Source organism: Anopheles merus, chromosome X, assembly GCF_017562075.2.
Source record: "Anopheles merus strain MAF chromosome X, AmerM5.1, whole genome shotgun sequence".
NCBI classification, from domain to species: Eukaryota; Metazoa; Arthropoda; class Insecta; order Diptera; family Culicidae; genus Anopheles; species Anopheles merus.
In genome coordinates, this window is record NC_054081.1 from 14865129 (window position 1) to 15004630 (window position 139502).

The 139502-nt window shown below is 44.5% G+C and overlaps 13 protein-coding genes across 20 annotated transcripts; 8 read left to right on the forward strand and 5 right to left on the reverse strand.

Moving 5' to 3' along the window:
* Positions 1-3947: 3947 nt before the first annotated feature.
* Positions 3948-5964, reverse strand: LOC121595283 (larval cuticle protein 1). Its single transcript, XM_041919150.1, has 3 exons — positions 5749-5964; positions 5200-5456; positions 3948-5111 (listed from the first exon to the last, which is right to left on the reverse strand). The coding sequence occupies exons 1-3, from the start codon at positions 5758-5760 to the stop codon at positions 4697-4699; spliced, it is 684 nt and encodes a 227-aa protein (XP_041775084.1). The 5' UTR covers positions 5761-5964; the 3' UTR covers positions 3948-4696.
* A 22569-nt stretch (positions 5965-28533) lies between these two features.
* LOC121596081 lies at positions 28534-41924 on the forward strand. Of its 2 annotated transcripts, XR_006005244.1 has the most exons (4): positions 28534-29198; positions 40097-40510; positions 40592-41178; positions 41269-41924. XR_006005244.1 is itself a non-coding variant. In XM_041920700.1 (3 exons), the coding sequence occupies exons 1-3, from the start codon at positions 29078-29080 to the stop codon at positions 41098-41100; spliced, it is 1044 nt and encodes a 347-aa protein (XP_041776634.1). In that variant the 5' UTR covers positions 28534-29077; the 3' UTR covers positions 41101-41923. The 2 variants fall into 2 exon arrangements, 1 of the variants encoding a protein (XP_041776634.1); XM_041920700.1 differs by having other exon boundaries at positions 40592-41923.
* A 270-nt stretch (positions 41925-42194) lies between these two features.
* Positions 42195-44236, forward strand: LOC121596084. Its single transcript, XM_041920722.1, has 4 exons — positions 42195-42697; positions 42931-43166; positions 43252-43416; positions 43515-44236. The coding sequence occupies exons 1-4, from the start codon at positions 42418-42420 to the stop codon at positions 43551-43553; spliced, it is 720 nt and encodes a 239-aa protein (XP_041776656.1). The 5' UTR covers positions 42195-42417; the 3' UTR covers positions 43554-44236.
* A 2153-nt stretch (positions 44237-46389) lies between these two features.
* LOC121594332 (CD81 protein-like) lies at positions 46390-53334 on the forward strand. Its single transcript, XM_041917479.1, has 5 exons — positions 46390-46797; positions 46888-47082; positions 47193-47366; positions 47525-47743; positions 51949-53334. The coding sequence occupies exons 1-5, from the start codon at positions 46732-46734 to the stop codon at positions 52099-52101; spliced, it is 807 nt and encodes a 268-aa protein (XP_041773413.1). The 5' UTR covers positions 46390-46731; the 3' UTR covers positions 52102-53334.
* A 4358-nt stretch (positions 53335-57692) lies between these two features.
* Positions 57693-61611, reverse strand: LOC121593690 (protein 60A-like). Of its 2 annotated transcripts, none has more exons than XM_041916276.1 (8): positions 60870-61611; positions 60566-60747; positions 59696-59882; positions 59462-59616; positions 59272-59366; positions 58973-59155; positions 58759-58893; positions 57693-58661 (listed from the first exon to the last, which is right to left on the reverse strand). In XM_041916276.1, exons 1-8 carry the CDS (start codon positions 61139-61141, stop codon positions 58536-58538), a joined length of 1335 nt encoding a protein of 444 aa, XP_041772210.1. In that variant the 5' UTR covers positions 61142-61611; the 3' UTR covers positions 57693-58535. The 2 variants fall into 2 exon arrangements, with proteins under 2 accessions (XP_041772210.1, XP_041772220.1); XM_041916286.1 differs by having other exon boundaries at positions 58973-59152; positions 60870-61610.
* A 3709-nt stretch (positions 61612-65320) lies between these two features.
* Positions 65321-69178, reverse strand: LOC121595168. The gene is made up of 2 exons (XM_041918864.1): positions 68428-69178; positions 65321-68212 (listed from the first exon to the last, which is right to left on the reverse strand). Exons 1-2 carry the CDS (start codon positions 68509-68511, stop codon positions 66380-66382), a joined length of 1917 nt encoding a protein of 638 aa, XP_041774798.1. The 5' UTR covers positions 68512-69178; the 3' UTR covers positions 65321-66379.
* Positions 69179-72874: 3696 nt separating this feature from the next.
* LOC121594145 (cap-specific mRNA (nucleoside-2'-O-)-methyltransferase 1) lies at positions 72875-78029 on the forward strand. The gene is made up of 2 exons (XM_041917160.1): positions 72875-73780; positions 75246-78029. The coding sequence occupies exons 1-2, from the start codon at positions 73432-73434 to the stop codon at positions 77462-77464; spliced, it is 2568 nt and encodes an 855-aa protein (XP_041773094.1). The 5' UTR covers positions 72875-73431; the 3' UTR covers positions 77465-78029.
* Positions 78030-79268: 1239 nt separating this feature from the next.
* LOC121593142 (calpain-D) lies at positions 79269-89305 on the forward strand. 3 transcript variants are annotated; one of them, XM_041915244.1, is made up of 12 exons: positions 79269-79776; positions 80033-80766; positions 82201-82405; positions 82492-82604; positions 82702-82860; positions 82926-84485; positions 85251-85359; positions 85446-85601; positions 85690-85801; positions 85883-86149; positions 88354-88500; positions 88596-89305. In XM_041915244.1, exons 1-12 carry the CDS (start codon positions 79565-79567, stop codon positions 88767-88769), a joined length of 3948 nt encoding a protein of 1315 aa, XP_041771178.1. In that variant the 5' UTR covers positions 79269-79564; the 3' UTR covers positions 88770-89305. The 3 variants fall into 3 exon arrangements, with proteins under 3 accessions (XP_041771178.1, XP_041771197.1, XP_041771186.1); XM_041915263.1 differs by having other exon boundaries at positions 82929-84485; XM_041915252.1 differs by having other exon boundaries at positions 80036-80766.
* A 1428-nt stretch (positions 89306-90733) lies between these two features.
* On the reverse strand, positions 90734-95256 carry LOC121592046 (caspase-like). Its single transcript, XM_041913288.1, has 3 exons — positions 94765-95256; positions 94372-94625; positions 90734-92299 (listed from the first exon to the last, which is right to left on the reverse strand). Exons 1-3 carry the CDS (start codon positions 94896-94898, stop codon positions 91746-91748), a joined length of 942 nt encoding a protein of 313 aa, XP_041769222.1. The 5' UTR covers positions 94899-95256; the 3' UTR covers positions 90734-91745.
* A 2050-nt stretch (positions 95257-97306) lies between these two features.
* On the forward strand, positions 97307-98676 carry LOC121592043 (dnaJ homolog subfamily C member 25 homolog). The gene has a single exon (XM_041913273.1). It carries the CDS (start codon positions 97379-97381, stop codon positions 98405-98407), a length of 1029 nt encoding a protein of 342 aa, XP_041769207.1. The 5' UTR covers positions 97307-97378; the 3' UTR covers positions 98408-98676.
* A 5924-nt stretch (positions 98677-104600) lies between these two features.
* Positions 104601-109097, forward strand: LOC121594583 (derlin-2). Its single transcript, XM_041917998.1, has 7 exons — positions 104601-104923; positions 105138-105238; positions 105337-105482; positions 105712-105799; positions 105911-106033; positions 108681-108844; positions 108928-109097. The coding sequence occupies exons 2-7, from the start codon at positions 105146-105148 to the stop codon at positions 109019-109021; spliced, it is 708 nt and encodes a 235-aa protein (XP_041773932.1). The 5' UTR covers positions 104601-104923; positions 105138-105145; the 3' UTR covers positions 109022-109097.
* A 206-nt stretch (positions 109098-109303) lies between these two features.
* Positions 109304-114333, reverse strand: LOC121594589 (cerebral peptide 1). Its single transcript, XM_041918008.1, has 3 exons — positions 114206-114333; positions 109987-110486; positions 109304-109892 (listed from the first exon to the last, which is right to left on the reverse strand). Exons 2-3 carry the CDS (start codon positions 110339-110341, stop codon positions 109768-109770), a joined length of 480 nt encoding a protein of 159 aa, XP_041773942.1. The 5' UTR covers positions 110342-110486; positions 114206-114333; the 3' UTR covers positions 109304-109767.
* Positions 114334-127103: 12770 nt separating this feature from the next.
* LOC121594269 (UNC93-like protein) lies at positions 127104-137191 on the forward strand. Of its 4 annotated transcripts, none has more exons than XM_041917372.1 (9): positions 127104-127380; positions 134400-134460; positions 134533-134655; positions 134733-135138; positions 135230-135476; positions 135551-135852; positions 135944-136075; positions 136237-136433; positions 136509-137191. In XM_041917372.1, exons 2-9 carry the CDS (start codon positions 134431-134433, stop codon positions 136632-136634), a joined length of 1563 nt encoding a protein of 520 aa, XP_041773306.1. In that variant the 5' UTR covers positions 127104-127380; positions 134400-134430; the 3' UTR covers positions 136635-137191. The 4 variants fall into 4 exon arrangements, with proteins under 4 accessions (XP_041773306.1, XP_041773296.1, XP_041773286.1 ...); XM_041917362.1 differs by having other exon boundaries at positions 127105-127380; positions 134395-134460; XM_041917352.1 differs by having other exon boundaries at positions 127105-127380; positions 134530-134655.
* The last annotated feature ends 2311 nt before the right edge of the window (positions 137192-139502 follow it).

Sequence of the window (139502 nt, forward strand, 5' to 3'; positions counted from 1 at the left end):
TGTGAAGCAACCGCTCTTGTGCGGCAGTACGATCCATTCCTCTATCGAACATGTGGCGGTTAACGGAATTAGCACCAACGCAAGTCCTCATACGCATTCTAAGCCCTTCCAGGAAAACGAGTCTAATGAGCTAGTATCAAACATAATCTAGATGTCCGTTGTGCTTAATTAAAAACCTGAAAATCTTGCAGAATTCAATCGTTAGGATCGTTATAAACCATCGGAATTGCGGCATCGATAACTATTTTTCAAAGCATTCCATTTTTGGACATGAATTTGATGGTTCAAAATGATATCCCCACATAAAAAAATAATATTTTAATTAACACTTTGAGTGCCAGACCATTTTTGTTTATGTTTGACTGGATGCCAAGCTCGTTTTGTTTACATTTTTGATGACTATCATATATGATAGCCATGACCCCCAGGGAAGGGTTACTGAGTATAAACAAACTAAAATATGATAAAAATAAAGATTTTTTATACAATTTTGGTTGATTTCCTATTGCATTTTCATTGTTTTGCTTTGTTTTGATCATTTAATCGCAAAAACAACAGTATTACGTTATGTATAGATTTTTTTTTCCAACAGGATGCTTCATTGAAAAGCGATCAAGTTTATAACGTACGTAAACGTTGACAGTTAGATAATATTTTAACTAATATCAGCTGTACATGAGAAGGTTTGAAAACTCACATTATAACTAAATTATACGTGGCTAAGCTATAATGATTATTTTGAATTTATGTTCTCGATTTGAGACCATTTATGGGTAGCAAATAATTATTCTATTAAAAAGTAACAAACAAAAATTTGGCAAAATCGCATACATTACAAATATATTTACCATTCTGTTAAACTTTTTGCAAATTTTCGTAATAAAACGCCTTATCTGTTACAACATATTAAGATTTAATTATTCCTGACTATCATATATGATAGCCATGGCACCCTAGGAAGCATAACTAATATATGATAGCCATGGTATTCAAAGTGTTCATAATAAACAATAAATTAGGGATTCCTTTTTTGCCATTCTAGAATTGACAGGAATAAATTGTAACTATATACAGATAGTAGGAAGTCACCAGCTGCTTGCTATACAATTATTTCAGTTTTGGTATTAAAAGAGTTGTTGACATTAATGTGTAAAAATAAAAACATATAAAGTAAAATGTTCAAATTTCAAAAAATTGAAAGATTAGCTGCTTAAAGCATAAATCAAAACAAATATAAATTATTGTTTTATCAAGCAAAGCAAGAAATTTATTTATTATTCATTAAGTTTATTATCAATATTATCAATAGCAATACGGCAAAGCCTGAAAAAAAAAGTTTATTATAACGTCCGTGCCGCAAAGCAAGCAATACTAATGTAATTTTTATGAAGTTTTGGTAACTCTGTGTGTCTAGTCTGAATTTGGCCTGGTTTAAACAAAATTCATAAAAAACAAACTATTTAAATTAATATCAATAAAATATCTATTTTTTTCCTATACTCCTAAGATCAGCAATAGTATATTAACCTTAAATTGAATTAAAAAAAATCCCTTCAAATTCATCGTCAATAAGTATCAATCATTTAAAACAGCATAATTTTAAGCTGTCAAACAAATGTTGCTTGGTATTTTAAGTAGTTTTCTACGTTCTGATCAATCAGCAAGTTTGTACGTAATCGCAAGACGCTTGAAAACTAGGTTCGAAAATATCAAATAACGATATTGAACCATCATAAACAATTTTTCCTCCTACACACACCGTCATTAAACCGTCATCTCCACGTGCCTTACCATCGTATCGCCGCACGTACTGCGATTGCTCAAACAAAAATTCCACCTCGCGCACCCAACCGACTGACCGAACGATTAAATGTACGCGTTCTGTTCCGTGCTGCACCTTTCAAATCGGTTCACCATTTAGCTCGTCACCGAAACCGCCGCCTTTCGGTCAATTAATACTGGCGCGGAAAAGCGAGAGTAAAACACGGGCCGGGGCCACCCGCTCCACTTACCGAGCGGCGTCAGTGTTTCAGCCCGATTGCCGATCGAATGCACCCTAAGTACATGCGGTGGGCTGAGGCAGGTGGGTGGGCTGAAAGGCTAGTATCCGCATTGCAAAGAGCGCGCCGTTGTTCACCGTTGCAGAAAAACGGCACGAGCCGCACAAGCACAAAATATAGCGCCCGATCAAGGCTGCTAGTGAGATACTCTTGCTGTGTGAGAGGTTATGCGAAACGCCCTGATCTGTTTTGCTGTATCTAATTATTAATTATTATCAACGTAATTATATGCTACATTTGGACCGCAGCAGCAGGATACATACCACACGACATTGTTTGTTTGTATGTAGTTTTTTTGTTGTTGCTGTTGTTGTTATTATTGTTGTTGTTGTAGTGTCTTTAAAGCTACAGTCCCCACTGTATTCAGCTTACGAACTGAGGCACAGTCCATCCAATGCGGCAATAATTTCCGCTCAAGACCGAAACCAAATCAAACGGCCGAGTGGAAGCATTGGGGAGGCTGGTGGAGACCTGGCCACAAAGAGAACAGAACAAATCGATACGTGCAATTCGCGCAAGCCCCATGGAAGTAACGAAATACACGGTGGTGCTTGTAAAATAATAAATAAAACAGGTTTCCTCGCTTGCGGGCGCACACAAGTCACCTGGGTAATGTTTGCCGTGGCCGCCACCAGCACCAAGCCGCGAACGTCAAAAGGCGGTTAGTAAGATCGTGTACGTGGAGTGGAGAGGGTGAGAGGGAGAGGAGAGGGAGCATTGCTACAGGGCTCGTTTAATTCGCCACGATTCGAACACCTTCGAAACCGTCCCGGTCAAGACAAGTTTTGGCAGCCGGTATGCCAGTTTTGCTGGTTTTGCTTCCGCCTCTCACCATTTTTTTGTTGTTGTTTTGCGCTTTGCCGATGGAGGGAATTGGTGGGTTAAAGCTAGTACCGTGACGCTGCCTTTTAAAGTACGCGATCGAGCGTTTTATTGCGCCGGCGAAGGCCTTGATCTCGTACCGCGCGCCAATTCCGCATCGCCGTTCGCGGCCCACATCATTTAGAATGCCATCGACTTGGGCCACTCCTTTGACGGTCGCCAATTCTAGCCACAAAGAGAATTGCCCGGAATGAAACTGAAAGTGTAGCCCCCGTCTCGCTCTGTGTCGCCTCACGGTTAGGGTCTGTCGTAGTGCCCCCGGAAAGCCATTAGCAGTAGCCTGCCTATGTTTGCAGGGATGATTGACCAGCCTGCGGAGTGAAGATGCAAATCAGATACCTTGGGGCTGTATACAGGCCTGATGGTGCTTAACGTTGGCTTCATTATCTGAGCGCGTTTAAAGTCTGAATAATGAGAGCAAACTCGTTCTTAACAAGGAAACGCCAATCCAGGTCATTGGTGTACTGCTACTCCACTCCATAAAGCATCTCGAATGGTTTTGGAACACTACCACTGCTCGATGATATATTGCTTCTATCCATTGCTCTTCTTCCTTTTTCCGTACTGCTCCATTTTTTCTGCTGCTCTCCTCACAAGCTTTGGTTATGAAAGAAATAAAATGTGAAACGATGACGGGAGTCGATACCAGGTTCGGCTGTTCAGCAAGTGGCGCGCCTGTCGATGCAACCACCAAGCTGCACCAGTATCGTGACGATTAACAATCAATAAAATCTTCATCAGGCTTTGGTTTGTTTTTTTTTTTTTTTTTTTTTTTTGGGATAGTGTGAATTCTTTTCTATTTCGTGAAAATTACAGTTTTGTTCAGTTTTATGACTTTTTTTCTCCATTTTCTTCTTCTTCTTCTGCTTCTGTCTATCTACCTAGCTCCCTGCCATCCTGTAACTGCAGCCCTCGCACAAAACCCGCCCTCGTTCTGCAACGCGTATAGGTATTGCGTGGCTCTCGTCTTTCTCCTCCTGCTAGTTTAGCGCGTAGTCTTTGTTACCCGGTTTGCAATCCACGGTTAGGCGGGTCCGTGCAACCGTGCAGCATCTGCTGCTGCTGCTGCTGCCACAAATCCTTCCGCCTGCGGGGCAAACAGCCAACGCTAACTTGACACACGCTGTACCAAAACGGCAAAAGCTAAACCGGGTTCTCGTTCGCTTTCCCCGCCACCGCGGCAAGGCCGTGAAGGAGCGAAGAAAGGCGAGAAGAATCCAGGAAAGGACATTGGGAGTTGAAAAGAGATGGGATGGAAGGAGAGGGGGGGAGAGTTGGGCAAGGGTGGTAGTAAGGACATTCTACGATTTACAAACGCTTACATATCACAACAGGCAAAGTAACGCTTACTTCGGCTAACGGCTAACATAACACTCTCTCCTACACATACACACACACGCGCGCGCACTCACACATACTCACTTAGTGGACGGAAAGAGTAGAAGAGTGAAAAGGGTAGTGGAGAGAATTTCGGGACAGGCGCAAACCTTCCCCTGGAGGACTTTGGGGTAAAACTAGGCCATCGGAAATCCTGGTGGCAGATATTGTGCTTCTTCTGGAGATAGTTTGGAAGGGCGGAGTGGTTGGTTGGGAAGAAAAGTTAAAGAGGGGCAGCGGAGCTGGAAGTTGAGGAACTTCTCACTCTCCAGTTGCAGCTCCCCCTCCCCCCTCTCTCACTCTTTCACAGTAGGTGTGTGTGTGTGCGAGTGAGTGCGTGTGGCGTTCGGGGTCTCGGGGCGTTGAGGATCAGCGCCCTAAACCTTGTTGAAGGTGTAGCTGTAGCCGTCCGGAGTTCGGTTCAGCTGCAGCTTGCCTGGCGGCTGGAAGCGGTGCGGTGCGGGCGTAGTAGTCCAGGCCGGGGCCGCCTGGGGCTGCGGGGCGTAGTTGTGCTGGTTGTACTGGGGCACGGGCGCGACCGGAGCCACCGGGGCAGCATGGTAGTTGTGGACCGGGGCCGGGGCAGGGGCAGGGGCCGGGGCCGAGTACTGGTTCTGGCTGAAGTTGGGGTCGTTCCAGCGCGGATCGTACTGGCCGTCGTCGTCGTAGCTGCGGCCACCGTTGTACTGCGGCTGCGGCTGATACTGCGGCTGCGGCTGGTACTGGGGCTGCGGGGCCGGCTGTGGCGGTGCTGGCGGCGCTACCGGCAGATGGTCACCGGACGCCTGGAAGCTGTGTTGCAAAGGTGTGGCGAAACGGTACAGGTAAAGCAGCGTGCCCGGAAAGTTCCATTCCAACCCACCACCACCACCACACTTACCCATTCTTGCCCGCCACGTAGGAGATGGTGCGTCGCTGGCCGGTCGGGTCGACGTAGCTGTACGAGCCGCGGCGGTTACCTTGCTCGTCCGTCTCCTCCTTGAAGTCCGTACCGTCCTCCTGCGTGTAGGCGGCACCGAACTTGCCGTCCCCGGACTGGTACCGCTGCTCGCTCAGGATGGCGGCCGTCTTCGGGTCGCGGTGGTAGCCACCGTTGTACTGGGCCGTCGCGGCGACCAGCAGCGTTGATAGGAGCACCTGCAACCGGGGGAACGGGGGACAACGACAAGAGAGTTACAATTTGCTGCTCGTGTGGCCTACGGCCCGGGCCCTTGGCACCACAGCTACGGAGTGGCACACGGAGCCGCGGAAGAATCCATCCAGCCACAGGCACAGGCACGGCCGTCACCCACCACCACTTGACGCGGCGGGCCGCAATTCGGTTACTTGATTGATTGAAGCGACTGTTTTGACTGACTGTGGTGAAAACGGATGATCGTGCCGGGAGCCTGTGGCTGCGATGGACGCACTCCACTTGAACGAAACTCACAAATCTGAACATTTTCGGGTTGTTGTTGGGTTCACTGAAAAGCACAGCTTTTGTGGTAAACTGCTTCGGACGGAGCCTTTACACACTCACAAAACACGCACTTCGGTTTCTCGAGGGAAAGATTGTGGGAATTTTAGGGCGGGCAGGATAACACGGCCAGATCCTTTCCAGCACGGAGTGGGCGGAAGCGATCAGAGCCGATTGGATGCGAAGAAAGAACTGACTCTGCCGGGCCGGGCCCGGTAGCTTTTATACGGATGCCCCCCCACCCACTCGGGTGAGCCGGAGCGCCGCGAGTTGCGTGCAAAAAAAAAGAAAAAGAAAGAAACCTTGGGAAACGTCATCGAAAAGTGCGCCTTGTGGTGCCGAAGTGTGAGCGTTGAGCGAAAGAACAGAGGAGGGAGCATAGTAAAAAGAGAGAGAAAGAGCGAGAGAGAGAGAGGCATTGGAAGGAGGAGAGTGGCGTGGAAGTGGCAAACCGCCCCACGACAATGGGAGCCCCCAAGTGTGGACCTGAAGTTGGGCCGCACGGCTCGGGCACCACATCGTTGCGCATGAATACCGGTCGCATGCAGGCACGGAGGGGCAAGATGGAACAGGCGGGTGTCTTTTTCGAAGGGTAGATCTGGGCCCCTGCTTCCCTTTTTTGTTTGCGCCCCCCTCTCCCCTCCCTTTCCTCATCCGGATTGCCAAGGTACAGCAGAAGGCACAAGGAATCATCAGCTCCAGTTGGCACGGAAAGCGAACACAAATTATGAGCACGGTGGGTGAAAAAAGCGCAACATCACACAGACACACACACAAACGCGGAGACTTTTTGCATCTACTCCTACTACCTGATTGCGAGACCTGGGGGCGACCCGAGGCTAGGCAACCAGACGACGCCTTGTACGAATCCGCGTCGCAAGGCAGTCCTCGAACAGGCGCGCGGGCGAGTGTGCGCGCGCGCGTGAGGCTTCCGCTTATCGGAGGCGTCGATCGCCGGCGCGGCTGTTTGGCAGAATTTTGACCGCCCCGGACGCTTGGCTTGATCGGTGGCACACCTAGAGCCGGCGCCGCACGGCCTCCGGCAGCAGGCGATCGGCAAGTTCTGCAATCATCTCGTACGGGGCCATCAATCAATTTGCCGTGCAGCGACCATCGCTCCTATCAAAGCCCATTTTTCTCGACCGTCCGTGCAGAACCGTCTACGGTATGCTGTTGCGGAAGTTTCTCGCCTCTGGATGGTACAGTGCGCTGACACTGGTACGTACAAAGGTGATCAATTCTTGTGGTAAACATAATTGAAATCGTTTTTCTTTTTTTAGTTTCGTCGTGTTATACTGAAGTCTTAACAGCGTCTATATAACAAAATAGTGGTTTAATTATTAAACTATGTCTAAACCTTCTTCCGTAGCGTATTCCACTGAATCCCAGCCATATAACCTGACAGCAAAACAAATATTTGATATATTTAATATGTTCAGTTTAGTAACACTGCGAATGCTCTACGCGGTAGGCTTTACGCACTTGAACATCAGTTTTGGAAAGTGAAATATCTGTATTTCCAACAAGCCATGAGAGCATCAGCCGAGTAAGGGCGAGATTATTGAAGCATATCGATGGGCATACCGACCCTGCACCCCAAAGACTCCCCCCGTGAAGATCGTCACAGCAGGTTATTTTGGTTTGCCGTACTCCCGCTCACAAGCGCAATGAGCTGCCAGCGTCAAGGTCAGGCCGCAGCCCAAGCCTTAACCGCTCAGTGTTGTCCCGAGCACGGGCTGGATGCTGTCGGTAGAATAATGCAACATCAAACTCAGCACACGCACAAAACCGCATACGCAAGCCACCGATTGCAACACTAAATGTCAGCGCAGTGCACAAACCGGAACGAGCACCCGCTCCCCCTTACCCAAAAAAGGACTGCCGCTTCACCTTGTCTTCCGATCGCGTCACCGTGCAGAGCAGCCTGGCGAGAAATTCAAACCCCGCAAAGCGGACAAACGAGAGTGGCGCGCGGTTTCGCTCGCCGAAGGCCACACCGACAGGGTGTCTTCGCGAAAGATTCGGATCGATTTCCGGAATCCGTCGCTCTCCGCATGCATGTACTCGTTGCGTGCCAGCGTCATGACGCCCTGAACCCTGGCGGCGGGTCGAGATGGTGCAAGCGTAAGCTGAGCTCGTTCTTCACCGTATCGTCCGACGTAAGGGCGAGCAAGAACGGCTGCACACCAGAATGGTTTGGTACCGCGCCCCAAAACGGTGCCGGCTCTTGCCCTGCCCAACCATCGACCCGGGTGGAGGAGGAGAAGACGGGTTAGGTGTTGCCCAAGTCTGCAAGTGTTGCACGCACACGACGCGCGAGTGACAGCCGAGAGGCGGATGACATTGAAACATTGGCACTGGGCCGATTGGAACGGCCTATCGCTAGCTGGTTTGGTGGGTTCGCTCTCCACCGTTATCGGGCGTAACGTTCGCTTCCTGCTTCAAGCCGCCCTCTGCGTATGTGTGCGGTCTGAGGGAGTTATTAACGAAATAATGCCATGCTTTATGGTCGTTCTGTAAATGTCAGCTTATCGCGTTGCGACATACAAACTATCTTACAGAGCCTGTTGAGCAGAGCACAGGCACCTACTGGGAACCGGTGGCGATTCAATGGCATTAGAATCGGACATTCCTTGAGGGAGCGTTTTACAAAAATCTTGCCAACTTGCTGGACATGGTTTCAATTTCACTCAGGAACTAGCTTGCAATTGAGCGTAGCGCAAGACCCTACAGCACCGGCATAGAGGGCAATCCCACCTCCCACCTCGCAAGCAGGCATAGTAAGTAATTGCCTCGACCTGAACCTCGACATAAGACGCGGAAGTCTCGGCACAAGATGTCGCCGAAACCATCGATCAACCGAATCATTGACCGTGGAGCGCCCCGAAGCGAATTGGTTCGTGCTACAATCAAACTGTTATGTCACCGATACTGGTGGTTTAGCATTTGCATTAGGCTACCGCGTGACAGGCGCGATTGCATCACTGGCACAAGTGCACGATGACACCGATCGCCATATAACTTCTTGTCGATATCCTGGGCCAGTGTTAGAGCAGGAAGCTTGGGCACCATATGGCACAGAGCACCTAGATCCATTAGATGGCCGATAGGTTCCAATTTCCTGCCCTAGGAACCGGTCACCTTCCCACATCTCGCTCACATCCCATCCGCTTATCATTAGCGTCCCATCTCGGGTCGCAATGAAATGCGCAACCTGCAAATCGGGCCTGAAGGGGCCTATCATCGTGACGCTAGTAGTAGCAGTGGTAGGAGTAAGCCCTTGTACCTCTCGCACATGCTGGCATGCTGTGGTGTGGTTCTTGTCAAATCTGGGACACACACGACAGCTCACCTACAATTGCGAGCGAGACCGTGCAAGACATTTCCGTGTTTTTGTAGCGAGGTCGCGCTGCGCGTCCATTCCGAACCGTGCGCCCCAAATTCTTGGGGCTACCCGTAGGCGAACCCACATTGCACCACCGTACAGGTTGACCGCAAGCACACATGCCAGCAAAGTGCAGATGAGGGAGATAGAGGATAATCGTTCCCAGCGAAGGTGAGAGCCCCCAACTTTCAGCACGGGCAGTATTGCACACGCGCGGGCGGCCTGGGTGGAGTGCCGGTTAAGGCGAGCGATCACGGATAGCGTGCTGGTACAGTACCGCTTCGGCTGCGGTTCTTCGTGTCGCTCTAATGCTCGAACCCAGACCCAGCCGTTCACCGCGTGCATAGAGCGGTCGCCTAAACCGAAACGAGCCTACTCATGCATTACGCCTACCGCCACCGTCCACCGTTGTGTAGTGAAGCGTGGGTGTAGGAGAGAGAGAGAGAGAAAGAGAGACGAAGGTGTCTGTCCTCCACTGGCTTTCCAACTAAGCGCATTCCGCGTTCAAACAGCGCTAACTTGATCATTTCTCCTAAAATAGTTTCTGCCAAGTTAATTCCAGGCAAAATCCACTAACACACACACCGGCCAGCCGACGGTGACTTTCGATTATCCGGGATAGCTGTTTGGTTTAATTGGTTTAATTGCCCTTTTAGCTGCATACATTAGTCAGTGGTGGACGGGCTTACAAAGCGCTACGTGTGACGTAATATCTAACTCTTTGCGTTCTAAGTCAGTTCGGTTAGCCTGCCTGGTCCTTGGGTCGCATGGACGCTGCTGGCGATGGGAAACTAACAAGAAACGCCCGTACAACAAGAAACGCAAACACATGCGCACACACACACACACCGGGGCAACTTGGCGTCATTCCCAAAAGGCTATCCGGCGGCTGGCAACAGTTTGCCCGTTCCCAGATCGGCCAGATCCAGTTTCCGCCCGGTTGACCTTGAATGCGTGTGTCTAGGGGGGGGACTGGGAAACGTTCGCTTTTCCTTTCCCCAAAACCAAATACAGGCGCCAACCGGTGTTCGCGCGCTGCTGTTCCGTTAGCAAAAAGTATTGGAGCGTTCCACACCACCCCAGATACCCCACCGGCGCGAAGACTGGGCATTCGAAGGTAAGGAAGTAGTATCCCTTCGCAACGTGACAGTGCCACGCGCCCATCTGGACGCGTACTGGAACGCGGCCTTCAACTCCACAACGCGCATCGGCGCACGTTGCGCATACAGGACGGCACCAAAACAAGGACAACCACTTCCAGGACGAGCAGACGTTGAAGATGAGGCTGTGATTTGACTTTCTGAAGCCGAACCAGGAAGTCACACACCATTTTGGTGTGTCTTTCCGTGTTTCTTGCCTTTCACGTGTCTCTTCTCGCTCTGGCAGCAGGAAGGATGAGCTTGACAAAAAAAACCTCACACACATACACAAACGGAAGACCCTTCCGTGCGCCATTTGCACCATAAAAGCACAACACACACACACGAAGACACACAAGCATTTGGTATACTCTAGCCGAAGGCTGGCAGCCCAGGTCAAGGAGGGTTCGTCTCCTAACCGGTCCCTTCCTTCATTCATTTTGCCGCTTCTCGCACAAACCGATCCCATTCAATCATTTACTCAGTCAGTCAGTCAGTCACGCAGTCAGGCGCAGTTCATTATCCTTCGTTTCCTATGCCTTGTCGCACAGTAAACCCGGCCAACCCCTGTCCACCATTCGCCGGCCGTGCCGAGATTCCCCCTGTGCTGACGCTGGCTGGATGGTTCAAGAACTCGGGGATTCGCACTCTGTCTCTCTGTCCCTCTGTCTCCCTATCTCGTTTCACTTTGGTCGCATCAATGGCAGCCGTTAATCCGACCGTTGTCAATAACCGGGTACAACCCCGGGCGCGTTCATCCAGTTGCTGGCAGTTCGCACCCCTCGTCCAAACTGATTCCTGTCCTTAGAGGTTCCCATTTTCAAATCAAATAAAAACGGTGACAATCTGGCTGGCCGGGTTCGGCTGCAATGGCAGGGTGCACACTTTACCCTGCGCGCACCGATTACACTCCCGATCGGATCGGAGCTCTTCCGCACCAATCTGATCGCTCCGTTTCGCCGACTAACTTATCGAGCAAATCAACAAACATCCGGAACCATCAAATCCCGACGCCCTGAGGACAACTGACAACACCGAGCAGCAGCAGCAGCAGCAGCTACAACAACGGCAAGGAGTCAGGCAGACACGGGCGCGGTTCGCACAGGGGAGCGCTGAAAGCTAATCCTGCCCGATGGGATTTGCCACGAGAGATCGAAGCACGGTAATTGCCGGCATGATAGGGCCGGGAGAGTGATAGCCGAGCGCGATACCGAAACGGCTTTACTTCCCCCTTTGCCGAGCTCTGCGGTTCGTCGCCATATGCCCGGATCGTGCAAAACGGGAATTATCGGGACCTCGGTTGGTCTTTATTAAGGGCGCCGGCTAATGGAGGTAATGAAGTTCCCGAGGTGACAGGAAGATAAAGGCTTTTACCGGGGCCCGTTCAGTGCAGTTGACTGCCAAACTGGACAGTGGTATGGGATTTTTTTTTTATCGCGGATCACTTTCCACGAACATTTCGCGTAGCTTCGATGCCAAGAACCTGAGTGAGATGATTTTATTAGTGTCGCGTTTTCCTTCCCATCCCGTTCCTGCTAGCGCTAGTGATTCTCCAAATCTCTAAATTGCTGTTCTTTCAGATATCTTCTATATCCGAACCTGCAGAAATAGCTTAGACCACTTTGGGCGATCGGTTTCAGTGCACAGCTGTGTCGTACGGCCTCTGCAAGAGTTTAATTTCCCGATCGAACGGCATGTTCCCGGCTAGATGCAGAAATTCAATACCGGTGTAGCCACTGTACGCCGGAATGATTTTTTTATTATACTTTGTTGGGAAATAAACTCTGCAACTCTGACATCTTTTCGAATATACCGGCTCCAACACATTCAGTGCCCCGTCCGGTGCGGCGAGAAGCGGCGAAAGTCACTCGTAAAGGCACAATTTAGCAACTTAACGTTGCCACCGAACCGGGAAGACAATGGTCCCGCTCCGGTTACACATGGCTGCGTTCGACATGGCCGGGACTTCAACAACGGGAAGGGAAAAAGAAAGAGAATAAATCCCTTCATCATTGCCAGTATGCCTCCGGGGCACTCCGAGTGCGTGATACAAATCAGCGCATCCTCATCCGAGCCAACTAATGCGAACGCGTTTCCGGCCTAGCAAGCACACAGGTAAGTCGTCGCCGGCATCGGGAACGCGTTCTACATCCGTTCCGAGGGTTTGTTTCCCTGTTCGTTGTACAGCTGCCGGCAGAGGAGTTTTAATTTTTCGCCAGCACTTTCGGGCATCGGCAATGATCTGCCTTCTTACTGTTTTACACCGCGACATGGGATGCGCACCGACACGGTTCGGCTGTACGGTTGGGATGCGGTACACATACAGATACGCCATACACTGAGGGAATAGACTGTGCGCACCGCATCATTGCAACTCAACTGAATCGTCCCGTAACTTCAAGTGGTTCTGCTCTGCTCTGTCCCAGGGCTCTGCAGTCTCGTCCGCAGCCGGTTTTGCTTTGCTGCAGGGGCATCAAACGTTCGGGCTTCGGGATTTTTGCGCCGTGATGTGCTTGCAGGATGTTGGTACCTCCAACTGTGTACCGTGTGTACCGCTGCGGGATCCAAGGTCTCTCGACAGGCTCCACTGACTATCAATGGTACGCTAATCCCTGTCAAAGTTTGACGGCACAGTACCCCTCGACAGACTGTACTTGGTGTAGCGTGTAGGTCTTTGCTTTAGGACGCAACCCTGCGCGTCGTGACTTTCTTTACTTTCGCACATCGAAATCGATCGCAAGCTTCAACGACCATGCTTTCACCTTTTTACACTCGATCGAGATTGCGCAAAGCAGCTAAACAACAACAACAGAATGTTCTAAAGGCAAGGTGACGACCAGTTTTGTCAGCTGGACCTAATAGGTGCTTCAGGAGAGTGGCATTGAGTAAGAAAACAAAATGACACGGCTCTCAGGCATTACTGCAGTGCTGCCGCACCACGTCTGCGTTCAATGATACTCACTTTCAGACCCATACACATTGATCCTAAAAAAACAATGTCTAGCACTGCTCCAGATGCGAAAAATGAGAAACAGAAATAGCAAACCCAACAGGAATAGAATGCCCACCGTGTCGGGCACGACCGCAGGAACATTCCTCGATGCAAATCCGCACGAAACGCGATTCCACGCGGTGCTGGCTGCAGTGCAAGCAAACACCAAACACCTGTTGAATGGATTTGAATGGACGCAAACCAGAAGAAACTATGCGTGCTCTACATTTTCCGTTCATTAGTCACAACGTTCGCATTCGATTTGCCCCAAAACTACCAAACCACCCCTTTTTAGCTGGACCGATCAATGGAACAAGCTTAATGAAATAAGCTCCAACCGGCGCTGGCCACTGCTATTGCAATATCGATTTCGTGCGTTCGTCGCGCTTTGCCAACCATCGCGATTGAGGTTCTGTTTTCCTGCCTCAATGGGAGCCCTGCCGTCACTTTCCCTGCTGTCGTTCGCCTTTCGTTCGCTCTTCCTGCACACCGGCCGACGGCTTCTCTATTTGCTTTAAGGAAATGAAGTTATTAATGAGCTATTCGCGCGTGTCTACCCGTTCACCGCGCACATATAACGCCCGGGTTGCTTTACAGTTCGTGGCCTGTTAGCGCTGTCAGGTGGGTGGAGAACCCCCGGCATTGGGCATAAACACACGCACGCATAGTGTTGCATAGTTACGTTTTGGGGAGGGTTTTTTTTTTTTGCAATCCCACTCGACACCTAAGACCGATCAAGTCGTGCAACTTAGTAGAGCTTAAATATTACGAGCGACATGCAGTCGAAAGTTGAATGTAATGGAAGATTTGAAACACCTGCAGACATGCAACACAATCCAGAATTATAGCACAGTAAACAATCAGTTTGAAAATTTCTGAAAACTAATGAAATTAAGATTTCATTACCTTCTTAGTGAGAGACAACAGCAAAACAAATATGCCAACATTAGAGAAACTTACACCCAACAGACAACAACCCGGCACATTTACCTCGGGGTGGTAAATTAGCACAGCAGTCTTTGATTGCCTTGCTTTCCGTCTCGATAATCGATTCGTTACCGAATCAATCGATCAACCGGCGAGAGCTGGCTCAGTGCGCTTGGTCAAGCAATGCTGAATGCGTGCGGGAGGAGCGGGACAACAAATGGTTGTAAATTGATGAAACAGGAAAACATGTTACACGCAGCAACGCGCACCGTACTGCCTGTGACCGAGCGGCGGCTTGGGAACGGGAGCTATTGTTGGCCACCACCGCTCATTACAGCAACTTAGTTAGCCGCTGCGTACAGTGAATTGCAATTATGTTGTTATGGTCCGGCGTTTTAAAAATCTTGTTAAACTATTAATGGTGTGAAATCGTTTGAAAACGTTTTAAGGGGTTAATACAAAATAAATAAACCGAATTAACCGCATGGTTGCCTCGTGTAAACTCTCACGTCAAGACACAATTCAAGAAGAATTCGATGTTTTGATTTAATCAAGAAATGCAGAGGTAACCGGCAATATCTAATTACTGAGCTAAACTGTATAAGTTATTGATCATTGTTTGTAAAATAAAAGATACGATTGTTTTTATTAGTGTAAATATAGTCTTAGTAAAACATTAAATACGTTTTAATGTGTTGTATTGCTTTAAGAAATGTCGATTGATTATGTTAATTGTGTGTTATAATTGTTTTCATATCTACAATTCAAAAAACGAGATAAAATGCTAGATAGAATGCTTGAAGAGATAAAAACTACATATTGTTAGCTAATGTTTTCCTAACTACGTATCGTGAATATATGTTTCTTGTCACTTAATGTAACATTATTCACTACATTTAAAAAAAAATCCTTTTTCGCTTGTTAACGTGAAAAAAGTAAAAATGAACCGTATAAACGTAAATCTTTTATGCAAAGTAAAGTAAAAAAATAGCTGTAGAAGATTATTTTTTAATCTGCCATAGGCCTTTGATACTTCCATAATCTGATTTTTTTGTGCCAACTAACCAGATTTTGTGGGGAAAAATAGTGGCAAAAACTGGCTATGAATTACAACGTTGGTTTAGATAATTTGAATACAGTGTAGTATATGTTATGTTGATGTTGATTTCACTCAGATTTTCAATATTTTTGAGCCGATATTGATTGTGAACAGCATTACGTTAAAAGCATTGAGTTATTTTTTATGCTGCCCAAGCTCTATAAACAAGAGGTGTGTCAAATGAGTAAGAACCGTACAGTTCATTCAGTTCACAAAAAAATAAATGAACTGGTTGACAATAATAAATTCTTTTGATACACCAAACCCAAATAAAATTCATCAAAATAAGTGCTTACATTCATGATAATTTTGAATTTGAAAAAAAAATATTATCTTATAAGAAAAAAAACAGTCGACAGTCGTTTTTCGCGATTTGCGGAAAATCCAAAAGAGATAAATGAAAACAGTGAATGTATGAGTTGTGCAGAACACTATTTTAGATCTTCGTATATTTTTCAATTTTTTTTTAAATGTTTTCACACGCCTTAAGACGAAAAAACAAATTTATGGTCGTACCATAACTATAAAGATACTTCGAAAAACAGGTCTTATGTGCTAACTAACGCATTACAAAATCGTTCAAAAATATAAATAACATATTCTAGAAAGGTTTTGAACAAATATATTTTTGAAAAAATTTTAAAAAGAGTTTTTATAACTTATTTTAAGGTTTATAAGTTTTATAAGAGAAATTATCAACATATACTTTTTTAAATATCTAAAAAAATCACTAAATTTTTTTTCGCCTGTAATAATTGTTTTGAAAATGCAAACCAAAGTATGCAAAAAGATTTTCAAAAAGTATTTTGAAGCTGCCATGAGAACCTTATCAATGATGTAAACAACGGTTAAAAACTGATCCGATCAAACAAAAGCGACACAAAAAGTTCAACAACGAGTTTTTAGCAGAATCTAAATATTTGCTGCTGTTACAGACATAGTTGAGGAATGTAATCCTAGCTCGATATTTTTTTCCTCCCACCACTCACTTCACCATCGATGTTCTTTTAGACCGCTCAAAAGTATGTATGTATTCAGTGACAATCCTGCCAATCTTTATATAAATCTTCATTTATTATGGCGACCAAAATGAGAGCAATAAGTCCACCAGTAATCAATTTAATCACATTGGCCTTGCTAGGTTGCCTCATGCAAAGCTTGAGATCTTTTGAAATATTCTATCAACGTGTTTACGCTGATCTGACATCTGATTTCTGCTGATTTCTAAACATCTTTCAGAAGATTAATATTCTAAGCCGCAACCATACCTAAAGAGGGTCACCAAGTACTTTTATTAAATGCTTAAAAATAAAAAAACGCGAAAACGCGGGTTGTTTCTTTAAATAATTATTCATAAAATATTAGTTGCTAACCAATCTATTCGTTTGGAATTTCCATACATTTTATCACCAATTAACTAAAATTATCCGGAATTAGATACTGATTTTCATCATTTTTTTTTTGTTTTTCTACTATAACTCAATCAGTTTTTGACCGCTCAAATTTTTCTTTTTTTTGTGGGAAAAATCATCGACAAGGTTTTATGACGATATATGATCTTTGTATGAAAAACTGTTATTTTCGATATTGTTAAATTACCTTAGTTGAAAATTACTTTAGCCCATTTCAAACAAAAAACAAGAAAACAAAACGATTTTAAAATGCTTCTTTCTTTGCACACAAATGGTGAAATCTAATATGGCGAAACGTAGCTGTGACATGGATACCACCCGGATGATGCATATTGTTCCTCTGATAGGTTTAAATTCCAGCTGTTTGGCTTAAATCATATAAGGGACTTTTATTAGAATCTCTTGAACGGGAACGTCAATATAAAAAATTGACTAACTAGGACTTATATATGCTTCCCTAGCACAAAAGTTTAGTTACAGATAGTCATCATATCCCAAATCCGATTATGAGCCTCACAACAAGAAGAAGTAATAACTCACCAACAAGTTCGTATACTTTGCTACAGTATGTCGTGCAATGTCAGAGTTTTAACTTTTAATGTAAAGCCAAGCGACTGTAAGCCTCCAAACGATATTTCTTCAATCTTACTTTACTCCCATGCAGCGTGATATTGTTTATACATTCTCAAGTCTCGTCAGCAAAGCAATAAATCATTAATTTGAGCATATTCTGAACATCCCATGCCCTGCGTTAAACATCACCACTTATTGAAACGAACATAGAGCCCCTCATTCCCATTTGCCGTTACAACTTCGTGATTCGAGCGATTTCACTCCCTCCCGCCAAAGCGTGTGAAACGATAGTGTAATGGTAATCAAACGGTGCGAGCCATCGCTCCAACAATTTAACAATTCCCATACAGCACTCAGCAGCCAGAGTCGAGGAAAACCCAAGGGTGAAAACGCAACTGACGGACGTATCGCATACCCGCCATAGGAAAATGTGTTCCCCTCTGGGCTCCTACCGGAAGTTCGAAGCCGCCGAATGATGCTCCCTTTTTTCAAACGAAAACAAAAAACGCATCCACCCTCGTTAAATTGCACCGACAGGTTGCAGGCTCCGGCGGCCCCTGGAATGAAACTCGCGGGCGTTTGCCCTTGCACGTCCGTCGCCGTAACAGCTGACGGTTGGCGTTTGAACAATTTCAGCTCATGCGATCCTGACACGATTCCTACGCTCGTTAGGAGTTTTTCGCTGTGGACATTGTGACCCTATTGAGAGCCATAATCATTCTTATTGAGCATTGTGAGCAGCGCACTCAAAAGAGCAGATCGCACCTAAAAGTCTCACTTCTTCTATGGCCAGTTCTGCACATGCAAGGTCCTCAAGGAAATCTACATAGATGAGACGGTGCAATGGACCAATTAAGGCTATAAATTTATTTGTAATGATTCTCTCATCGCAATGACACACTATCGTTTCCCCACACACACCGTGCAGCGTTGCCCTAACGTCGTTTGACCCTCGCATAACGTGCATTGTACGGGATCGTCATCCGGAGGAGCATCCTTTCGCTGGTGTGGGAAAACACGATAGATAACGCCAGTTGGTGCCGTACTGGTAACAGTGAGGGCAGCAGCAGCAGGTGACGATCGCGTGGGTAAAACCGGAAAAGAGAGAAAAAAATCAACGAGGGAAAATCGTAACACCAACCCGCCAATAGCATCCCGCTAGGCTCGCTCAATATGTTGCGTATGGGTGTTTTGTTGCGTTTAACTCTCTATTCCATGAACCATTCACCATCGATGAATGTTGTTACGATTTGTTCCCATGCCTTTCCAACTTATAACTTAACGAGCTGAACCATTCTATCGATGCTTGTACCTTGCCAATTTGCCGTGGGATATAGATTTTGTCGGAGTGCCCGAGAGTTGACCGATAAAAGAATGCCCATCCATCTGACCAAAAAAAAGCTACATCTCAGCGACGCAACCCACCTGGTAGGCAATTAGCGCAAAGCCTTGCGGCCAATTAGCGTTCCCTTTCAGGGTGGTACGCTTTGTTTGCATTTTTTTTTTTCGGAAACTTTGCAAAAACTTCTGGGCCATTGGTTCTGAAGGTAACGGCTACGTTTGCTTTAAAGTCTTAAAGGCAATTTCGGCACTCATTAGGCAGGCCTGACAAGGCAGTGCCCCCGCGGGGCATAAGCCGGGCTCAGGCCGAGGCGTGTAATGAGAAAAGCCAGAAGGAATCCTTCTGAGCACCCTCTCAGCCGGGATGATCGATCGGGTCGATGCATCGAGCCCTCTGCCGGTGCAGTGATGCGGAAAATGATCCGACCGGCAGCACTGCGTAACTCGGTAAAACCCATGGGTTGGTCGGGTCGGAATACATGGGAGGAATGAGGCGCAACACATATCTGAAAATTCCTGAACCGATTAATTGCACCTCTTGTGCTTATCAAGTGTGCTTCGGGTGGGATTGAGTTCGTTTTGTTCTGGCAAATAAAGAAGATACTCATAAAGCGTAGCACCATCAGGAGGTTTATCCTAGTCTCAATAGTGTTGGTGTGTTGTAAAAGTTTCAATCCAGTTAATAAGACTTTAGCCAGACCGTGAATTGTTTGCGTTAACCAGCAGGTACAAGACTTTCTTCAACAATGGAGTGGTATCTTCAATAGCTTGGAAGCATTAACATTATTCGCTCGTCGATATTTTTAAATATACATACTAAACCTAACCAAGAGATATACGGACATCAGTCTTGCTTATAGGCTTCTTCTTTTATAACAATGGGATGCTATTCATGTGCATCTATCACGGATTTTGATGAACATCATCCAGACAGGAACTTCAAGCGAACGCACTTGACACGGAACCTAAAAGCCTTTTATTTCCCAAGGAATTTCGCACTGTTCAATAAGAAACAGTCCACTGCCAACGTCTTTATAATAGCGACCCTGATTAATAAGGTTAAATGGACGGTGCATCGAGGTTCCAATTCCATCCCTCTAGAAGCCTCTCAACTAAAAAAGCCACTTCACAAAACACAACGGTTCAAGCTGCGTTTCTTCACAGTTTTCCTGGAGGTTACGCGGTAAGGTCATGGACTTGATACATTTGAAGAGCTCCTCGCTTGCCAAGCTCAATACTTCGATTCGCACGGAACTGTGAACTTATGCTGTGATTGAAGATGACAATCTTCAAATCCAGATTAAAAACCGCTTCTACCTGAGCCAGTGAGCAAATTAAATGATGACAAATTCCCATCGATAGGCGCTAAAAGGGGCAAAAACTGATTGCCAGAGGGTCGCCGTAGCGCGGATATTCGAGAATTTCGAGGACTTCGCGAGCTGTTTTTCTAGGTATGTCGGTGACCCTTGTGGTACGGTGTGGTCGCGTGTGTGAGAAAAAACAGACTAGAAACAGCGGGAGTGCATAAATCCCTTGCCTGCCGTGGATGACTTGAAAGTGTTTAATTTTTTTAAAAAGAAAACTACACTTACTACTGAATCGTGTTAATGCCACCCGTGATGCATTACCCGCTTCACCGACCTTAAACATTCCTGCAGGACCTCCCGGGAGTTTGAGGAGTTTGATTGAACTCTGAGCTGTCCTAGTCTCCATGAGGACACCATCATCATCCTGCCGCTTAAAGCTGCGGTACGTCGGTGTTTATTGTTTTCCGTGCTCATCCGCCCTCAGGTTCAGGCCACGATCGGTGCCGAATTGCGCTGCGGGTCTTGCCCGTAAGCCAGGTCGAGATGTCGAGATGAGATCGACCGCCGCCGCGACCTGGTGGGTGTTCCTGATGAGATGCCATAACCCACGATGCTGACGACAACACGGCCAACTTCTATTGTTTGCCAACCGACTGCCACGATGAGATGATGTGTATCCCGCATGGGAAGCAGCAAGTGATTTCCATATCTCCTGGTCCGGTGTTTTGTTTTGGTTTCCACAAAAGGCTGCTGTTTGAAAGCTTGTGCCAACATATTTACAAAACATTCTACTTACATCCTTTCGGATTACTGTTATCATGCATATCTGTCTTGTTGATTGTTCCAGCTTCACCGTATTTTACCAAGGACAAATAAGATTTCTTATCGTGTTTCTCACGCTCATACCATCACGCAGCATACCATCTCAACGTACAGTGGCATATAGATGTCGAAGATGAATAGATAGCCCTGCACACCGGGCATGCAGAAAAAGGTGATTATGGCGGAGACACCCGAACCTGATCCAATCGTCCGATCTGTTTACGCTTTCCTCACTTCCTTCGCGTGGGTATTGCTGAGCGGGCACACACACACACGGCCGGATGTGTGATGTAGCGTGTGAGCATCAAATCATAATCATTCCTTGACACCGACTTGTCCTGTTACACTGAACCCGACACTTACACCCCATCCTCCAGGGCGAAAGTATCGCATTTCTCAGTGCAGCATTCAGTGCAGCGAGATCGAGCGAACATAAAACCGGTGCGGGATTAGCAAAATGCTTTCGAAAGTTGTGTCATGTCATTATAATAGAGTGTGCGCTGTGTTGTGTGTGTGGCATTATGGGAATTGTTGGGAAAATATTGGGGATTTTCTTGAAGCGAATAAAATGCCAATACAGAGCGCAAACGTGAGCAGGTTGTGTGGACGCTATGTGAAACTGTTGACAGCGATAGATAAACGAAAAGAATGGCTGCAAGGTGCCGTTGTTGTCGAGTTGTGACGTAAATAAGAATATGTGGGATTTTTGTGAGAAAATTATTACATCTAGAGGGCAATATAATAATCGGAGCCCACATGTCGCGGGCAAGCCTGCTATATATATTTTTTGAACTGAGTCAGTTTTGGCTTTCCGTCTGACTAGCAGACCCTAGCGTTCTGGTATGCCGTACCATCCAATTTTGCTTTGTTTAATTACAGATTTAATTTGTGTGAACAATTTGTGATAAACAAGTGAAGAAGTAAATTGACTAGTGACACACGCTCCACATGCACCGGGCTCGTATAGCGTACCGTACTGTTAAATTTTGCTTGACAAAAATGAACGGTACGGTACGCTAAATGCACAGCGTTTAAGCACATATGTTTCTGTATGATCATCCGAAATGTATAAAAAATCGAGGAAATCTGCATTTCGATTAAACTACAATATGATATTATATTTACCAGTTTAAAAAAAGCATTGACATGCTTCACATACCTTTTCAGCATCAATTTTCCAATGTACAACAGGGTTTCATGCCGAAGCGTTCGATTGAGACCAATCTAACAATATTGATCTCATCCTTTGCCACACGAGGGCTTACAGGTTGATGTCATTTACACTAACTTCTGCATGACTTTTATCAAGGTCAACCAGTTTCTATTGCTATCTAAATTCTACGCTTATTTTCACCATTCTAAAATGTATCTGGTATTTTTTAAGGAAGCTTTTTATACTTCCTTGAACACCAGATAAATTATAGAATGGTATTCCTTCTCTATTTATAATATTTATTAATAAGGTCATGTTTCAGATATAAATGTTAACCTATTAAGTGTTCTAACGACATTGAAATACTGCAAGAATCGTTAAACTGTTTTTCTGCTTGGTGTTTTAGTAACGAAATGTTAATTAATGTTAGCAAATGTAGTTGCATTAAACTCTCAAATAAAAAATCTCAATTATCTAAAACAACAAAATAAACCAAAATAGAGTTCCACGTTTATTAGGTTTGGGATTTAGCATTGCTTTTAGACAGCAAGAATTTAGCCTACCATAGCTTGACTGTCGTGGTTAAAGCTCTTAAGCTCTTAGGATTTATATTAAGTGTCTCTGCAGATTTAAAGGATTTTCAATATTTATAATTATTATACTGTTCTTTATCACCACGTTCCAGCGCCTTACCTGGTCCACGATCCAAATTCCACGATCTTCTTTTAATTGTTGGTATTTGTTATTTGGTTTGGAAACATTACAACATTGGAGAACTAAAGCTCAGAAAACAGCTCAGAAATACTTCGTCTAGTAGTCTTAGCAGTATAGAGCTTTTAATAAACCACTTTATATAAAATTTGTTTGGTGCCAACGACCCAATTCTCAAAATGATACATGTATATTATTATTTATTAATTAATCTCTAACGGGTCATATGGCCTAATTAGTATGGGTAAAAGTGCAAAACTACACAGCAAAATTAAACCTTTTATTTCACTGCGGTCACGGCACAAGCCGAAGACATTATTTGAAGCACTGGGTTGAAATATTAAAATCAAAATAATATCAAACAGTGTTAAATTTAACCAACATGCGGAACATAGGGTTGGACCAAATAGCGATAAAGTGGGGCTGAATAACCCGTAGAGTCTAGAGCATATGGCGTAGATATCAAAGGCGATGACTCGATAGTGCCATTTAGCATCTTCTTCTTCCTCTTTTGGCTCAACAACCGTTGTCGGTCAAGGCCTGCCTGTGGGGTTGACTTTCAGTGAGTTTTGGATTACCACCCATAGCAGAATAGTCATTCCTACCGCGGCAGGTCCTATGGCGGCATGGTCTAGTTGTAGCTTGAACCCATGACGAGCATGTTTGTTAAGTCGTACGAGTTGACGACTATACCATGAGACCGGCTTAGAGCCATTTAGCGAAAAAGAACCGTAGCTGTGCATTGCTTCTTCTAACCGAAAGAGGCTCAAGACCTAGAAGACGGCACCGCGCAGCATACGGAGGAAGATTATTGCCTTCCTCTTTATTATTATTGCCTATGAGCTTTATTTTATTTACCTTAAGAGATAGTAGTTGGGTTCCAGACTACGCACGAATATTCCGAACACTTAGGGTCGCAACATTCTTTAGTTGTCCGGATAACCAGGCAACTCATCGATTTTTTTAATTTCCTCTGGCTACAACGTCATCGATATGCTAGGGTTATAGCAGGTAAGGGTTATCATCTGATTTTAATCTATGCGTTGGTCAGTGGCGTCAGCATATTTGAGTTAGTTTTACATCTCTGCTTTAAACTTGTCAAATGTAAGCATTACGTTAATTAGGCAAACTGTTCGATTACTTTGATTTTAATATCAATTCAAATAAAATAAATTTTTATTCATATCTTATCAGTTGCGGTACATAAAAATGTATGAATTATTGTGTTTAGTATTAAACTCATTCATTATAATCATTCAAAATATGCAAGTTAATGTTTTAATGGGATCTGTTGTTTTTGTTACGATATTTGTCCAAATACCATATCCAATGGTAAATTTCAAACACATATTATTGATTTTGATCTGTTATTCAGAAATTCAAACTAAACTATTAGCTTCTAGAAAGTGTTACCAGTAAAAAAGAGTGTCTTGAAAATATAATTCTTATTTATTGTTACAGTTTGCTTGCGAATTTGGCAAGAGATGCGTTCCACTGACATCTTCGAAGCTTGAATAACCGCATTAGTCAAATTGTGCGTCTAGTTGGTGCGTTAAAGTATATTTCAGAAATGAAATTAAAATGTTCTAGAAATTAGCAGAAATAATAGAATTATCTTTCGTATTTGTTGTGTCACATCAGCACAATTAATATGCTTCAAGAGCTGTCAAATTTAAGAACCGCGTAAATGCACAACCGCGAGTAGCATCCGCATATCTCATGAACAGGCTATGTTTCACTATTCAAAAAAATACGTTGACTAGTACGTCACTCAAACTTGCAGTTTTATTATTTGGGTATCCCTTCTAGTCATTCCTTTTTGCTAAGGCCTCTTTTACCCTTAAAATAATTTAATCATACTCAGAAACTCATATTATAAGCATACAAATATCACCATACGAACACTAAGGTTAATGCTGAATCACTGGTAAGCTTTGCCGGGACTCACAGCTTTTATAAGTTTCACTGAAATATTTCACGAAACATTTCATTCGAAAGCTTTAAGCGCATTTCACAAAAGCGCGCTTTTGACCAGTGGTTCTTAAATCGTAGCTTTCGAATTCGTGATACCGTCTTGAAGTCTTTCCATTTACTACAGCCGTAAGCGACGAACTCCCTTTGCAGTACGGTGTTTGGTGTAATACAGAAACTTCCTTTTCCTTTTTTTCTTTTTTTACTTTATTTCACAGAAATATTTTCACGAAGTAGTGAAAGCAATTATTGTTCTGAAAAAAATATATGCTAGCTAACAACAACACCACACTTTAAAAACACCCCATTCCGCTTACTGGCGGGATATTTAAGTGCATCAAAACTCGCCAGAAACCATGCTGCATGCATTTTTTTTGTTTCGATCGACACGTAATCTGTTTTATGTAAACAACTGATTGCGCCAAGAATACGCGCTAGTTATGCTTAAAGGGTACAGCTTTCTCAAAACCAAAATTGAATGAAAAAAACGCATGCTTGCCAACTGTTGAGTCACCGAATCATTGGCATAATTTCCGATCCGGGCCATGCAACCACGCTCATAAATTAAGCCATAACCATTCTCGCGATGGGTGGGGAAGGGACTGTGCTGAAGAGGTTTATTGGTTTTCTATTTTACCAATTTTCCCTGCCGCGTTTCACGTTTCGTACATTTTCTTTCCCTTTCTCTTGCGGAGCTGTTCTGGTTTTGGCGATGACAACAACAACAGCAACATTAAAACGCTTCAAAATTCACTCGCCAATTTTCTGTGCCTGATGTCTGGGGCTATGAGTTTTTGTGTGTATGTTTTTGTTTCAATGTCTGCACCCCCACCACCCGCATGCCGACCTCTTGCTCTACTTCAGATGGTGTTACTTTCGTTCGATTTTGCGGCAAGTGTGTGCGTGTGTGTGTGTGTTTGACTTCTCATTTCGCGCCGTGGAGAATGTGTTACCCATACCGTGCGGCAAACAACGGCTCGATGACTAAATGGCAAACCGCGCGCCATTCGGGTTAAGCGCACCATACGGCCGGGTCCCATTTAGCGCCAGCAACCCATGTGCTCTATCGGTGCCATGTCATCCCTACCCGTGCGCGCGCTCGCAAACAATCGATGCAGCGAAGACGTAACCGTAGCCGTCGCGTGTGGCGCCTCCAAAACCTAGCACCATCTTCAATCCGGAGAGGGTGGCTGGGTGCACGGGTGTCGGGGTGCAGTGTAATCGAGAGGAGCTCGGTTGAAAAAGAAACCAACTCCACCGCTCCTAAAAACAAAAAGTCTCACACAAACACAACCACCCAATCACACACAGCAGTGATGGGGGGATTGTGGGGCGCTCTTATGTCACATGGCCACGAAAACCGAGTTGGCGCATGTTTGTTGCTGTTGTTGCTGCTGCCAAAGGTGCAGAGAGGTGCTCTGCAGCGAACAAACTGTTTTAATTTTTCTTTTTGTTTTTTGCATCACGAACAACTCTTCTCCTTCCGCGCAGCAGTTCGCCACGAGTGGCGTACTGTAGTGATGTGCTTTTTGGAGCGCCCCAACGACTCCGATCCCACTCCGCCTATTGTTAGTCCGATTCCAACTCCGGCAAAATCCGAAACACTAGTTCCGCTTGGAGTCGGATTCATGCAGAGTCGCCCGGAGTCGTTCGGAGTCGTTGGGAGTCGTATGGAGTCAAGGCTTAGGTAATTCGGTTCATTTTGATGAACGTGAACGTACTAGTTCTTTAATTAAGATAAACTGAATGTGAATCGCGATTCATTCGATTATTTAAGTTGAAGAAAATATGGTAAATTATTTCATGTTTCTTTCTTTTCATAAACGTCCTGGTATTACGGTTTACGTTCATATTTGTATTGAAAGAGATAAAGGCCTAGCGTACTAGGACGATCTTTATTCCGACGGGTAGGACGTTCTTTTCATGAACGTCCTGGTAGTACAATTTACGTTCATATTTGTATTGGAGGAAATTAACGACCTAACGCTCTAGGACGTTCTTCATTTGGACGGGTAGAACGATCTTTTCGTGAACGTCCTGGTCATACGCTTAACGCTCATATTTCTATGAGGGAAATTAACGACCTGGCGTACTAAGACTTTCTTTTTTTCGGCGGGTAGGACGTTATTTTCCTGAACAATTCAGTACATTTTTATTTATAAAGAATCGATGAATCGATAATTAGATGAACGTAGGTCGTTCGTTCTTTAGGATGAATTGAATGAATCGTACAGTTCTGGTTCTTAGGCCACACCTCTAATGGAGTCATTGAGAGTCGTTTGGAGCCACCTGAAGTCTTCCGGGGTTATTCGGAGTCGTCCGGAGTCGACCGGAGTTGATCGGAGTCGGAGTTATTCGAAGTCGTCAAGTATTAATCGGAGTCGACCGGAATTGGAGTTGATCGGAGTCAACTGGAGCCGTCCGGTGCAATGTGCTTGTGATCAGGAATTTCATTTCATTGTGTTTTTTGTTTTTCACTTTGCGCGTGCACTTCGTATACAGAGGCCTTTGTTTCGAATGCCAACTCCGGATAACTCCAGACAACTCCAAACGACTCCAAACGACTCGAGATGACTCCAAACGACTCCGGATGACTCGAACTCCGAACAACTCCGGCCAACTCCGGCCGACTCCGATCGACTCCGGGTGACTCCGGACGACTCGGGGTGACTCTGGGAGATTCCGCGAGATTCCGCGAGATTCCGAACGACTCCGAATAATGTTGGGCGGACCTGTCTTTCGGAGCCGGTTCCGAAATTATCGGAGTCGGGTTGGAGTGGATTCCGGATTTGTGCCAACTATACCCATCACTAGCGTGCTGGAGCGTGTATTGGAGTAGATGCACTCCAGAGCGCTTGCATGCTCCGGTGCTATACCAATACGACGCTATACGGAGCGTGTTGCACCTTGGCGGAGAATGGCAAGATCACACAAAGACGCCTTCTGCCGGGTATCGTCTGCTTAGCGGCGCAGACTCATACGGTCAACTGTTCCATATTGTGAAGACTTCAATGAGGCGCAAGTGCTGCACTCTTCACTTTTATTAATGAGACTTAAGTGGACGGTTTATTGTTTTCCCTGGTTTCAGCTGCTGCCCATATTGCAGTAATTGCGCTGCTTGGTGCTGGTTGTATGAGAGAAGCCGTTTGGGTCTCTAAGACCAAGACCAACAGCCTAGCTCCTACGAGACGGTGTGCGACGTGCTGCAGTGCAGCGACATGGTCCCACCGTTGCACGGCACGAGCTGGATGATGGATGAGATCCGCCGCGCGGCATGTACGATCTCCTACCGCCTTCTGCGCACGGGCCCTACCCCTAGACCCACTAGTTCTAGCCTCATTCTAATTCCCGCCCGCTTTGAGCTAGTGTATGTCTATATCCCACCAGCTCCAAACACTCCCAGCCGGACATTAAACGCTGCGGTGTGGTTCCTGGGAGCGCCCATAGTGTCACCCCAGCGTGTCTCGCAGCACAACGGCAACAGCAACAACAACAAAAACGAGGTGTGCTATCGTTCAGCCTCCCTCGCCGGACCCCCCCTCCCCCCTCCCAGTACTACCACCTGTGTGCATTCAGCAGGGCAAAAAAAGAGGCCCACACCAATACACCAACACACGAGTGCGCCCAGCCAGCCCAGAAGGGTGCCTACGGATGCCGACACGGCCGAAACTTCGTGCGCGCATGGCTTCCCCTACCAAGGTGCCCCCCCCCCCCCTTACTCCTCCACCCCTCCATCCCCTCCCCTCATCTTGGTCGAAAACAAAGCAGCAGCACTGCGAGCTAGTGTGCGAGAGTGAAGGGGCGAAGCGGACGCCCGCCGACCCAACCGAGCCCGCGGGCCCGAAGAAAGTGAAAAGTGGTTTTTCTCACCGAGCGAGCCGAGGGAAAAGTAAACAGCGCGCGCGCGCTCAGATTGGCGAAGCCCGTCGGCACGGTAACATCGATAGTACGAGCGCACGCGCGAGCGTTCGGCTCACACACAAAAAAAAAACCTCCCCGAACGGCCGAAACGGGTCCCCGGACAGGCCTGGCGGCTCACCAGTGTGTGTCCCCCGCGCACAGTGTTGCGGTGGTGCCGTTTGAGAACGCGTGCAGGGCTGTAGAAAAAAAAAAACTGGAGCAAAGTTTCGGCCGCATTGTCAGCATCGTTTGCGCTCCCGTCTAGTCAGCCTGGTGCCCGATGGTGTGATGGTTCTGAGCTCCAAATCCGCGTCCGTGCCCGTTAGAGTGTTACCTTAGAGTGTGTGTGTGTGTGCGTGTGTGTGTGTGTATGAGGAAGATATCCTTATCGCCCGGGTGTGTATGTGTGAAACGGGCGCAGCAAAAATCGGGGCAAACCACGGCACACCACAAAGACGCCGCGCGAAAGCGTGAACCGCTCGGACAGTGCGCGCAGTGCCAGCAAGTGGCCGGTTATGCAACCGGCTTAACGACCGAGCACGCTACTACAACTGAAAGCGAGAGTGCGAGATGTGTTACTACCGGTTTACCTGGTGCGTTCTGCTGGTCGCTGGCATTGCTTCCCGCGCGACCGGTGACAGCAGGTCGTCCAAATCCACAATCAGCCACCATCAATCAGCGTCTAGCGATGGTAAGTCCGCCCGGGGAAGCATTAAAGGAGGATAGCTCTCGGAGGGTTGGGGGAAAAGGCCCTCGAGCACCCTGCCGAGGACCCTCCCTGGAGACGAGATCCAGATGGACTGGTTCCTTTGCCATTACTTTCTCCACACACAACACACACACTTCGAACGCAATCACCTCGAACGCATTGAAGCCTAAGTGTGGGGAACGGCTGAAGCACAGGGGAGGGGAAGGTTGTTTGTTGGTGGACCATCAAACGAGCGTACGTAAGTTCACCTCCGGGAATGGGAAGCTGCAAAAAAAAAACCCACGTGCAACGCCACACCAAAACCATTCATTACGCTCTATCCGGTCCCTTCCGTGCTTCGGGAAGCTCTGCGCAACAGGGTGGGCAGGGTGGGAAGGTGTCCGCACACCAGGCAGAAGAATAGCAATTTTGGCGTTTTACGCTGAGAAACACTTCGGGGGAGGTTGCGCCGAAAACCGAAACTTCCGACGCGGAACTCTCCACTGTGTTGCGCTGCGCAAACACAAACACACCAACAACAACAAAAAATAACAACAACAGTGGGGAGGGGTGGTGGATTACTGTTTCATAATAGGCATGCCGTTTTTTCCCTCTCTGTTTTCCTCCAACCGGCCTTTTCTCCTACACTCCCGTACGGTCCATGGCCGATGGCACACCTTGCGTGCCCATTCGGCGCTCCCCAGCATCGCGCTCAACTATCACCGCGTCGGCATTTCTATTGCCGCCGTTCCTTGCCCACGGTTGGTCCGGAGCTGTTACTTCGCTCGCTTTCGATCATCACCGTCCATCACCTGTCCGGGAGGGGGTAGCGAGGCTGTATCGTAACCATCTTCGGGGCATCAAGACGTGCGATTTTGGGAAAACGCGCGTCCGAAACACTTGCCGTAATAGGCGAACTGTTGCGTTGGCCACGGCTGGCCAGGAGGCTGGACCGCATTTTCTCTGCGCGCTGGACGCGTCCGACTACCCCGGGGCGTAAACTATTATGTTACGTTAGACGAGGCGTGTAAAGAGCCGCCGCCACAGCCATCCTATGAAGCGTTGGACACCCCTCGTGGACGGGTAATCCAAGCGCCGTCCCCGCTCGATGGGGACAACAACTGGACGCGTCCAGTCACTCGTGACGAGAGGCGTCGTTTTGTTTTCTCTCTTTCTCTCTTTCACTTGCCGGAAATACGGCCGTGCATAAAGCGGAAAAGCTTCCAAACCGGTCAGTTATGGCGACAACGCATCTCCGGGTGTACGGGTGTTGTGGCCCAAATGGAGAGATCTTGCAATAGAGCCATCGCGTGGTATGCACTTGCACATCAGCCTCATTAGCATTGCACAGCACACCAGCATACGCTCAATAAACATATTGAAGTTACTGGCCATCAGCGTCGCCTTACCGAGACGACTCGGTGCCAGAAAGACGGGGTTCAGCTCTGAAGAGCATCGAGTGGCTACATCTAAAAGGAAAACTTCCTCATCCACCTAATATGAGCGTCTTCAGGCAGCACTGTACTTTCGTAATCTTTTTTCTGGGGTCGTCTTCCACACAATCAACTCTGGTAACTCGCTCATCACTATAAAGTGCCCTTTAAGTAAGCAAGAGCTTTATTTAAGTTGCAAACTCTACGATGTTTCCGTTGGCTTTCTCAATCAGGACATTTGAAGAACTCAGGACTTTTGAAAGAGTTAAGAATTCAATTTAAATTCTTTTCTTTTCGTACATTGACCGGAATCAACCCTCAGGAGCCTAAAATGAGGCCCGCTATGGCGTAGTACAGGTTAAAATAAATGGATTATTTGTTAGACCATTTTATTCTACATTATAACTTTTGACTCATTGGCTAAAGATAACGAAAAGCTAAAGGTAAACGGGTCGTGAACTCAATAATCCTATCCTAATCCGAATAATAATCCAAAATAGTCATTAAGTTTTCGCGTATTTATGGTCTCTCAAGTAAATAATTTGTAGATTGGGAATGTCTACAAACGTTGGAAAATTGTGCTTGTTTTTGAAAAGTTATTACACATTTCACCGTTTTCGAGCCCAAATAAACAATATCAAGCTGCTCTCGAACATTGTTGTACTGTAAGTAGACATTTGACGTTCAACTGAAATACTGATGCCTACCTGAACTTTCTTCAATCGTAACTAAAAAAGTAAACTCCCTAAGTTGATCCATTGGCTGTATGGAGTTTAGCCTTTTGTTTGTACTTTCATTTACAAAAATATCTTGAATATATTTACCAATAATTTATCCCAATACCTTAAAAATTAATAATTGACTATTAAATTAGTACAAAATCAATTAAAACGAAGCTCTAGACAAATTAATTTTAACAAAATTAGCATCAAAGAAACGACCCCGGGTAATGTAAACGTAAGTTAATAGTAGGGAAAGAAAATGTTTAGTTACGATTGAACAATGTTCAGAAAGGCAATAGAATTTCAGTTTGCCGTTAAATGATTACTTATAGTACAACAATGTTCGAAAGCACCATAACACTGTTTACTTGGGCTCCAACACGGTGTACCTTATGTATCAGCTTCAAATTTAAGGTCCCAATCCTTTATTGAATTTTACTTTTAGGTTCATGTTTTCAAATTCGCGGTAGCTAGATAGCATTTTGTAAATATAATTTTGGGAATCACATGCTTGAAATAGAACACATCGGTAAAAAGATAGCAGCACATCATATCCTTCAATTGCTAGGAACCATACTAAAAGAATTATTCTCCAAGAGGTATTCTGTGATAATATCAGTTCTAGTCTGTTAATCAGGTCATTACCAGATTTTAAAGACATTTCAAGTTAAGAAAAACTCTCTTCCAGATTGACGGTTACTCTTAAGTAGAACCGAAATAAAGTTTATTGCTGTTTTTTTTTAATAATGGGGATTATTCTATTATTTCACTCCATTCCAGTCGACACAAGAAATTGGACTCGATTGCTCTTTGAAATATGCTTGTTGTAAAGAAGTCTGGAATGAAAAATCAATCGGGCAGCCGACATTGCAGTAGGCGACAAATAGCCAGGCCATCTTTCGGAGATGATTTTAAAATACGCTTACAAAATTCAAATCTAGCCCAAAAAATAAGGAATTTTCTTATTGGTAATCATAGGAAATGTTTGTTTTAGTCTTATTTCATTGAATTATCGATTGGTCCATCAAATTTAGGTTCACTGGCGTTTAAATTATTTTCTTAAATTGATTTTAACATATATCAGTACTCAAATGTTTATGGAAGGAAACTGAAATGTTCTACTTCAAAACCGTGAAAACATCAACTTCGATCCATCTCTCGCTAAGGTTTTGAAGTCGAGAAAAAATAGCTTGAATCGACTCGAAAGACTGGAATCGAAAGAACACGTAGTCGTTATGGATAAAACTCTCTCACTAGACACATTTCCACGAAAACCTCGAAACCGCAATTAGAAGCGGGATTGTGTAGTATCAAAGTGGATCAAAGTTCTTCACAATATTCAACTCGACGTCATGACATCAGAGTAAGCCTGAATATCGACTTCATTACTAAAATTCATCCACTAAGGATTGATGATACAGCGACGCTTTTGACGACAAAATGCGTACCTTTTTTTCTAACTGGGGGTAAGTGTGTGGGAGAGTAGCCGACATTGGTGTATGGTGTACTCTCTGCAAAAAAAACCACATCCCAATAACGAGCGAAAATGGCGAGCTAGACCTTCGTACGGGCAGCTTTGTTGTAGCGCGGTAGCGTTGTCTCATATTGCTCCTATTTTACCACAAACCACACATACACATGCATTCGCCCAGCCTGCCCAGCATCGGTGTGGAGTTGCTGTTCTCACCCACGGTTCATGACAGCGCCCTCCCCTCCATTGCAGCTTCTGTCTTATGTTTTCTGTACTACGAACCCAGCAAACCCAACCAACTTGGAGGCACCTCGCCAGTACCAATAGACTCTCACATACACACACACAGACTGGGGGGTAGCAGCTACAATTGCCCTTACACCGCCCGCCTCCACACTGGCACCTCTCGGCCAACATACCATTTTTTCCGAGGGGACCAATTTTCTCAACCTTACTCCTGCTGCAAATATGTGCTTGTAGATGTGTGTGCGTACAAACAAACGGTCATATGCTGCGCCGTTCGCTCAATTGTGCTGCATGCTGCCAAATTGGGTTGCATCGGTGGTACTGGCGGTCCATTGCACGCGCACACCCCCTTCCCGCCAAATGAACACACAGCACACAGGCCGCGGGCCGGTCTTTGTGCCCGCAAACGAGCCTACAATTATGGCTGGCTAATATTTGTACCATTTACCCTTGGCCCGCTGATGTGTCGCATGTGTGCACATGTCTCTTCCCTGCCTCTCTGCGTGCAGCGTCCGTGGCATAATGCATTCGGTTTCCGTTTCGCGGGAAGTAAATGATCGCGGCACATTTCCGCACACCGTACATCATCTGCATCTCGGCTTCTGCCACGTTCTCGGCCTGCTCGTCTAGATTAATGGCACAGAAACAGTGCGGCACAAGTTGTTAAGGCATCAGGTTCGGAAGCGGCTACCATTCAGTATGCTGGATTTTTGCATCTCGAAAGCGGTGTGTATTTTTTTTTCTTTTCTTACTCTCCCTTAGCTTAGCCAAGGTTGGAGGTCTTTTGCTACAATTATTTATGGCAACGACTTTGACATTAAGCTAAGTTGCTTCGCGTTGAGAAGTTGGAGGCTGAAATGCGGTTAGAAATTAAGCCTCGCTACTTGCACAGTGTACGCGTGTACACTTTGTAGGCAGCTTGTGTGCCGGAAACGGTGAATGTTGAACTCGTGGCACATGCGGTCCAACCGCTCCCAAAAAAAAAATTAAACCCCTCCATGTCCTGAAACAGGTTTCCAAGCCCAGGTTTTCGAGCGACGCTGTTCTAAAACACTCCGCCAGAACCTTAACACGCTCGCGCCGTGTACTTTCGCTTTTCGTCGATCGGGGCCGACACCGCTTTACCGTTTTGCAGCCTTACCCTTTACCCTTACGCAACCGCCGCCTGACAACCGGGCCACAGACGGTGGATAGGCCAGGCCTGAACTCCCCCACGGTGGTGTTGAAGCTGCGTGCGTATGGCGGAAGTCAGCGGCATCGATCGATCACAGCGCAACAGAAACCGTTTGCCGAAGGCACTAACCTTGAGCGGGTGCTGGACGGCTACAGCAACGAAAAGATCTCTTTCTTCTTCCCCTCTCCCCTTCCTCCTCTCCCTTGTTTTGCGCGATCGGAAAGTTTTGCAAGCACTGCGGTCAATCCCCTCCCCCTGCCCCGAGCTCGAAGTAGTCGATCCCAATCGGCATCCAGCGTGTAGTGTTGGGTAAATCTGATTCAAATTCATGAATCTGAATGATTGCTTGAAATATTTCAATGCATCTGAATCTCAGTTGTAAAGATTCACGAATCTTGAAAGATTCATACAGCTTGAGCTTCTTCTTGGGGTAACAACCCAATGGACATTTTCGAGCACGAATAATCGGTAATTCGAGCAAATTCTCTTAAACTGGAGTCCTAAACTTCCTTTAAATTGCACCAGTTTAAGGGAATTTAGAAAAAGGCCTTTACAATCAACTGTGATGCGGCTTTTTCGTTGTTTTCTTCTAGAATCGCTCGGAAATTATGTTTCCTATCGTTATAGTTGGTCATGTTGCCATTTTATACTTAAATAATATCATTTTTTTTATAAAATAACGTCACACAAAATTTGTTTTGGTTTTTCATAAAAAAAATCAAAGCTTCGAATGTAAAATGAGCTCGACGCCATCGTCAATCGATAGAAGAATCTCTAATTTACGAACTCACCAAATATTAGCGCATCCAACACACTTGATCACACACAAATCAATTTCAGGCGTATCGAGCACTAATCGAGCAGATATAGGAAAACAATTTCGAGCAAATGTCACTTGAGAACCTACATGGTCATGCCAGCCTATACAGACATTCAAGACTTTTTGGTACTATGCAAAAGGGTAGTATGTTTTGCTACGGGGAGACTGTCCCATGCGAGATTTCCCATGGCTCCTCTGAACCGGTTCTTCGTATATTAGTTCAACGTTATCTGTGATCGTCATCAACCAGACATGCCGCGCGCCGAGCTACTAAACAATATCAGTGCCGTGCGTCCTTCTACGTCCTTATTTTATTGACATATGACTGAACGCAAACATGTATTTTGTACGCAAACAAATTCAATATTTTGAAAACTATACATGTCTAATGATCCATGAGTCTCTGGAAAATTATGAATCTTCACCGATTCATGAATCTTTATCAGGGGTCTATACAGAATCTTTATAGATTGATGAATCCTTCGAGATTCATGGATCTTCAAAGACTTATGAATCTTCAAAGATTCATGAATCTTCAGCGATTCGATTCGAGATTCGAATTACTCATCGCTGAAGATTTATATTAATGAATCTTAACGAACGATTCATGAAACCCAACACTACCAGTGTGGCACTAGTGAGATTTAGCAATGCACGGTGATCACGGACCCGATAGAACGCTGCCAGATCTTGGTGCTTGGGTGGGATGGCTTGGTGGGTACAAAATTGGGCAAGGCTTCGCTTTATCGATCAGCCACCACAAAGAGCGCCCAGTAAACCCTAATGCAACCCATCAAGCGCTTAGGAGGACTTTCTATCAGCGAAACGGTTCATAACAAACTGTTGCCCAAAAAGGTATTACAACAACAATAACAACAACAACAACAAAAAAGGCTTATTGCGAGAATTATGCTTTCGAGCTCCACACAAAGACCTTTGCCTAACGGCCCATCAGCACCGTCGCAATGGCAGGCTGGCTCGTGCCAATGCTCTTCCGCATCTGCCGCGCTTGAACCCCTCCCAGCCGCCCCTTTGCGCTGCGAGCGTTCTGTGCGCGTTCGTGAGTTCGTGCCCTAATGCGCGCTTGAGCTTATCCGACCATTTTGGTTGCTGTTTATTTTTTATTTTTTTGTCTTATGCTATTTGCTCGACGCGTGCGCAGTTGCGGCTCGATTTGCCATGCCGGCCATTTTTGTTTTCTTCTTTCGATTTACCATTTACTCGCGAATCGATTCTAAGCGAAGCGGTTGCGCAAAAAGCTTTGGCCCGCATCGTCGATGCCTTTCGCCCATGCCGTTGCACAATTCTTAGCTTGAGTTGGTGAGGTTGATTTGTGTGTGTGTGAATGTTAGTTTGTTTCATTTTTTTGTTTTCAACCCAACAACCCTAAAACCTTCTAGCAAATGCTTCACCGAAAGCTTCGCCGCTCGAGCAAAACCAAACCCGCCTGCCCAACGAGCGGCAATATTACGATTTGAAACCGACGCGCATGATTAACGATCATACAAGGGTTTGAGGAAATGTTGGTGTCCAACAATCGCCAGCAGGCGGTGTTCTACCGTGTGCTTCCTTCTTTGCCTTTGGGCGATTAGGAGTGTGTGTGTGCGCGCTCCATTAGGCACCTGTGAGCAGCCGTGAAGCTGAATTACTTAACGCATGCCGCACTAATATCGTCCAAGGGTGCGCTGGCATGACGTATCGAACGCTGCTCCTCCGCTTGTCTCGCTTGTGTCATAAGGGCCCGGCGGTCGAGCGCGTTTGGCCGCGTTAATTGATGCAGCAAAACACATTAGTGTTAGCTCTCGCTCCATTCCAGCGTGTTTTCCACCCAGCGCGATGAGAGGAGATTGTTTCCTCATTTCCACTAGGAAACGATGGTTGGGAGCTGCCGGCTGGTGGTGACGGAATCGGGATCGGACAGGGTCACCGAACGGTAACACCATCCTGGGGCATACATGTTGTCTGTGAGTTAGTCTAGTAGTAGTCTATGCATCAAGGTCATGCCATGCCTTTCGCTTTGGACGCGCCAGGATCGCATGAACGGGAGATCAGATAACAGGGGAGGGCGTAGCATTTGCAGCAAAACTTTTAAAAAAAATCTAAAAACGACACGACTGTATCAAAATGAACTGTTATTCCAAACGTCATCCGTATCCTTCCAAGCAGCACTTGGAATCAACGCCAGAGAGGTTTATCTTAATCATTGACCACTTTAACCACCGCCTACAGGTATCGCAACGGCTTGGGGCGAAACGGGAAGTGATTAGCACGCCACAGTTCCTTTCTATTTGCCTTTCTAAGTTTGCAAGCACGAGCTACGCTCGAAATTGTCACTCCGGGGGGAAATTACATCGCACCATCTAGGCCTCTCTCTCTCTCTCTCTCTCTGAATAGTGACAGACTACATTCTGTTCAGAATTGCCTATCTAATATTAACGTTTATCCAAGGTGATTACCGTATAAGCGCACAAATGCTCCATAAACTTCCCAATTTTTTAGCCTGGATCTAGATCTAGACAGCCAATATAAGCGCCTGTCAAGAGGACAAGCTGTAAAGTGTAGTTCTTCTGTTATCACTGAAAACGATACGAAACTATTAAAACCCAAAAAATCTCATCTTTTTATGGGTTTCTAGCTTGCCACACTTACAAGCAATATAGGAATCGTATCAAATTCCGAACGTTCTTCTTGGATTCGTTGAGTCGATTCATTACAGGGTAGAGCAGGAACTACATGCAAAAATCGTTAGGTTTACTTTTTTTTTAATAATGTTATTACAATAATGTTTTTATGCCATACACATTGGTTTGTCTTTTATGGTTTATTAAGCATATAATATGACTCACTTATTTCTAAAAGAGCTAACTCTAAAAGGGCTAACTTACAGATAACTCTGTAAACACTATTTGTTAAATCCATATCTAGATCCTAAACTAATATCATATTGTTATTCATATTTTCTTGGGACTATTTCTGAATATTGTCCTAATATTGGTCCAATGAAATCGCATGCGTATATGCCACAAAAATTTCACTGTAGAAAAAAAACATAATTATTTGAATGATATCAAGGTACCTCAAATATATGCAGCATGTTGAGCTTAAACAACAAGTGTAATCTGTGTGTGTGTGTGTTTTTTTTTTTGTTTTGTTTTTTTTTTTGTTTTTGTTCACTAACGATTTGACCCAAAAAGCATGTCAGGGCTGTGCTGTAACAATCGTGATATAAAAAGCGTTTCAAAAAGTACCATTTTTTGTGCATTTATTTTTTTTGTATCTTTGATTTTTTTTTATTCCAATGGCTAACACATATTGGAGCTAGCAATCGACAATCATGTCAAAGAAAAAAGAATAAATTGAAGTTAGATCAAAAAGATTTTCCTTATCTCACCTTTAGGTCATAAGTGATGTAATCGTGTTAAGATCGTGTTCAGTGTCAACCCAGCGAGAATAATTGAGCTTTGATGGAGATATAGAGTCTTATTTTCTCTAATTTGCCTGCTTCGTGCTGAATACAAGCATATACGCTTTTCATCTGGTTGTGATTACGATCTTGACGTATGCTACAAACTTTATGTTGCGACCACAATTCGAGAGATAGAGCCTTCATAGCTTTCGATTGGAACTTTCTGGCAACTCATTGCTTGCTGCTTTCTTGGAGGCATCCATTTGCTCCTGTGGCTTCCCGCTCACTTGGTTCTGTAAATTCATTATCGGCTGAGGTTCTGACATTATTTAGACTCAACCATCATGTAGCTTTTTCGGCATTTTTTTCATCTTTATCCAAATTATAACTTTCTTTGATAAATTTATATAATTTAAATTCGTTGTAAGCAATTATCAAGGATTTTTTTTTTTTGCTTCACTACGACGATTTCTCGTTCATTCGCAATTCTTTAGTTGGAACTTTATAGAAAGATTTTTTATTCATGCAGAGAGCCAGTAGCGTTTTTTTTCCCACGTACACTATGATTGGTATCATCTGTTAGCAATTGTTAGTCTCAAAATTCCAGGATATCATAAAAATAAAATAATAGCTTGAGATCAAACATCTACTACAATTATAATGGTTCGCTGATATATAAATATAGGTTGAATTTGACGGTTATAATCTTCAAAAAATATACGAAAATAATGTATTATCGACTACCCTGGCACAACAGTACAAAATGTCCATCATATGATGTTAGCTGTTTATTATTTGGACTGAAAACGCCTCAGTGTTTATTTTTTAATAAGGCGTTTTTCAGGGTTTCATATATGTGTAGGATGCTTTTTTATTATTGATTTTTAAAGAGATGTCGAGCCTTTAGGCTTCATTCGCCTCTAAAATGTGCGTGGGTTTCTTGACTCTTTTTTTTTTTTTTTGGGAAATGAACTTTATATGATGAGAAGTGGACTGTATGACACCCTTTTTGGATAGTCTTATTGGCAATTCCTATTGGATTTGTCCAAAAAGGGTGCGATAAAATCCACTTCCCGTCACTTAAAGTTCATTTCGTGTAAGAGTCATGTAATAGCCAAATAGACGTAAATGTGATAATCAACCAGATTAGGAATTATTGAAGATACAATTTCAGACAGCACCGTTCTCTTTTTCGTTCTTTTATTTCCTTTTTTTTATCTGTGCGATAAATTTTCAGTCTTTGCTCTGAGCTTCATTGTGTCAAAGTTCTGTTCAATTTAGATGTGATATAATGTTTGTTATGTAGGCAGTCTGTGTCATGTTTGACAAATAATCTAAACCCGAAATAAATATGTGCATACTTAGATCGTCCTTCAATTATCACAAATTTAATTGTGCATTTATTGTTTTACAATAGTTTTGATCACAAAGGGTCATTTAACAATATATAGATGTAGTAATTTTGAATTTTGAATCAACATCAGTTATGAAAAGACAACGCACCTGACTTACATAATCTTCGAGGTGGACTTCGGTGAGAGTACTGAACCCACACGCCATAAAAACCCACGGAACCGAGGTTGACGACGCACTTTGCTAATCGTTCCTGTCCGCTCCTTTCGTTTCCAGAGTCATTCACCCCGCTCTCGCTGTACGGTGGCAGCCTCTTTCCTGCCGACGTTTCCGGCGACGAGCAGGCACCGTTCGCGCCGACCCTGCCCGTACCGGAAAAGCAGGTTTTGGAGCTGGGCGGCGGGCGCACGGACGGCGAGCCCGCTGCCGTAACCGGCCGCACCGGCACCCGATCTCAGCCGCAGGCGGATGTGGAGCACCTCAATCCGGCGGCCCAAAAAATCTATCCCACCTTCTTCCGCAACATCCCACCGTTGGGGCACTCGCGGCCCTACTACCAGTCGACGGAGGCGGCGATCGAGCAGCGGTTCAACAAGCTGCGGAGTGGCGGTGTGGCGGCCGCCCCCGTCCCCCTGCCGGAGGTGGTCGCATCGCCCCTGCTCGGTTCGGGCGATTTCGGCATCATCAAGGGTAACAGACACGCGGTGCGCGTCCTGGTTGGTGCCACAACTAACGTTCATCTCTCTCCCGCTCACTTTCTCTCACCATCAGGTGGCACCTTCTACTACGACACGGACGTGCCGGGCAAGGGGTTCGTGGACGAGTACTACGGGCTCGGGTACAGCGGCAACAATGGGCACGGTCGGCCCCAGCTCGCCTACCTGGTGCAGAAGCCCCAGAAGGAGGAACAGTTCTCCAACTTTCGCGACTTTGCGGACATCAACATCTCGAACGATCCGGCGTACTCGCACCATGCCCCCTTGTACATGGGCATGGACGGGCGTGGGAAGCTCGCAATACCACCGCCGCCGCCATCGTCGGTGGCACCTGCCACAGTACCTGAAACCAGCACGGCCGATCCGGCGGTGAAGCGCGAACCGGATAACATACTGGACGAGCTGCGGTCGCTCGATGCGGCATCGGATTCGAAGGGCCGGCTGCGAAGCAAGGCGAAAAAGGAAACGCTGCTCGAGCGGAAAAAGCGACCAAAGTACGGCAAGAGCGTCAAGAGTGCCGCGGAGCCGCCGGAGGGTGAAGATTACATGGTAGCGGCGAGCTAAGCCAGTGGACCCCGAGGGGGAACCTAATCAGACTTGAGCGACAACAACGACAAAAAAACGACTTAATTGTACATTAAGGTTGGGGCTAGCGAATGTGTGACACGCTGTTTGTGCATTGGTAGCCACCGTTTAGTTCGTTAGTAATTTTCTTCCCTCCCCTCTCACTAGCGTTCCAACCTTTCAGCTCGTTCCAATCACCACTCATTCTCATTACACGAACGGCCACATGGAACGGAACTAGATGATTTGCACGTTACCATCAAGCTCATATTCATTATCATCATCATTACTCATCGCTCATCTGGGACGGAGAAAAAACGGCCACATGCTCACCCCGTAGTCGACCAACTCTGTACTCCTGGAAATTCGTCGTACTAGCGTAGATACCAGTAGAATAATTTTCTCAACGTCGCACGCTTCCGTTCGGGTGCAGTACAGGCTTATCGACACCGGCATCAACACCTTCCTATCCCTCTCTCGGGACTCTAAGTAATCCCCCGGGGGTGTGTTTGTATATGTGTGTCACCCTCTACCTACGCGGAGGCTACTACACGGCTAATGACAACCGATTAAATAGGTTCTGACGGGAGGGCGCGTTGGTCGATAACGATTTCTGTACTTGCCACCTATCTGGATGTGATCGCATCGTACGTTGCAGTGGGAAGATCAAAATTGTGTGCTCCTTACATGACATAGTTGAATAAAAACAAAGTTTTACCTTTAAAAAGACCAACACAGCCAGCTGTGCATTGTAAACATGCGTGTTTATTTATGCTCCGCCGAGACTTCCCGAAGTCTTTATCTGGGATGTTACGTCTATATCTCGGATGTTATGTCTACTACGGCCCTTCCTCCCCCTCACATAGGAAAGTGCAAAAATATACAGCTTCAAGAGAGTACACATCCACACACACAAACACACTTACACATACAAGCATACACACAAACAGTGAAAAGGACGAGAGAATTATCTGGGCGCAGCCCAGCAGGGTGTGCTGCTGGCGGTGCTCGTGTGTGTAACGGGCACGCAATGTGCATTCCATTGCGCAGGTCTGACCTCTCAGGCAGGCGACGAGCTGCCTTGTCAGTAGCAGGCAACTGGCAACAATCATCATCACCGCTGGCAGTGAGAAGTGCAGGCAACGCCACCGTGCGTGAAAATTATGTTTACACACCGTGCCCTGTGACAATTAGGCCAGGCCAGACCAGAGAAACGACGCCAATCGGAGCTGTTGCTGGTGCACACACCCCCGTAAGCACACGCTGTAAGCGAACCCGCCAATCAATCTGCGAGAAGAACGCCATCCCGCGTCCGCTATGAACGTCAACAGCGGGGGTAGCAGCAACCATAGCATCGGCAACCATCACACCCTCAACAGTAGCAACCTCCTCAGCAGCAACACCAACAATCAACACCACGCCAACAGCCATGGGCAGCAACAGCAGCAGCAGCAAACGAACCGGATCAGCCGCAGCAGTACCCGAAAGAAGCCTTTCCACTTCATTTCCAACATGTGGAAGATGAAGAAAATCATCAAGTTTGAGGATATTATGTTCCACCGTGAGATGAACTGTCGGGCTAGATCGGAACCATCAGGTGCGTATTTGTGCGCGTGTGAGAGTGTGTATGTGTGAATGTGTGGGTGTCAGTGTGTTTATTGCTATACACTACCCGCGCATTTAGATCTAGAATGGTCCAGACCCAGTTCCTGAGATCCTATCCGTCTTCAATGTTTTGGATTAAATGTCTTCATTTTGGCTATATCACAACTCCTCACTTCCACTACCCTTCCCCCTCCCCCCATCAACCATCTTTCACACCCCATGTAGTGTCTACCTACAACTGCACCAGCAAGGGTTCCCAACGGAAGTCATCGCCCTCGTTCTCGATGCTGAGCCTGTCCCCGGGGAAGTTCCAGAAGTCGGATGAACTGGAGGTGACGCGCCTACGGTTATCACGCAATGATAACCCCTTCGTCCAGAAGGTCCTGGCCAGCCGGGACAACGTGACGGACGTAATCGATGACACCGAGTCCGATGACGCCATTTTGATACTGATGTCCGATGTAAGTGTATACCGCCGCGTGGCGAAGTATTCGCGCGACGTGCTATGCCCCCTTTAAAACGCATCCTTCCTACCCCTGTATGCAGGAATTTAATGGCGAAACGGAAACCGATCCACTAGCATTGCCACAGGTGCACGAGCACATGATACGGTCACCACCGCCGACCTTTTGGCCCCGTTCGCAAAAGACTGTGTTTAACTTTGGCGGCGAGGAGCGAACGCGAACCGGCGGTTCCGAAGGCATGCCGGGGGTAGCTATCGGTTGTAATTTGGAGCTCTATTTTGGTGCTAACCTTCTGGGATGTTTCCGTTTGCTTTGTTTCGATTTGTTTGTTTTTATTTTCTCTAGGGATCGAAACACCAGCGGGCCAACCAGTGCAACTACTGAGGCGGAAGTGCTGTGCTACTACTAAACTGCTACTACCAGTGAAGAAGGAATGTCGTACATGTGAGCACGGGAAAGTGGGAGGAAAGGAGGAGTACCTTACGCGATTCTGCAAACCACAAATGCAATTACAGTACGGCCAAACCGACACACACAATGTTGGACCGTACACAGAGGGTTCTTATTTTAGCCAAAACCAGTTGAGCGCATCCAATTTAAATCAAAAGAAAAAACAGAGGTTCGCATTTATTCCATCTCGGACACGGTAAAATATGAAACGTTTCTTTACCATTACTTGTTACAACGTTTATTAGTCAATATATAAGTGATTTGTTTACGCAAAACCAAAGCATCCCCGTATTTGGAGCACGTGTCAAGAGCGTGGAATTATTTCAACGATTTTGTGTTGTGCCACGTTTGGTTAAAACAATGACAAGCCGACCATTTAACGATCAGTAAGACTGATCTTAAGTTTACCTCTAATCTCTATAAAGTTATAAATTAAATGTAAGGATGGAAAACTGGGTATGATGTAGCACGCGTTGGCGTATTCGTTATTAATCCTCGTATCTACTCGAAAATTTTAGTGAAATGATATTTTTGTACAAAGAACGGTTATCTCGCCCGAGCGTCCGAAATTCGTAGTGTTTGAAATTTCATATACCGAATAAAGTTTCAAAAAAAATATTTCGATCTCACTCATGGGTGTTGATAAATTGCTTTCCCCACTGTGCAGCGTAACCCAGGTTCTCATCGCGCTCGACTACGATTATTGCCAAGGTTTGTAAGATCGGGAGTTTTGAGGAAGATTGGATTTTTTACTTTTATTTGTATAAAAATAACCCTACCCGCAAATTTCCTTTAAATGCCTTCTAATCGCCTTATAATCGCCGGCGAATTGAAGGCGATCAGCAGTGCATTTAGCAGTAATTAAATGCCTTTGAAATATGTCATTGAAAAATTTCGCTTTTAATTTGAAATTTGAAATTGCAACTGTCAAAAGAAAACCTTACAAGCGTCTTCGGCACTGCGCTGTTGTAGTGTTCCCAGATATGTGCGTGAGATTCGATAGCACGATTTACATGTATGTTCTCTTGCGTTAAGCTCTGAGCTATTTCACTTTATTAAATATGGTCTGCATTATTCGATTGTTAAAGACCAACCCGTTGAAAGGTATTAATATATCAAACTTATTTCGATAACTCTAGTAAAAGGAGAAATGAGATACATTTTTCTCCCATCCTGATTATGAAGGGTAAACATAGTCATTATTATGTTTTTTAAAAAGGTATTATTTTCATTTTGCTTCACAAAAGGTTTCCCTACCAGCATTAAACGGCTTTGAAGGCATTCAGAAGGCATTTAAGGCCTTAGTCGCCTTAGAAGGCGAATAAAGATTTCAACCGAAACTTTCACGGCTGTAACGGGTCCTCTTCGAAATCTTTCAACTTTTTGATTCAAGGAGAACAGATAGCTTACCGCCATCTTAGCTTGTTTATATACTGAATTTGCACCTGTACCAATGTAACTGCCAAATAGAGCAGTGACAACGCTTTTGGTTCCGAACCGAGAAAGCGCGTGTTCAAATCCAGATTTTTATGATCTTTTTTCTGCGTTTATTTCTTTTTAAATTATTTTTTTCTTACTATAATTACTTTAAACAAAATTTATGTGAAGCGAAATTAAAATAATACCTTTTAAAAAAACATAATAATTACACTATGTTCACCGTTCATTATCAGGATGGGAGAAATATGTATCTCATTTTTCCTTTTATTTTAGTTATCGAAATGAGTTTGGTATATTATCACCTTTCAATGAGTTGGTCTTTAACAACCGAATAATGTAGACCATCTTTAATAAAGCGAAATAGCTCAGAGCTTAACGCAAGAGATCATAACACGTAAATCGTGCTATCGAATCTCACGCTCACATCTGGGAACACTACAACAGTGCAGTGCTGAAGACGCTTGTAAGGTTTTCTTTTGACAGTTGCAATTTCAAATTTCAAATTAAAAGCGAATTTTTCATTGGCATATTTCAAAGGCATTTAATTACTGCTAAATGCACTGCTGATCGCCTTCAATTCGCCGGCGATTACAAGGCGATTAGAAGGCATTTAACGGAAATTTGCGGGTAGGGTTGTTTATATTCATTATAGCAAGAAAATATTAATATAAAAATAAATAAGCACAGAAAAAAGATCATAAAAATCAGGATTTGAACACACGCTTTCTCGGTTCGGAACCAAAAGCGTTGTCACTGCTCTATTTGGCAGTTACATTAGTAAGGGTGCAAAACCAGTATATATACAAGCGAAGATGGCGGCAAGCTATCTGTTCTTGTCGAATCAAAAAGTTGAAATATTTCGAAAAGAACCCGTTACAGCCTTGAAAGTTTCGGTTGAAATCTTAATTCGCCTTCTAAGGCGACTAAGGCCTTAAATGCCTTCTGAATGCCTTTAAAGCCGTTTAATGCTGGTAGGGTAATTAAGGAATCAGATAAAATAAAAAACATGAAGTGTGTGTTTAGATCAGTCCTGTACGGTTCCGGACCGGCAGGTTCGGAACGATCCACCCATCACTTGCGTTCATATCCAATTGTTTTGCCTGTTGAAAAAAGTTCGATACGACTTATAAGAGTGTTGTTTTGATGGTCTTTTTTGTATTTTTATATAAATTGTAAACCATTTCCTTCTAAACTATGTTCTCGAAAGCATTAACTATTAACTATTTGTAAAAAAAAATTCACCAGCTGCTGCCAAATAATTGTATTAACCTTGGTTATGAATGTACGCACACCTTAACATCTCATTTCCCTACGCACTGTCAACAGATGCGTCGCGCTGTCAGATGAACAAACGAAAAGGAAAACGAACCAGCAGAAAGGGGAAAAAGTAGAAGCAAAACGCAAACTCTCCGAAAAAAACCAACAATCAGCTAACAAATTTGGTGCGCGCTAGGGAAACGACACTGTTCCTCCCAAGTGTGTGCGTGTGTTTGTGCGGGCGTGTGTGGCTTTTTTTATTATTATTTTCGAACCATAATCGAAACATCTGCCCAGCCTATGCAAGCTGGGTGCGCCGTACATACAGCCCATCCGATAGAATAAGCGTTCGAAGCGCCGCGCTCGCGTATCCCACCGAATCTCAATCAACGAATCTCTCCCATCACACGCAGAAATGGCGATCAAGGGCTGCTGCTCCGTGGTCAAGTACCTGGTGGTGCTGGTGAACCTACTGTTCTGGGTGAGTGGCTCGCGCTGGTGACCGGAACGCGTCCCCTCGTTCTCCCATGCTAATCGGCTGTCGCCCGCCCGGGGCTGGGCTATTTTGCAGGTCGTCGGATTTTTAATTGTGTCGCTCGCCATCTGGATGCTGTCCGATCCTACCTTCCTGATATCGATGACCCAGAACGAGACGAACTACACGATCGGGCTGTACATCTTCCTGGTGGTCGGTGGGCTGATGCTGGTCGTCGCCTTTCTTGGCTGCTGCGGTGCATTTAAGGAATCGCAATGGATGCTCACTTCGGTAAGGATGGTGCTGACTGCGTGCGTGACGTGATTTTTTAAATTCATATTTTTTTTATTCAACTTTTCTCCCTACCACTGCATTCGCGTGAAAAACGCGTACACGTACAGTTCTTCTGCTGCCTGTTGATGGTGCTCGTTGCCGAGCTGGCCGCCGGTGCCTGGGCGTTCCAAAACTCGGACAAGCTGGACAACGTGGTCCGTTCGGCGGTGAAGGAAGCGGTCCAGACGCAGTACGGCGTCATTCCCATGCGCACCGCCACGCTTGATGCGATCCAGAAGCATGTAAGCGACTTTATTTTTGGTCACATTTTTGAGTCACCGTTACACTGTCTCTCTCTCTCTCTCTCGCATACACGCACACTAGCAATTGCACACAGCAAGACGCACACATGGTTCTAAAATGATGCATTTTTGTTTGGTTTTTGCTTTCATTGCAACAGTACAAGTGCTGCGGAGCCGAGGGACCGAACGACTGGCAATCAAGCGCGTTCAACAACGCGGAGCGGCCGACACCGAGCATCGAGATCTCCAATCAACCGACCATCTACAAGGTGCCGGAAACGTGCTGCGTGTCCAACATTACGCCCGAGCAGTGCGAAAAAGCGACGCGGATGGAGTTCCTGGCGTCGACCAAGAAGCAGCCGCATCTGTTCGCCGACGTGAGTATAGTAGGGAAGGGGCGGGTGTCTCAAATGCTCACACGAGCCAAATGCACGAGACAAAACAAAGCTCTGACCACATCGGTGGCCCGGTGGAAATTATTAGCCCCGGGAACGGGTTGTGATTTTTTGTTTATTTTGTTTCTTTTTTTATTTTGAATAAATTCTCTCCCTCCCTCCGACGCGCTAAACAGTCGAGTTTAATTCGAGCAAGCGCTGGGAGACCCGGGCGGGTATGTGCATGAGGCGTCCGCTAAACAATATGTAGTATGCGCTAAAAATAGTACCTCCACGGGTTTTCTGGATGAGGCAATCCATACATATCGCCCATGTACGTGTGTACACGCAGGCTTTGGGAAGGGTGGAAGTAGCAAGCAAACTCGGCTTACCGACCGAATCGACTAATAAGCTAAGATCATAAAAAAGCGTCGTTTCCGCTTATTGTATTTATAGCCTTCCACCAGTACCTTACCTTTTTTCACTTCAATCGTCTCTTACTTTCTTTCGTTGTACAGTGGGGACAATATCAATAAGCACGCCTTTTTTTTTAATTTTAATAATTTACTCATTCATCCCAAACAAAACACGATTGCGTCGTAAATTGCTAATTCTAAAACAAAAAACGATTTTTACCGGATAGCTGGTCCAGATCCAAAAGAAGGAATAAAATCATTATACAGTGGAATCGCTCGTAACGAATTTAATTCGTTCTCTTTTTGGGAGACTCTTTTCCAAATGATGTTTATGAAATTTGAAATAACTGGTTTCAGAACCGCAAATGTGCTGGTAAAATGCTGGCTGCCACACGCATATGAAAAAAGAATGTAAATTGTCATAATATCAATGTTTGGGGATGTGTTTGCAGTTCGCTATTGTCTTTGTTCAATAATAATGATCAGCTTTCTTTTAATTTTTTTCCAAAATGGACAAATTCCATTCTATCGTACACGTGGTTTCTGTGTAGAGCTGCAGCGTGCTTGCGGACATAAGAGGAAACAAATTTTAGTCAGGCATTGCTGCAAAACAACCAACGATTTTTGTAACGGAGTTTGTTGTTCACCTGTTAGACTTTTTTTTCAAAATTTTGAAAATTTATTTGTGGCAAATATTCTTTAGCACGAATTAAGATTTCGATAGCTAAATTCATTGTCATCAAATCTACAACACCACTTGTAGTCGGAACTCCTCCAAGTGGCAGCAATTGGCCGATTATACGTTGATCAAATCTTAATGTGGAAACGCAAGAAACACTTGCAAATGTACCTCTAACTTGTGCATTACTGCACGAAACTTCTCCTGGAAATAGTTTAATATTAGGCGATTTGTAGTATTAAAACTCTTCCTGAGCGATAAGCAACATTAAAGAAATGCTCAATGTTAACCTATCGTGACCTTTTTTGGTCGCTTGGCAGCAAAAACGCACCAGGAACATAAATGATATTGCTCGTTATGTGGAATTTTTCTCGGCAATGATAGTCTCACCTAGTTTGTGTTGATTTAAGGCAATTAAAAACTATCGGATGATTTTGAAAAAAAAACTCTTTTTCCAAAGCGTTTGAACAAACTTTTGCCTGACAAAATGCTTCACAAAAATGTTGGAAATATTGGTGATACAGTCTGTTCCCGATTTACACAGTTCTCGACTTACGAGGATTCAGAGAAACGCGGTTTTCTAAATTTGACAGATTAAATGTCAAATCAGTACAATTTGCTTCAAATTTGGAATAAATTGCATTTTTACTAACAAATTGAAACCGCTTAAAAGCCAGAACTATTAGAATTTTCTGCACGAATCATAACAAATAAATGATAAAGTGTATAAAAGTACTCAATTAGATCAAAAACTCCGAGTAATCAATAGTTTTTAAGTCAAAAAAGTGAAATTTGGCTTACGCGGATATTCGAGTTATGCGGATTCGTCGGGAACGCAGAAACCGCGTAACTCGGGAACAGACTGTAATTATTATTATTATTATTTATTTAATCTTCAACGGGCCGTATGGCCTAATTAAGATGTAACAGTTCAATTGAGAAAAAAAAATACATAGCAAACATAGCATAAAAAAACCTTGAATTAGGGACGTTTCAAAATGATAGTCTCACTTTGGTATTTCAATGATAACTAACGGAAAGTAACTCATATTTAAATCTAGTGGTCAGATCATCCTGCCTTACGGTTGATCACTTGATAAAATTCGCATTGGCATACATTCGAAAAGGTTTAGCAAAGACTGAACAGGCAAGGTTTGCCAGGCATTTCTAATCGCTACTTCCAGATGCTGTACGGTCTCATAATATGTCCCATCTTCATATGCTTTTCGAACTATCATGCTCGAGACGTTCTCGATGGTATCATTAGATCAGAAGAAACGGTTGGCCAAGTCATAGTATTGATTTGCATACTTTCGTCAAAGCGTCATTTGTTCGGTAGCAAATTCTATTCTGGCGGTTTTATGATACAGTTTTAGATGGGGAACTTTCTCCATTTTTCCTTTTGCAATATCAGGGGATTTATCGTGTGTTCGCCACACTGTTGTTTTGCTTATATTTAATCCTAAATTAATAAATATTTAATATTTGATTCTCAGACATCCTTTTGTTGAGTTCGAAGCGGATCTGATTATTCTTCGATTATCTCTCACGGATAGTTTTTCTGGACGCCCCGTAGACTTCCTTTGGTCATATTCATTTGGATCATTGAGATAATTGTTAATAGCTTTCGCAGAACTTTGAATAAGTACACTAATTTCGCGGTTTGTTTTGCTAATGCATGGTAAGCATCAATTTGGCCTATTTCGTACTCTGAGAGGTGTTTTTCACGACCCACACCTAAACTGGATGGCAAATTTAATCTGGGACAGTGCCAAATTGAAATGGCTGCCAGATTAAATGTGTATGCTCTTGGTTTAATGCAAGATAATTCTACTATGAAAGGTGTGGCTATCATTTTGAAACGCCTCCATTTCAAGTGTATTTTATGGTTAAGAATATTTCCAACATTTTTGTGAATTTTTTTTTCTGGTAAAAGTTTGTTCAAACGCATTGGAAAATGTGTGATTTTTTTTTTCAATTGCCTTAAATCAACAAAAACTAGGTGAAGCTATCATTATGGAACGCAGTGTACTCGTACTGTCTACAGTAGCCAACTATGTTGTAGGATCGCACCAAACTATTATGAATGATACAATAACTTTCAGACACTTTTTTGTATTATAGTACAGTGAAATCTCCCTAAGGCGTATCTTCAAGGATCCGTCAGCTTAGAGAGATATTCATGTCGAGGAAAACTAATGAAGTGCTGCTATAAAGTATCCAAGAAACCACGAGAAAAACCTGGCATTCTTGGACCAATATTTTTTGTGAAATGTGAAAAATAAAAATGTCTTTCAAAATTCATCTCAGAAAATTTAGGCAGTCAAATTGCATACGCAACTTAGAGAATATTCACCTTAGGGAGATATCTATCTTAAAGAAACATAAAATGTGTGGAATATGACGTGATCGTCAAAATTATCAAAGAAACAATTCATCATGAAGAGACTACACAAATTTGAGATTTTATTGTATCTTGTAAATTAAGGTATCCTTGTGATAATTTTTCCTCTGATTCCATTGTCGTGGTAAGACGAAGTGGGATTTATCATCATTTAACTGAAGGTTCATATTAATTTCATGTCATTGATGTAATTGCCAACAGTAACGAAATTCGTTAAGTTTTTTTTTCAAAAGTACAATAAACTTTATTTTACTATTGCTCTAAAATCTTCTTTTTTGTCAAATACTTTGCAATTGTTACAATAATTTTTTTTGTCAAGGTTTAGACTTAGCAGGAATCACATCTTCCAGCAAGCCTCTTAGTTTTTTTAGACTCTGGAAGAATTTTTAATTTATTGTAGTGTTGCTTTGGCTCTTAAAGGGTATAGAAATTTCCTGTATGAAAAAAACTAATGAGTAAATATGCTCAATTTAACAATACATTTTCAGTCAATAGATTTTTTTCAGCTTGAAAAGGTCGTCCAATAAACTCAACTCAATAGCAAAATATTTTTGAACTCAAGCTCAAAACTGCACATGTGCAAATTTCCCCCACTGTATCGGCTTGCGAATTGCGTGCCTGCACTGTTGAAGTTCAACCCGATGATGCATACTTAATTTTACTTATACGTACCTTTCCTCTCTTTCCTTCCCTTTTTTTTCCTCGGCAGGGTTGCATGGAAAAGCTGGTACAGGCGGTACAGGATAACATCAAGCTGATCTGTTACGTCGGTGCGGCGATCGTCGGCATCGAGTTGCTGACGCTGATACTTTCCCTGCTGCTGTGTTGCGCGATCCGCCGAAACGATAACTACAAGCACTAAAAGGGGAGAAGCAGTGCCAGCAGCAGCAGCAGCAAACCAAGCCAAAATCGGTCATCGATTGACAGTTTGCTTTTTTTATTATGATTCTCTTCCCTCCTCTTTTTTAAATGTCTCCCTCGTCGTATGCATATTTATAGGTGTATATCCTTTGGCGAAGGGTGAATTTAGGTATTTTGTCGATTGGACCGATCTTGCTTTCTTGACAGAATCGATGTCGGAGTGCACTTCGGCAGAGGTTCTGAGCGGTCGCAGCTGGATCCACTCTAGGCGCGATATCGGTTTACCCGTCGCTAGTATCCATACGTACATATATACATACACCTGTTTACTAAATAACGAAACGAAAACGAATCCCTACGATGTAGATCTTATAACAACAAATGGCCATGACAAAGCTTTTAGTTTTTTGTTTTGTTTGTTTTTTAATCGTAAACGATAAATAATACTTAACCACGTTTCTTCTCCGTCTTAATCCGTCTCCTAGTTAACATTAACGAATCGTTTTATTAGGTGTATTTAAAAAAGCTGATAAGTGTTTGACAGCGCACAAAACCCGCCAGCCTGTGCTGCGGACGAACTAACACAATATGGTAGTATTAGTAGTAATCCGCGTCCTCCCCCAAAGCCAAAAACAAAATGCGTCGATATATTTGATGCTTTTTTTAATTTCTTTTCAAAGAAATGAAACACACAAAAATGGCAATTATGCTCTTATTTATATGATTTACAAACACACTTACAAAAGAACAAACAAGAAAAAAATCGAACTCTAGTAGGCACGCTCGATTAGTGCAACTAATGCTAAATATTTTAATACTATACGTTTATCTATATACACATACATTATATATATATACAAACACACATATGAGTATATTTTTCTCGCTGAGTCCGTAGCTAGAGTTACCGTTGTACTTTAACGAACAAAGAAAAGCAAAACGATGCAAAGCAAGTGTAGTACACGAGATATAAGCACTCCCGTTTTTTTTCGGCGGGTTGCGACACATTCTGCCTACACGTAGGTCACAACACTTATATATGTATGTAAACTTGAATGATACAAACATCGTACACACAAGCGCGCGCGCACGCATTCTTCGTACAAATAGAAACAAAAAGCAGCAGAATCCCAGATTGTTCGCTAACGAATTATGGTAAATGTCTATTGAATCGATTGTGTTCTCTAAACTGTAAGGTGAATAAAATTTTATTTTATATTCGTTTAAAAATTCATCCACCGTCTGACCGTTCTGACTACCTGTTTTTGTGTGTTACATGTTACGTGTTTGGTGAAAAATGAGTGATATGCGTGGCTAAAGTTTGAGGTTTGTTCATGAAATTATGTTTTTTATTGTCATTTATTAATGCATTTTTCTCTTTTCATTTTTTTATACAGGACTATTTCTGCAGCATTTCCCTGCTAATTAGGTCAAGCAGGTTGATTTATTTTAAATATATTAGTATAAAATATAGTGGAACCCCTTAACGCGAGTTTTTCGCAAAACGAGCAAACCTAAATGCTCAACAAATACCTCTCTTGCCGATGTGCCGATGTGATATTCAGGGCAAGGTCGGGAAACTTTGAGTATTTCTTTAATTTTGCTTGTCAGACTCAGGCAAATAAGATCTTGGATACTAAGCTTCGTTTAATATTGTCAGGAAAAACAGTGTCGTATAATTATGTGAAGCCCAAGTGGGTGGTTTTTTTTTGACTAGTGTTTCTAGCATGTATTTCTGGATCTACTTGCTCTTGCTGACTATGAATGCGAGAGTTTCCCCTGCCAATTGCTGCCAGTCGTAAGAATCTCCACACATGACAACAAATGTGGTGTGCAAGTGTGTTGTAGGTTAGATGCCAAGAAATGTAACGAAATTCTTAATGATCTTATTTGCGCTGAAGAATGTTTCAAATGTGATGAAAGTTACTTATTTTGAAAACAAACAAAAATGACAAAAACAAACAAAACAAACTAGTTGAAAATGTTTTATAGCGGATTGATCGAAGTTATATTTATAGACTATACAAGGTGCATAAATGGATAAGGGAAATCTAATGCACAAGTAACACAAAATAGTGTCTAACAAAAATATGGATTTTACGTAAGTTGTGTACTGAGTCTATCTCTAAAAACATTCAATATGTTGAAATCAAATAACGAGTTCTGTGACGAGGGACGGATATGAATTGACGCGTACTTAGATTCCTGGATGGAGCGTTAAATTCTATCATAGCGAGTAGAGTGGGAGCGTCAAAATGGTTATTGATTAGTCCTGATATAAAATGACATTTAGCTATCCCACGGCACTTTTGCAACGGCTTAATTCCTAAAAGCAGACACAACTGTAGACAGGGAATGGTAGGTCGGCATCGCCCTGTCGCCATGGTAAGAGTCTTACAGCATATCTAATCACTTTTTTATAGTCTTGATTCGATTTCTCCATTGTTCGCTGCAAGGATCGATAACTATCGCTAACTGCTAACGAATTCTAACACTGATGTATCGGATCGATTAATCCAACCCAATAGTTGGTGCCCTCTGGATGCAATATTCTCTAGATCAGCTGTGTCAAACTCAATTCATAAGAGGGCCGCAAGTACAGATTTTCAGTTATTCGTGGGCCGCAAAGTTGAGAATAAAAAATATACCTCAATACTCAATACTAAAATATTCATATAAAATACTGTTTAAAATCATTATTGTTAAACAAATAGACTTTTTGTACTCCTCGCTTCAAATCTGGAATAGTTTCTTATTATTATATTAAATTCGCTATGTTTTTTTTATTGTGCACTTTTTTATTTAAAAAAAATGTTTAATGTACTTTTAAAGTCACATGCGTAGTTTTCATCCTTATTATTAAAATAGGAAATTTCTCATTAGTTGCGTTCTAACACGGCACTTCTGTTAGAAAATATCACTCAACCACACTTTTTCACTAAGGTAGGGGAAGCCATCAGCCTGTTGCGAATCTTTTTCAAGCCATCCGAGCTATCCACCGCAGGATGAATAACGAAAATATTTGCATGCAATTTTTTGATAGATCAAGAGGAAAATTGTAAAAAAAACCTGTTTAAACATTATTTTTCGCTAATTTCCAAGTTCGAAGGGGTATATGGTGGTATATGGTGGCATTTCTTATTACAAGAACCCATATTTCCCAATCTATTAATTAGCTATGTATCGCACGACTTCGGCATTTCGATTATTTAAATTCTTCATCTAAATACTTTAGGCTTAAGCGTAATCACATCATTTTGGTTTAGATTTTTGGGGAGGTTCAAAAGTACATTAATTCGTCTTGCAAAATGTGGGGTATACAAAATTCCAACTTGGCTACAATCATTTTTATTAAAATTGATGGTGGCATGATTATGACAAAAAAACAGAAGTGGCTCCAATCAAACATCAATGATGTAACATTATAAGGTTGGAGCCGTGCAAATCGGAGAAATTCGGAGCCGAATGAATCCTTTACTTGGCACTCGGGGGTATTGAGATGGTCAAATTCGGTGGGACCGACCGGATCCATTTCTCACTGTAGATTAGCCGCTCCCTGCGACAACCGATGACTCCAACGGTTCCGAATGGCTTTAAACGGCTCTATAGGCTTCGGACGGCACCGAACGGAACTGTTGGTTTGATTTGGCCGGATTCGAAGTTGCTTTAGATGCGGATTCGAAGTTGCTTTAGATGCGGATTCGAAGTTGCTAAGATCGAAAATGGTTTTGAGCCGAAGATGCGATTCTGACAATCCATCATTAGTTTTTGCGAAGTTTCCAAGTGTGTGTATCAAGTTATTTTCATTACTTTTTCGTTGGTAGAAGGTAGTCGCAAATCTATTTTTCCATATAGAATGTGCAATCGAGTGTGCACAATACTATGCTAATATTCAGAATTCAATCGAAACATAATACCGACTGAGTTTGCATTCAATTCAATGTTTCTTAAGGGTCTCGATTGTTCTGTACGATTGTGTAGAATAAGTTTATGAGATGTTATGGGTACATTCATGTTTGATTCGAAAAATATACCATCTAATTGATTGTTCTTCTCTGGAAAATTAAATACACTTCGACAAATAGTAATAACAGTTTTTTGGTTTGGAGTGATTTTAGCAATTCTCAAAATATTCTCGCGGGCCGCATTCAGCATTGACGAGGGCCGCATGCGGCCCGCGGGCCGCCAGTTTGACATACCTGCTCTAGATGATGATTAAACGTTAAACAGGTGTCGAGAATGATCCCAAGATCGCGGAATGTATCGGTGTGTACTACGGATATGTTATCGATCTGATCTGATTGAATCGTGTGCGGGACTGAGACTGGTAAAAAGACTAAGCACGGCATTTGTCAATACATAGCGCCATAGCATTATCACAGCTGCCCATGTGCTAAACAGGTTGATGGCGCGTTGAAGATTGATGCAGTCATTGGTATCCTTGATAGGAGCGAACAGCTTAACGTCGTCGGCAAACAGAAGAAAACGGTGTTCCGTAAGCAATTGCACCACACCGTTTATATAAACAACTAATAGCAAGGGGCCAAATTGCTACCTTGAGACACCTCTCAGGTGCCAAGCAAATCTCTAGATGTATGATCGCTGACCTTGATCTAGTATGAGCGTTCTGTGAGGTAGGAATGCAACCACTTAACTATTTGTTCCGAAACCCCTAACTTCTGCAATGTTGGCGATTAAAATGTCGTGTAAGATGAGGTCGAAAGCTGCTTTGAGATCTGTGTAAATGACATCGACTTGACCGCCGGAGTGGAGATTACGTTTGCAGAAACTAACAGATCGTTTGGGTACGAACCCGTGTTGGGTATCCATAATGTAATTATATGTAACAGAGAGCATAGGACCGTAAATCAAAAGCTTTAGATAACGCATAGAGTGATGTGATACCGCGATAATTTGAAGTCCATGAGTGATTCCCTTTTTTAAATATTGGTACCATCCACGAGGACTTCCATAAGCGTGGGAAAATACCGGATCGCAGAGATGTGCTATAGATGTATATTAATACAGGTGCTAGGGATTGACAGCATGTACTGATAATGCAACTCAGGATGCTTTTCTACTGTGCGTATATCAAACGTAGGTATAGTGTAATCAATCATGTTCAGTGGCGTGTAAGAAACAGCCCGTGAAATCGCCGTTGGATCTAAAATTGAAGAAAGCATCGTAAAAACATATCTTCGGTTGACGCGCCCGTGATTGTGCTAGAAACTGCGTTGGAGCGTCGTCTGCTGTCGATGAAACGCAAGAATGCTCGGGAGTACTTTTCGATTGAAGATATATATTGCAGGATCTCTAAAAAAAGACAAAAACAATCGACCATTTTTCAGCACCAATAGTAATGACAAGAACTACAAAACAAAGCTACTGACTAAAGCAATAGTGTACTGCAGATACGAATATGCCCTTTTTACCACCACATTTGCGGTCCTGGAACCAGTTATTTCTCTGTACATACGAATCAGGTGGAAAAGAGCCTCCCGCATAACGAGTGAGTCGCTGGAGCGGATCAAACTCGTGACGAGGGGTTCCACTGTATTTCTTCTTTGCTAATAGTAAATAAACATCACCGAATACGACAATAAATGAGTAGCTTTATTTTGATTTTTCCACTTTCGCTTTCAGTGTTGAGCATATTATACACAAGTAGATCAGCATTATCAAATAAGTTTGTTTAATATACATTCGTTGCATTTCTTGCTTTTTTTGTTCTGTGTGTTTTTTTAATTCCTTCGTGTATATGTACTCTGGCCCGAGATTCCGATTTGCCATTATGTTTAACCAATTAATACTTTTCCTTATGTGATGTACATGTCTGCCATGACGGCCAGTGGGGGTGCCGTTCAGTGTCCACTGTCCCCAGAATCTCCTCTCGCCAAACGCTCCATACCGAGGACGTATGGGGCGGGGAGAAGCATCGCTCGCTCTCTAACACTGCTCTCCTGCTGCAGCAATTGCCATGTTAGACGAGGCGAAAACATGGCATTGCGCACCGACACGGGAAAGCAGCAGCACACCACTCGCAACGACTGAATGCCCCTACCGGTTTAGTTACAGCAAGCGACACGAAAGCATACTGCACTCGTGCAGCATAATATGATGAGCCACCACCCAGCCCGACGACGGGGCTCTGCTGGACGCGCGTCCCTTAAGCTCTAATTCGCGAGCGGCCCTTTCGCACGCGCACAAACAAAGAAGTTTGCGCACAACACTTGCGCAAGCCAGCGCCATTTCCACGCGTGGCTTGCAGTCGTGCGACCGGCAAACGCTCGCGATAGTATGACCGCTTCATTCGTTCATATCATGTGAGATATTCTACAAAATGTGTGTGTGTGGGTGTTTTGTTACAAAAATGAAAATCTACCCTATCGTCCCTCCTCCCAAACGCCCACGGCTTCTTCTCCTTCCATTCTTCTCCTAATGGCATCCACAGCTTTTCACAACCATGTTCTTGTATTTTTTCAGATTCACGTTCGACTCGTCGATGTGATACAGGACGGAGATGGGAATCAGTTTGGTCGGAGCGCAGCATGGCTTCGGTACCTGGGGAAGCAAACAACCACACACATGATCACCAATGCTCGAAGCAAACATTCCAGCTCAAGATCCCCCCCCCCTCCCTCATCGCCCCGTTTAGTACCTTAGTCGGATGGTTCAAATGTACCAGCGTCTGCACGATCGCGTGATTGGTGGCGTTCATGTGCGCGTTCAGCGGGAAGTTACATTCGCCGCTGCAGTAGTACGCCCCGTACCCTTCCGGTGCAATAATCCACTCCTGCAATTGGTGCCGTAACATGTTAGCTTGGGTTTGTGCGAATGACAACAACAACAAAAAGACACAAGAAGATACGCACATGCCACTGCAAATCCTTGAAGCTCACGTACAGCTGCTGGATCCGGCAGCTCTTGTGCTGATCGTACGTCGGATGGTACTGGAACGGGTGCCGGTGGTCCGTTTTGCTGCTCTTGCGCTTGCGCGCCGGCTGACTGCGCTTATTGCGCGTCAGGTGCCGCTGCAGCATCGGCTTCATCATCTGCTGTGGGCAGTGGGCGAACCAACAAACAAACAGACAAGCAAAAGCAAAACATTATGCGAACTCTGGATAGCGTGGGAATTTTGGGGAGTTGAGTCTATTGCCGCCTGCGTACGTACCTGCTGGCTGTTCGCATACACCACTAGGAACGGTTGATACTCCTCGCTGCCTCGCGCACTCACGAATCCTACATCGTCCAGCTTGACCTCCCGCTCTGCCACGTACAATTTGGGGGAGAATAAATAAAAATGACAATGTTCAGAGGTGAAAGCAGTGACAGGAAGCCCTACTCCGCAGGGAGTTACTTACCGACCCGTTCGCCAAAGTAGGCGCCGATGTAGAGACCGTGGTTGGCCTGCCTGTTCTTGAGCCACAGATTGACCGCACCGGTAACGTTGATCTCGAGCCAACCCTCGTAGTCTCCCGTCAGCTGCATGCTCGAGATTTCCGTCATCTCACTTTCCCTGGAATTCGGGAACGTAGAGAAAAAAACCACTCAACACTCCAGAAAACTTTATCCTCCCTCCTTCAACTCAAACCTACCCGTTCAGCTCGGTCAGTGCGTACACGGTCAGGGTGAGGGACGTGTTGTAGGTGGTGTACTTGTTCAGGTTCAGCTTCCGGTAGAGCCGCAGCTCGGCCATCAGCACGCTCACGTCATCCTCGATGTTGGCGATGCCGAACCAGAGGCGGCGTCCCTTCTCGTGCCGCATCTCCGAACCGTGATGGTCTGCGCGGGAGAAACGTTGGTGTGTTAATAGTGTACGTGCTACGTGGGTACTGCCAGACAGCAAGACGGCGCCATTGCTACATTAGTAATATTCCGAGCTACACCGAGTTGGATGCTAGTGACTACAACCATACTACTGCCATACTCTGTGAGACATCCGACGCGTCAACAAACATACATCCAGTACGATTTGGCGGGGTATAATACATGCAGCAAAGCAAGGGGCAAGATTCCGACATTGCCAAGGTTAGGCATCTGTACTGTAAGAACCTTCCTACTGGGTGTCCTTTAACCCTCCAGGAGTTTAATTAGTGTTCTAAGGGAGCGAGATGTTAGGTCCCATGCATTAGCCATAGCGAGATCTTGTCTACTCCAGAGAGAGACATACCGATGTCTACCGAACGTCTAGAATTAGTGGACTATTATTAGTCATATTAGCTGTGAAGATGTATATATATATATATATATATGTGTGTGTGTGTGGGCATTGGTGTGTATGTGTTAAGATATCAATCCATGTCCTTCAGCCAGCTACTTGGTTGGATTAGCCATTACGTTTTACGTTGATTTGTCAGTAGAACGTGGGAGGTACGCGAATGGAAAAGTGGTCCCGGTCAGGCCGAGCGCCGCCGAGCCGAAGGCGGTGGCATCTTCCGGGCCAGGCACGGGTTTCAAAAACTCACTCTTATTCAAAAACGTCATTATAATATCACTCTCATCAATCGCTTTCCTGTCGGCTTCGGTGATCAGGATGTCCATGTCAGTGCTACGAACCTTTCGTATCCGGCCAGCCCCGGCTGGCGCGTCGTTCTCCTCCTGCTGCAGTTGATCGTAGACATTGAGCAGAAATTGAGGCGCAGATTTGCTGGAGGAAGACAAAAACCGAACATATCACCACAGAACGGCACGGAGAGACAGAGAAAGAGAGAGGCAGACGCACAGGAGCGTTTGCACCGATGCAACCAAACGCGCGGCCAGTACACCTACCCGACCGAGGAATGTAGATGGCGGACGGCCGGCCGCGGCCCCGGAAGTCCGAGCAGGTTCAGTATTTCGTTCTCGATCTCCTGCTGCTCCTCGTACGTGAGCGTGTCCTCCAGCACGGTCTGCCCGACGCCATTATCGACGTAGATGCCGGACAGCGTAGATGTCGCCGTCGCGGCGGTGGCCTCGGGCGTCCTGCAGCCGAGGAGCAGCAGACAGCCCATCGCCACCCTGAACGCTAGCCCCAGTGCACGGCCCATACTCGACGCGTTCATGCACACACTCGAGCTCCAAACTTCAGCGATGCGGGGTGGATGGGATTGACTTGTTGGTTGATTGGTTGGTTAGTTACTTTCCCTTTGCACACCCAGTCGACCTTTTTTCCCGAATTGTCGCCCCCTTGGTCGCGTCCGAAAACTATTGAAACATCAGACAACACACACACACACAAAAAAAGAAGCACGCACACACAACGCTACGCGATCCTCACGCTTCCAAACTTTGTGCTCTCTGTTTCTTGACGTTTTGTTGCCCTTGCTTTTCAGCCTTTCCGTCTGCGCCCTTACTGCTTGCTTCTCGCAGGCCCCTGCCCTAGCCCCTTGTAGCACGCTGTGTCCCGTTTCTACTCGCTCGCGCATGCACGCGCTATCTCTGTCTTCCCACAGCAGACAGCCAGTTTGACAGCGAGCAAAGATAAAATTCTTTCATTCGCATCTTGGACCGCTCTGCAGCGCGCGCACCCTCCTGCCGCCATCGCTGCCGTTTTAGGGGTGGCTGTTTCCAGGAACTGCGGGCCGACTGCGCACTTTCAACGCAGCAGGCCTGTCAAAACGGTCCAGTACGGTCGGCGGCTGGCGTGTGCGGTTGCGCGTGCGCGCTTGCAATGTAAATAAAATCGACAGCATTATTGGTTGTTGGTTCTGGGGGCAAGCGCTCGCTCTGGAATCGTGTTTGGGTTTGGATTTTTTATCATTCTTTTTTTTTTGTTGCTTCTTTGCATTCGCCGCACTGCGTGTGTTGGTGCGATTTGTGCAAATAACAAATCGCATCGGGTCGGTAAATGATTCATTTCAATTAAATGTAAATAACATGTTTATTTCAAATAAGTTTCTCTTACTTCGGACGAATAAAATGCCTGCGGTGGTTACAATATTCAGAGTAAATTGCGAATGAATTGAATACATTTAGCACAGTCATAGATATAGTTTAAATGTGGTAAAATTAATTAATTTTTTTTAAAACCTTCGAAATCTGGAGACAAAAGCTAAAAACAATAAGGAATATTTTCAACCTGTATTGTACCATCAACAATTTAAAATCTTAAAAAAACATTTAAACGAGCATTTCCTCCGACTGTGAACAGGATGGGCCATCTTTGATCAACGATGCAACACAAATCCAATCGAAATATTTTATAAATCGAGGTACAATCTAGTCCAGGGGTCGTCAAAGTTTGACTAGTGAATTCATCTTTTTTGCGCTGCTCTTTAAATTAAATTCCAAATGAAATCTATATGTTATTTCTAAAAAAAGGTAAGGATTTGTTCTTTCCTTTTCCAGCAGGCTTTTTAGACAAAACAATATCATCAAACACACATAAATACAATCTGTACAATCTGTACAACCTGTATCAGTTTCGTTACCTCATCCGCAATTCCATCATCCTGTAAATGTTTTAATTCTTTGTCTCTGGTAGCCCATTCCCAGGCCGTATTAGAAGATCTCATTTCGCTTTTAAGTGGTTAGGCTGTAATGTTCTCGCTAGGATTGCTAAAACTACATTTTTTTGCATTTTTTCCATACACATATACAGGCGGTCCCTGAGATACACAGTACCTGTTAGGGCGGTGGCAACGCTGATCGGATGCGATTTTATCGGAGGAGATGTATATGGGATTTGACAGATAACGTTGGACGTGCGATTTCGTCGTCCGACGTTATCTGTCACATCCTATATAAAAATTTGACAGGCCGTCCGATAAAATCGCATGCGAAAAAGCGTTGCCACCGCCCTTACTCAAATAGCCTGCTCGTACTTTATAGCTGATTTGGGGCTGTTTAACGAAAAATCGTTCCGATGTCGTACTTAGTGGCTGATTAAGAGATAGACGGTACTTTGCGGAACTATAGAGCTTTTTAACAGGTACATGGTACTCTTTGAGCGTTTCTACATACACCGAGACTGCAGCTGAGAGATGGCTGTGAGAGAATTGACAACCGGTTTCTTACGCTGGTGTGTGTAGAAGCTCTGAAAAGCGCCGAGATGAGACTTTTAAAATGATGTTGAAAAAATCCATTTTAATCGCTAAATGAGGTCAAAAAAGTTTCTTTTACTTTTTAATAATATTTCTACGATTATTAGACGGCAAAAATGCAAACTAAAATTGATCGATCGCTATAAACTGCCAATTCATTTTTTTCTCAGCTCCATCGTTCTTTGCATGCCGAGGAGAATTCTCTCACCGAAAATGCTGTCAGTCGCTGTCAAAGCATGCTGTCAGTTATTTTCTCAGCTGCATTCTCGGTGTATGTAGAAACGCTCTTTGAAACTTTGCGGCTGATTAGCACTATGTGTAGGGTTCATGATGGAACTTGAAGGCTTATTAAGAAAGCGCACCGAACTTGGTGGAACTTTATAGCTTTTTAATGCATGACATCGGTACGAGGTGGTCCTTGTCAAAGTGTCAAAGACTGGTGCTGTCAATCATTTCGTTGCTGCTGCCCAAGCTAGTAAAGTTAATTGAAGGAGGAATATTGAGTGAAGTGATTGTGATTGTACAGTAAATTGTGAGACATTTTGTGTAATTCATGAATATTAAGGATTTACAAATATACGCATGTACGCAAACAAAACAAATTGTGTTGTTTATTTCAACGATGACGCTTGCTTGAAAATAAAACACAAAGAACAATAATCCCCGGTACCCTGGCGTAAGGAAGCTGCTTAAGCGCTGTTTGAAAGGCTTGCCTGGAACGTTGATGCTGTTTAACTACTGCAAACGGCGAATTGGAGCAGCAATCAATAGCTTGCCAAAATGTGCTGCTTAAGTAATTTTGGCTGTTTGGGAGGTGGTCCCCGAGATTACTTCTTCTATGTGGCGTAACGTCCTACGCGAATATGCCGGCCTATACAGGCTTCGAGACTTAATTCATTACCACGTAGCTGGATAGGCAATCCTTGCTACGGGGGGACGGTCCATTCTGGGCTTGAACCCATGACAGGCATGTTATTGAGTCGTTCGAGTTGACGACGACCGTCTCGGGACCGCCTCAAGATTAATGGGGACCGAAAACGGTCGTAAAATACTGCGTACAGCAATTATCTACAGTACACGATACTCGCTATATGCGAATTCGCAGTACCCATTTCTTCTTAATTTGACAGGTCAATGTGTGTTTTTTATAAATTTAATATTTTGAAATATGTTATACTCTTTTTGAATTCCAATAATATTTAAAAACCATGCTGCATCAAATTTGTTGAAAATATACTTGATTTTTTTTGTTAAAATATTTAATTTAAAACACTGTTTCGATATTGTTCGATCCTCGAACCAGTAGTAAACTATTTTTCCATAGAAATCCTTTATACACGAAAGCTTGTCATTTCTAGCCAAAATATCACTAATGTTCGTATAAGTGTGCATGTTAGCCACTTATTATATTATTTGATATGATTCTGAATGAATATAATAGATTTAAACATTTTGTAATGGTTTTTAGCATTCGATAAAAAGAGAAATTATTTGGCATTTTACCATTGATGTGTCAAATCAGTACAATTTGCTCAAATAACTATTTTAAAAAAACGCGTTTAAAAGATACCGTGTATCCCGGGGACTGCCTGTATATTATATCCACAATAAACTCCACTGCTGCTACTACTCGCGCTAGAATTAATTGAGATAATTAATTGTAAGACATTTTGTTAAGTCTGATTGATTGGCGTACAAATATTAATTTCAAATAAACAAACAAATAAAAATCCATCTGATTGTTTTTTTTTTTAAATTTGGGTTGACGACCCCTGATCTTTATTTACATATTAATTGTAGTTTATTTGCGGTTATTTTCTTTACCTTAGATATAGCACCAACGAATAAGGCAAATACAAATCTACCTAATACTAAAACGACCATTTGCTATGGTTCTATCTTTTTCTCTATCTGTCCCTCTCGGTTCTTCGTTCCCATTAAACAGAGTGCCTAAAATTCTGCCTTATTGTATCATTTCGTTACAACCATCTTATTCATAGCACATAAACAAACCGTTTTGCTATGTCCCCTCCCCCCAATTGCTGTTTGCACCTCTTCCCTACGAACGCATTCGTTCGTGCCATTCAAAAATATGTTCCGAGACCGTCCTCCACATTCCAATACGCCCGAGCATCCTTAGCTTTCTTTCTCTGTGCATATAGTGAGCCAGATAAAAACCAAAAAAAAAAGGAACATTCATTATCACTTTCGTACATTAAAATGGAAATCCTTGTCGCTGTCGCGTTCCTTTTTTATTTCGTGGTCAGTTTCGTTGTCAGTACCGCGTAATGGCGCTTATTATCAAGGGTATAGGTAATAAAGGTTTAAAAAAATGGGCTGCCAAAAACATCTATGGCACAACGTTTGCTTGCTTGCAGTAAACTGCTACGTGCTGCTTATTTACGGAATACCATACTGCTGGTTTCTTACACTATAATAATTCTCTGCTGTGCGTGCTCTTCTATGCGGGGTCTGTGTATACGCGCGTACACTCTATAGTGATTACTTTCTCGCTAGGCACTTGGGATGATGTTTCCAAAAATGGGCACTTGGCGGCAGTTGCCTTGCTTACGGTCTAACGCTCTAACGCTGTCCCTAACAATTCCTACACACTATGCTGCATCGAGTTTGTGCGCGAGCCTACTAACTGCATCCTGCGCAATGCTGCGGGCCACCGTTTTTCTTGCTTGCTTACACAACAACAACAACAAACAACTAAAACCACATAAAACAATACCTTTTGCAAATCACAGTACACAGAGACAGATGTACTTCCTTCCTTCCTACCGGTGTGAGCATTGGCAAGCAGTTCAGTTCAGCAACAGACTCGCGCTCACTTCTCTATCCTCTACCGCGCCTTTTCGTTAGCTTCGGGGAATGGCGTGTTTTTTTGAGATTGGAATGTTGAGAAACAAAATTTAAAAAAAAATACCACTCTTAGAAAATGATTCCGGAGGGAGCGTGTTCCAGTGTGCGAGTTTTCCGCCTTTCTTGGTCTGTTTGCAATACCAAAAAGATTTTAAAAAAAGTACAAAACAAACATATCACATTTTGCGTACCAGCTTACTAGCAAAGACAAAAAAAGTAAGCAGTATCAATTTTAACCCATCTCGAAACGAAACCAGGAGCAAAAAAAAAAAGAAAAAAACAATTAGCCGGTGGCGTTGGTTTCCTTATCGTTTGAACTAAACGGCCAAACAAAAGGAAACTGATTGGAACCGTAAACTGTGGCTAAACAAACAGCCGTTGGTCTCGCCGTTAAACCCGCTTCGGTTTGCTGATCGTCGCATAGTTGATCGTGGCCGTTATGTTGTTGCGCGGCGGCGGCTGCTGCTGCTGCTGCTGCTGCTGCTGCTGCGGTAGATGATGATGGTGGAGATGGTGCTGGTGGGGCAGTGGGTGCTGGGGCGAGGGCGGATGCTGCTCGTCCTGCTCGCCGCCGCTGAATACTGAATAGTCGAACGCACCGCCGCCACCGCCGTCCTCCTGGCTGCGGCTGCGCAGCGTGACACTGTAGCCGGACGCCGCTACCAGCGGTGGGAGCGGCGGCGGCGGCGGGGACGGTTCGCCGATGATTTCGTAGTCGTCCGAGGATTGGGGGGCCGGGCACGGGACGCCCGTACCGTCGCCGGACAGCCGGATCGGGACGATCGTTTTGTAGTCGGCCGACGGGTGCCGCGTGGTCGTGCGGAAAAAGTCCAACCGATCGTACTCGAGCCGCACGTGCTCGGCGGCGCCCTGCTGGCCAATGGTGGTGGTGGCGGTCGTGGTGGAGGTGGTGATGCTGGTGGTGGTGGTGGTGCAAGCGGTGGCAGTGGTGATGATCGCTGCACTGACGGCGCCCGCCACCGGCCCACCACCACCGTCCACCATCGATTCCGTGTGTTTTACCTCGTTCAGCCCGTAGAGCTTCCACGCGTCGGTAATGTCCTTCACGCACTCGTAGTCCAGGTCGCCCTTCGCTTTCGCTCCGCTCACCAGCACCACGCCCGCGCCGACCGTCGGTTCGCCCGCGTCCCCATCGGGCGCGGTGCCGAGCGTTACGGTGCGGATCGGCCCGGTCGGGGTCGTTCCGCCACTATTGCTGCCGCTGTTACTGTTGCTATGATTGTAGTTATTGTTATTGTTATTGTTAGTATGCCCATTGCTCTTGATAAACACCGTCGACACGTTCGCATGCTTTGGATCGGGCAGCTCGACGACGGGGGCGCCACCACCGCCCGGCTGCTTGCGCGGCGGCTTGGTCGGGATGCTTTTGAGGTGCGCGATCGCACCGATCGAGCAGCCGCCCGGCGCCGACATCTCGTGCAGCAGCTCGATCGAGGACAGATGGGCGGCCATATTCTCGTCGCAGTGCACGCCTGGCAGCGGGCTGCGCGAGCCCGGCTCCATCGCGAGCGCCGCGCACAGCTGGCTGCTGAGCGCGTGCGCCTCCGCCTCGGACGAGGACGAGATGAACCGCTTCATCGACTTCATCTTGGTCAGCATGCAGCGGAAGATGTCCTGCGGGTTCGCGTTGTCCAGCTTGAACGTGCCCTCGCCGGTGTTGCACTTCCGGCCCGCCTCGAACGTAAACTTGCCCTCCCGGTAGCCGTACTTGCGGATGTAGCGGTACGGCCACACCGCCACCGTGACGCTCTCGTCCTCGTAGCACTTCAGCCGCATGTCGGTCTGCCCGAGCTCGAGCGTGTACATCGTCGGCTCGAGCCCGTTCTTGATCGAGGCGTCGGTCGGGATGAGCGTCACCGTGTAGATGCCCTCGCTGTACGACGAGCAGTAGAGGTCGTTGTCCTCCTCGATCGTGTTCGGGCGGGGCGGGGGCGGCGGCGCCGCCTGGCCGGACTTGTCCCGGAACGCGACGATCTGCAGCGCGTTCGTCCACTGGCGGGCGAGCGCCTCGTCCGGCGAGTACAGCTGTATCTGGCCCGTCTTCGAGACGATGTTGATTGTGTTCTGGGGCGGTTGGTCCAGCACTATCTTGACGCAGTTCTCGAGCGTCACGATCCGGCGGGTTTTGTCGTGCTCGCCGTCGCTAATCTCAAGCCGCTCGATCCCGTGGCGGCTCGCCTTGAACAGCTGACAGTATTTGACCTGATTTGTCGGTCGGCAGCAGCGGGGAGCATCAGGGGGAGAAGGAGACGGGGGAATAGAAAGAATGGATAGACGGGCATTAGCATTGGGGTGGGTTGGCCACAACTGCGACGGCGGGCCGATCCGACAGCACACTCTGCCTCACTTTTCCTCGACTTTTCCTGTTTGTGGTGCGTGTGTATGTGTGTGTGTATGTGTTTGTCTATTTCTCTTACCTTTTTGGTGACACGCCATGAAAAGCCACTCTGCGACTTGACGGTAAGATATCCGGACAGGAACGGGCTTTCCTCCTCGTCCATCGTGCGCGTGCGTCCGTGTGACCGTCGTCGTCGTTGTTGTTGTTGTTGTTGCGCACCCGCCCGTCTCAGGAGGAAACCATGTGGACCCGCCCCTCCCGCCCTCCGCGTGCACTTTACCACACTCACAAAAGGGATGCCAGCGGAGGGAGGGCTGAATGCGGGGGTGGTAGGGTTGAAGCGAAAGAAGAAAAAACACCAACCAAAAACAGCTCCAACACGGGTTTCGGGTCCGGAGCGACAGACAGGGCTACTAGGCCCCTAATGGCCCCTCAAAGACAGTGCCCGTGGCGCCGTGGGCCACACAATGATCGCTGCTAATCCGTGTGCGCACTGGGACCGATTGTCTGCCCCTCTGCAAGCCTCTGCGTGCCTTGCCTTGGGCGTGCGCTCGCTCGTTTTCGCTTCCCTTTGGGTTTTCGCGTTGGCTATACTGCTGGCTGTGCGACCCCCATCCATCCAGCGCACCCGTCCAGTGACAAAACTTTCTCAGATCCTTCTTCTATTTCTAATGTGTTTTTCTATCTCTCTCACACACACACACGCGCGAGCGCGCGCGCAGCTCCCTCGACCACCCCCGCCCATACACACCCTTTACATCAAACACACATAGCCACACAACTACACACGCATAAACAGACGCAACAGCACAACTCTTCGCACACACACACACACACACACACGCTTTTGACAGGTCAAGGCGAGCGGATGACAGTTGTGCACGGGCACGTGTTTATGGTGCACAGTTTAGCACTGTCGGGAAGCCGTAGCCCAAGGTTGCTCAAGGAGATGTTGGCCGTGCCAAAAAGAATGAATTGTTTGAAAATGGTTTAAAGTTTTGTTTGTTTTTTTTTTGTAATCGTTTTTTACACACATTAATCAAATTTAATCAAATAGTAAAATCCGAAATCAGTATCGAGATCGAACGGCGAGTAACATTGGCGCTGAAGCTGACGGAACTAGTGATGGGTAAAAAAAAGATGGTAAAAATTTGGAGTCGACTCCGATCCGACTCCGATAAATTCGGAATCGACTTCGGAAGAAAGGTCTGCCCTGGTCGTTCGGAATTATCCGGAAACGGCCGAAATCTCGCAGAATCACCCGGAGTCGTCCGGAGTCATTCTGAGTCATTCGGAGTCGTTCGGAGTCGTTCCGTCAGATAACTCCAACTCCGATTCTGGTCGACTCCGATCGACTCTAAACGACTCCGAATGACTCCAACTCCAGCAGACTCCGGACGACTTCGGACGACTCTGAACGACTCCGGGCCACTCTAACTCCGGGCGGGTCTACCCAAGCGCCACAGATTAAGCTTAAACGACTGGAAAATTGAATATCCATAGAAAAAAAATGAAAGCTCCACAGCTTCATTGGTTTGATCAATAGATGGCGTATTACAACTCATCATTATATTGCTATCCTTTTCTTGCAATGTATTTCGACAAGTTGCATTTTATTATGACCTATATAGCCTTCTAACTTTCTGAGCAAAAATCTATATAAATGGTCGTGTGGTTAGATACGTGGGTATCAACACCAATGACCATTGCTCAAATCTCACTTGCTTCAGTGCTGGTGGTTTCCGTTGGAGTTTAGTATTTAAACAATCGTATCGCCGTTCTAGTTCTAGCGATGCATAACTTCAATGCGAAACCATACAACAGTACAGAGGAAATGAGAAAGCTCTCCTCCAAGCGATGAAGCTCAACTGGTTGGGGGTATCCCACCAACAGATAGCGCCACCAGCTTTTTTGCTATTTTTAGAATGCATGAGTCGTTTGGCGTCTGCTAAACGAAGTCTTTCTATATTCCGTTTAGGTAGAGAACTTGAGTCGTTTAGAAGCCGTTTAGTGGTCGTTTAGTGGATTTGTGGCACTTCCCAAGTGCCACAAATCCACTAAACGACCACTAAACGGCTTCTAAACGACTCAAGTTCTCTACCTAAACGGAATATAGAAAGACTTCGTTTAGCAGACGCCAAACGACTCATGCATTCTAAAAATAGCAAAAAAGCTGGTGGCGCTATCTGTTGGTGGGATACCCCAACCAGTTGAGCTTCATCGCTTGGAGGAGAGCTTTCTCATTTCCTCTGTACTGTTGTATGGTTTCGCATTGAAGTTATGCATCGCTAGAACTAGAACGGCGATACGATTGTTTAAATACTAAACTCCAACGGAAACCACCAGCACTGAAGCAAGTGAGATTTGAGCAATGGTCATTGGTGTTGATACCCACGTATCTAACCACACGACCATTTATATAGATTTTTGCTCAGAAAGTTAGAAGGCTATATAGGTCATAATAAAATGCAACTTGTCGAAATACATTGCAAGAAAAGGATAGCAATATAATGATGAGTTGTAATACGCCATCTTTGATCAAACCAATGAAGCTGTGGAGCTTTCATTTTTTTTCTATGGATATTCAATTTTCCAGTCGTTTAAGCTTAATCTGTGGCGCTTGGGTTGGGTAGTGGTTCTATTTTGCCGGAGTCGGAATCGGACTAACAATAGTCGGAATCGGATCGGAGTATATTCCTATTCCCAGGCAAACGGCTGCACGGGCAGCCAAATCAAGTTTGATAGTTTGAGTTATTTCTTTAATTCTAGAAGATTTTTGAATCTGAATGTGTAATGCAGAATGCGTATCGATGCAATATTCGGATGAAAATTTAATAATCTAATATTGTTTCTATACGTAGGACTGACTATCCTGCTATGGTAACAATAAGTCACTGAAAGCCAAGCTCCTCACTTCACTAGTGGGCACAGACAGGCCTTGACCGACAGCGATTGTTGTGCCAAAGAAGAAGAAGAAGAATATTGTTTCTATTTTCTTCAAAACTTTACAAAACGTTCACAGAAATCCCAAATAGCCAGCTCGTACTTTATAGCTGATTTGGGGCTGTTTAACGACAATCGTTCCGATGTCGTACTTTGTGGCTGATTAAGAGATAGATGGTACTTTGCGGAACTATGGAGCTTTTTAACAGGCACATGGTACTCTTTGGAACTTTGCGGCTGATTAGCACTATGTGTAGGGTTCATGATGGAACTTGAAGGCTTGTTAAGAAAGGGTACTGAACTTGGTGGAACTTTATAGCTTTTTAATGCATGACATCGGTTCAAGGTGGCTCTTGTCAAAGTGTCAAAGACAGACGCCGGCAATAATCTCATTGCTGCTGCACAAGTTATATTCGTAATTGAAGAATGAATATGAGTGAAGTGATTGTGAATTATCAGTAAATTGTATAAAGTTTTTTGTAATTCATCAATACAAAGGATTTAAAAATATACATATCTGTTTAAACGAAACAAATCTGTTGTTTATTTCATCGATGACGCTTGCTTGAAAATTAAACACAAAGAAAAATAATCCCTGGCATCGTGGCATAAGGAAGCTGCTTAGGCGCTGTTTGAAAGGCCCACATAGAACTTTGATGCTGTTTATCTACTGCAAAAGGCGAATTAGAGCAGCGATCTTTAGCGTGCCAAAATGAGCTGCTTAAGCAATTCTGGCTATTTGGGATATGACTCTTACAGTTTTTAGATTTATAGATTATATGTGTAATATATTTTTTTCAGATTTTATCTATGAGCCATAAAAAAGATACAGGACTTTTGATTTGAATAAAAACCGTTACAACAAACCAGTCATCATAATTTTATAAAATACGTATTTGCGAGAAATACAAAACGTCATAGAATGGTCTCTATTGATAAATTGTATTGAATCTACATTGTAAAGAGCCTGAATTTAAATATTGTGTGTGAATGTTGGTGTCTTTCTACTAATAAGAATAACAATTTAACGGTAACAATTTAAATAAAAATTCCTTTTTCTTTGTAAGTGCTCATAGAAACATTATAAAAAATGTATGTTAGATGTGTAATATACAGTTCTCAAAACTATCAGAACCATTTTGTTGTGGAAATCTTGTAAAGTACTAAAAAATGTTTTTTTTTTTATTTTGTATTTTTTTAAAATTATGTCAACTTTGAAAAGCTTTAACATAAAAACGATAGTGAGTTGAGCCAATCGATGTAAAATTACAGAAACTAAATTAGTTTGTTCAATTTAAACTAGAATATTGCCTCGGTATAGGATTACGCATTCAAAAGTATAAAGACCGGTTGCCTGGAATATGATGTTTTTTGGTTGCCAGTGACAGGGATATAAGTAATAATTGTCCAACAAGAATTAAAATACATTGCATCAAAACTTTGCTTTGTTCTTGCTGTTGGCACATGGCGCGGAGCACACGAGGCATGCAAAAGACTGATTTCTCCATTTTCCACTGTAGCTCGCGCACCGTATAAACACCGTGTGTTAACCTTGGTCCCGCTTGCTTCGATCCCTTCACACACACACACATACTCTCAGTACCAACCGTTGCACATTGTGCTACACAGTTGTGTTGTGCCGCTGCTGTACGCCGTGTGAGGGTTCTGCGCCCAAAGCTACAGCTTTATTTCTGCCGCCACCGGAACGCCGGACGCGCCGGAAGTTGTTCTGCAAACTAGCCGAAACAGTTTCGCGTGGGGAGAGGGGCATGTAATGCTGCCGTAGCTTCGCGTACGGTACCAGTGGTGCACTCACAGGCATCGAAATTATCACCCAAGCGATCTCTACACCGCAGCCCGCACTTAAGCCCTACAGCCCGCACTATCAGGCATCGGGTGGTGGGCAGGAGGACGCGCAAACCAAAGTGTATATCGGCACCAGGCGTTGGAATAGCCGTAAAATTAGCCTCTATCAAAACAAGAATGCCGGCAGCAGCCACACTCGTGCTGCAGTAGACGCGCTTTGAGGCATTTCTCACCAATCAAACATCAAAACGGGAGCAGCAGCAGGAGCTTGGGTCGGACAAGCAACAACAGCACCACACACGCACCCAGCCACAAAGCGACACGACGAGCGACGATGGCCAGCTCTGCGAACCTGTCGGCCGATTCGTCCGCCGAGGAGCAGGAGACGCTGTCCGACGATTCGCACAAGAACGGCAAGCGCAAGCACACGAGCGATTCCGACTCGGATCAGCCGCAAAAGCGGCCGGGAATGTCGATGGCACCGGCCGCCATGGACGGGCCGCAGGGAGCCGCGGCCACCACCGCCGCCGCCGGCGGTGCCGCACCGTTTTCACAGTTTTCGGAGAAATCCTTCCGGATGATGAAGCAGATGGGGTACAAGGCAGGCACCGGCCTGGGCAAGACCGGCCAGGGCCGGGTGGATCTGATCGAAACGTCCTCGCAGAAGGGCCGGAGCGGCTTGGGTAGGTTACCTTTTGCAGTGCAGGCCGATGTATGTTAAACGCATGCCACTTTTAAAGGTCGCTTTAGAGCTTGTGTGAAAGTGAACTTGAAATTTTGGTTATTTTACAATATTTCATTAAATATTTATCAGAATATGGCTTATCGTACACCAAAAGAAAGGATATTCAATTCCCCAATCATTTAGTTCGTAAAACATGTTGAAATTCTCCGCTGACAACAAATTTTCACCGTGTGCAAAGTGGGGAATCACAAGGAAATTCATTCAATTTATTAATACAATATTTTCTATAGTCCAGATCGTTGGGAAATAAAATATCCTTTACGATAAGCCGAATTCAACAACAAAAAAATATTGAAATATCGCAGAAAACCTCAAAATTTCACGTTCAATTTCACTGGGGCTCTAACGCGGGCTTAAGTAAGAAAAACGGGACCTAAACGATATGGGGATGTGCTTTTTTTTACATCAGAACAGCTAGAAATTAGTGTTGGGTAAATCTGATTCAGATTCATGAATCTGAATGAACATTTAGAATGATTCAATTAATCTGAATCTCGGATGGAAAGATTCATGAATCTCAAATATTGATGAATCTTCAAAGATTCATTAATTTCGAAAGATTCATTAATCTCGACAGATTCATGAATCTCGAAAGATTATCGAATCTCTAGGGATTCATGAATGTCTAGAAAATCATAAAGCTTCTTCTTCTTGGCGTAACAACCTACGCGATCATGCCAGCCTGTACAGGCTATCGAGACTTCTTGGCAAGTACCCCGCAGCCGGATAGTTTGTTTTGCTACGGGGAAACGGTCTGTGCGAGGCTTGAACCCACAACGGGCAAGTTTTTGGTCGTATTGGGCAAATTCAATATTTTGGAAATCATACATATCTAAAGATTCGTGAATCCCTGGAGTTATATGAATTTTAATGACCTTATGAAGCTTATAGATTCATGAAGCCTTGGAGATTAAAGAATATTTGGAGAATTACGAATCTTCAAATATTCATCAATCTTTAGAGATTCATCAATCTTCAAAGATTTTGAAGATTTTGTTGTTGTTGTTGTTTGGTTTGCTTATAGAGACTTTGAGCATTTGAGCTTCATTCGTCTCATTCAAAGATTCGTGAATCCTTAGATTTAGACTATTGAATCTTTGAAGATTCGACTCGAGATTCGAATCACTCATCACTGAAGATTCTTATGAAGGGATCTCAACGAAATATTCATGAAACCCAACAATAGTAGGAATGCTTAGTATGAGAATCGCTGCAACTTTTGAATACGGCCCGGTGTTTCGGACCGTTGGGAAAATGAAAGAATTCAGCACTTCCCATACCATGCTGCTAGCCATCGATGATTGTTACAACGCTTTCCTTTCCATCTAGCGTGGATACCCTATCCGGTTGTGTCAATTGATTAATTGTCATTCTTTCAAACTTTCCCCCCATTTTGAATGAAGGCATGAAGCTAAACGAGCTCAACACGGCAGCGGAACAGTGGGACGGCGCAGAGGAGCGGCTCCAGATACCGGAGGTGTGCAACTGGCTGGTGAACGTGCACGCCGAGGCCGGCTCGCCGGGCATTACGCGCGAGCAGCTGGACGCGTGGATCCGGGTCGGTCCGCGCAAGCTGCTGATCGACGACGAGCACCGGTACTGCGAGCCGGACGTGCTGGCCCAGATACTCGCCAGCAAGTCGGTGTTTAACAATCTCGGCGCGGACGACATGCGCAAGGCCCGCTCGAAGTCGAACCCGTTCGAGCTGATCAAGAGCAACATCTTCATCAACCGGGCGGCGGTCAAGATGGCCAACATGGACTCGATGTTCGGCTTCATGCTTACCTCGCCGGTCGACCGGCACGGGCAGCCGCTGGTGCGCGAGCACGATCTCTTCTACTTTGCGGACGTGTGTGCCGGGCCGGGCGGCTTCTCCGAGTACGTGCTGTGGCGCAAGCGCTGGTACGCCAAGGGGTTCGGCTTCACGCTGAAGGGGGCGTACGACTTCCGGCTGGACGATTTTTCCGCCGGCTCGCCGGAAACGTTCGACCCGCACTACGGGCCGAAGGAGGACGGCAACGTGTTCGATCCGGCCAACATCGTCGGCTTCACCGAGTACGTGATGACGCAGACGGAGACGGGGGTCCACCTGATGATGGCCGACGGCGGGTTCTCGGTCGAGGGGCAGGAGAACGAGCAGGAAATCCTGTCGAAGCAGCTGTACCTGTGCCAGCTGATCGTGGCGCTCGCGATCGTGCGCCCGGACGGCCACTTTGTGATGAAGGTGTTCGACCTGTTCACGCCGTTCAGCGTCGGGCTGGTGTATCTGGCGTACCGGTGCTTTCGGGAGATTTCCATCTGCAAGCCGAACAGCAGCCGGCCGGCCAACTCGGAACGCTACCTGGTGTGCAAGTGGAAGCTGCCCCAGACCGACCTGATCCAGCGGCACCTGGAGGACGTGAACCGGCAGATGTACGACAACCGGAACGCCAACATCGACACGCTCGAGCTCGTGTCGGAGGAGGTGCTGCGGGCGGACGCCACCTTCCACCGGTACGTGTGCGACAGCAACAATACGATCGGGCGGAACCAGATCGCCGCCCTGCTCAAGATAGCCGCGTTCTGCCGGAACCGCGATCTGGCCGAGCCGCGCCAGGTAGAGGTGAAGCAGAAGTGTCTCGCGCTGTGGAAGCTCCCGGACGGCATCCGGAAGTTCGCGAACAAGGGCGACCCGGACCAGTACGTCGCGAAGCTGTACAAGGAGTGGAACAGCCTGACCAAGGAGGTGTGCCAGGTCGAGAAGCGGGTGCAGAACCCGGAGCTGCGGCAAACCTTCCCGTCCGTGTACGACTGGTGCTTCGTGCCGATCGGGACGGTGGAGAACGCGGGCAAGAACCTGCGCACCATCCTGCTCGGCAAGGGCGGCAAGGAGGTGTACCGGTTCGAGCCGAAGCAGTGCAGCTGGATACCGGTGACGGAGGTGTCGATCGAGCTGCCGCCCGGCACGATCATCTACGCGGAGATCGTGCGCGAGCTGCAGGGCCAGGGCAAGTCGCAGATCGTCATCCACACGCTGCACATCATCGACGGGCTGCTGCTCGGGGGCGAAAACATACGGCGGCTGCCGCTGCGCCAGCGGCTCGCCCGCTGCCAGCAGTTTGCCAAGGCGCTCAACAAACCGCTCAAGGGGACGGTGGCGGACAGCACGAACGGGACCGCCGTCACGGTGCAGATACGGGCGAAGCGGCTGTACGGGCTGCACGAGATCGAGCACTTTTTCGGCTCGCTCGAAACGTACAGCCTGAAGACGGGGCCGCCCCGGCTCGGCTACCGCGTCCGCAACCTGATCGATCCGGACCGGTTCTACGTGCCGTACGGGCTGCTGTTTCTGAAGGAAACCAAGCCGGACTACATGAAGTCGCTGTCGAAGACGCGCCGCATGTTCTACTACTACCACGTGAAGACGAAGAGCTCCCGGTATCCGGAGCAGTTCGAGCAGGCCAACCACGAGCCGGAAACGATGGCCCTGTTCGAGGAGACGTACCACTCCCGGCTGCTCTGGCGGTGGGAAACGGTGCACCAGGTCGATCCGGAGTACGGCGCGGACCGGTCGGCGGACAGCGTGTACCGGGTCGACTTCCGGAAGTACGTGCGGGAAAACTACGAGCCGGGCGTTAACTAGAGCGCCTTGGGCCGGCAAACAGCGAACGGGGGGTGGAGGCGATCAATTTGTAAAGTAGCGCACGTGCGGGAGTGTCAGCGACCCACAGTCGCCTCTCGCGGCCGGTAAGGTTAGGATTGGATAGCACATTCACACACACACGGGCAATAATTTTAAAACTCGGGTGCTCCGGGATAACATAAATTTGGAACCCCGGCGGAGGAACCCGTTTAGTTGAAGAAACGGGTTGAAAATGTGTCAGCTTGCTTACGGTATGCTTTGTTGAATAGTTTAGGGTAGACTGAGGGATACAATCCGTGATTAGCTTACCAGCCCAAATGGGACGTGTATCCCGTGGCCACTTCTACTCATCCAAATTGTATGTTTACGTGTGACAACCCCAGCAATACTAATACGGTCGAGTGAAGGAGTGGTAGGAAGCCGCTTCCTCGTAAGAAGAGCAATCGTATGAGCCTGAGCGTAACTGAGAGGAGATTTAATGTTCTTTTTTGTGTTAATATTTCCTGTACCTTATTGTAAACCAAGTGAAACTTCAATAAAATTATTGAAAATTTGTCACAACGTACTCGGTTGTTTTTGGTTAGTGACAATCGCATCTCTAGTTCCAATTCCAACAACGTCTCTACCCAAGCTATTGGCTGGCTCTGTAGCTTATATGGAGATTTGATACTTTCTCAATGTCAAACGCATTAGCATACAATAACGAATTATTTGTTTGTCTTCAGCAGTGTGCATTGGAAAATTCCTTTGTCCTTTGTCCCCTCATGCAGCCATTCGTTTTGTGTTTTCTATGAAAAGAGAGCAATGATATTTTTTTATTTCCCCAAAGCGAACATACTTACTTACTTACTTGTCCACCTCAGGAGTGTATGAAACCGCTCACGGTCTCGCGCCTTCGTCTGCCAGTCTGTTACCAAGAATCCTTCTGAGAAGCTTCCTCTCGAACGCGGCAATCTGCAATCCGAAGTTTCCTGCTGCCTGCTCGATCCCTTGGTAGGCTTCTGCTACATAGGAGAGCCGCAGACCGAAGATGTCCATATCATCAGCGTATACTAGGATCTGGGTTGACTTATATAAAATATGGTTCCCGAAGTCTCCACGAGTCACGGATGGCCCTCTCTAGCGCCAAGTTTAATAGGAGACAGGCAAGCCCGTTCCCCTGTTGCAGATCTTTGGTGGTAGCAAAAGACCCTGGCTATGCTATTATATGCAGCCTTGAAGTCAATGAAGAGATGGTATGCGTCGTATCTGTATTCTGACATCATCTCCAAGATCTGGCGCATGATGAAGTCGATTATTGATTTTCCATGTCGGGATCATCTTTGATAGTTTCCGACTATCTCTTCGACATGCAGGACAAGACCTGAGATCCTGAAAGATTCAACACCGTAATACCCCTGAAGTTGTTGCAGTTCAACCTGTCTCCCTTGTTGTATTTGGAGTAAACGATGCCGAGATTCCAATCACAAAGCATCAATTCGCTATCCCACACCTCAGTAACAATTTGATGAATTTCGTTTTCAAGTCGTGCATCCCCATTCTTGACCAGTTCAGCGCCGATTCCATCGGTTCTGGGTGCTTCGTTATTTTTCAGCTTGTCAACCGTCCATTTAAACGACCTACATGTGCACCTGGCCGTAGCTAGACAGGGGGAAAAGCGCCCGAAAGTATGCAATAGCGCAGCGTACCGTCAGCGCATACAACCAACCGCAAGCTACAGCCGTACGTCAGCTGAGGCCGTGCTCTTGGCAGCCAGAATTGGAACTGTCAAAACCTGCCCCCCCACTCCACTCCTCCGCTTCCACACAACCGTTTGACAGCCAAGGATTTTCTTCAGCCAAAGGCCCGATGAATCGATACCGTGCGTGAAACAAAAACACAGAGGCCTCAGAGCAGCAAACTAGTTCGAGGGCCCAAACGTGAAGGGAACGAAAAAAAAAAACACGCACACATACAGAAACGCCCGCAACTGGAAACGAGGACACGGGGCCAGCAAACGGGGACAGGCCCCGGGTGTTCCATGCAGTACATGGCACGGTCGGCCGCCGGGGGCACAGCCGCAGTGGGGTAAAGCATGCACCGTACGTAAAATGTGTCAAAATGGGTACGATAGCATCGGTGCTCCAGTGGTATTGTACGAAATGCAACTACCTGAACCCGACGGAGAGCGTCCGCTGCCTTAGGTGCCGCACCAGCCGGAAAGCGAACGGCAACGTCGGCAGCCTGCTGCACCATCCGATACTGGGCACCAGCGGCAACGCCACCAGCGGTCCCGTTTCGTCGTCGTGCGTTCGCATGAAGGATGTGAATAGGTACGGTATGCACTGCTGCACCACCGCACCCCACTTTACCCCGATGGCCGACAGCAAGGGAGAGCAAACCTTTCCCGCACCATTGCGCACAGTGTTTCCACGCACTCACATCAAGCTTTTGCTCGCTCTCTGTATCTCTTTCTTTGTTTTCTTCCCTCCACGACCACCAACACCAACGCCACCATGACCATCACGACCACCACCACCACCACCACCACCACCACCAAACATCATCACCAAACGCGCACCCGGCCAGCAGAAAGCTCGTGTCGAACGATTGCCTGTTCCGCGTGATAGACAGCCTAGCGCTCGCACACAAACACATAAACCGGAAGAAGATCGAGCGATCGTTCGTGCATCCGGTGCCGGATCCGCGCTGCTGCTGGAACCGGAAACGGCACCTGTCGCAGCCGAGCATCAACCGCAAATGGAATTGCCACCGGTGCCGGGTGTACAATCGCACCGTTTCCTGGCACTGCATCAACTGTGAGGCACTGAGCGTGAGCGCGCCGGTCTACAAGGACACGATACGGAAGCCACTGACGCCGCTTGCTTGCAGTGCCGAGCCCGGGGCGACGCCGCGGACCGCGGACCATTATTACGGCGGCGGGGGCGGCTCGGCGGCGGTACCGTTCGCCTCGTTGCGCCTTACGCCCGCCCGCAGCATGGAGCAGTTCGGGGCGGCCGCCCGATGCCGGTTTTGCATCTACAATCAGTTCAGCTTCGAGGGCGACACGGCGGCCCAGGCGTGCTGCTGCTGCTGCCGGCGGGAACCGGCGAAACCGGCCCGCGCGCCGAAGGAGGGGGGAACTGGCGGCGACTGCCCAGGCCCGGGCAGGGGCCAGAGCATTACGACGATCACCAAGCGGACGGGCGGGCTGATCGTGGTACCGTCGACCACGTCCTCCGCCCGGTGCAGCGACAACGCCACAATCAACGTGCGGCTCAAGGAGAATGGAAAGGGCAAGGCGGCGGCGCATAGCCAGACAGGTACGATCTTTTCCCTTACTTTTTGTCACCTTTTTTGCTTTAGGAAAATTATCGAATGGCGAATTGTGGTTTGACTGGCGAAAGCATTTATCATCCGCCTAGGGTCAACTCGTTCATGGAAAAAACATTCATCATTGATGAGCGTAAAAGCAGAAAATTCGAACGTTTTTTCTACATCTTAATCTATTTTTTTTTATTATATTAAAATTTAACGAACCATAAAATATATAATTCTAATTCCCTTAAATTCATTTAGTCATAACAAATTAACACGTAGTAGACCACACGACACGAACGAATCAGACTGAAACCAAATCCATGTCAGCGTCACGTACTCAATTCTGATAATCAGAGGTGATACTCAAAACGATTGGTGTGACCAATACATGCTTCGTGACATTATTTAGATCACAATGCTTGGTCAGTCAGTATGTCATGACTTTTTTTTTACTATGATCTGTTCTGCAAAATGTCACTGACGTAGTCATGAAAAAGGCCGGCTAAAACAAAACAATGTCAGCGTCACGAGCTCTACTGTGATGATCAGAGGTGGGACTCAAACAGATGGTGCGACTATCACATGCTTGGTAGCATTGTGTGCAAACAACTCTTGGTCAGTCACTTGGTCGCGACATTTTCTGTCGGTGATATTCACGACATTTTTAGAATATGATTGGCGTGTGGCTCCAAGCAACAAAATGAACATGTTTTCTCGTTCTGTCTGGTTTGAAGGTCCGTCGGGTCAAACAGAGCGAGAAACTCAGCTCATTTTCTTTCTGTTTATTACTTGTCATGATTAGGATTAATGCCATCAGCTTAGCTTGCGAGTTAGAGTAAGGCAGTCGACTCAAGCACTCGCATGTCGTGTTCGGCATTCAATATCAGGCAATGAGCATCAAGCTACTGCGGATATGTTTATTGTTTTCGTTGGTGAGCATCTCGTGATGCTCATGACATTTTGCAGCACTGGACGAGAATGTCCATCCAACGAGTTTAATTAGCATTAAGCATTATGTTTAACATTTGAGTCGTTTAATTGATGAAATGCTACACATTCGGTAAAAATTCTTTTTTATATATATAAATTAAAATGCAATCTTTTCGTTTTTCGTTCTTTTTTAATCAGATTCATTGTCATGATTTGAAACATTATTCTCCAAACCACCTTAGCTGATGATCGATATCAAATAAAAAATAGAGGTCACGTCAAAGTGAAGTGTTTTTGAGGTTTTTGTGCATTATTTAATTTATATGACGAATGAAACATTGCTATTGGTTCAATTGGCCATAAATAAATTTAATCCATTTAGAGGCAAATTTATCCTTTTAAATTACTTACTTAAAACCTATTTTCATAATTCCCATCCATTCGATGTTCCACTTACCTACACTATTTGTTTATTCGTTCGTTTTTTTTTTTTTTTTTTTTTGTAGGGAAAAAGTATCCGGCCCCGTCGGGCGGCGCCCTCGAACCAATCTACGCGGTGATCAACAAGGAGGCGAAGCGGAAAAACAAGCTAGCGAGCGATGCTGTAAATAATAATGCACCGACCACCAGCGTCGTCCAGCAGCCGCACGCGAAGGACCCGTTGCGGGACGAGTACGCGAACCTGCCGGCACCGGTGAGCTGTAAAAATGGGTAAGGCAGACCGCCGGCAGTTGCCGTCCAACACTAAAACGCTCTGTCAACTGAAACCCTGCCCTACCTTATTCCGTTTTCTGCAGGAAAGCAGAGAAAGAGGATGAATCGTTCAGCACTGGCGCGGGCAGCGAGAAGATAGCCGCCAAATGCAAATATAATAAGCAACTATCGAACTATAAAAATAATTTTGATAAAGGTTAAGCAGACAAGCAGAGGCCGAGCGCGGAAACGCGACAGGCAGCAGTAATAATAATGACGCATATTTCCGCCTCTTGCTCCGTTGTATTTTGCAGTGAATTATCACGGCGGCGAGCATGACATTTTCTCCGTAATGGATGAGTACAGCACGCATCAGAATTCCACGATACTAGAGCTAGATAATATTCCAGCGATCGTACGGGTGCCGATCGCGAGCTTCGAGCAGGATCTGGACGACGAGTGGTGCACCAAGTGTAAGCAGCGTTTCTGCCCGTCTCTTTAAAACTGTTTACTAATCATGTTCATAATATCCCCCTAGCAGCATCGAAAGGGACCGACGAAAAGGAATGGTCCTGCCGGAAGTGTACGCTCGTCAATTCGAGCGCCGCGCTCGCGTGCGTTGCCTGCGGCGGTTCGAAGCTGCGCAGCATCTGCAACGTGGAGGAGATGACGCTGAAGAAGGGAGAGTTTTGGGCGTGCCACAAGTGCACGCTCAAGAACTCGATCGTCCAGCCGGACTGCAGCGCCTGCAAGACGGCGCGCCCGGCCGGCAAGGGCGTGCTGGTGAACGAGTCGCTCGCCACCAACCGTCTGATACTGGGCCAGTGCGACGAGCAGTCGAACAGTAGCAGGGCGTCGAGTGCGGCTGTCGCCCCACCGATTGATTCCGGTGCCATTCCAAAGCAGCTGCTGCAGCAGCAGCTACAGCCGCTACACCAGCTACAGCAGCACCAGCAGCACCAGCAGCACCAGCAGCACCAGCAGCAACCGCTGGCCCATCCACCGGCCCCAGTGCCGGCGCACCAGCCGTCCGGCGGTGCAGCGAAAGCGCTTGTTCCGGCGATGCAGGTCACGATACCGAAGCGCACCTGGCAGTGTCCGGCGTGCACGTACGAAAACTCGCTCGCGTGCGTGGTGTGCGACATTTGCTCAAGCCACCGGCACATCGACACCGGCTGCCTGGTGTGGCAGCAGCAGCACCAGCAGCTGCAGCAGAGCAACCGGCTCGAGGAGAACCAGCGCCAGCTGGACGATCTCGAGGCGCTGAACCGCTGGAAAAGCATCATCGAGTACTGCGTCGAGAACGGGCAGGCGTTCGTGGACGACTCGTTCCCGCCGGCGACGAAAAGCCTCTACTACCAGCCGTCGTCCAACATCGAGTGCAACCCGGTCGCCCAGTGGCGCCGGCCGCACGAGATCCTGTGCGAGGGCGGCAACCAGTCGACCGCGCCGCCGTGGGCCGTCTTCCGCACGCCGCTACCGTCGGACATCTGCCAGGGCGTGCTCGGCAACTGCTGGCTGCTGAGCGCGCTGGCCGTGCTGGCGGAGCGGGAGGACCTGGTGAAGGAGGTGCTGCTGACGAAGGAGATCTGCCCGCAGGGCGCGTACCAGGTGAAGCTGTGCAAGGACGGCCGCTGGACGACGGTGCTGGTGGACGATCTGCTGCCGTGCGACAAGCGCGGTCACCTCGTCTACTCCCAGGCGAAGCGGAAACAGCTCTGGGTGCCGCTGATCGAGAAGGCGGTAGCGAAGATACACGGCTGCTACGAGGCGCTCGTGTCGGGCCGGGCGATCGAGGGCCTCGCCACGCTGACCGGCGCACCGTGCGAAAGCATTCCACTGCAGGCCAGCTCACTGCCACTGCCGAGCGAGGACGATCTCGACCGCGACCTGATCTGGGCCCAGCTGCTCAGCTCCCGGCTGGTAAAGTTCCTGATGGGGGCGAGCTGCGGCGGCGGCAACATGAAGGTGGACGAGGACGAGTACCAGCGGAAGGGGCTGCGGCCGCGCCACGCCTACTCCGTGCTGGACGTGCGGGACATCAAGGGGCACCGGCTGCTCAAGCTGCGCAACCCGTGGGGACACTTTTCTTGGCAAGGTAAGGTACCGCGTGCAAGCGGCAGGGAAACTTGCGTTTCTCTTTCTTTCTCTCTCTCTCTGTGGGTGGTTAAACTAGTGGTGGAAGCTCGGAATCGGACCTATCCGATTCCGATTCCGTATTCGTGAGTCGATGCCGATGCTGGTATGGATTCCGATTCCGAAGTCGATACCAGAGTTGACCTCGGAGCCGATTCCGGAGTTGAACTCCGTCTCCGGAATCGACTCCAAAATCGACCTGCGAATCGCAATTTGCCCCGGTAACGGAACCAGGATTGACTCCAGAAATGGAATTAGCTCCGGAACGAGAATCAGTTCTTGAATTGAAACAAGAAGTTTCTGACGCGAAAGCAGCCTGGCAGGCTCCATGAGAATAGATCGTTTACAAGTAAATTTTGATACTTTGTGGCTATCGATATATAGCATCATTGGATCCAAACGTCTATTCTTATGAGGATGCCAAAACCGACTCCGATTTCGAAGCCGATTCTGAAGTCGGAGCCAATTTCGATTCCGGAGCCGATTTCGATTCTGGAGCCGATTTTGATTCCGGAGCCGATTTTAATTCCGGAGTTGATTTCGATTCCGGAACCGATTTCGGAACCGAATCCGAAACCAATTTCGGAGCCAATTCTGGAATCGATTCCGGCAATTGATTCTGGGCCTACCATTCGGAATCGATTCCAGAAAACTTCAGAGCAAGCCAATTCCGACGAAAACTTCATTTTTCCTATTACCACATCAAACCTTACCTTCATCTTCGCAGGCGACTGGTCGGATGATTCCGAGCTGTGGACGGACGAGCTGCGCGATAGCTTGATGCCGCACGGCGGTTCGGAGGGCGTGTTTTGGATATCGTTTGAAGATGTACTGAGGTAAGCAGGGTACTAGGGGGGAATGCATTTGAACCGAAGCAGTAGAACCAAATGCATCCTTTTTTCCATTCCACACCTATCCGCAGATACTTTGACTGCATCGACATCTGTAAGGTGCGCTCGGAATGGAACGAGGTGCGCCTGTTTGGCACGCTGCAACCACTCCGCGCCTTGTCCTGCGTGCTCATAACCGTGCTCGAACCGACCGAGGCCGAGTTCACCCTGTTCCAGGAGGGGCAACGGTACGAAACAATCGTCCAGCTGCGTTGTCGCGTCTGAAAAGCTTAAACTTGTGTCTGTGTTTGTGTCCGTTTTCCCATTTGCTTGCAGAAATTCGGAAAAATCGCAACGCTCCCAGCTAGACCTGTGTGTGGTGCTGTTCCGGACGCGAAACCCCGCCAACCCTGAGGTGGGCCGACTGGTCGAGCACAGCAAGCGGCAGGTAATGGACGGGGAGAGGCAACGCGTTGGAAGACAAACCCACAGCACAGTACTTTCTGTTTTTTGTTTGCCTTCCACACAGGTTCGTGGGTTCGTCGGCTGCCACAAGATGCTGGAAACGGACCTGTACATGCTGGTCTGTCTTGCCTTCAACCACTGGCACACGGGAATTGACGACTTCATGCACTACCCGCAGTGCGTGCTGGCGATCCACAGCTCCAAGCGGCTGCTGGTCGAGCAGATCACGCCGCCCCCGTTCCTGCTGGCCGACGCCATCATCAACCTGACGCTGGCCAAGGGGCAGCGGCACGAGGGCCGGGAAGGCATGACCGCGTACTACCTGACGAAGGTATGGAGGGTAAAAGGGACTTGTAAAGCGTTGATTTTTGTTTACTTAAGGTCAGAGTAGTTTGTTTTTCAATGCTGAATTAATGAATCTCTTTCTACAGCTTTTAAATGGTAAAAGTGAACGAACCCGAACACTGTTTTCTCATATTAATTACTTACAGGCTTGTGCCATTCTCAAACTCGATTCGAGTTGAGCAATATAACTAGATTGCTGTTTGATTTCGATGATCATTTTGCTGCAATCAAATTGTTTGGAGCTTCATTTCAATTGATTTTTTAGTAATAAATTTTTTAGTAAAGTAATTTACTATTAAAATTTTTCTCAAATCCTCGAACCAAATTTGGGAAACGATTTCATCAAAATATGCTCACGAGATAAAGAATTTCCTAACAAGAGATTAAAAAAAACAGAAACACAACTGTTTGATTAGATGTTTTTAGTTTTTTAATGCATTTTGGATATTAATTAATTTTAAGTTTATCAGAACAATCGTATTAATTGCGGTATATTGTATCGGTTCATTTGTTCGTGTATTTATTTTATTTATTTAATTGATAACTCGTCCGCCGTAAAGGCTGAACGAGAGGAGGTTAAGCTTATAATTAAATATTAAAACACTTAATACATTTGAATACTCACCTCCGTTTGGCTCCGAAATTGGTTCCGGATTCGGTTCCGAAATCGGTTCCGGAATCGAAATCGATACTTTTAATTATTAATAGTACCAGTCTGTTGAACGTCGTTAGTAATATTACAACGCGTAATTATCTAGGAAGTCGTTTCTTGCATTGCGATGCGTTTAATGCAAAAAAATACATTCAAATAGTGAAATAGCAACTAAAACACGTAAAAAACAAAACAAAAAGTCGTTTGGAGGGTCTTTTTGCGAAAAAGTATTCCAGTCTATCTAAACTTTGGCGTTATATGCATAGGAAAAAATAGGTTATGGAAACAAAACAAATCTTTCTGAATCCAATTATGGCTATTAGTGACTAGCATGACCAACACGCTACCTCATTTAAACCGTAAAAAATGCGTACTTTGTAACCACTTATCTTACAAGACTTGTAGCAATTAATCTCTGGTAGAAATATTCCTTTTTCGCACCAAGTGGCCAAGTTCAATTTAAAAAAAGGCAACTGATATCATATTGAGAGTCTACTTAACCGTTAGGTGCATCTTAGTAGACTGTTTTCGTTATGACCTAAACGAGTCAAAAATTTTGTTTGTGTTTTAATTTGTTAGTAGAGCCTTATTTTGAAATGAATTGCTAAATTATTTGCTGCTCAATTCCAGATTTGGCCACTTTCTGCGTATGGTCGTATTCCAACAAAACAATTTCGTAACAACTCACTCATTCCAGCCATAACACGACTAGCTACAATGAAATGCAGCATCAACCATATGTGTACCATCTCTTCTCCTGATCTTATTGGCCATCATAAAATGCACTAATTCTTGGATTATATTGTAATCTTTTGGCCATTGGACAGTTTGACACACATTTCGGGACAGAAATACGGCCAAACGAAGGAATGTGGTCTCGCACATGTCTTACAGCCTTTTAAAATGGTTCGGATAGGTTATGCATAAGATACAAGTTTCGCCATCATGCTACGTTCTTTTAATTCACCCCACCTTTAGTGGCTCTCTGACCACTGGAAATGCAATTTAAACAACAGAAATGCATTAATTTAGAATCGAGCATCTATCAGATTCATAATAATACTTTTAATTTGTATCTAAGTAGTGTTTGGCCAGCGTAGATGAGCCAAATTCCGGATAGACGATTACTTTTTGCGAACCAAAAAACTTTTTTTTTTGTTTTTTTTTACGTGTTTTAGTTTCTATTGCACTATTTTCATGTTTTTTTGGGCAAACGTATGTATTGATGGTTCCTTTATCAAACCTACTTCTACTGACTTTACCATAGTAAAATATTGCTGTAAAATATTCAGCTAGACGGATTGTTTTTGCGCTCACTGTAGATATTCTTAAACCAAGAAAGAAGTCTCTAGCCAATCCGTTATTTGAGTATTTTTGTAACGATAAAAAATGCCCAAACGCATAACATTAGTTCTAAAGCAGTTCGTTTGGGTCACTTTAATCAGTGTACTTAAAATTTGTCAAAAATTGATAACCTAACCGGAATATTGCAAAAAAAAAACAAAAATTAACTTTCACATTCCTTCCTTCCGTTTCAGGGATGGGCGGGACTGGTCGTGATGGTGGAAAATCGGCACGAGAACAAGTGGATACACGTCAAGTGTGATTGCCAGGAAAGCTACAACGTCGTCTCGACGCGAGGCGAACTGAAGACGGTCGATTCGGTTCCACCGCTGCAGCGACAGGTGCGTACCCCCACTAGGGATTTGTTGTGCCAAGTGTGTTTGCCAAGGTTTGCTAAAAAAAAACCGCCCTCTCCTTTTGCTCTCGCGACTCGCAGGTGATCATCGTGCTGACGCAGCTGGAAGGCAGCGGCGGCTTCAGCATAGCCCATCGCCTAACGCACCGGCTGGCCAACTCGGGCGGCCTGCACGACTGGGGACCGCCCTCCTCTACCCACTATCCGCCGATCGAGAACGTGTCCGAGCTGCATTCGCCCCGCATGATAACCTAGAGCGCGGGACGGGCGGGAAGACCGTGTGGGAGACCGTGCACGAGCAGGGGCGAGCACGGTTGCGAGCTGTGATGGTGTTTTTCCCCCCTTCCAATGGCAAACCGCCACCCGGAAACGATATTCCAACTAGAAACGGCCCCCTCCCACCCTGCCCCCTTTCCCACGAACTTGTTGGCCATATTTATTTAACACTGGCAGGCCGATCGTCGTCATCGTACAAGTCCTTCTAAAAGCAAACACGCTGGCGGCGTTGTGGGGAAGGAGAGGATATTGGGGAGGGGTCGGTTGTGGCGGATAAAACGGGAGAGGAAAAACAAGCGACAACGACACCCCGGGCCCGACGATTCTGGTCGGATGATATGATCACACGACACGACTGGCCGTGACGGTCCGTGTGTTAGTGTGTGTGCGTGTGTTTAGGCGACCGCGTGACACAGAAAAGCACACACGGCGGAACTCTCAAATATTCATTGATCTGATATTGATAAAATAAAAAACAAAATCTCCATAGCCCACAAGACACACTTCACCAGTTACGAAAAAAAAAAAAAAAATAGAAAATCTGATTGTTTTCATTTGCCCATAAAAATCGAAAGAACTAGCAACGGGGCTTATAAGGGCCTTCCCCCACATTGCCTTTCCCGGGGCAGTTACACAATAATGAGTAAGTAAGGCACGACCAGGAAAAGCAGAGCCCAAACCTCCTTGCCGTTTTTGGTCCTACTTTGACGGGGCTCAGCTCCGTCCTTCTCTAGAGCTCTCGCTTACGCGCTCAGCGCAAGGGGAAACTGTATTGTAGCGAGCCGTTCTTTTTTTCCCAAAAAAGGGAAAACAAAACTGCTACCGGCGGAGCCCCACCGGAGAGCTACCGGGCGCTGCTGTGATCAATATTTGATTGCACATAAATGGACGGAAAAGGGAAAGGAATGCGGCGCGCTTGTGCGGTTGTGCGGACAGGGTGAAGGGCAAAGCCCAGCGAGACGCTCACATTGATATGACCTTAAAAGACGCCGGCAACCGTTTTTGTATGCTGCCCAAACGACTGCCTGTCGCTCGACGGCGGAAAAATCGAATCGGATGGCGGGTTTTTTTTTCTCTTCCTCACCGTTGTTATTTGATTCGGTTAATGATTGCATCCCAGTCGTAATTGTACCGCTGCGTACGCGATAAGAGCATTTTAATGACGATTTTGCTTATGAGACACGCGATTGTGATGCAGATAAAGCACCGCTCGTCGCTAACCGCAGAAAACAAACGGATGTGTGCGGGTGCGGTTATGCTTCGGGACAAACATGTTACCTACAAATCGCCGCATTTCGGATACATGTAGTTCAGCAGACAAAGTAGCAAACGCGCCCTGGTAGCATTTTTTTTTTGTACAGCTGTAGCTTTTATTTTAAACCTCTCCCATTTTCTCTCACCTCCGCACTGCATCTCTATTATTAAGCGGAGCATGCCAATGTTATGAGGTAATATGTATAAGAGCTATATGTTTTTAATGTATTTTATGCATTTTTTTGTGTGTGTGTTTTTTTGCTTAATCCTAAAATGTGTAAGAAATCTTGAACTCACCCTCTCTCTCTCTACCCTTCCGTGCTACCGCGTACACAGCGTACAGCCCCGGTATGAGGTATCTGCCCTAGCCCTAACTAATGGTGTAAATATGCATGCGTTTTGTTTTATGGTTTTGTTTCATTCTAGATTTTAGTTCCTTTTTATCACGTTTCGATTTCGATTTTGTTTAAAAAAATAGTTTTGCCCTTCTCCTCCCCTCACCTTCCCCCCACTCATTCATTGGGCACTTCGCTCTTCTTTATAACTTGGATAAATTTTTAGATATTTGCGATTTTGTTCCTGTGCTGTGTGTGTGTGCAAACTGTTCGCGCGCACAATAACCTTCTTTCCTGTTTTGTAGCCTATCGCTTGCGCTACTAGAGAGGTTAGATTTGTTGGCTGTTTTTGTCTTTGACGATTTAAAGGTTTCAAATTGAGTACCTTTTTTTTTAGAAAAAAAAAATCACTTCATACAACCATCGTATGCTGCTTAGACGATATTTTGCTGTCCCGACGATAGGTATGCCGCTTCCACGAGAGTTTGCTATTTCATCTCTTACGATTATGTGTATTTCTCTTTGCGTAGTTAAAAATGATCGTTTTCATAGTTTTTGTTGTTGTTGTAGCATATTTAAATGATAACTAGAGTAATTTCTACTAAAGTAAAGAATGTTAAGTAAACGGAAAATTCACTAGCACGGCGCGCAATTGACTTCCGTCGGATTCCGTCGTGCGTCTTTAAAGTGTTAAAAATTCCCCTACGAGGCTAGCCTAAACACTATGTTGCGCAGCGGGTTGCTTTCGTGCAAAGGAATTGCTATAGGGCAAACATTAATTTAGGGGAGATCAATTCGATTTCTAAGGCCATCATCTGGGGTGGGGTAAAACCAAAAGGTAAAGTGTGAAAATAATAGCACCCTCTAAACTAAAAATTCCGCTCATACGTGCACCGCGCAGATGTTGCTTTGTTACGTACATGGAATTGGAGATTGATATATATATTGTTTTGATGTACATATAATGCGCGAGAATATGCACCTTACGCTAAAATAAAGTGAACGGGATCAAAAGGAAACAGTTCAAATGAAGATTCCCCTCACACGTGGGGCAAGCGGCGGCATGGCAGTTTGTGCCAGTGCGGGCGTCTAGACGAGTATTAGAAGTATTGAAAAAGCTGAAGTAAATGTTCACGGTGGTGGGGAATGTAGCGCCAAAGTGGGTAATTGGGTAGGCCTTTAGACTCCCACAACGGCCTCCAAACGAACAAAAAAAAAAGTAAAAGCCGTGGAATGGGAACTGATAAGAAACAAAAAGAAAAACTCCTTTAAACTTCAGTAGTGGCTGACATCATAAAAATTAACCATAGCAATGAATTTGAAACAAAAAAAATTGAAAACACTTCTCCCAATTTTCCCTCTAGCACTATTTCTTCTGGTTGAAGTACACCAAACGGGTCAGCATCGAGGTGGTGCACGGGATCTGCTTCTGCTGGTGCATCATCGGTATGTCCGGCGTGTTCGACTCGAAATCGTACGCGACGCGCTGGGTGACGAACGTGAGCAGCACCATCAGGTCGTACTTGCGGCCGTTCTGGTTCAGCTCGTGGCAGAGCGACTGGATGAACCAGGAGCCCTTCTGCGTGTTGCGCCAGGAGTAGAAGCCGGGTATGGTCGAGTAGGCGATCATGAAGTCAGCGTACATCGGTATCTTGAACGTCAGCATCGAGGAGGAGCTGTCCGTTTCGGTGCGATCCTTCGCCTCGAGCACCACGCCACCGTCCAGCTGGTCGCCCTGGCAGGCCTGTATGAAGAACAGCTTCGGCTTGCCGGCCAGCGACGGGCAGTGGTTGGCCGTGAAGTACGTCCAGATCGTGTCGAGCTTGTACTGGCAGTCCTTGGCGTACAGGTAGCCGAGCTCACCGTGCGACAGGATCGTCACCAGCAGGCAGTCCGCGTCGCTATGGTCCATCTGTGAAACTGCCGCAACCAGAAAAAGGAACAGAGAGAGAGAGAGAGAGAGAGAGAGAGAGAGAGAGAGTAAGAAATCATACGATGCGTTATCAACCATATCAAACTACGTGATAAATGCCTGCCAAATACTTACAAAGTATGTTCAACCCTTCATAATCTAGTATCGATTGAAAAGTTCAGACTAGTGCTTTGTTATTTGGAGCGCACCCACGGCTACTACTCCGGCTATTGTCCGATTTCGACTCTGGCGAAATCCGAACCACTAGTTCCGTCCGGAGTCGTCCGGAGTTGTTTGGAGCCGGTGTCTTCCAGAGTCGTTCTGACTTGTCCCAAGTCGTCCGGAGTAATCCGAAATCATTCAGAAACATCTGGAGTCGACCGGAGTCGGAGCCGTCCGGAGACGTCCAGACATTAAACCGGCTGTTTCCAGCCTCTCTGGACGACTCTGACTCCGGATGACTCCGACTCCGGATAACTCCAGACGACTCCGGACAACTCCGAATGACTCCAGAAAACTCCGGATAACTTCCGATGACTCCGAACAACTCCGAATGATTTCAAATTTTGAATGATTTCAACGATTTTGAATGACTTCGGGGTTCGGACGACTCCGGACGACCCCGTGCAATATCGGACCTACCGTCCGGAGTCGGTTCCTAAATTATCGGAGTAGGATCGGAGTTGACTTTGGATGTTTGCCAACTTTTCTCATCATTAGTTCATTCTCATAACCTCATAACCCAACTCATTTATAATGCCTAATAATGCGCCCTTTCGCAGAAGAGTGGTAGTAGCAGTAATTAAGTTTGGAATACAATCATTTCATGTTCAATTTGACAATAATAAAATTCAATATAAAATTGGTTCCCTTTTGCACCCATCATCTACATGTTGCTGTATAGGATTGTTTTAATTTTTTAATAGGCTATTATTAGTATGATATTTAATTGTGAAAACAAAACAAATAAAAAAGACACAGGAGCTTTTCACAAAGGATTGCGAATTTAACCATTTTTGTAACATTGCCTTCCTAGCGTAATTTACTCTGCAAAAAGCCACTTTAAAGAGGAATTACGAGAGTATCCAGATAATTTCAAATAAAGCTCGAAAAGCATCAAGAATCATATTTCCTTTCCTATACTGTCCAGCAATAACATAATTTCACCATTGTCCAATTTAGCAATTTAAGCCCAGCGGTGGCTAAGCCAGGCCAAGACCGCTTACGGGGTTTTTGTGCCGTAATAATAAGTATAATAATAATTTCAGCAAACAACTGAAAGACCCCTTTCTTTCAGGTACCTTATGTCGCATCAGTTGGAATGCAAACCTCATCCACTCAGACAGGTAGACAATCCGTTCTACAATATCTGTACACCTCCGCATCAAGCAGTTGTGACAGGTACTCAGAAACGTTTTTCTTATTGCTGAATCAGTTATTTGTGGCCAGGTATAATGGTTCGAGTTTTTTGTTTTTGTGGAAGAAAGTGATGCATTTAACAATTGTTTGCTAGATATAAGATATGCCGCTTTAAATCTTGGCCATAAAATAAAGACACTTTAACCGTTTTGTTGATGTTACGAACTGTTCGAAACCCATCGACATCATTTAAAACGGAAAAGTTGTTATATGTATGGTGAAAATATTTTTAAAAAAATCCTCAACTATATGAACGAGTCGCGAAGGAAAATCGGTCAAAAGTTTGTCGCCGTTGCAATAGAACAGCCAATAGGTCAACTAATGCGACCATGAGAACAAAAAAAAAACGTATCTACCGGGGTCCCGGCTCAATGCTTCATTTCCTAAACTGAAAAAGAAAAACCCCTATTTGGTAAATCACTCCTCGCTGAATATGGTACCGCCGATGGAGTACCCTTTGCCCTTACACACAGAGTGTGCGAGCGAGATAGCCGAGCGAGACAGGGTCGGCAGCAACATATAAGGCAGCCTTCCCTTATGCTCGGTTGCAACCGTGCATGGGCATTTCGTTCGCCCTTGTGGCGTACTCTTTGTTTGGTTTGTTCTGGCAATGCTGGGTGGCCGCGCGTCGGCGAACATGCCAGGAAGCGGGTGCGCTTACCTCGTTCGACCTCCTTCTGTAGGTCGCGGAGCTTCAGATCCTTGAACACGTGCACCTCGAAGTCGAGACCCTTGAGCGAGGCGGTCAGGTTCTCGCAGTCCACGTTCGTTCCGGCGCGCGACCGGAGCTGCGGCACGTCGAAGTTTTCGTGGTTGAAAATGAGCGCCAGCCCGCGCCGCTTGTGGTTCATGTTGTAGTCGCACGCGTACCGCTCGACGGGCATCCGCGCCCGCACGAGATGGTTAGTGGGATCGCTGCAGCGGGGGGTTGGCAAAAGAAAGCGGTATGCGTTAGATGCATCAATGGGAAAGAGCGTAGGGAGTGGGGCTGAGGATGTGTCGCCAAACCAGACACAAAGGAAAGGGGTAGACGCGCCGCCGCCCGATTACTTACTGGCCCTTGCGCGTACCGAGCGCATCGTTTACGTCCTGCACCAGCTGTTGCTCGTCGCCGTTCCGGTCCAAGCTCTCCCGCACATGCTCTTTGTTTATTTCATTTCTAATGTCGACAACATCGGGCATACTCATGTTGAAACTATGTTCGCACACTCACACAGCGAAGGGTTTAAAGGGATGAACACAATCAACGCGCCACTAAACTGGATTGATGCCGAACAACCACGCGCACACACACACAGCCACGGATACGCAAGCACAGGACTTGGAGAGACACAGATGGACGCTGCTAGGTTTGAAATACGACGTTTGATAGGTTGATAGAAGCAGAGGCAGTCTACAGGAGCTGTAGACGGTTTTAATTGCAATGTGATGCCGTTTGGCTTCCCTGCGTCGGAGCGGGCGCGTTGTTTGCGAGAGCGTCACTGGACTTGTATGCTTTGGGTTCGTGTTTCGTGATGCGTTTCTAGCTCCTGCCGGATAATCGAGCTGACACGGATTATGGGCACGGACGCAACGAACCTTTCAGGGGCAGCCCGCGCATTCAGTGGCTATCGGAGCCACTCCAGTGCTTGAGCCAATCGCTAAAGGCTGCTTTACACTACCGTGCAGACAGGGCATGAGCTGCACCTTGAGCCGGGGTTTAAATTTTTGTTTAATCTTCTATATCGACGGAATTAGGCATTTTATACATTTTTTTTACATTTTTAATACCATTCATTTGGACATTATGTTATTTCTGCCTTTTTAGCTATTTAAAAAAAATTAGCTATATGCAATTTATTCTAAATCTGACAATTGTTGGAGAAAATCGTACCGATTTGGCATCCATACTGTCAAAATTAAAAATTCGCGCGATTTTCTCCCAAGTGACTCAAGTGTCACAACTCCACTAAACGACCACTAAATGGGTTCTAAACGACTCAAGCTCTCAACCTAAACGGGATATCGAAAGACTTCGTTTATCAGACGGAAAATGACTCATGCATTCTAATAATAGCAAAAAACTGATGGTGCTATCTGTTGATGGGATACCCAACCAGTAGAGCTTCCTTGCTTGGAGAAGAGCTTTCTCATTCCATCTGTACTGTTGTATGGTTTCGTATTGAAGTTATGCATCGATAGAACTAGATTAGACGGCGATACCATTAGTCAAATACTAAACTGAAGCACTGAAGCAAGTGAGATTTGAGTAATAGTCGTTGGTGTTGATACCCATGTATCTGACCACATGACCATTCATACATATCTTTGTTCGGAAAGTTAGAAGGCTTTATAGGTCATGGTTAGATGAAACTTATCGAAACACATTGCAAGAAAAGGACAGCAATATAATGATGAGTTATAATATGCCATCTATGGAGCAAACCAGCGAAGCATGGAGCTTTCATTTTTTCCCGCATTTTACCCAAGTGCCACAAATCCACTAAACGACCACTAAACGGCTTCTAAACGACTCAAGTTCTCTACCTAAACGGAATATAGAAAGACTTCGTTTAGCAGACGCCAAACGACTCATGCATTCTAAAAATAGCAAAAAAGCTGGTGGCGCTATCTGTTGGTGGGATACCCCAACCAGTTGAGCTTCATCGCTTGGAGGAGAGCTTTCTCATTTCCTCTGTACTGTTGTATGGTTTCGCATTGAAGTTATGCATCGCTAGAACTAGAACGGCGATACGATTGTTTAAATACTAAACTCCAACGGAAACCACCAGCACTGAAGCAAGTGAGATTTGAGCAATGGTCATTGGTGTTGATACCCACGTATCTAACCACACGACCATTTATATAGATTTTTGCTCAGAAAGTTAGAAGGCTATATAGGTCATAATAAAATGCAACTTGTCGAAACACATTGCAAGAAAAGGATAGCAATATAATGATGAGTTGTAATACGCCATCTATTGATCAAACCAATGAAGCTGTGGAGCTTTCATTTTTTTTCTATGGATATTCAATTTTCCAGTCGTTTAAGCTTAATCTGTGGCGCTTGGGTAATATGTGGCGCTTGGGATGTTTGTCTTATTTGTTCGAGATATCGAAATTTTCTTCAATTGGTGCTAGACGCGCTGTAATTTGTCACCTGGGGTTATCTATCAATTCTCATTTCTCATAGTTTTAATAACACGTCTGATAGATAAGAAAATAAAAAAAGAGAAAATAAAGAATTGGTAATAACGATTCTACAACAATTCTTAGACCGCAAATACACGAGGCGCGTTTACGCGGGAGCGTTCAAACGCGTATAACAGTTCCGCAGAGATATCCAGAATGAGCATCTCTGCGTTCCGCGGTAGCGCGTTCGAATGACATTTCATTTCTGTGGTTGGGTTGTTATACGCAGGCGCGGAAACGCGCGTCGTATATTTGCGGCCTTACATCATCTCACCCATTCTGATTGATGTTTGCCAATTTCTCACGTGTAGAAGCTACTGAATCGCTACGTGTAGCCTGATCGCTCAGCAGCACCGCTCTAAACGCAGCGTATGTTTACAAATCAAGCTGTCAAAATTCCATACCACCCCGCTCCCATCTTCCGCAAACCGACCGACAACGCGTCTCGTGTCATCCGTGAGTGTTCGACAATCCGGCAACCGACCTGGACGCAGAGGATGACGACGGCAGCACGACTCGTGGGCTGGACCGTGGTGCTGCTGGGCATCTGCGCCACGACTGCCGATGGCCACTACCTCGACTCGTACTACTGCGGCCAGGACAACTGCTACGAGCTGCTGGGCGTGTCGCGCGAAAGCACCAAGCAGGAGATCGCCAAATCGTACCGCCAGCTCGCCCGGAAGTACCACCCGGACCTGCACCATGGCGCGGAGCAGAAGCAGGCGGCCGAGGAATCGTTCAAGCGGATCGCGACCGCGTACGAGGTGCTGAAGGACGAGGAGTCGCGCAACGACTACAACTACCTACTGGACAATCCGCAGGCGTACTACGCGCACTTCTACCGGTACTACCGCCGGAAGGCGAAGATTGACGTGCGGCTGGTGATCGTGGTGACGATAAGCATCATCTCCGGCATCCAGTACGTGACGCGCTGGCAGCGGTACGATACCGCCATCAAGTACTTCATGTCGCTGCCCAAGTACCGGAACAAGGCGATGGAGATGATCAACCAATCGAACGGGGGAGGCGGCGGTGGCGCTGGCGGGAGTGGCAAGCAGGGCCGGGTCAAGCTGTCCAAGGCGGAGCAGCGCAAGGAGCACGACGAGCAGATCCGGAAGGTGATCGAGAACAACATGGACATCCAGGGTGCGTACGCGAAGCCGGAAATCAAGGACATCCTCTGGATACAGCTTTTCCTGCTGCCGTACACGGTCGGCCGGTACCTCTGGTGGGCGGGCCGGTGGGTGTGGAAGTTTACGCTGCTGAAACAACCGTACGGGCGCGAGGAGCAGCTCTACCTGATCCGCCGGTACATGCGCCTCACCGCGGTCCAGTTCGACGCGATCGAGCCGGAAACGGTGGAGCAGTTCCTGCGGCAGCAGCTCTGGATCAAGTCCAACTACGACCGGTGGAAGGTGGAGCAGGAGAACGAGAAGAAGAAGCAGATGGCAGACAATCCCCGGTACAAGGCGTACCGCCGGTACATGAAAAATCACGGCCCGGGCCGGCTCACGTTCGAGGAGTGAAGAGGTGGCTGGAGGTTAACCGTTTTTTCTTCTTTTGGTTAAATAGTTTCTACGCGTTTTTCCGTTCCGTTCATTCGGCGGCTGCAAAGAAAACACATCTGTAATTATTTATTGACAAACCCCCCAGCCCCACCAAGCGAGGCGGGGGGAGCGAAGGCGTTTTCCGAAGCTGCTTGGAAGAAGAAGTGTGGAATGTGCGGAGGTGTGTGTATGTTTTTGCGTTGAATAAAGCTCGACGACCCTCTCGCTACTCCTGGTCGCGATTTCCATTTCAAACTGTAAACTGCTTTTTTCCTCGCAACGGACGAATCCTTTTCTCAAGCACATTCGATCTGAAGATGCCAACAAACGGTGGGCTTTGGTAGGAATTGGCGGCGAAGAATCCCCAATCATAACGGTATTTTTACCGTTAGACAGCTGGCTAGCGTTTCGACACGTGGGCAAATGGATAGATAAGGAAAACGGCGTGATCGAATCAAGATCGATACTGTTTGTTCGAAAAATATCTTAAAATGTGCGTTTATATTATAATTTTGAGTTTACTCAGAACAAACGGTCAGGGTACGCATTGCCATTAACCGTATTATGTTGGATCATAAGATTAAAAATTTCTACTTTACATGACCGTTAGTAGGTCAATTTTTGCAGGTATAGCTGCTTATAGAAAATGGAACATGTCAATTCAAACTGCTGCATAGCGGACAATTTTTTTTTTCTTTTGGTTGTTGCAAAACAAAGAAACTGTTCAATGTGTCTAAAAGCATGTTTTTAAAACAATTACAACATTGAAAACACCCAAACAGAGAGATTTGCTATGCTAATGCGATAGAAATTCGTTTCCATCTCGCTCCACGACTGGTGACAGATGAGAGGAATATAGAGAGAGGGAGACAACAGTGCATTCAAATTGGCCAAACTCGGGGGTGCGATGGGTTGCCCCAACTGTGCTCCTATTTTTATAACCACCTATTCTGGGTCTCGGTAACGGAGTGGGACCGTTCAGTGTGACCAGATTATTTTGGCAGATTTCGGTAGGAGTTTTAGATTTTTGTTGTACTTTGCGGTACGTTTTAAAATTTGAAACTCAGTCAACCTTCCCCAAATAGCCAGCTCGTACTTTATAGCTGATTTAGAGCTGTTTAACGAAAAATCGGTCCGATGTCGTACTTTGTGGCTGATTAAGAGATAGACGGTACTTTGCGGAACTAAGGAGCTTTTTAACAGGCACATGGTACTCTTTGGAACTTTGCGGCTGATTAGCACTATATGTAGGGTTCATGATGGAACTTGAAGGCTTGTTAAGAAAGGGTGCTGAACTTGGTGGAACTTTATAGCTTTTTAATGCATGACATCGGTTCAAGGTGGCTCTTGTCAAAGTGTCAAAGACAAACGCCGGCAATAATCTCATTGATGCTGCACAAGTTAGATTCGTTAATTGAAGAATGAATATTGAGTGAAGTGATTGTGAAATATTAAGAGCTAGAAAACTTTTGGAATGGATTCTATAAATATAACTACATGTATTGCTATACATATCATTACAAATTAGCAACTAATCGAAACCAAAATCCTTTATTGTATGTATTACCTACCCGGGTAGGTGGTTATAGAAGTAACCCAAATACCCAAATAGCCAGAATTGCTTAAGCAGCTCATTTTGGCACGCTAAAGATCGCTGCTCTAATTCGCCTTTTGCAGTAGATAAACAGCATCAAAGTTCTATGTGGGTCTTTCAAACAGCGCCTAAGCAGCTTCCTTATGCCACGATGCCAGGGATTATTTTTCTTTGTGTTTTACTTTCAAGCAAGCGTCATCGATGAAATAAACAACAAGATTTGTTTCGTTTAAACACATATGTATATTTTTTAATCTTTTGTATTGATGAATTACACAAGATTTTACACAATTTACTGATAATTCACAATCACTTCACTCAATATTCATTCTTCAATTAACGAATCTAACTTGTGCAGCAGCAATGAGATTATTGCCGGCGTCCGTCTTTGACACTTTGACAAGAGCCATCTCGTACCGATGTCATGCATTAAAAAGCTATAAAGTTCCACCAAGTTCGGTACGCTTTCTTAACAAGCCTTCAAGTTCCACCATGAACCCTACACATAGTGCTAATCAGCCGCAAAGTTCCAAAAAGTACCATGTCCGATGTGGTACTTTGTGGCTGATTAAGAGATAGACGGTACTTTGCGGAACTATGGAGCTTTTTAACAGGCACATGGTACTATTTGAAACTTTGCGGCTGATTAGCACTATGTGTAGGGTTCATGATGGAACTTGAAGGCTTGTTAAGAAAGCGCACCGAACTTGGTGGAGTTTTATAGCTTTTTAATGCATGACATCGGTACAAGGGTGCTCTTGTTAAATTGTCAAAGACTGATGCCGGCAATAATCTCATTGATGCTGTACAAGTTAGATTCGTTAATTGAAGAATGAATATTGAGTGAAGTGATTGTGAATTATCAGTAAATTGTGTAAAATTTTGTGTAATTCATCAATACAAAGGATTTAAAAATATACACATGTACACAAACAAAACAAATCCTGTTGTTTATTTCATCGATGACGCTTGCTTGAAAATAAAACACAAAGAAAAATAATCCCTGGCATCGTGGCATAAGGAAGCTGCTTAGGCGCTGTTTGAAAGACCCACATAGAACTTTGATGCTGTTTATCTACTGCAAAAGGCGAATTAGAGCAGCGATCTTTAGCGTGCCAAAATGAGCTGCTTAAGCAATTCTGGCTATTTGGGAAGGGGTAAAAGCTGATTTTATTTTTTAAAGCACAATTAAAAAATTAAAAAATTCTGAATTTTTTACCACTTTTTTAAAACATGTTTCTTTAGGCATTCTATTTTTTTGGATCGATTCGATAATCCAATAAAAAGTTATCATAAAAAGAATAAGCCCAAATAGCCAGCTCGTACTTTATAGCTGATTTAGAGCTGTTTAACGAAAAATCGGTCCGATGTCGTACTTTGTGGCTGATTAAGAGATAGACGGTACTTTGCGGAACTATGGAGCTTTTTAACAGGCACAAGGTACTCTTTGGAACTTTGCGGCTGATTAGCACTATATGTAGGGTTCATGATGGAACTTGAAGGCTTGTTAAGAAAGGGTGCTGAACTTGGTGGAACTTTATAGCTTTTTAATGCATGACATCGGTTCAAGGTGGCTCTTGTCAAAGTGTCAAAGACAAACGCCGGCAATAATCTCATTGCTGCTGCACAAGTTAGATTCGTTAATTGAAGAATGAATATTGAGTGAAGTGATTGTGAATTATCAGTAAGTTGTGTAAAATTTTGTGTAATTCATCAATACAAAAGATTAAAAAATATACATATGTGTTTAAACGAAACAAATCTTGTTGTTTATTTCATCGATGACGCTTGCTTGAAAGTAAAACACAAAGAAAAATAATCCCTGGCATCGTGGCATAAGGAAGCTGCTTAGGCGCTGTTTGAAAGACCCACATAGAACTTTGGTGCTGTTTATCTACTGCAAAAGGCGAATTAGAGCAGCGATCTTTAGCGTGCCAAAATGAGCTGCTTAAGCAATTCTGGCTATTTGGGAGCTACCCAAGCGCCACAGATTAAGCTTAAACGACTGGAAAATTGAATATCCATAGAAAAAAAATGAAAGCTCCACAGCTTCATTGGTTTGATCAATAGATGGCGTATTACAACTCATCATTATATTGCTATCCTTTTCTTGCAATGTGTTTCGACAAGTTGCATTTTATTATGACCTATATAGCCTTCTAACTTTCTGAGCAAAAATCTATATAAATGGTCGTGTGGTTAGATACGTGGGTATCAACACCAATGACCATTGCTCAAATCTCACTTGCTTCAGTGCTGGTGGTTTCCGTTGGAGTTTAGTATTTAAACAATCGTATCGCCGTTCTAGTTCTAGCGATGCATAACTTCAATGCGAAACCATACAACAGTACAGAGGAAATGAGAAAGCTCTCCTCCAAGCGATGAAGCTCAACTGCCCAAGCGCCACAGATTAAGCTTAAACGACTGGAAAATTGAATATCCATAGGAAAAAAATGAAAGCTTCACAGCTTCATTGGTTTGATCAATAGATGGCGTATTACAACTCATCATTATATTGCTATCCTTTTCTTGCAATGTGTTTCGACAAGTTTCATCTTATCATGACCTATATAGCCTTCTAACTTTCTGAGCAAAAATCTATATGAATGGTCGTGTGGTCAGATACGTGGGTATCAACACCAACGACCATTACTCAAATCTCACTTGCTTCAGTACCCCAAATAGCCAGAATTGATTAAGCAGCTCATTTTGGCACGCTAAAGATCGCTGCTCTAATTCGCCTTTTGCAGTAGATAAACAGCATCAAAGTTCTATGTGGTTCTTTCAAACAGCGCCTAAGCAGCTTCCTTATGCCACGATGCCAGGGATTATTTTTCTTTGTGTTTTATTTTCAAGCAAGCGTCATCGATGAAATAAACAACAGGATTTGTTTTGTTTGTGTACATGTGTATATTTTTAAATCCTTAATGTTCATGAATTATACAAAATTTTACAAAATTTACTGTACAATCACAATCACTTCACTCAATATTCCTCCTTCAATTAACTAGCTTGGGCAACAGCAAGTCAATCATTTCGACGGCACCAGTCTTTGACACTTTGACAGGAGTCACCTCGTACCAAGTTCGGTACACACTCTTAACAAGCCTTAAGGTTCTATCATGAACCCTACACAGAGTGCTAATCAGCCGCAAAGTTTCAAATAGTACCATGTGCCTGTTAAAAAGCTCCATAGTTCCGCAAAGTACCGTCTATCTCTTAATCAGCCACAAAATACGACATCGGAACGAATTTTCATTAAACAGCCCCAAATCAGCTATAAAGTACGAGCTGGCTATTTGGGACTGGTGGTTTCTGTTGGAGTTTAGTATTTAAACAATCGTATCGCCGTTCTAGTTCTAGCGATGCATAACTTCAATGCGAAACCATACAACAGTACAGAGGAAATGAGAAAGCTCTCCTCCAAGCGAGGAAGCTCCACAGGTTGGGTATCCCACAAACAGATGGCGCCACCAGCTTTTTTGCTATTTTTAGAATGCATGAGTCGTTTGCCGTCTGCTAAACGAAGTCTTTCTATATTCCGTTTAGGTAGAGAATTTGAGGCGTTTAGAAGGCGTTTAGTGGTCGTTTAGTGGATTTGTGGCACTTGGGTGGTTGGGGTATCCCACCAACAGATAGCGCCACCAGCTTTTTTGCTATTTTTAGAATGCATGAGTCGTTTGGCGTCTGCTAAACGAAGTCTTTCTATATTCCGTTTAGGTAGAGAACTTGAGTCGTTTAGAAGCCGTTTAGTGGTCGTTTAGTGGATTTGTGGCACTTGGGTAAACATACCCGGGTAGGTGGTTATAGAAATGAAGGTTAAAAAGAGGTGTTGAGCAGGGAGAGGTGTTGAAGAGGGGGTTGATTTATTCGCAGTACCATGAAAACAGCGTATGATTTGTACTGTGAATCTTGTTCGAAAATCTGACAGGCAGCCGAGATAACCGCGGTTAGTGGACTCGTCCAGGTTTGGTGCCGAATGAATGTTCCAAGATGAAATAGTTTTTTTATCAATTTGCGAATCAATCTATTTATTTCAAATGGCTTATGCAAAATAAAATACAAAACTCGATTCTCGACGCGAGTTTCCAAACAAATTCATGAGGAAATGTAAAAACATTCGGCTCGCACCACCGAGAAATTTTCAGCAATACCGAAGTTGGGTATCTCTGCGAAACAGCAGGTGGTATTGGAAAGACTTGACAACCCAACTGTTTTACATTTGTTATAAACAACCCACGAATTTCGCAGTACCGCGACGATCCCGGTTCGTGTATTTCCAGCCCTCAAAACTTCTTGTTTTTGTCGCTAGTGATTTCAATTTCTTCATATGGAATTTAATTAAGTAATATGGTAAAGCCGTTCTCCCCTGATAAAAAAAAAGTTTAATGTATAAAATGAATTGAGAAATGATTTGATGGTTTCTCTATCAGTATTTAAAGATTATTTTGTCTATCTGTGCATCGGTAAGCATATCAAAAATCGGTACGACTACTGATAAATCAGTATTTCTGGTCACTCTGCCAGACCGTTTTCCCCTGGCGCACAGCAGGTTCGCTCGGTTTAACAGTTGGGCAACAGCTGTCAAACCGGTGATAATGGCCTGTGTGCGGTGTGCGCGGTGTGCGGGGAACGCAAGCAAAACATAAACGTCATCGCGGGCACCGTCGCCCGTCCGTCGAGCTGGTGATTGGTACACGACAGAGCTAGGCCGCGAGTCCGAACAGTATCATGCACCAGGGGAGCTTATTTTGATTTCGCACACAGTTTCCCCGACCCATGTAACGCCAACGTCCAGCGAGCGGAGTCCAAGCAGACAGCCACCGACTCTTCCATCAACAGCCGTTTTCCGTGGTGCCCGCCGCAACACACCCTTTCTGGTCGAGCGCGCGCACGTTGAGGTAAGGTTGTGTGTTTTGTCAGCCACGAAGCCAGGGGAAGAGTAGGGAGGAGGGAGCTTCGACCCCCTTCCCGCCTAACCCGCTCCTTTCCACGGGGAAACAGTCGATCGCGGACGGGCGACACGGACCCGAGGACTGCTGTACTGTTGTCGTTTCTGGTGGCCACCCTCCTAAAGTAACCTTTTTCGTGTTTGTGTGTTCCGGATTGTTTTAGGATGTACAATGGCATACCAAACGATACGGCAAGAATATCTCCAGATACCGATAGTGACACGGGTGTACTCGACGGCCTGCATCATCACGACACTGTCGGTGGTAAGTGAAGGAGTTGGAGGCGTGTCACTGGCCTGGGATGTCTCTTTAACCGGCTGCCGTGGTGTTGTTTTTTTTTGTTTTGCCTCTGCTTTTCACAGCATCTCGACATCGTAACGCCCTTTCAGCTGTACTTTAACCCAAAGCTCATCTTCGAACACTACCAGCTATGGCGCATCTGCACCACGTTCCTGTTCTTCGGCACCTTCGGGTTCAACTTTCTGTTCAACATGATCTTCACATTTCGGTGAGTTTCCTCCCTATTGCCTTTCCGTTTTACCAAACCCTGCACCAATGCTTTCCTTCTCATATTCTCTCTTTCTTTCTCTCTCTCTCTCTCTCTCTCTCTCTCTCTCTCTCTCTCTCTCTCTCTCTCTCTCTCTCTCTCTCTCTCTCTCTCTCTCTCTCTCTCTCTCTCTCTCTCTCTCTCTCTCTCTCTCTCTCTCTCTCTCTTGTGTCTCTTCCGTCGATAAAAGGTATTGCCGTATGCTGGAGGAAAATTCGTTCCGCGGGAGAAGCTCCGACTTTGTAATGATGTTTCTATTCGGCGGCACCGTGTTGGTGGTATCCTTTTCCAAATGAAAACAAAACAAACATTTGCTTCCCTTTACATGCACACACACACACACACACACACGCATACACACAGCATTTCCCTTAACGTGGCCGCTCCAGATTTGTGCGTTGTTTGTTAATTTACTTTTCTTAGGGCAAGCTTTTACCATAATGCTGGTGTACGTCTGGTCACGGCGGAATCCGTTCGTGCGTATGAACTTTTTCGGCGTGCTAAACTTTCAGGTAAAGTCAATGGGAAGCAGTGTCGCGTTATCTGTGCCATCAGTGCCCCATCCGCATGGGGTGTTATATGTAATCTTGCCAACAAACTAATCCTGAAATTACAAATCCTGTCAGTGACCGTGCAAAGATAATGCTCTCTCAAGCTTATACTGTTAGTGCAATAGCGCGAGATGCGTCAACATTGAATCGATACATTTTTGTTTTGCTCGCAAAATTCACTGTAAAATTTAAGCCAGTTTAAAGTGGAATTGAACAAAGAGCCTTTTGCTAACAATTTGATTTTTAAATTACCCTAAAACTATTTCATTATTTATTTTAACCTACAATTTATCAAAGAGTATCAGCCAAATTCTCCTACTCCATCGAAGCGATTGTCAAAAATGATAAAACCGTATTGCTTTGGATTAAGGACACTTAAGGCATTTTTGGCATGCAATAATTTCTCACTAATTCATATTTAACCCGCCATACATCATACAGTTTAATGAAGCAAACCTTCTCCAATTGTGAAAAAATAAGATTTCCAATAATTTTGCTGGAAACATTGTAAAAACTCATGCAAAAGCAACGATAGTTTTTTTTTTTCATATTTCGGACAGTTTCGAGCTCTTGTTAACTCTTGTGTCTCACTCATATTAAAACACACACTATACCTTTTTTATTTTTATCTTATTATAACGTCCGGACACCAAATTCTGAGGGTCAGTGCCCTGCTGAACCGACAGGACGACGGACTTATTGACAACTGTTTTTGAGTGCGGTTTTTCTCTTGTACTCGTAGATGAATTGAATTGAACTGAAGTACTGTTGTGCGAATCGTCAATCTTCTCCGTACGGTCACTAAGGCATTTGTCACCTCTATCTTCAACTGTCGTTGATTTATTACTATCTTCTTTGTTCATGTTATTATGTTTCTAAGCACATATTTTTGTGCAATTCATATAAATTTACTTCCACTCTACGGAATTAAAAAAAAAAGGTAAAACATCGTGATTTGAATTCCGGACATCAATTGTGATTTAATCAAATTCAGAGCACAATATGATAAAAACTACTTCCACATGAGATTCCAATGTATTTCAATGCATCTAGGCGCGATTAATAATAATTAACGAATAAATTAAACTGGCGTCAGTTTGAGGTAAAACTGCTAAGAATGCCTGTGGTGCCTGTAAACTGACCGACAGAGAATATTTATTTACTGTGGCATCAGAGCCTACTAGGGGACAGCCACATTTTTAATTGATTATAGTACATCATGGCAATCATGGATCTCAAATTTAAGTAGTTTTTTCACCAATTTTTCGATGCGAAAATGGCTGAAATACTGGCACAACATATTTATCAATCAATTGCAAAGTTTGTTGTTTCAGTTCAGATTAAGCTAAAAAATATGCTCAAGAAACAAAAAAACAAGAAATCACAATAATTTTGTGCAGGGGCCCCTGATATACTCGGTTATTTTTTGTAAGGCTTTCCAAATATGCCTTTTAAGTTTACTAGACCAATTGACAGGTTGTTAAGGCCGGGGGACATTGTCCGTACTCGCTAGAGACCGGGCTACATTGATCGTACTCCGTAGTGTAATTTTGATTTTCACTAGCGCATCTGGCGGCGGCTGACCGAAGCATTTTGCCAAACAGTTTGGAGCCGCTCCAGAAAATATGTTATTTTTCCATGTTTTTTACTTTAACTGGACTGGAAAAGCTTTGTAATTGATAGATAAACATATTCTGCAAGTATTTCAGCCGTTTTCGCATCAAAAAACGATGAAAAAACTAATTAATTTTGAGATCCGGCACGACCATTCCCTCGATGACCAAAAAAAGCTTCCACCAGCCGCCGCCAGATGCGCTAGTGAAAATCGAAATTAAGGCCGGGCTACATTGATCGTACTCACAAGCGTAATTTTGATTTTCACTAGCGCATCTGGCGGCGGCTGACCGAAGCATTTTGCCAAACAATTTGGAGCAGCTCCAGAAAATACGTTATTTTTCCATGTTTTTTACTTAAATCGGAGGAGAAAAGTTTTGTAAAACGTAGATACACATGTTTTGCACGCATTGCATCCATTTTTGTAATGGAAAACGATGGAAAAACTACTTAATTTTGAGATCCGGCATGACTATTTCCTCGATAACCAAAAAAAGCTTCCACCAGCCGCCGTCAGATGCGCTAGTGAAAATCGAAATTACGCTTGCGAGTACGATCAATGTAGCCCGGCCTTTACACTTGCGAGTACGATCAATGTAGCCCGGCCTTTACGCTTGCGAGTACGATCAATGTAGCCCGGCTTTTACAGTGGTCAAATTGGCCAAGGCCAGGGCAACTGCATCAAGGTAGACCAACTAGATCAGTGTTGAAATTACCGCGATTTTTCTCGAGATTGATAAATCCTCCTCTGGTTGTACTGGTTGCATATTAGAAACGTCTGTGTCATTCAATGCTATGTCTATTCAGTTGTTCTTTTGTTGCATTATCTAGCTCGATATCGTAAAACAAACTAGTCAAACGACTCTTTTTATTTGATTCAATCGTTTGCACATCGTGAAAGTTGTCAACGCAATTCTCTCAACAGTACAAAAAGTAACCTTTCCTGTCCAAGCTAGCGATGCAATTGATCCGAGCGTCTGTTCCTCTTTTCCAGGCCCCTTACCTACCGTGGGTACTGCTCGGGTTTTCCGTGCTAATAGGCAACACGATCTGGGTGGACCTGATCGGTATCGTGGTAGGCCACACGTACTACTTCCTCGAGGATGTGCTACCAAATCAGCCGGGAGGCTTGAAGCTGCTTAAAACACCTCGAATCCTGTACGTCTGCACTGGTGCTGTCTCCAAACCAACCCCCCAATGGTACTGATATCTCTTCGTTTGTTTCTATGTTTCCCCAACAGCAAACTATTGTTTGACGAGGTGGCAGAGGATCCAAACTACGTTGCGCTGCCCGAGGATCAGCCGGGCGGGTTTAACTGGAGGCGAAATAACTAAAGCGCCGCAACCACGTAGCGGCAGTGTTTTAGTAGTACCGCAAGCAAGTAAATAAACGTGTCGGGTTTACATGCAAGACTATTGCGCCAATGCTAGCCGAGAATAATGTAACTAGTCCGGTTGCTCGGCACTCCAACACGTGGTGCGATATGAGATGTTGCCGAAATTGCCCCTGTTTTGTCTCTCCTGTCGCTACGGAAGCTTTCGATTGATTAGTTTCGGGTTGTAAGCCAGTGTGATATCATTTCAAAGCATATTGCATGCCGCTGGTGTGCGTACGTTTCTTGTTTTGTTTGTTCTCTCTTTATTTATACATTGATCATTAAACATTACGATTACCGAGGGTTAAAAATTGATTTCCATCGTCACATCGGGAAGATTTGATCAAAGCGAAATGTGTACAACTAGCGTGGTGTGGTGTGAGTAATAGTGTAAATAGTGTAAAACCGCATCATCTTTGCATTTGCTAGATCCTTTACACTAACATTGTTGGTGGCATTGGTTACAGTGAACGCTAACGAGATCATAAAACCGGTTCCGTGTCTGCACCAGCGTGATTTGCTCCGATGTCTGTTGATGTATTCTTTTGGATTTTCTTAACTTGCTTGCAGTGGGCGAGGGGAACTTCAATCGGGTGGTAGAGCTGCTGGTTTTCCGTCATGGCTATTGGGCCACGGTTAAGCGTAGGTGGATGATAGGATGCTGCAATGTGCTAGTGTCATAATCCCCCCGTGGCAGGAGGCTCTTTAGTAACTTCGACTCAGTTCCTGCCGTTTGCCCCAAGCCGATGCAAGCTTGTCCCACTTGTCCGCGCGCTTACCCCACAGCCCCTTCAGATTGTTCCATCCCGGTTCTCGTTTCCCCCAGGCCGCTGGCAACGAAATTCAACGAGTAACAAGCGTATTAATCTAAATAATTCACCGGGCTCTGTTGGGCCATTTCGACCCGGAAAGCGCGATACCTACCGCCAAACTTGGTCCAGCCGGAATTCCGATTGCCCCCACTGACACGTTTGCCCCAGGCCGCGTTCATCTTGCTCCAGCTTCGCTTGATGTCACCGTTCGCATGCGGGTAGCCAAGGCGTGCCGCCAGGCTGTCGACCAGCTCGTAGTCGTCGGGTCCGCCATCCAGCTTTCGCGTGCTATCGTGCTCCAGCGTGTCCAGCAAGCCGTTCAGGCTGGCCATCGGCATCTTGCTGCGATCCAGCTCCGGATAGTTGGGATCGCTGCCCAACGCCCGTTCCTCCGAACTCTGGCCGCTGCAGTGTAGCACGGACATAAGCGCGATGACTACACAAAGCAGACACCGGTGCATCTTCATCGCTTTCGCTTCAAGAGTCGTTGAAGTTGTGCGAGCGAGACCTAATATCCTGCGGAAGTCTGATGTCTTACAATGTAGCGCACAAGATGCAAAGATTCAATGTCCGCGTTTTGGTTTTTAATTGATGGGATGTGAACTGGAAGAACTGAAATAATGAAAGATTAAAATATTTGAAGTTTATTTAAAAGAGAAAGAACGCAACGGTTTATGGGGTTTTCGATTTTTCCGCTTGTTACGACAACTTATAGTTGTCGCTTCATTCCAGAGACGGGCGTGGTTGCTGGCACGGTGTCACACGCTAATGGTCCTTAGCGGTGCAAGAAGCCCTGGAGATATATGAGTACTCCCAATGCAGTATGCTTAGGTATGGGCCAACAAGCGCAACCATTGAAACGTTTTGTTAGGGTCGTCTTCTGGGTGGCAGCACCGCTTCCAGTATGTCTAGCAATGTACTTCCCAGAAAAAGGATCCTACTTAACATGAGCCCAAGAGCTGTGTTGAAACGTCACGATGTCTGTGCAAGTGCTATTAACAACGGGCACCATCGTACCCAATTAACCGTCTGGAATATGGCGTGTCCCGATGGATAGCAATAAAGAACCTTAATTGCGTGTTAACCGACCAGTTTTTATAGCATTGATTGCTGTTCAGTTTAGTGATGGTTCAGCAATAGCTCTTCAATCAACTTTGAAGGCACTAACGTGTTCCGATGTTTTGTATAGTACTGTCACTATTGCACAGCTGTAGTCATCGACGTACGAACGCTAGCCGTTAAACGTTCATCACTCGTCTGCAATCTTCGCAGCGTAAGCTTTGCTAGTACGGCAGTTTTGTTTACACTTTGTGCTTTTGGCGAGTGAGGGCTCTATTTTTGGAGATGATTACGTTTTTTTTGTGTTCGTCCGTCCAATAGCCGACTGTGGACATCGGGTGATACTGCGAAATATCACAAATCCTGAACGAACAAAATGGATGTTTGCCGTTGGAGATGACAAGCATAAACACACAAAAAATCCTCCCCTGCACATGTTGGAGGTGCTTATGTTGAGAGGACACAGATAATTGCCGGGTTGCATTTACGACTATTGAATGCACAGCGTGCCTAACCATCCGCAGTTTTTCGATGCCCTTTTACTCACCCCCGCACGTGAGGACATGTTTTTGGATGCTTTTCCAAGATTGTGTGTGTGGCAGTTAGATGTCATGTGTTAAATGGGCTCTCACAAATTCCATTATATTCCTTAGGAGTATGGCAGTGAACGGCACTTCTCTCAATCTACTTGTCCTTTTGCACTGTTTTGGATTGTTAAAATCTCAGTACAAGGAAAATGATAAAATCTCGGATCAAATCGGGAACCGAAATATAGAGCACGCGCTTGTCTGCGTTGTTTAATACTACGTTAACAACTCTGCTGTGAGGGCTCCGAAAGTGTAGTTCGTTAATGGACGCTTTTATTGTATCAAATTATTGTTTACCTGCAGTTCCAATAACTTCGTATCGTTTTTAATCAAACTTTGATAGTTTTAGTAATTTCGTTTTACTAATTTAAGGCTCAAAATATTGTCCATCGGAGATTCTCCCATTACAATGTTTCTTGGTACAATCGTCAAATTTTAACAATCGTCGTAGGAGCAGTTACTCACAAGTGAGCAAAGGCCGTTCGTCGTCTCTCGGCCTCAGTTCACATATAATCTAATAACCGACGTTTTGGATCATTCTTGCTGCTTTTCGTCAATGGAAATTGACTTGCAGAGATACTCCAAGTTTCTTCATTGTACGGTACAGGTTCTACACCCTGGAACTTTGTTCTACTTATAAATAAAAGTGATAACTTTTAAATCATGCAACCAAGTCGGAAATAAAGCTACAGTTAAAGCCTGTTTGCCACACATTTTACCAAGTTTCGATGGATTTCGGCAGACGTTTTCTCCATATTGTAAATAACATGATCAGAGCTCCCTGTAATAATGCACTATTACAAAACTTATGAAACTTTTGTAAGTCATATCGTTTGTAGGGGAATAAAAGAGAGTGGAAAAGCAAGTCTAAATAGGCTTGTTCACATATTCTGCTAGAAAATATCTGTTAAACACACTTTTTAAGGGAAGTCAAGTAATCTAATCGAAACTATCCATCGCAAGATATATAACAAGAAACTTTTCTCGTAATCTTTTGGCAGCCCTAGAGAATGATCGTTTTTATTCGCGTTTAAACATAATTCTTCGATTGTCCCCCAGTCTCAAAGTACTCTCACGGTGGTATAATTGTACGTTTCTTATGACAGAAACCCGCGTTGTTACGAACTAGTTTGTTATTTGTATCCGACGAAGATTCGTGGTGTGTGAACGCTGGGTGAATCTTTTGTTGGCAGTAGTTTCTGGTTTGAAGGCGCAAAATTCGCCAACAAAGATATGGGCTGTATCAGCGTACCTAATAAGAAACATCAAACATCAACAATGTTGATGTAGAACAAGTGGTGAACATCTTGCATCCACGCGACGTACGAAGTTATTGGTACTCCTAATATGTTTTCAGAAGAATTGAATTCTACAGAGCTCAAGCATCATTACACAGCTCATACGACACAACAAATTTTACGTCATTTACTAAATTCGTGATTCATATATTTCGTCTCCGTTTAGCATGCGGACCTTGGCTACTTTAGATATTCAAGGATTTTTCAATTTGTTAACAGAGCAAATTAATCTCAATACAGTAGGTGACCGCTAACTGAGAGTTTAAATTTGTGAGAAAAATGCATATTTGCTAAGAATTTCCTTTCGAAAGATTCCGGATATTTCATATTTCGACCTTTATGTGATTTTTAACTGAGAATCCCTCTAATTAACGAACTTTCACTTTAAAAAAAACTCCAGTAAAACACGTCCAGTTAGCGGTCATCTACTGTATTTAGATTTTCACTCACCAAACGTAATCATTGTCCTGAGGATTCAAATATAAATGTCGGGAAACCAGCAATGCTCCGTCCATACCTGTTTGATCGTGGACGGTTGAATTTTACTATCCAGCCGTTACTATCCACACTCTAACTGCCCAGTTTTTGGTTGAACGTTACCTTTCGCATCTGTCAGCTAATTTGCTCACCAAATTGAGTCACATCCCGCTCACATCACTTGACGCAAATTTTCGCTCCCAAAAGCGATGGGCAATGGATGAGAAAGAACGAAAAACAAAAAACCCACAAATGATGAAGCAAACGAGGAAACAACGAGCGCACTAGCTGAGCGATCGCATAAATCAACCTTCATTACCTAGTCCCCGTTTCGCCCGCGGGAAAAGGGATGAAGTTCGGATCGAGCGCCAGCATAAGCGATGGAAAAGATTAGAGCCAATTAAATTACACCCTTGCTCTGGCCACTTGGTGTGTGTGTGTGTGTGAATAGCATTTTTTTGCACTTGAGTAAATTAAAATGCACTTCTAGAGAGTATTCAGAGAGTGTCAGAAAGTAATTTGAAGTGTCAGAGGACAGTAGAAGAATAGTGCTGGGCGAGATAAAGGAATATAATTGAGAGATCACATTCTTTGCGAAAAGAGCTGCTGAGTTTGAATAATGTATGCTTTCAAAACCTAGCAAAATGACTTAAAAAGCACAAAACCGAGAGTAAGCAAGTGGGGAATGGTTGAAATTGAGTGGTAATTGACACGCCGTTCATGACTGGTGCAGTTCGGAACTATCTTTCCACTTTGAGTCAGCACTGTTTAACCGTTAACACTGTTGGTGCAAAGTTTGGAAAGAGTTAGGCGGCCGAACCACAGTAACACGCCACGCACATTGCGAAACTTGTGCAACATTGTGCAAGCCTGGTGTGAATAAAACATGCTGCAGGAACGCAAAACCTACTTGCTACTCTGCCTGAATGCTCCGTACCGGAAACGACACTTAATCAAAACCGCACTGAACACTGAAACGAATGCAGCCCTCGAAGCACTGGCTAGTCACTCAGCAGAACTGCGACCACGGCCGGCAGTCCGCACGTGCTTATATACCCGCTCGCAAGCAGCGGTCGCTCCGGGCACCAGCTGTGTGTGCACGAGTAGCGAGGCGTGCCTGCGCACGAACTCCAACGGCCATCACGTCCGTGGCAGGGCGATTTTCGAGCGCCTAGGTCCTTAGGTGTTTGGGGTGTAAGTGTTCTGTCGCTATGGCTTCTTTTTTTTCTTCTCTCTAGCACTGTCACTCTGTTTCCGTTTTTTTTTACTTTCGCGAACATCCCTTGCCCACCATGCCCGCTTTATCACTCTTGCCGCCCGGACGACGAGTGGCCTGCAGCCAGTACCAAATGCAAACAAACGAAACACAATTAGACACGATTTGTGCGATGCACGCAGTTGCATGCAGACACACTCGCTATTGGGATGTTTGATGAGTGAAAAGGGGTGAAAAGGATGAGTGGCGGTTATGGGGTGTACAAAAGATTCAAATACCCCGAGATGTTTTAATAGATGAGTTTAAATCCGAAAGGACACGAGACACCATGCGCCTCCATAGGAGCTTCAGCTGAGCGTTGTAAAGCGCTCTTGGTTACGGGTTTCGGATTCGGTTCATTGCTACGTTTTTGTTTGCTATTGTATTGATCTAGTTCATTCCACGTTTATTGAATGGGCCATTAGCTCGGTGGGAGGACTGGTTCAATCTATCACAGAAACGAAACGCTTTACGCAAGTAATACTGTTATTAGTTTTGGGGGTTTTCTACACTTAATTAAAACGCAAATTCTGTAAACAAAAGTAAATGGGAAAGAATGCAAATAAAAAAATCCGAAAAAGATCTGTTTTTAGTTTTTACGTAAAAAATGCAGTATTGAATTTCCAACTAAAGCATCACGGTACGGCACCATGCGTCTCCACCTAAATAATAAAAAAAAACTTAATAAATGTATTAAAAAAATATATTGCGGCAGGCGTGTAATAGTGTCGAGATTGAATAACGAAATTTAAATTTAATTAGTATAAATCTAATCAATGTTTTTCTGCCCTTTCAGCGTTTGGCCAGAAAAATGGCATAAAAAGATCATTGCTTCTGAAGTAAACCATGGATAGCTATTCCTTGATTAATTTTCCTACGATAACTAAGTAAGTTTAATATTATATTAACAATGATACATGTCATCAGTAAGTTTAAGGTTTATTTTATACATTTTATATTATTTCACGCTATTTATTTATACATCGCCTGCCACAACTATATGAACAGTCGTTTTTCACGGAACAGATAGATAAAAACAGTAAATGTATGTAGTGCCATTGAATATTGTATGCGTCTGCACTTCCTCGAAAACATTTATGGGCGCGTTTGCAGCGGTCTAAGAGACCCTCGATGGCGAAGTGTGTGGCGGGAAAAAAATCAGATTATGGTTACATTCCGTACCCATATGTATGTAACAATAGCTTAGATTTGGGCTTTGCTAAAAATCGTTGTTGAGGTTTTTGTGTCGCTTTTGATTATTCCGATCAGTTTTGAGCCTTTATTCACTAAATTGATAAGGATCGTATGGAAATTTAAAATGATTTTTTGAAAATGCATTCAAAACAACCATTAACTGCAAATTTGGGTTTGAAAGTTTGTGATGTTAAAAAAAATACAGTTTGACAAAATACAGGATTATTCCTATATAAATTATAAAACCTTTGAAAAGGTGTCTATTTATGAAACCTGGCTAAAATATATTATTTGTATTTTTGGACGATTTAAAAATGCATTATTTAGTACAAAAAACTTAGTTTGCTTGTATCTTTAAAGCTATCCCAAGGCACGTTTTAAATCGTATCATAGTTTTAACGTTGTTGTTATGGTTATTCATTGAAGTCTTCTTTTTGCATTTGATTGTCTTGTATAACGTAATACAGGGCTTCCCACGATTTTTTGGTCATTTCCCAAAATTTTTTGGTCCAATTGTATTGATATCCCATCGGAAAATACCAATAAATTATGGGAACGAACCAAAAATCTATGGGATACGACCAAAAAATCGTGGGAACGCACCAAAAAATCATTAGAACTGATCAATAAATCGTGGGAAACCCTGTAAGACTATAATAAAACACACTCAAGACTGAAAGGGCCCATCTACAGAACTCTGTTGAGATTACTAGTCAAAACTATCCCTAGACCTTTAAGATGCGCGGTGCTATCAAAATCACAGCTTATTGCTTTAGAAATGTTCTTGAGACGACAATGAAGTAATGAATATGAAGTCAAATTAATGGTCGAGAATTATTTGAGAATTATTACGTTGTCTGTATGATTTTTTTCTGATGAAATCGCTCGCGTATAAGCAGAAAGCCATGCCAAGAAAAATTTACTGTTGAAATATATTACAATACTTTAGAAAAATATTAAAGCGCCTCAATAATATGCATCTTTTTATTTTAAAAATACATCATATTAAAATGCAGATTTGTTTTAAACACCCTTTATTTACACCAAAAGCTATTTCAAGGCTGTGCCATAATGAACATGACGTGAAAAATGATTAGAAAATGGCCATTTTTCTATTTGCCATGTAAACTATGGATTTGTTATTTAAAATATTAACATGGCTGACACATATTGGCCACACAAATCAACAATCATATCAATAAATATGGATTTCATTGGCTTAAGATCAGAAGGTCTTTCCTGATCACAGGTTTAGTCGATTTGTAGAGCTATCTGTGTGGCTAAGATAGTTTTAAACAGCACATAGCTTTAGGAAGCACTTGTGCAGCCTAACAAGTTTTTAGACTCTCCACGTACAGGTAGTGTCCTACATACGCGGGACCTGGTATGTGCATATTTACACAATCGCAGTTTTTTGTATTTGATAGTTCTTTGAACAAATTTTATTTATTTGATACAATATCAGTTAATAGCAAAATGGTTTAAAAAAAAACAAGAAAAATGGTCTTGAATTTGTAGAATAACCACCCACTGCAAGCAAAAGCCTTAGTCTCAGATATCAAGTCTTAGAACGTGCTTAATAATACGTTTACAAGTTGATTGAAGCCAGCTATCTTATAAGTCTTATAAGCCAGTCTTATATGTGTATTCAGATTGTTTTAAAGGTTTAACAACTTTCAAGACTGTTAAGCATCTTTAAAAGATATGTTCCAACTATGTGCCTCCAATTTTAGTGTTAACAGACAGTCTTATAAGCGTCTTGAGAACGTTTTAAAGCAGAGATGTTAAACAGATGGTTTTTTGGTTTGGCCCGCGACCAATTGAGCCTAAATTTATTTATAGAAGCATTTCTGCTTCTAATAGTACATGTCAGTCAATTTCAGACTCCTGAAATATGAAGAGATTTTCATCATCGCAGGATTATTTATTAACTGTCAGACCATGAATCGTCATAAAACCTTGTCGGTTTTTTTCTACCTTTTCTCTAGGCATGTATGCATAAAAAAAGATAAGAATTGCAAAAACTGTTGTAGTCATAGAAGGAAAATCAAGCATGGCTATTTTGACGAAACTGAGCTTTCAATTCCGCACAATTTTGGTTTTGTTCTATTTGGCGTAACGACCTACGCGGACATGCCGGCCTATACAGGCTTTCGAGACTTCATTCATTACCACACAGCCGGATAGTCAATCCTTGCTACGGGGGGACGGTCCATTATAGACTTGAGCCCATGACGGGCGTGTTATTAAGTCGTACGAGATGAAGACTGTACCACGGGACCGCCCCAATTTTGGTAAAATGGTAAAAAAAAATCAATGAAAATTATGTTATACCCTTTCCGATGAACAATTCTTAAAAGAAACAAATCACGGTTTAGTTTCAACCTCATACAAAATCGTGAATGTGTTACTCTTATGTATGTAGTTTAGGAACATTACTTGATTATAATTGTTAAGCCATCAATCAAAGCACTTAGCGACCAATTAAGCAATTTCTATTAAACAAAGATTTATAGAAATTTTACAGACAAATTAACAAAATCACTCAGCCAACAGGAATTAAAATCGCAAGCTCTCACACTTTTTTGGCACTTTCTTTTGGAAAAGGACGAACCCATATTTAGGTATACTAAAGAATAGAACATTATATTGCTGCAAAACGTTTAGGAATCAGATGAAATCAGCCGTCAGCACAAACACGTGTTACTTTTGATAGAAGGTTACAAACGATCTTTATCAGGCATCCAAGACCAATGTGGTTAGATAAACTACAGATGAGCTTATGTCTCTGATTTTGGTCGCCATAATGAATGAAGATTTCTATGGAGATTGGCAGGAAGAAAATAACGGATACTAAGGACTTGTATGACATCTTCCACTCCTCTGTAAAGATCTGAACTGGACTGAACGACCTGTTGCAATTTATGATCTTTAGACAGCATCAAAAGTAAGAAGCCGCTACTTTAATTCTGTTTCAAAAATACTGATAATCAAAATGACACCAATATCAACTTTACTTTACAAAATTTACTGGTCTGTATTGGAACCATTGGCCGGCCTGGTGGTACAGTCGTCAACTCGTACGACGTAAAAACATGCCCGTCATGGGTCCAAGTCCCGAATAGACCGGGCCCCCATACGTAGGACTAACTATCCTGCTATGGTAACAATAAGTCACTGAAAGCCAAGCTCACTTCACTAGTGGGTACAGGCAGTCCTTGACCGACAGCGGTTGTTGTGCCAAAAAAGAAGAAGTATCTTCAAAAGTCATGTTAAAAGTATGTGGCTTAGTACAGTCATAGTAAATCATTCTTTAGACATGTTTAAGTGTAAAAGGTATAGGAAATGCTTCTTGGGATGGTACGACCTTGAATTAGTTTTTTGTTGTAATAAGTCATGAAAAAATGTTCCTAATTTATTTTAAAAAATAATATACAAAGATGTGAAATAGCATTTCTCTTCTTTTCCGGAATTGTCGCAAATCACGAACAACGACTGTCCATATGGTTATGGTCGGCGGTGTATTTACATGAAAATACAAAACATTTCTATATTTTTTCTCTTCATTTATGTATGGGATGTTTTTGGTTATAAAAACATAGATTTAAAAAGTTATAGGCGTGTTACGCAATCGCAATTTAGTTCAACTAACAAAGAGTTTAACTAAGATAGAACATACTAATGATGTGTTTTACATCTTCTGCTGTCACTGTAAATTAAAAATCTAGACAAACTCTTCGAGATATCCTACACGAAGTGAATATTTAAATCAAATTATTCTACGGGCAGCGGAACAAAAAGTGCATAGCTTGTAACAATCGTCATTCATTCTCGAACCCCGCATGTTAATGGGCTTGTTACTGTTTGCCTCTTCTGCGTGCCCTTTTTATTGAATGTTTGTGTCGGGGAAATCCATTTTCTTGTGCGTCGTAATAGCACACCGAGTAGTGTGTGGATAGGATCTCCGGGCTCTCGACCATTGCATGATCCGAGCATTGGAACGCCACCAACGCAAAGAGCGTCGTAATCGGTTCTGCTGTGCAGGACAATCGCTACCCAAGCTTGACCAATGATCCTTGTGCGATGATGATGCCGGTGATATTAAAGTAGAGGTAGCAAAGGAAAAGAAAACCCCCGAAAGCAAGAAGGGCACAAAGTGGCTGATTGTGGGCGTATAATTTGCCCGCCGCACCGTCATTACCGATGGGCAGTGTAGGGAAACAGTGTATTACATTGATAAAATTTGCAAACGCACACATGTCACCGAGAGGACGGGCGAGCGAAAAACGAGCTCACATTACCACTCACGCCAAAAAACCCCCACATGTTGCACATTAAAGCATGTAGCTGAGCGAAGTGAACTCATTCCTTACCGAGGAGCGCAATCTGGGTTCGTACCAAATCGCCGAGCACGTGGCTCTACTGCTAGCGCTGGCCAGCAATGGCGGGAGGCTGGAGCCCATGCTGTGCGGTAATGAGGTGCAAAATCTAATCCCTGTTGATGGGAATGCCAGCGGCCATGCTCGATGTAAAAAGCTACTCACAAGCGACCGACTTCAAACGGTCGCACACATTTCACCCGGATAGCGTCTTGCAGGTTGTACTGTACTCGCTGGCTAGTTTAATTCGCAGCTGCTTTAACGCTGCCTTTGCTGTTCGCCCTGTCGGCTGGACGGTTGCTACCAACGAAAACCTATGCTAACCCAACGCTTATTACCGACTATTTGCTCCTGCAGTGTGGTGGTGTGTCGCTTGCGATATGAAATATCGTTTGCGCGTGTGGTCAGCCGGCATACGGAAAAGTTTGTTTACCCTGCGGCACCGCTCAATCGTGCTGGGCCGTCGTGCGGTGGCGAACTGATGTCTAGAAATTCGCCCAGGGTTGTTTATATATTTTGGCAATCCACTCATCGGACACTGGTTGACAGTAGCAGCAAGACGAGGCAAATGGAGATAGACAGGAGAAGCGTTTTGGCAAGGACACTGCTTTACCAATCGCTCAAGATGTTGATATCGGATAGGGAAAGCCAGTAGCAGTAATTGTAGTTGACCTGAACTTGTACCTAGATCTTTAAATCGTTATCTTACACAGGGGAGTGTTTTATGAGCCTGTTTGAGCTATGTACACTGAGATGTAAGCGACGCTAGGCAGAGCAATAATATGACAAATAATCCACTAATCAGATATACGGCTACTTTCTGAATATTTCTAATAGGAATACTGCTTGGTTTGTACTGTTTTTGTTCTTTTTTGCTGAAGAAAATTAGAATTTTCTCAGTACTTTGTTTCTATGTGTGGAAACCCCCTAATAAATGCTCGTTAAAAACATTTAAAACTTCACTTATTTTTATTCTTTTTTATATTTCTTATGCATCTTAAAAATTTCAAAAACATTTTGACATTCAATAGCAATGCAACAGACTATAAACACAAACATAGAATATTGAAAATTATATGGTCAAACTTGAAGCATAATTTAAGAAATATAATTGCGTCTCTGTTTTATTATATCTTTTTTACCATTACTACATGACGTATGACAAAAACAAGGAATTTAGGGTTGTGTCATAACTGCATTTAAAAATCATCTAAAAATATATATAAAAAAAAACATATTTTACAAAGGTTTAACAAAGATACATTTTGACGAGTTTTAAAACGTGTTTTGATTTTTTTAAAGGTGTTATAAGCTTAATAATAGTAAATTTTAAACTATATTTTTTGAATATAAAAAATCATGTTTCAACCATGATGATTGTTCTGAAAATACAAACCCAGTGGCGATTTTAACGGTAAGCAAAGTAAGCAATTGAGGGGGGCCCCGTCGATGAGGGACCCCGTGTATCTTAAGTCCAGTATCTATAAAAATTGATAGGATATGACCCTGTATTAGCGTATGGAAACCCTGCATTACATTAGGTGATGGACGTTGGGGCCTCGTGCTAGAGGAACTCTGAGCTGCTTATTGCTTATTGCCGCTTTTACAATTTTACGTCATTTCCTAATTCATTTTTTTTACGTACAGTATTTTTTTTCTTCAAACAAACTCTTTTGCAGCCAAAATCACCTATAGTGAAGGCTGAACTTTACCGTTTTTGACGAAAATTTTGATTCGTAGAGTTGTAGTCCATAACGCATGTCATCTTGGATGCCCAATATAATAAGGTGTTTTGTTTTGATTTGCAGCATTGTTGTAAATCCAGTCTCATATAGATATGAAAATACGAATGGCTTTAATGTTGACAAAATCCTATTCTTGTAATATTGGAAAACAAAAAGCTATACGATAGACAATATCGTATGCCAAACTCACTTGACCCCGCGGGCTAAAATGCTACTGCCAATAATAGCATGGGCCGCAGCTTAGTTTTTTATGACATTGTATGATACACAAATGAAAATACGACCGAAGCCGTAATAATATGAATCTAAATAAATAAAAATATGAAACATAAATCAGAATTTTTATTTGATCAGATACACAATGATGAAGAAAAAAATATATTAGACTATTTGGAATTAGCCATAGACTTTTTTTTAAATTTCCATTGTTTTGTGCCAACTAACAAGATAAGTACGCAAAGATAATGATTAAAACTGATCAAAACTAACTACGTTGGTTTGTCCAATACAGAAAAGTAAGTTTTATCTTGATATTGGTGTCATTGTGATTGTCAATATTGTTGAGCTGGTATTGATTGTGAACAGCATTTACGTACGTTAATGTGTGAACAGTGAATTCTCCAAGCCCAAGCTCCATAAATTACTACAGGTCGGTTCGTCCAGTCCAGTCCAGACTTGGACAAATCTTCATTAGACAGTCAGGGAATGCAAGGTGTTATACAAGCCCTTCGTAACCGTCACTCCCGTCCTGCTAACATCCATAGAAATCCTCATTCATTATGATCATCAAAAACAGAGCAATAAGCCTACCTGTGCTTTATCTAATCACATTGATCTTGGTAGGCTGCCTCATGGAAAGCATGAGATCGTTTGTAACAACCTACCAAAAGTAACGTTTGCAACACTAAAGTTTTGCAGAAGTAACATGTTCTAAGCTACAACTATACCTAAAGAGGGGTTCGACCTATTCCAAAACAATATGCCACAAAATTCAGGGTTTTATACATTGGTATGCGATTGAAGCTAAAATGCGAGTTGTTTTTTTACAAATTATTCATCAACTATTTGTTTCTAATAAATTTATTCATCGGAAAGGATATAACAGAATTTGCTTTATTTTTTTTTCAACGTTGTATGGTCTGACAATTAGTAGAGAAGTTGAAGTTGAACATCTCTTTATATTTCAGGTGTTTGGAATTGACTGACATGTACAGTAGAAGCAAAAATGCTTCTACAAATAAATTTAGGCTCAAGCGGTCGCAAGCCACACCGAATGATCTCGCGGGCTACATTTGGCCCGCGGGCTACTACTTTGACGTCTCTGGTCTACACAAAAAATGCACTCCGACATTAGCCTTATGCCGAGGATTAGTCTCGATTTGAACTCGATGGTAATACAAAATTGTTAAACAATCTCCATAAGTAAAAACCTGGTGTTTTGTAAGAAACATTTAATACGTTTACTACTTACACTCCCTTTCTCTTTCTATATCTCTCTCTGTTTATATCTCTCTCTCTTTTTTATTATTTCTCTCTCTCTCCCTTTTGCTGTCTCTCTCTCACACTCTCTCTTTATCTCTCTTTCTGTATACCTGACTCTTTTTGTTAAGAGCTGCGTAATCTATCGATCTCATAATCTCTTATCGTCTTAATTTCTGCAATAAACAGGTACCATTGTACACTGGGTCTGTGCAACATTAAACTAGAACAAAAGATCAGAAGAAGAAAAAGCATTATTTTACTTAGTTTTCTCACTAAAAAAGACACAGCTGTTACGGGTTTTTAATATCTTAAAACTTTTAGGGTTTTAGCAGAAGTAACTTAAAGTTTTAGGTTGTAATAAAAACGAGCACTTGCTGGGATAGTAATACCTGCTTAATACCTGGGATACTGAATGTTGTAGCTGAACGTTTTTTTTACAAATAAATTTTATCACATCTAGTTTTAACATAATTTATTGAGAATATCCGTCCGGGAATGGGAACCGTTGGTTTTAGCCAAACAATCGCTTTCCCTCAAGCATCACCATCCGACAGATGGCGCTCCGCTACGCGAAAGCACATCCAGCGACGAAACTTTGAACTGCGAAGCTCCCACACTTTTCTTCCATAGCACAATGAGCAGCTGTATGAATGTGGGGGAAGCTTCGCTGTGTATGTTTTTTTTTTTGTTTAAATATTTCTTTTCTCTCCAGCAATCGTGAGCATATTTTGTTGTTGTTGCTCTTGTCGTTGCTGCGCAGGCCTTCAAAGCCGCACCCGCTACCCGGATAATAGCGGCCTGCGCTGCTGCACAATGCACCGGCGTGCGTACATCGTCATTTGACGATCCAGCCTCGGCTGGCTACTGCGCGGATCGCCTCCACCCTCAGTTGACGGTCGCACGGTGGGCACCGGGTGAGCGGGTTCTAGATATATTCCCGCTAATGTTAGATAATATGGCGTGTAATTGTCATTTAGCTGATGTCAAGAAGGAGGAGATGCAACAGCAAAAACCCCGACAACCACAATGGCGGGAAATCAGGTTCAACCTTCACTGTGAAAACACACAGACAGACACACACACACACAAATGCGCGCGATTTCCCGTACGAATATGTGCGACGAACGCGTGCTGCTAGCGACTGCTGCGCGTAAAAAGGTGTTTCCGCGCTCGGTCGAGGCGCGGGTTTTCGAGAGACACTTGGCAGGTCGGGTTAGAAAATGGCACCTCGCCGAAGTAGTAGCAGATTAGGCTCGCGATTATGGCAAGCGTGGGGCGCAGTTTTGCCAATCGGCTTGCCCTAGCCGAGTCAATATATAACTTATCACTCTGAACAGAACGATTACGTTTTGCACTTCGTACGCTAAGTTCTTGAAAATTCGCCTCTGGTTGTGTGTTATTTTTGTAATAAACCAATAAAGTCGTATAGGAAAGTGTGGCGATATTATTATCTATTATTAGCGCAGCTTAACGCGAGCACAGCAAAATGTTACTGCTGCTTCTTGTGCAACCACACACAATCCGTCTGTCAACGAATGCGCCTGGAGAGCTGTCCGTTTGTTTGCTGCGTGGGCTTGGGCAGCGCTACCTAAAACACTGCTCCTGCTAACTAACATCTCGACAGGGCTTACAGAGACCTCAAACCTTGTTAGCCGAGCAACCAGCCACTGTTACGGGGGTGCCATTAAACAGCCTAAGCTCCGGTAAACTTACCACACGGTGGCTCTCCTTTCGTGCACCGTGCGAGCAAATCTCGTGCTGCTGAGGGCTCCTGTTTTCTCGGCCTAGGATGCTTTTGCTCCCAACGTAATGGGCAGCAATGGGCGCTAGAGGAAAACGTGCCTCGCGGCAGGCCTCTGGGCGCCTACACTGTGCGCAGGATAGGTGTACGCACAGCTTCCAACCTGCCAACTGATAACAGTCAGCGGAGTAAAGATAGCAGCGCATCACAGCACTCACTCACACACACACGCCCGCACACACACTCACAACTCATCTCTTGGCGTCCGTGAGGGATCTTGAATTCGCCGGCCAAATCCGCCCCGAGTGTGTAGAAACAACATTGGACCGGTTTAGATACAAGCGGTGATGAGGAGTGGATCGAAGAGCGAGGAGATGACGAAAGGGAGATGGCAACCTTAACCGAAATTCAAAGAGCTTTCTACCATTGAAGAGCACATGGACGTAGGTACACGACACGATCTTGGAATATGCACCATGCTGCCTGTCACGATCTTGGAATATACACTCACTGTAGACTTAACCAATTGGTGCTATGGGATGTTTCAATGGAAAGAAGAAATGATCCATCATCTTGAAGAATTCAGGATATTATTTATATTGATGCTAATTCTGGATGGCATAGTTTTTCAAAGTAAACTTCAAGACTGTATAGTCATTTCCTGGATTCCTATCCAGGAATAATTTGATCATTACATCTAAGGAATTCCAGTCCTAGATTCCGTGGTGCAGTTGGTGTGTTGTAGGACCTCGTATGGGCCATGCGTTAGACTTGGCTGTTCTACTATGGGTACACCAATCAGTCAGATATCGCTAAATCCATAGTTGCCTTAGACAGACCTTTATTACGGTTGTTATGCCAAACACGAAGAAGAAGAAGTTTCTACTAACTCATCATGCATGGGATGTACTTAATCTAATTAATAGGCATAAGATCTCTTACGTTTCTCATTCTTTGGCTCAACAACCGATGCCGGTCAAGGCCTGCCAACACACTTGTGGGGTTGACTTTCAGAGACTTATTGATTTCCCCCCATAGCAGGATAGTCAGTCCTACGTATGGCGGCACGGTCTATTTGGGGCTTGAACCCATGACGGGCATGTTGTTAAGTCGTACGAGTTGACGACTGTACCATGAGACCGGCTATTGGATCTCTTACGTTTATCCAATAAAATTCATTTAATTACATTACATTTATCACTTGAGGACTTATCTCGTGTTATTAATAAATTCAATAAAATAGTTGAGAGCTGTAGAAACTAAATTAGCAAGGACGAGATCCTCAACTATTTTCAAAGATATGCAATAGATTTGACATCTTCAGTTACAGTTCCATTACAACAGGCAACTGGGTTGTCAAACTTCTCTTCAGCTGGCATCCAGAATTCCAAACTGAAGGATGAATACCCATTTTCTTCCACGTTCTGTACGCTGGCACTCCCGCAACCCTAACCAGCATCAGTCCAAACCTCGTGAGCCTGCGTGACGTAAAGGTCAACTGACGAAATCACATGGTCTCGGGGCTCACCTTCGTCTTGCTTGTCGCGATACTTACCCCGACGTCTTGTTTGCCGATAGCTTAGCCAAATCCTAAACTGAACCATATTTATGGCAAATCCACGAGTGACGCTTGCATGCATAAAGGGGCAGAATCAGGCTGCACGCTATCTAAAACACCTACCGCTGTGGCGGGGAAGGGAATGGGGCACCAAACAAAACACAGCAACGAAAGTAAAAAAAAAAAAAAACAAACAAAAAAAAGAGCAAACGGTAGTACCAATAAACAACTCAAACTCGTGGACGTCTCCGGACGTCGTCATCTCCGGTGAGTGGCACTGGGCACTGGGTGGCTCGCGCAAGGCTTGCGCCGCGAACATGCGCTGCACGGTGTGCGCAACGGGGGTAGCCCAGGGAGCCGCGGTACAGTGTGTGAGGGCGTTTGAAAAATGACCCCGCCGAACGATGAGCAGCAGCTGTGTGTGCCTGTGTGCGGCTACGGTGTGGTCTATCGTCGCGCGTCTCCCCGAGCTGGTACGGCCGGCACTCGAGTAGCAGTCAGTCGCTCGCGCGAAGTCACCGGAGAAAGACTTGCAAATTCTTGGTTGCTCCAACCGACAGGCGGTTTGGTTTGGCTCCACCAGTAGTAGTTTAAAGTGTTTGTGCTCGTTTTGGTTTGAATGATCCTACCGCGTGTGGTGTGCTGTTGGTACCGAAGGCCTCGCACTGTTCCGACTCGTTAATCGACTATTCCGGTGAGACCGGTACACTCGTCCTAGCGCGTGGCACGTCGTAAGTAGTCGTTCGTTTACACAAACTTAGAAAACAACAACAACAAAACACGGTATAAAATTCGGTTCTGCTAGTGTGTCTGTGTGATTGTATGTAATTCGATTTATGTGAGTATGTGTGTGCACGTGTGTCTGTGTGTGGCAGTTTGCCTTTGAGTCAACGCTAGGACATTCACGAAGCGTTATCAGCCATGCAAACCTGAAATATGGAAGGAACAGCTTCCCACACAGCAGCTTCAACGACTTCGCTTGTGTCGCCTTACAATCAAACGCGTCCTTTATCAACCATGAGCCCAACCAGAAGCCAGTGCTAGTTGAAACATGCCTGTACTTAGCTATTGACCAGATTGCAGCCAGTCGGTCAAGACCAAAAGTCCTTACATGGTTTTCAGGGGTTCTTATTATTTTGAGATATGTTCTCATGGGAGATATGTATATGGGAAGTGAACTTTTTGTGACGGGATGTGGACCCTAAGGCGTCCTGTTTGGGAAGGCTCATTTAGAATCTAAAACCAAATTCCAATGTGTCTGCCCAGAAAGAGGGTCGTAGAGTTTAATTCAAAATTATGAGAAACCCTGTAAAACCCTTGATGGAAGGTTTTATTTTTGCAATTGCAGTGCATTAGCAAATAGAGCCACAGATTTCAATATAAAATAAATCCGTCTCCACTCCAAATTACCACTCCGGCACAGCTGCACGGGATGGTAATTAAAACCTGCATCATCCACCGTGCCATTGAGTGCTGGTGGGTCGTAAAAGCTCGGATCATTGGAATTACAAGATTCCCTTGCCACACTGCCACAGGTGTGCAGCACCATTGGAAGCCATAAAAGATTATGGTTCGGTATTGGCTTTTGCTAATCGCAGCGTAAACCGGTGGTAATATTTTGCGCACGAGACACGTGCGCCCGCAGCCCATGCGAGCCCCACTTGTAGTCGCGTGCCATTGTCAGTGGGTTTGGCTAGGCCACAAGAAAGCACCCATTATGCGATCCAGCAGGTTAGCAGCGCCACATGTCCGGTCTGAACTGGACATGACAAGCTGGTTGGAATACGAAATGATGTCGCGCGCCTGCTCTCTTTCACTCACTCTCTCTCTCTCTCTCTTCCTCAAGCCCTTCCACGAATTCCGTCGGTTCGATTAGTTCGAATCGGGCCTTCCCTTGCCCGGCTAAGCGGTGTGCGCAAAATTAACCAAAACAGTCCACAGATACAAATCACACGCACTGGCTGGCTGGGTGAGCGCGTCAGAATAATAAGTCATGCGCCCGGGGAGTGTACGACGCACTGCCAGGGGAAAGACACTGCTGTGAATTTTAAACTGCCGGGCGGTTCGCAGACCTTCACCCAATTCTGCACAGCCATCCGTGCGCACTTTGTCACACGGTCAATGTCTTTAGGTTTTTGCAGTCCTTGCACCGCAAACGCGCGAGGCTACGCTGGACGATTGCATGGTTTGCGTGGATTTGTTTATTTTTTGTTGCCGTTGCTACTCCTGATGTACGTTAAGGGCCCGGGCAAGGTGTCGAACTGACCTGGGTTAAGGAAGACAGCACCAGCATTGAGGTCAAGCGTGTTTACATCTGTCTAGTCTTCTTTGGACTCTGACAGCTTTTAGATAAACAACGATTATCTTATCACCAAATGTGCCCAAACTTCTGTAAAATGGTTGGAAGTTCCTTCAGAGCTAAAATATGCCACTTAATTAATAAGATGCGCTGGTTGCTGCTTGGGATAGGCTGTACGAGGTACTTATGGTGCTTTTGGAACACGACTATTCAAGAACCTAGACGTTTTGGGTAAAGCTTTTAAATCATATCTCGTACGTGGATATAGCATGATGTGAAAGATCTTATCAGGATCCTTTCTTTCCGAACAAACTGCTGCATTAGAGATCAAAGCCCCTATCGTGCTATAGAAACAAATATGATACATCACACTAGCTGACACTCTACCAGTGACTGCACAGGAGATTTCATCATCCGATCTACGCTGTTGAGTGTCCTCTACGCTTCTGCTGTATATATTTAAATCCCACCGTAATCTTCGCGCATGACTTTGGCTTTTTGGGTGCCCTATTCTCCAGCAGATTAGATACCATCGCATTGTGTACACACGGGGCACTGGGGCACTGGCAAAAAAGGCCTGATGATGCAGGGTGGATGTAAACGTGTCAGCCCTAGAAATGAAGAAGCTGTGACGTTTTAGAACAATAGTTGTGGTTGAAGAGCAGCTATTACCGCTGTCAGCTGCAACGCATTTACTCATCTTCGGTTAAGTAGTACCTGTGGAGAATGGTGAGATGTTAAAGATAGTCTGCGAGTGTTACTAGCTGCATTAGCAGGCACTGGCTAATGATCTGCAGTGAGTTCAGTGAAGCTGCCGAAAAAATAATAATAAAACAGCAGCTACGTATCATTTCCCGGGCCAATGCGCGAAATAGATGCTTCACTCATCGTCTCTTGGTAGCTCAGCTAATCAGCTGCCCCTACCGTCTTTAGTTCAAGTGTTCGCTCCGAGACGTTGGCATCAAGAGTTAGTTCTTATCTCGTGCATTCTAATACAGTAGCGTGGATTTCATTCAGCCTGCCCCATACCAGCCGTGACACTCTCAAGACCGTCCAAGGTGGTATTTCCCGATTCTTGACGTTCGAAGTTAATGCATTTGCTGAGGCAATAGAACTACCGCAGCATTCAGTTCGTGTTCAACTTTCTCCTTCTCTTGCTCTCTGCTTTAACGCCCACTGTCTCTTTCTCTCCTTACGGCGCAAACGAAACACTACCGTAGCAATTTACTGACAGTGAGGAAAACAAAAGTGCATTCTTCAAATGCTACCTTTTTTATGCGCTTCCCCTTGCACTGCGCCGGCAGCTGTAGCTCTGCTTTCCGCACAAAATTTCCCACACGTGCAGGGGCATGTTCGAACGACAAACGACCCTAAATTCTACCTGCCCAACCCCACTGCCAGCTCACCCACGCGTCAGTGCAGCCCCACGTGGTTTGGCTTCCGGAAATGCTAATTACACATACACCTACCCCTGTTTTTGTTGTAGCCCACCGTACACGGCCGCTACCAGCAAAGCGCTCCGATTTATCTTGCATCAGCATCATCTTCGCATCTTCGCGGCGTGCGGCGTAGCGACGCGGTGCTGCGGGTGAAGGTGGCCGGCCGCCCTTAACAATGATATGTATATGCGGTGGAAAACCTCTCATGTCGCAACGAAATGATGGAAAATTATTATGTCTTTTGTCAACTTTGTTTCATTGTCAATGGCAACGGGGCGGAGTGTGTTGCGCGCGCGTTTAATGCCCGATGCCCGATGCGCTGGACGCTAGGTCCCCCTCCCCCAAAGGCTCCCTGTCCTGGCCCTCGTTCCCCACGCCAACCGCTGGAGTTGCCGGGTGCAGTTTTTAGGTCGAACTTTTTTTGTGCGATAGTGGGATGTGCTTTACTGGCTATTTTACAAAAAAAAATTGCTTTTTCTGGAGAACTGGAAACGCGAGTGAAAGAGAGAAGAGTTGAGTGTGAGTAAGAAATCATGTAAAAATAAAACATATAGCTCGCATCTAATCATCGACAGGGAATTAATGTTAGTTTTAGTTAATATTAATTTTAATCAATTGAACTGTGCCACGCGTGTTAAGTTCTTGAAGAGCTGGGAAGAGGTTCTGTGAGCTGAATGAGCACACTCTAATTGGTGTAGGGGATTTCATTGGAAAGGTTGACAGTAAAGAGATTATAAGAGATTTACTAGCTGTAAGCAGCAGCTAGAAAGTAGTTGCCGATAACGGTTGTGTATCGAGAGCTATAAGGTTCAGTGGTGGTCAAGTTACTGCTTAGTTTTAGTTATTTTGTTTTTTTTAACAATCTGAACTTATAATAAGAAGCTATTCAATATTTCCCAACATTGCTTTAAATACGGGGCCGCCAAAGACTGGTCTGAGGCAATATTTAGCAATTTTACATGTATGTAATGATTTACTATCGTAGGACGACAAGAATTCATTATGATTGCACTTTTTCTAATTTGAATCCTATTACATCTGATTCTACTCGGATATCTGATCGCAGCTTTAGGATGCATCTGATGTCTGCTTTAGGGCCATAATGGCTTGTAGAAAGATTTTTGAAGCATCCATTTTATTTATTGTTCAGTAGGGACGGCCTGGTCGTATAGCTTGAAGCTTCCATTTTAATAAATAAAAAACACACTAGACAAACATCTATATGCTAAATAATAAACGGCTCCTTGATATATTGTGTGTGATTGATTGATACTGGATAGTTTTTTTTTTCTAAAAATAAGGATTCATAGGTGAAATTACGTCAAGCAGGGTTCTGAATAATATATAAAATTTAATCATAATCATCTGAGTACTGTTGTTCTGCTGTTGTTATTTTATATTGACTTATTTTTCCGATTATGTGTGATACCAAATATTAAAACTGATATTTGAGGTCAAGCTCGGATTTTCACGTTGTAGAATCAGATTATTACAGATATGAAAAAGAATTCAAAAATGTAAAACAAGACTAACTTCTTCTTCTTCTTCTTCTTTGGCACAACAACCGGCCTGCCTGTAACCACTAGTGAAGTGATCTTTTGGCTTTCAGTGACTTTTTATTGTTACCATAGCAGGATAGTCAGTTTTTCGGTATATTCGGGGCTTGAACCCATGACAGGCATGTTTTTAAGTCGTTCGAGTTGACGACTGTACCAGCAGACCGGTCCCACCAACAAGACTAACAGTTTTCATTTTAAGAGACCAAGCCTCTCGCATGAGTTTTTTGCTGGCTTTATTAAAATTGGTTCGTAGTTGTTAATGGAAAAGGTATTGGAATTATAGATGCATTGCAGTTATAAATGCAGAATGTATTTATGCAGAATTTTCTTCTTTTTAGACATACCTTAATTACAGTGTAAGATTTTTGTTACACATTTATAACTTAAATAGCGTTTTTGATTATTGTTTGGTAAGCATGTGGAATTTTAAAAGTTTTTTCTAACGGAAATTGTGTTTTACACATCCTCTACACTCCTTGATGTCTATAATAATTACAAACAAATCAGACAACAAAAGTACAAAATACATTTTGAAGTGAACGGGTCACAGGCTGCGCCAAAGTCCATCGAAGGGCGTATGTTTAACATCTCTGGTTTATATGAATGTATAATAGTAACTCTAGTAGTGTTGGGTTTCAAGAATCTTTCATTTAGATTCATTCATATGAATCTTCAGCGATGAATGATTCGAATCTCGAATCACATATCCAAATGTGTACGAAACTTTAAAAATTCATGAATCTTTAAAGATATATGCATCTCAAGAGCTATGAATCTCTAAAGTTTCATTAATCCTCAAGGATTCATGAATTTCTAACTATTCATTAATCTCGAAAGATTCATGAATCTTTAAAGATTAATGAATCTCGAAAGATTCTAGATAATCCAGGAATTAACACACCACATTCACAGGGATTAATGGATCGTTAAAGATGTATGATATCGAAAATATTTAATTAATCTCATGGTACAGTGGTTAACTCGCACGACTTAACAACATGCCCGTCGTAGCAAATCAAACTATCCGGTTACGTGGTACATACCAAGATGTCTCGAAAGCCTGTATAGGCTGTCATAACCACTTAATAAGAAGCTCAAGCTCAGTGAATCTTTATGATATCCTCAATGATTTCCTTTCGTTTTATGATTCCCTAGAAATTCGTGAATCTTGCTAGATGTATTAATCTTTTGAGATTTGTGATTTTTTTTATTCAGAAAGAACGGCTTCGGTCGTATTGCTATTCATGAATTTTTCGAGATTCATGAATCTTTCGAGAGTAATGAATCTTTAGAGATTCATGAATCTTTCGAGAATAATAATTGTACTACTTGCTCATAAAGGCAAGAGTTTTGATGTTAATAATCGACTAACTAGAATCATATGAGACTGACGTGAAACGTCATGTTTGTTGTGCATCTAACGAATCTTCATCGAATTTTAGTTTTCAGATTAGATACATGCTCAACACCCAAACCTCTACAAAAAGTATGATAATTTTTAATAGAACAAAATACAGATAAAAAAAAAATATTCGTATTGCAATAAACAGAAAATACCAGAGTATATAATCATAATGCCTAACGAAAGATTTGTTATAATATTTAAAAGGATTTGTTTATTGAGATTGATAACTGACTCTAAAAGACATTCACCGTGTACTAGCATTGTTTTTACATTTGATTTGGTAATAAATTGGCGAGATCGCAGATTTGTAGTTGGCGCTTTACATTCGACCAAACCTTTTTGTGTGGGAGCAGATTTATGACTATTCAATAATTCTGTTATGCATAGGTATTTTGCGACTTCCCGACGCGCCCTTGTGAGTTTACCCTTAATCAAGTGAACGTCCTCATCTGTCCAAACAGCGCTTCTAAAAGCCTAAAAAAACATTATATCGGTTGACCAATAGTGATTTTATGTCGAGCTATTGTAAAGAAATAATCGGTGCCAATTATACCATTACCATTGCATCGCATTGCAATTTGAGAGCTGCGCTGCAGCCTTGCAATCGAATTAACAGCGAGACAATGGCGAGCAGAAGATGTAATCCGGGCGGCCAGTGTGCACGATGCACTACGTGTAGCTGCGTGATACACTTACAGCATGTCACCCATTCGGTGGGACCAATTTTCTTGTGGGTCAATTTGCGCGCATCTGTACGCTTTGACGGTAATTTCGTTTCACGTAGACAAAAAGATAAAACACCCAGCAGCACGCACACTAATGAGACTTCTCGCTAGCTGTCAGCGTGTTTATTTAGCCGTGCACCGTTGATTGCCACTGCCACTGCACGAGACCGGAAGTGCACTAACGGCGTTGACGTTTGAGTGTATCAGGACGGGCTTGTCAGTCTGCGTCATGCTCATCGTCTCTGTGTCTACCGTTTGCTTCTTGCATTGCAATAATTATCCGCTGTCCCTCACGTCCACCATCTTCCCATCGCACAGTACAGGCAAGCTGCTTTCAAAGGAAACGCGCCAACCATGCACGGTGGAGGAGTAGACACCGACAAGGTAAGGCGATCAGCGAGCTTCAGTCTAAGTAAGCAAACGAAAAGTTTACCCCTCTTTACTGTCCCACAGCAGAATGGTGGCGATACGGCCTCGCTGCGAGAGAAGGTACAGCTGCGAAGGGGAGAAAAATGGCGCATCCTGAAGAACATCATCACGGTGTCGGTGGCGTTTATGGTGCAGTTTACCGCGTTCCAGGTGGGGCTACGCTCATCAGCACCAAAGAGTAGTAGCGAAAACATGTACTAACGTGCGTTGTTTCTCCTCTCACCCAGGGCACGGCAAATCTGCAATCCTCGATCAATGCAAAGGACGGGCTCGGCACGGTGTCGCTCAGCGTCGTCTACGCGGCGCTGGTAGTGTCCTGCATCTTTCTGCCCACGCTCGTCATCCGCAAGCTCACCGTGAAGTGGACGCTGTGCGTGAGCATGCTCTGCTACGCCCCGTACATTGCCTCGCAGTTCTATCCACGGTTCTACACCCTGCTGCCCGCGGGCGTGCTGCTCGGCCTGGGCGCTGCCCCGATGTGGGCCAGCAAGGCCACCTACCTGACGCAGCTCGGCCAGGTGTACGCCAAGCTGACGGACCAGTCGGTCGAGGCGATCATCGTGCGGTTCTTCGGGTTCTTCTTTCTCGCCTGGCAAACGGCTGAGCTGTGGGGCAATCTGATCTCCAGCCTCGGTAAGTGTTTGGGCTCCGCGTGGCACTGCCCGCAACGCCTGCACCGAGACCGGACAAGTCTGACCGGACCCGATTTTGGCCCGCCTTTCAGTGTTGTCCAGCGGTGCGCACGGTGCGGCCTCGGTTGTCGACGAGATGGGCAATGGAACGGGCGGCTCGCATCAGGAAGATTCGAACCTGGAAAGCTGCGGCGCCAACTTCTGTGTGGTCGAAACGTCCAATAACGCCAACCTGCAGCGTCCGCCGGATTCGGAGATATTCGAAATCTCAGCCATCTATCTGTCCTGCATCGTGGCCGCCGTGGTGATCATTGCCGTGTTTCTGGATCCACTCTCACGGTATGCCTTGCGGCCGGCAGGCCGGCTTTCCGGCTGAACCGCGGTCTGACGCTGTTTTCCGCGCTCCATTGCAGGTACGGTGAGCGGCGGCGCGGGTCCATCTCGGCGACGGAAATATCCGGCATGCAGCTGCTGTCGGCCACGTTCAAGCAGCTGAAGAAGGCCAACCAGCAGCTGCTGATTCCGATTACCGTGTTTATCGGCATGGAGCAAGCATTCATCGGTGCGGACTTTACGCAGGCGTACGTGTCGTGCGCGCTCGGCATTCACCAGATCGGCTACGTAATGATCTGCTTCGGCGTGGTTAACGCCATCTGCTCCATCATCTTCGGTTCCGCCATGAAGTACATCGGACGCGTCGTTATCATTATCCTAGGTCGGTGAGCAGTGAGCGCGGGTCATGGGGAGGGCGAAAAGCCCCCAGCAATGCGAACCATGCTGATGCTATGTTTGACCACTTTTTGCAGGCGCGATCGTTCATGGAGCATCCATAATTTACCTTTTGTACTGGCGGCCTCACCCCGACCATCAGATAGTATTCTTCATCCTTTCCGGCCTGTGGGGCATCGGTGATGCCGTGTGGCAGACCCAGATCAATGGCAAGTAGACGCTAGTGAGGCGACGAATTTGTAATAACCTCCATCCTTCTATTTGGCGTAATGTCCTACGCGGACATGCCGGCCTATACAGGCTTTCGAGACTTAATTTATTACCACGTAGCCGGATAGTCAATCCTTGCTAACCTCCATCCATTCCGCAGGACTTTACGGTGCCCTGTTCCGGCGCAACAAGGAGGCCGCCTTCTCCAACTACCGTCTGTGGGAGTCGGTTGGGTTCGTCGTCGCGTACGCCTACTCTACGAATCTGTGCGCCCGCATGAAGCTGTACCTGCTGTTTGGCGTGCTCGTGTGCGGCATGGTTGGCTACACGATCGTCGAAATACGGCAGCTGAAGAAGGTAGGCGTTGCCGCGGCGTTGTTTCGCACTGCTCGGCCCTTTGGTTACTATGCGTGTGTTGATTTCCAATTTCAGGAGAAGCATCTCAAGAAGCTGGAAGAAATCCCGAAACAGCAGCAAACGGAAGCGGACCGGAAGGTCATCGAAGAGGACGACGAAAAGGACGAGCTGGAGGAAGACATTGTGGTTACCCATCTTTGATTGATTCAGCCCGGACCGGCACTGTTACCGTCTTTTTACAGTCAGCACTGTTTGCCTACTTCGTTCGCTCCCGATTGTTACCACTTACGAATGAATTATCATGTCCGTATAGATTGTTAGCTGTTACATTGTCGTACCAAGAGTCTTAGCAACACCGTTCACATCAACTATGCTGTACACACACTCACACATAAACTCTCGCAACAATACACAAATGCCACATACGAGAAAAGCTCAGATCAATTCCACAACAGTACTAGATCAGAGCAAGATGAATGCATTCTGTATAAGATAGCAAGCAGGTATAGTATAAATGATAGAGACGCATGCGAATGCAATTGGCTTTGGTCGTTGTGTGTATGTTAAGACCAGCTGCTTGCGGTACAAGTTTCACAAGTAGGATCGTGCATCAGTGCAGCGGTCTCGACTTTGTATAATTCCTCGACCTTGTCCGTCAGTGCAGCGTATTTGTTAATGTTTCCTCAAAGGTTCTAGATGAATTGTACAACGTTTCGATAAAATACCTAAGACATAAATGAAGTACGATTATTACAACAGTGTTTGCATTTCATTACCATTCTGGCGCTAATTAGGACAATTTTTTTGCAGATGCAGAGATGGTAAAGGTAAGCGTGGCCTAGAAACCAACGGACATTTTTGCAGTTTTTTTTATTAAATATTTGCCCCCAACCAACACGATCAAAGCTTACTCTGTTCCAAGTGTCCACATCTCGTTCGTGCAGTTAAACCGCTATAACGGTCAAAATATATGAAAAAAAACCGTACAGCGCCATCTGTTGGTGGGAGTTGCAATGTTAGCGGAGCTTTCATCGATTCGATGTTTCTGCTTCGCCCGTTGCTGCTGAGATTACAGTTTCAGCAAATGATCACAATTGATCAATAGATTGCCAAAATTAGTTGCTCAAAATGGTATCACGTACGCATTGAAACATGCGGACGTCTATTGTGACGCGACTCATTGTTATTCAGCAAGAAAATCCATACAAAAGTCTAATATTTTGGCTTGAATTGCCTGTTTCCTCCATTTGACTACCGTTCGACTACCATGATCAAGCGGATAATTTAGGGTTCTCCAAACTTTTGAGCTCGTGGGTCGCATGCATTTGCAAAAAAAAAAGTTTTTGAGATCAATTATTTGACGATACCTTGACGTTATGAGTTATAGTTTAAATCACATTTTGATAACAACATATTATTCAAAATTCTGATCGATGTAGTCGAATAATAATTCACCGCGGACGTGTAATTACACGTCGTAGTTTGAGGACTCCTGCTTAAACTCGTTGAAATAGAAATGTGTTTAATATTGAAATTTTGGCAATTGTCAACTATTTTATGAAATTCCAATTGATTATTGAACAGAAAATGTTTTGAAGTGCACAGTTTTGGAAAGAAATGTTTATCAAAATGTATTTATGGGTTTTTTTGCTTTTGTCCTCTAGCATTAATGGCAGCCTTTTAATTTATTACCGGTATACCCGGGTATTCCATACATTTTATATGCGAGGTGATAGCTTTTAATTTTAAAACTTTGATAATTTTTTATGTATTGAATATTAAAATTTAAAATTTAGTTTAAAGATATAGCCACTAGTCTTATTTACTTTGTTAAAAAATGGGAATTTTAGAGATTCATTTAGTTTTTTTTAATACTTTACAATATAGCAAAAACATTTTTTCATAGACAGCCTTCAATGCTGCACCATATTAAATGCATTAGTAATTAATAGAAAAGCTGAAACTTTTCATAGGAATATATTTATCAAGCATATTTTTTTACAATTTAATTAATTTCATAAAAAGTCAAACGATCAAAATTCTTTACATATATTTTAAATATGTACTATATTCTAATTTTTCATAAAATGTGCTCTCTTTTAATCATATTTCAATTATAAAAAATAAAACGCACAGAGAAAATTGCATTTTATTCTATGTAATTTTTTATTTATGAAATTTTATTTATGAAAATCAAGCATATTTTTTATAATGTTGATTATAAACAATATAAAACAATAAAAAATGAATAATCGATTAAAAATAACTTGAAAAATAAATAGAGAAAGTACTTTCAATTTATTTTACATAGAGCAGCAGAAAAAAATCCATTTGAAAGGCCCCAAATAGCCAGAATTACTTAAGCAGCTCATTTTGGCACGCTAAAGATCGCTGCTCTAATTCGCCTTTTGCAGTAGATAAACAGCATCAAAGTTCTATGTGGGTCTTTCAAACAGCGCCTAAGCAGCTTCCTTATGCCACGATGTCAGGGATTATTTTTCTGTGTGTTTTATTTTTAAGCAAGCGTCATCGATGAAATAAACAACAAGATTTGTTTCGTTTAAACACATATGTATATTTTTAAAACTTTTGTATTGATGAATTACACAAAATTTTACACAATTTACTGATAATTCACAATCACTTCACTCAATATTCATTCTTTAATTAACTTCCCAAGTGCCACAAATCCACTAAACGACCACTAAACGGCTTCTAAACGACTCAAGTTCTCTACCTAAACGGAATATAGAAAGACTTCGTTTAGCAGACGCCAAACGACTCATGCATTCTAAAAATAGCAAAAAAGCTGGTGGCGCTATCTGTTGGTGGGATACCCCAACCAGTTGAGCTTCATCGCTTGGAGGAGAGCTTTCTCATTTCCTCTGTACTGTTGTATGGTTTCGCATTGAAGTTATGCATCGCTAGAACTAGAACGGCGATACGATTGTTTAAATACTAAACTCCAACGGAAACCACCAGCACTGAAGCAAGTGAGATTTGAGCAATGGTCATTGGTGTTGATACCCACGTATCTAACCACACGACCATTTATATAGATTTTTGCTC

What these genes read in the sequence shown, in the direction of transcription:
- LOC121595283 (XM_041919150.1), bottom strand. An exon ending in TACGTGGCGGGCAAGAATGG is followed by an intron (nt 5,112 to 5,199) that starts GTAAGTGTGGTG and finishes TTTGCAACACAG; the next exon opens with CTTCCAGGCGTCCGGTGACC.
- LOC121596081 (XM_041920700.1), top strand. Translation starts at nt 29,078, where the DNA reads ATGTGTTACTACCGGTTTACCTGGTGCGTTCTGCTGGTCGCTGGCATT. An exon ending in TCAATCAGCGTCTAGCGATG is followed by an intron (nt 29,199 to 40,096) that starts GTAAGTCCGCCC and finishes TTTCGTTTCCAG; the next exon opens with AGTCATTCACCCCGCTCTCG. An exon ending in CGATTTCGGCATCATCAAGG is followed by an intron (nt 40,511 to 40,591) that starts GTAACAGACACG and finishes TCTCACCATCAG; the next exon opens with GTGGCACCTTCTACTACGAC.
- LOC121596084 (XM_041920722.1), top strand. Translation starts at nt 42,418, where the DNA reads ATGAACGTCAACAGCGGGGGTAGCAGCAACCATAGCATCGGCAACCAT. An exon ending in GGCTAGATCGGAACCATCAG is followed by an intron (nt 42,698 to 42,930) that starts GTGCGTATTTGT and finishes CACCCCATGTAG; the next exon opens with TGTCTACCTACAACTGCACC. An exon ending in TTTTGATACTGATGTCCGAT is followed by an intron (nt 43,167 to 43,251) that starts GTAAGTGTATAC and finishes CCCTGTATGCAG; the next exon opens with GAATTTAATGGCGAAACGGA.
- LOC121594332 (XM_041917479.1), top strand. Translation starts at nt 46,732, where the DNA reads ATGGCGATCAAGGGCTGCTGCTCCGTGGTCAAGTACCTGGTGGTGCTG. An exon ending in TGGTGAACCTACTGTTCTGG is followed by an intron (nt 46,798 to 46,887) that starts GTGAGTGGCTCG and finishes GCTATTTTGCAG; the next exon opens with GTCGTCGGATTTTTAATTGT. An exon ending in AGCCGCATCTGTTCGCCGAC is followed by an intron (nt 47,744 to 51,948) that starts GTGAGTATAGTA and finishes TTTCCTCGGCAG; the next exon opens with GGTTGCATGGAAAAGCTGGT.
- LOC121593690 (XM_041916276.1), bottom strand. Translation starts at nt 61,141, where the DNA reads ATGAACGCGTCGAGTATGGGCCGTGCACTGGGGCTAGCGTTCAGGGTG. An exon ending in AATGACGTTTTTGAATAAGA is followed by an intron (nt 59,883 to 60,565) that starts GTGAGTTTTTGA and finishes TCTCCCGCGCAG; the next exon opens with ACCATCACGGTTCGGAGATG. An exon ending in ATTTGAACCATCCGACTAAG is followed by an intron (nt 58,662 to 58,758) that starts GTACTAAACGGG and finishes TTGCTTCCCCAG; the next exon opens with GTACCGAAGCCATGCTGCGC.
- LOC121595168 (XM_041918864.1), bottom strand. Translation starts at nt 68,511, where the DNA reads ATGGACGAGGAGGAAAGCCCGTTCCTGTCCGGATATCTTACCGTCAAG. An exon ending in CATGGCGTGTCACCAAAAAG is followed by an intron (nt 68,213 to 68,427) that starts GTAAGAGAAATA and finishes CCGACAAATCAG; the next exon opens with GTCAAATACTGTCAGCTGTT.
- LOC121594145 (XM_041917160.1), top strand. Translation starts at nt 73,432, where the DNA reads ATGGCCAGCTCTGCGAACCTGTCGGCCGATTCGTCCGCCGAGGAGCAG. An exon ending in GAAGGGCCGGAGCGGCTTGG is followed by an intron (nt 73,781 to 75,245) that starts GTAGGTTACCTT and finishes TTTTGAATGAAG; the next exon opens with GCATGAAGCTAAACGAGCTC.
- LOC121593142 (XM_041915244.1), top strand. Translation starts at nt 79,565, where the DNA reads ATGGGTACGATAGCATCGGTGCTCCAGTGGTATTGTACGAAATGCAAC. An exon ending in CGCATGAAGGATGTGAATAG is followed by an intron (nt 79,777 to 80,032) that starts GTACGGTATGCA and finishes GCACCCGGCCAG; the next exon opens with CAGAAAGCTCGTGTCGAACG. An exon ending in CGACGAGTGGTGCACCAAGT is followed by an intron (nt 82,861 to 82,925) that starts GTAAGCAGCGTT and finishes ATATCCCCCTAG; the next exon opens with CAGCATCGAAAGGGACCGAC.
- LOC121592046 (XM_041913288.1), bottom strand. Translation starts at nt 94,898, where the DNA reads ATGAGTATGCCCGATGTTGTCGACATTAGAAATGAAATAAACAAAGAG. An exon ending in CTCGGTACGCGCAAGGGCCA is followed by an intron (nt 94,626 to 94,764) that starts GTAAGTAATCGG and finishes CCCCCGCTGCAG; the next exon opens with CGATCCCACTAACCATCTCG. An exon ending in ACAGAAGGAGGTCGAACGAG is followed by an intron (nt 92,300 to 94,371) that starts GTAAGCGCACCC and finishes TGGTTGCGGCAG; the next exon opens with TTTCACAGATGGACCATAGC.
- LOC121592043 (XM_041913273.1), top strand. Translation starts at nt 97,379, where the DNA reads ATGACGACGGCAGCACGACTCGTGGGCTGGACCGTGGTGCTGCTGGGC.
- LOC121594583 (XM_041917998.1), top strand. Translation starts at nt 105,146, where the DNA reads ATGGCATACCAAACGATACGGCAAGAATATCTCCAGATACCGATAGTG. An exon ending in TCATCACGACACTGTCGGTG is followed by an intron (nt 105,239 to 105,336) that starts GTAAGTGAAGGA and finishes TGCTTTTCACAG; the next exon opens with CATCTCGACATCGTAACGCC. An exon ending in AACATGATCTTCACATTTCG is followed by an intron (nt 105,483 to 105,711) that starts GTGAGTTTCCTC and finishes CGTCGATAAAAG; the next exon opens with GTATTGCCGTATGCTGGAGG.
- LOC121594589 (XM_041918008.1), bottom strand. Translation starts at nt 110,341, where the DNA reads ATGAAGATGCACCGGTGTCTGCTTTGTGTAGTCATCGCGCTTATGTCC. An exon ending in CGGCTGGACCAAGTTTGGCG is followed by an intron (nt 109,893 to 109,986) that starts GTAGGTATCGCG and finishes TTTCGTTGCCAG; the next exon opens with CGGCCTGGGGGAAACGAGAA.
- LOC121594269 (XM_041917352.1), top strand. Translation starts at nt 134,431, where the DNA reads ATGCACGGTGGAGGAGTAGACACCGACAAG. An exon ending in TTTCTGGATCCACTCTCACG is followed by an intron (nt 135,477 to 135,550) that starts GTATGCCTTGCG and finishes GCTCCATTGCAG; the next exon opens with GTACGGTGAGCGGCGGCGCG. An exon ending in AAATACGGCAGCTGAAGAAG is followed by an intron (nt 136,434 to 136,508) that starts GTAGGCGTTGCC and finishes TTCCAATTTCAG; the next exon opens with GAGAAGCATCTCAAGAAGCT.